Genomic DNA, 144,179 nt, shown 5'->3' with positions numbered 1-144,179 from the left:
GAGAGTTGGCCTTGAGGTTGTAAGAGCGGGAGAACTGCCCCGACACCTGCTCTGCACCTCTCCTGCTATGGAAATTCAAGAGAACAGGCCCTGCACATCATCCAAGAAGTACAGTAAAGCCTGTCCTGTTGGCAGATTTGTGGGTGAGCCAGCCCAATGTTGTGAGCATTAGAGAGCCGTTCCCACTACTCATATGTCATGCAGAGGTGTGGACTGGGCAAAATTGCCCCCTCACAGTGCACCCTTCTCACTTATGACAGACAAGGGAGCTGACCCTACCACTTACAAGCTGCAGCACTGGGAAAAGTGGGCCCTGCACCTCACCTGAGCAGCACAGTAGTGTTGACTCTACTGACTGACTGGCCAGTGAACTTGTTGCCAGAATGTGAGTGTGAGACATCTGGCCCCACCCTTCATCTGTCACATAGTGGTATGTGCAGGAAGAGTTTTACTCCTGTGTCTGTGACAGGAGGGAGAGCTGTCTCTGAGATCATGAGTGTGGGAGTGCAGTACTTGCCCTTTACCAACTGAAGCATTCCAGAGAATGACCCCTGCACCTTGCCTGGGCAACACAGTAAAGCTGGCCCTAATGGTCCAGGTGTGGAGAACTGATCCTGTGGGGAAAAATGCAGGAGAACTGACCCTACCCCTTGCTCTTGTGGCCAGAAATGAACTGATAAGTGCAATGCTAGAATTGTCCTGTCGGTGAGGACAATGTTAGCTGGTGAACTGACGAACCCTGCAAATACCCAGGCCCAGAATCAAGGTTATGAGTTGGCCCACCCCATCTATGATCTGCTGGAGTCCATGAAGGGGGTGGTCCTGCAGAACTAGAGCCAAAGGATCGCCATGACACAAGGCAACAACAGGATATCTAAGAGAAGTCCCACTGAGGGCCCAGAATTGATAGTTTAGCAGAAACCAGATGCCTTGAAACAGACCAATGACTCTGCAATGAACACTTGCAAGTAAATATATATGGGCTTACTGCATCACTCAATGTTTCACAATAAAGTTTCCACAACAAGATTTTTTCTTTTCACATTGTTTTCTTTTTTCTTCTTTTCTGTTGCATGAGCAGGGATCAGATACAAAGGGACAGGAAAATGAATGAGATCAAGATGCATGCTGTGAAAGACACAATGAATAAATAAAAAGTAAGTTAAAAAAGAAAGCCTATTTTCCTTTACCTTGAACATTCTCACTTTTCTATGTATTATCATTAAATAGTCTTCTAAGTAGCTTCTAAAAATGCTTATTTTTTTCTCTAAGAGGGTACACAAATATTGACACTGATCATACACTCTGAAAATTAAACTAGAAAACGAAAACTAGGATAGGGGATGTTTGTGCTTCTGTGGCTGTGAGAAACACACGTTTCCATTCTGAAACTTGCCTTTTGTTCTGGCTATCTGTAGCTTTCAAACGTGAGCTAGCTGTGGTGGCATATATCTATTACTAAAAAATAAACTCTGGCAATTAACAAGACAATGTAGCTAATTATGAGTTGTAAACACATACATTCAGAGAACCCAAAATGTTAATATAAACTTTACTTCAGTAAATATGATGATATAGATAGTAAGGGGATCCCATGCAACATTTTAAACACCGCTGTGTCTCAAACAATGAAAACATATTAAGGTTCACAAAGAATAAAACTGCTCAGTAAGCTAAACTTCTGAAAGTCAGCTGTTAACAAATAGAAAGAACTGCTCCGTGGGCAAGTCAATTGTACATTATTATCTACTGTTTTTCATCCTTCCCACACTCCTACAAGTTACAGAAAACAAAATGAGATATCGGGATGAATTCTGTATGCTAAAGGAGGCTAGGAATTTTTTTAAAAAATTGTTCACTGTCTCATATGGAAAGAAAACACTGATTCACTTTAGAAGAAAGAAAACTATACATCCTATACATCACAATCCTACATATTCTGAGAACCTATTATCTGCTATGATAAAGTGTGTAAGGTGATCATATTTATAAAGCAAACACTGTTTATGACAAGTTTAAAGAGAGAATAGTGACTACCACTTAATTAGTAATCAGTGAGAGATATAAAAATTGTCAAGAGAATTTGAAAAAGCAAAAGAATATTTAAAGCCTTAGAAAAATATTTGTTCAAATTTATACCAATAAGAAAGATTAAAAATCAGATTAAACAATAATGAAGAGATAAGCATATTTTGTGAAAAGTTGCACTCATTACAGAGAGACTTGCTGAAAATATTGGAGAGCTGGAGATACTGAGATGACAATGTGAAAAGAGAAGACAAAAATAGAAAGAGAAAATAATTTTTGAGACACAATGAAGCATATACTTCAATAAATTTCCAAACATTACCAAATTGAAAGCAAGTCAGTATCTATACATACTATAGTAGATTTTCAGAATAACAAAAGTAAAATGAATGGCTCTAAACCATCAGGAAGAAAAAGAATGGCAAATAGATTAATATAGGACTTAGCAGCAGGTTGCACTGCAACGTCTTCAAAAAATGATGAGAGAAAAAAAATCTATCAATTTAAGAGTATGCTACCATCTTTTAAAACTAAGAGTGAAATAAAGGTCTTCTAAGATAAAGAAAAGTATTTGAAAAAGAATATGAAATGCTTAAGTATATCTTGATATTTAGAAAAAGTAAAATGGTAAATGTGAGTGAAAATCTTAAAAATGACAGGAAATTATGCTGCTGAAATACAGAATTAATGACAAAGAAAGCATATTCTTTTAAAAGTTGAATACAAGTTTATCACATTAACTTAACATTGACCCCAATAACTTTAAACAAGCTAACAAGAATTATAATTGAGACCATATTGAGATATAAGAATCAAGATTTTGTGAATTTTTTTAATCAATGACATTGGATACTTTTAGGTAAATTACAAATGTGTGTAATTATTTTTAAAATATCTTGACTGTTTTTTTCTAAAATTGAGTACTACATATTTGCAACTCAACAATTCCACCCTGAGAAATATATTCAAGAAAAATTTTAACAGAGTTTTCAGGAGACATACAAAAGGCTATCCTATTTTAAACTGCAAAAACTTATAGAAATAATGCAATACCAGTGTATATCTTTTAAAAAAGACAATAGAATAATATTAATATTTCACATAAGAGAAAATGGATAAACTGTAATAATAAAAGATGGATAAATCACTAAAACACATGAGAATAAAAATACTAATGTATGGAAGATTACAGGTTGTTAACAATAAAGTGCAAATGACAACAAATGCTGGTGAGCATATGTGAAAAGAGAAAAATATACACTAGCTAGGAATTTAAACTTTCACAGCCATGATAAAAAAATCTATATGCAAGTTCAACAAAAAGATTAGATTGAATTACAATATAAGCCAAAAGGTTCATATGATAATGGGGCACCTGAACAGACCTGTATTCATTGCAGCACTATTCAGTATAGCAAAGAAATGTTACTTTTCTTTACAACTAAACAATACAGAAAAAATGTGAGGCAGATACACAATAGACCATTATTCAGTTATTTAAAAAGTATATAAATACTATCATTGCAATTACATGTATATCTTTGATTTATAAAATTAAATAATGTATACATATGCTAGAACATCAGAAAGTAGCTCATAAATCTATATAATTTTGTGTGTAAATTAAAATTTTAAACTAAAGATTAGAAATAAAATGATCTTTGTCAACAAATGCTGATGATACATTTTTTCATTGATATTTTTGAGACAGGATATCATGTCCCCTAGGCTGGGTTCAAGCTTAGTAAGTAGCTGAGAATGACCTAGAAGTTTTGAACTTGTTTATAATTCCTTCATACTGTTGTGGGACTAAGGGTGTGTTGTGACCATTCCTGGTTTATAAAGATTCAGCTTTAACATTTCAAAAGACAACAAAAATGTGGAAACATGTAAGAAACATAGTTAATTACCACAATCAACACAACATGCAGAAAGGGGAAAAACATCACCTCCTCATTTTGTTCTTTCTCAAAAATTGCCTCATTTTTATCTACCTAAAGATTGCCATTTTGGAAAGCACACAGTTAGTGATCCTTAATGTGCTACCTCCTCATGTAGTCTACTCAACTACTATTGAGAGTCATTTGCCACTTACCAGTAGTGTGTAGTTAAAGTAGTACTAAAGTATCTCCTTTGCGATCATGTCAATTTATTAGAAAAATTTATGAGATTTTAAAGATATAATGAAGACTTTGAGGTAATAAAAACGGAGTTTATCCTGGCTTGCCTGGGCCTGATTAGTTTAGAACTTCCATACTGAAATCAGCAAAAACAAATGATTTTGCTTGTCTTGAAGCAAAATGTCCTGATTTCTATAGCAGCATGGGGATTTTGCCAACATTCATAACAATTTGGAAGAGTACTTAAGGCTTCATGTAGGATCACAGCCCAATCAATCAATTTCTTGATTGTAGTTTTCTATAACTCTGTGCTGAAAACTCAGCTAAGCTGGTCACAGAATCCTTGCTCCCTGATACTGTTAAGATAATAATTCACACTGTTTTGTGTCTTAAATAAGCATGCCATTGCTGAGTTTGCAAAATGCTGAACTAGATCACACAGGGAGTTCCAACATAATCACCTTTCTTTTATAACGTTTCTTTTATTAGAGATTTCTCCAATGAATGTGGTATATTTATGTGTATTCTTTGTGTTTGATAACTTTTGAGAAATATACCTAATTTACCTACAGTTTGATAGATTAGAGCAGAATGTGTGGCTGTATAAACCTCTTGTATTTTATGGTTTACTCCTCTTCTAATGTCCCTGGGTCCCTGGCAACAACTGAATTGTTTTTCTATCTCCATTACTCAGGTTATTCTATAATACCAAGGATTATATTGTTAGATTATGTGGCATGGAGTTTTTCCAAACTGTTGTGTTTAATTCCTTGAATAAAAATTTTCATTAAAATTTGCTATTTCACTGTGTAAATGTACCACAATTTCACTACTCATGCATCAGTTGATGGTTCTCTAAGCTGTTTCCAATTTCTGTCTATTATGAGTAAAGCAGCATTTAACATGACTGAGCAAGTATCTCTGTAGATGGATATAAAACCCTTTGGGTATATGCCCGAGAGGGGGACAGCTGGATTTGAGGTATATCTATTCCCACCTACTTGAGGAACGAAGACACTGATTTCCATACTGACTGTACAACTTTGTACTCCCACAACAGTGATCAAGTGTTACTCTTCCACTGCATCCTTGCTAGAATGTTCTGCTATTTATTTTATTGATTTGGTCACTCTGACAGGGTAAAATACAATCTCAAAGTAGTTTTAATTTGAATTTCCCTGATCCTGAAGATATGGAACATTTTTGTGCTTCATTTGTGCTTCATTGTTAAGAACTCTGTTTAGTTCCATGTCCCATTGTTCAGTTGGCATACTAGTTTCTTAGTTTTTGTAATGCTTCTTGTATCCTAGATTGTCACCCTCTATAAGATGAATAATTGGCCAACATTTTTCATTCTTCAGCCTGTCTTTTAACTCAAGTGATAGTATTCTTTGCTGTACAGAAGTTTCTTAGTTTCCTGTAGTCTTATTTGTCAAATGCTGATCATAAGGGCTCTGCTGTTGACGTCCTGTTCACAAAGTCTCTTTCTTTGCCTAAAAGGTCAAGTGTATTTCACACATTGTCTCTGAACAGATTCAGTAGATCAGGTATTGTGTTAAGGCCCTTGATATACTTCAAGTTCAGTTTTGCATATCTGGAGACATATAGATAATGTTTCATTCTTGTATGTGTAGTCATCCAGTTTAGACAGCATTATTTAATAAAGATTGTTTGTTTTCTCATATATATCCACCTGTGAAACTTATGAGCTACAATAATGACAAGCCTGTTAAAAACATGCCTACTAGTATAATAATAGCATAAATATAACAAGATTAACCAATCACATTTTGAGTAAGTTGTACTCTCCAAGGTGAAACCCATACCTGGTATATATTACTGGACCAAGAATCTATGGCTAGATAGATTATAGATCCTTGAAAAATTGAAACCCATACCTGGTATATATTACTGGACCAAGAATCTATGGCTAGATAGATTACAGATCCTTGAAAAAGAGCCTATTACTATTACTCTGCCAAAGAAACATGGTGCACAAATTACCACCAAATTATCCTTACCTAACCAAAAGATTAATTCATTTCTTAACCCTCATCAAAGGAACTTCTTTTTGCAGTAGGCAATGATTAACACACACACCCACAACTGGTTAAGTACAGAGATACTGTCAAATATTCAGCCCTCAATTAGGCATCTCTTATCACATGCCTGATGTGAGATTCCCCTCTGTATGCTGTGAATATGATTGGTTAATAAAGGAATTGCTTCTTGGCCTATAACAGAGTTATATGGGAAATAGACTGAGGCAGAGAAAACTAAGATAAAAGCTAGGAGAAAGTAGGGTAGAATCAGAGGGAAGCCATGTAGTCCCTCAGGAACCAGATGGAACTTTACCCAGTAAGCTGCTGCCACATAGCAATATACAGATTAATGGAAATGAATTAAATTAATATGTAAGAGCTAGCCAATAAGAAGCTACAGCTAACTGAGGTTTTTTGTCCTTCCTGGTTCCTACAGTCATTAAGTCTAAAATAAATCACTCAGAGGTCTACATTAATCATAAACTTATTGGCCCAGTAGCTCAGACTCTTATTAATTCTTACATCTTACATTAGCCCATTATTCTTGTCTATGTTAGTCACGTGGCTTGGTACATGTATTAATAAGTGCTATGGGACAATGGTTTGTACCTTCTGTGTGATTATTTCAGGGCTAAACAGCTGGGAACGAAGCAAGCAGGCCTCCTTACTAAACACACCTTCCTTAAAAGTTTAGGAATCATTGTGAAAGAGGAGGAAAAATGAGTGTAACAGCCAGAGGTTGGGGATTATTACTATGAAAGGGTGCCTTCCAGTCACAGCAGGGGAGCTGTGCAAATTAATTTAGAACAGTTATGAAAGCATGCCCAAGACCTATGAAAACTAAAGCCAGAACAAGTTCCACAATGGGGAGGGAAGGTAGATGTGAAGTCCTACCTGTTGTTGAGGAACCATTGGTAATTTCTAGCTGCTTAGAGGGTCTGTTTTCCAAGAGTGTATCCCCTGGTTAAATTGACCATGCTTCAGAGAGCAGACACAAGTTAAAAACAGAAGAAGACAGAAAATGTTGTATAGACAAGGGGAGTGGGTCTGTGAGGAGTTGGAAATGGTAGATAGGATAATATACATGAAATTCTCAACTAATTAAAATACTTTTAAAAAATTTTTCAAAATGATAAATAAAAAGTTAAAAACTGATAACCTAATCTCCATTTTCTATTATACTAATAATGATTTTAAGACTCAGAAAAATTTGCAACTTACTCCCAGATTTTAAATCACATAAATAGCAGGAATAACTCTCAAACTCACATTTCTTAATTCCCATAAGTGGATCTTTCCAATGAAACCAGTGTCTTATTCACCATATGAAATATACTCAACTCTATAAAGCAGTATATATTATTCCGTCATTATTGGCAATCTTTTTAAACTGCTTTTCCATGGTAAGATAAATATTTGTATATTAAAACAGATATTTAGATGTAGAAGTAGCATAGAAACAGAATGAATCCCCGCTGCAGTACCTCCATCAAATGGTGATGTTTCTCCACTTCTTTTACTCCTTCACTGATAGTGAGTTCAATACTTCGAAAATCTGTTTACTTCCAAATGTTATAATACTCTGGACATTAAAACATTTTTTTTGAAGATAAAAATAGAACTTCCTGAAATATATATCTTTTCTGTTCATCTGTTCTGAAAATCAATACTGAGCATATAACTTTTCCTTACATGACAGTTTTTTGGCTGTCTGCAGGTAATTTTCAAGTTCTATAACATTTTTCTCACTATCCCAATTCTTGCTTCTATAGTCTAAATGTATACTTCTTTCAAAAATCCAGAAAGAAAGGCTCCAGAATGTTTTGGGTAAAATGCCACAAAATGGAATCTAAAGAACAATTTTGCTTTATCTGCAAAATGTCTAAATATTCTTCAATGGATTTGTAAATATTTATTATTTTAGGAATATTCATATTTCAAACCAAGCAAGTTTTATGAAATTAATATCCTACTCTTCTGAGTTCAAAATGTGTTTGTCCTGAACAAAAAACAATTAAGTTTAAATTGAGTGATAAGAAAATATCTCAGGAAATAAATTATCTAAAAGTTAAGAAAATTACTTAAAGACACAAAAAAATAATGATGATGAAACTTGAAATTTAAGGATTAGTTCGTGAAACCAAATCATAAGTTCCCAGATTCGTAGATAAGATTTTAAAATTAAAAATCACTATTTTCTATACTAATAAGCTTCAGGTCAGTTTGAGTTAAAAATTACTTATTTTACTAGCTTTACTGGGAATATTTCCTCCCTGGGTTAGAATTTTAGTTCTAATGTCAAGTATAATGGAAGTACCAGTACATTGAGGTTGATGACATAAAACCCTAAGAGAATATCAGAAATGAGATTGTTAAATAGAATCATTTAGAATCAGTGGCAAGTACACTGAACCTGAAGTTGCTACGTTGACAATTCTACTAGCGTATCAGAAACTTTTAAACATCACAGTATCCAAATGAATTCTACAAATAAAGGAAAAAAGAAAATTGGTACTCAAAAGCAAGCCTTCATGTGTCAAATACTGAGGTATTTCCACTGTGCGTTTATGCCTTTAAAGCTTAATTTTTCTTCATGTAGTTAAGATAAAAGGGAGTGTTCGGGTTAATAAATGAAAGCAATGTAAGAACTTAGACCTAGAGGCCTGGGCATTAGTTCAATTTTTCCATTTACTGACTATTGTTTCCTTGGTGACCACTCTGAACCCTGATTTTCTCATTTACAAAATGGTGATAGTGCCACTTAAACTACCACAAGATTTTTTTTTTCACCAATGTGGGAATATTTTTATTCTTTTTTTTTAAGTAATTTTATTAAATTATAAAAGTTTCCATTTACGCCCCTCCTCCCAACACCCTCCCACTCCCCCCCTCCCTCCCCTCCTCCCTCTTTGTCCCTAAAGGCAGTCAGGGCCTCCTGCCCTGTGGGAAGTCCAAGCTCCTCCCCCCTCCCTCCAGGTCCAGGAAGGTGAGCATCCAAGCAGACTGGATCCCCAAAATCCAGTATATGCAGAGGAAACATGTCCCAGTGTCATTGTCAATGGCCCTTCAGAAAGACTCCGGGCCAGCCACACTCAGAGAATCCGGCCACATTCAGAGAAACTGGTTGGATCACGTCCTCCTTCAGTCGCAGTCCAGCTGGCCTTGGTAAACTCTCATTAGATCCGTCCCCTTGTATCAGTGGGTGATAGCATCCCTCGCAGACATTATTTCCTTTTTTCATTTTCTTCCTCCTTCTGCTCCTCATCTGGACGTTGGGGGGCTGAGTCTGGTGCTCCAATGTGGGTCTCTGCCTGTATCGCCATCCATCGCCAGATGAAGGATCTATGGTGATAAGCAAAATATTCATCAGTATGGTTATGGGCCAAGGCCGGTTCAGGCACCCTCTCCTCTGTCCAGAGAACAATCTGGGGATCTCTCCTTGGACCTGGGATCCCATATATAATCAAGTCTCCTGTAAACCCTAACATGACTCCCTTAGTTGAAATATATTCTTCCCTGATCCCATATTCAACCTTCCTTCCACCCCCCCATCCCGGTCAACCGAGCTTTCTCCATTCCTCCCCTACTCCCTCCTCCCTAACCCTCTCCCCTTCCAACACCCCTCCCACCCACCCCCATGCACCCGAGGTTACCTGGGACTCTTGACTATTTCCTACCTCCCAGCAGATAGCTAAATAATCTTCATCAGGTTCATCTTCTTATTTAGCTTCTCTAGGATCACGAATACTAGGCTCAAAACCTTTAATTATGGTTAGAATCCACTTATGAGTGAATACATACCGTGTTCCTCTTTTTGGGTCTGGCTTACCTCACTCAGTAAAGCGTTTTCTATTTCCATCCATTTGCATGCAAAATTCAAGATGTCATTGTTTTTTACCGCTGAGTAAAACTCTAATGTGTATATGTTCCACACCTTTTTTAACCATTCTTCTACTGAGGGGCACCTAGGCTGTTTCCAGGTTATGGCTATTACAAATAGCGCTGCTATGAACATAGTTGAACAAATGCTTTTGTAGTATGTTCGGGAATCTCTAGGGTATATTCCCAAGAGTGGAATTGCTGGGTCCTGAGGGAGGTTGACTCCCAGTTTCCTGAGACACCGCCACACTGATTTCCACAGTGGCTGCACAAGTTTGCATTCCCACCAACAATGGATGAGTGTTCCCCTCACCCCACATCCTCTCCAGCATAGGCTATCGTTGGTGTTTTTGACTTTAGCTATTCTGACAGGTGTAAGATGGTATCTCAAAGTGGTTTTGATTTGCATTTCCCTGATTGCTAAGGAGGTTGAGCATGACCTTAAGTGTCTTCTGGCCATTCGAAGTTCATCTGTTGTGAATTCTCTGTTCAGTTCAGTACCCCATTTTTTAATTGGGTTAATTAGAGTTTTAGTGTCTAGTTTCTTGAGTTCTTTGTATATTTTGTAAATCAGACCTTTGTCTGATGAGGGGTTGGTGAAGATTTTCTCCCAGTCAGAAGGCAACCTTTTTGTCTTACTGACAGTGTCCTTTGCTTTACAGAAGCTTCTCAGTTTCAGTAGATCCCATTTATTCATTGTTTCTCTTATTGTCTGTGCTGCTAAGGTCCTATTTAGGAAGAGGCCTCCTGTGCCTATATCTTGTAGACTACTTCCCACTTTCTCTTCTATCAGGTTCAAAGTGGACAGATTAATGTTGATGTCTTTAATCCATTTGGACCTGAGTTTTGTGCATGGTGATAGGTATGGATCTACTTTCATCCTTCTACAGGTTGACATCCAGTTATGCCAGCACCATTTGTTAAAGATGCTTTTCTTCTTCCATTGTATACCTTTAGCTCCCTTGTCAAAAATTAGGTGCTCATAGGTTTGTGGGTTAATATCCGGGTCTTCTATTCGATTCCAGAGGTCGACTTCTCTGTTCTTATGCCAATACCAAGCCGTTTTCAATACTGTAGCTCTGTAATAGAGTGTGAAGTCAGGGATGGTAATGCCTCCTGAAGTTCCTTTATTGTATAAGATTGTTTTGGCTATCCTGGGTTTTTTGTTTTTCCATATAAACTTGATTATTGTTCTCTCAAGTTCTGTGAAGAAGTTTGATGGGATTTTGATGGGGATTGCATTGAATCTATAGATTGCTTTTGGTAGAATTGCCATTTTTACTATGTTGATTCTCCCAATCCAAGAGCAGGGTAGGTCTTTCCATTTTCTGGTATCCTCCTCAATTTCTTTCTTCAAAGACTTAAAGTTCTTGTCAAATAGGTCTTTCACTTCCTTGGTTAGAGTTACCCCAAGATATTTTATGCTATTTGTGGCTATCATGAAAGGTGATGTTTCTCTGATTTCCCTCTCTGCTTCTTTATCCTTTGTGTATAGGAGGGCTACCGATTTTTTGGAGTTGATCTTGTATCCTGCCACACTACTAAAGGTGTTTATCAGCTGTAAGAGTTCTTTGGTAGAGTTTTTGGGGTCACTTATGTACACTATCATATCGTCAGCAAATAACGAAAGTTTAACTTCATCCTTTCCAATTCGAATCCTCTTGATCTCCTTATGTTGTCTTATTGCTATTGCTAGAACTTCAAGCACTATATTGAAGAGGTATGGAGAGAGTGGACAGCCTTGTCGTGTTCCTGATTTTAGTGGAAAGGCTTTGAGTTTCTCTCCATTCAATTTGATGTTAGCTATCGGCTTGCTGTATATTGCTTTTATTATATTTAGGTATGATCCTTGTATCCCCAGTCTCTCCAACACCTTTATCATAAATGGGTGCTGAATTTTGTCAAATGCTTTTTCAGCATCCAATGAAATGATCATATGGTTTTTTTCTTTCAGTTTATTTATATAATGGATTACATTGATAGATTTGCGTATGTTGAACCATCCCTGCATCTCTGGGATGAAGCCTACTTGATCATAATGGATAATTTTTCTAATGTGTTCTTGGATTCAGTTAGCCAGTATTTTATTGAGAATTTTCGCGTCGATGTTCATGAGTGAGATTGGCCTGTAATTCTCTTTCTTGGTTGTGTCTTTGTGTGGTTTTGGTATTAGGGTAACTGTAGCTTCATAAGAGGAGTTTGGCAATGACTCTTCTGTTTCTATATTATGGAATACATTAAGGAGTATAGGTATTAGCTCTTCCTGGAAGTTCTGGTAGAATTCTGCATTGAAACCATCTGGTCCTGGGCTTTTTTTGGTAGGGAGATTTTTGATAACAGCTTCTAATTCTTCGTGACTAACAGGTCTATTTAGATTGTTCACCTGTTCTTGGTTCAACTTTGGTATATGGTACTTATCTAAAAAAATGTCCATTTCTTTTACATTTTCCAACTTTGTGGCATATAAACTTTCGTAGTAAGATCTAATGATTCTCTGAATTTCCTCTGTGTCTGTGGTTATGTCCCCCTTTTCATTTCTGATCCTATTAATTTGCATGTTCTCTCTCTGCCGTTTGATTAGTTTGGATAGGGGTTTGTCAATCTTGTTGATTTTCTCCAAGAACCAGCTTTTTGATTCATTGATTCTTTGGATTGTTTTCTCTGTTTCTATTTTGTTGATTTCAGCCCTCAGTTTGATTATTTCCAGTCTTCTACTCCTCCTGGGTGAATCAGCTTCTTTTTTTTCTAGAGCTTTCAAGTGTGCTGTTAAGTCTCCAATGTGTGCTTTCTCCGTTTTCTTTATTTGGGCACCTATTGCTATGAACTTTCCTCTTAGCACTGCTTTCATAGTGTCCCATAGGTTTGAGTATGTTGTGTCTTTGTTTTCATTAAATTCAAGGAAGACTTTAATTTCTTTCTTAATTTCTTCTTTGACCCAGGGGTGATTTAGTACTTGACTGTTCAACTTCCATGAGTTTGTTGACTTCCTGGGGGTAGCATTGTTGTTGAATTCTAATTTTAATCCATGGTGATCTGACAAGACACAGGTGGTTACTAATATTTTTTTGTATCTGTGGAAGTTTGCTTTGTTACCGAGTATGTGGTCAATGTTCGAGAAGGTTCCATGAACTGCAGAGAAGAAGGTATATTCTTTCCTATTTGGGTGGAGTGTTCTATAGATGTCTGTTAAATCCATTTGATTCAATACCTCCAATAAATCTCTTAATTCTCTGTTTGGTTTCTGTCTGATTGACCTGTCCATTGGTGATAGAGGAGTGTTGAAGTCTCCTACTATTAGTGTGTGTGGTTTGATGACTGCCTTGAGTTCTAGAAGAGTTTCTTTTACATATGTGGGTGCCTTTATATTAGGGGCATAGATATTCAGGATTGAGACTTCTTCCTGATGAGTTGTTCCTGTTATGAGTATGAAATGTCCATCTCCATCCCTTCTGATTGATTTTAGTTTGAAGTCGATTTTGTTAGATATTAGAATGGCCACACCCGCTTGTTTCTTAGGTCCATTTGCTTGGAAAACCTTTTCCCACCCCTTTACTCTGAGTAGGTGTCTGTCTTTGTGGTTGAGGTGTGTTTCTTGTAAACAGCAGAATGTTGGATCCTGTTTTCGTATCCAATCTCTAAGTCTTTGCCTCTTTATAGGTGAATTGAGTCCATTGATATTAAGAGATATTAATGACCAGTGGTTGTTGACTCCAGTCATTTTTTTTGGATAGTAGAGTGTATGTGTTTTCCTTCTTTGAGTTGTGCTAGTGAAGGGTCGCTAGATGTCTGAGTTATTGTAGTCAGTGTTGGCAATGTTGGATTCCTTGGGATGTAAATTTCCTTCTAATATTCTCTGTAAGGCTGGATTAGTAGTTACGTATTGTTTAAATTTGTTTTTATCCTGGAATATTTTGTTTTCTCCATTGATAGTGAATGATAGCTTGGCTGGGTATAGTAGTCTGGGCTTGCATCCATGGTCCCTTAGTTTCTGCAGTACCTCTATCCAGGACCTTCTGGCTTTCATGGTTTCTATGGAGAAGTCTGGTGTAAGTCTGATAGGTTTACCTTTATAGGTTACTTGACCTTTTTCCTTTGCAGCTCTTAATATCCTTTCTTTAATCTGAATGCTTTGTGTTTTGATTATTATATGGCGAGGGGATGTTTTTTTCTGATCCAGTCTATTCGGTGTTCTGTATGCTTCTTGCACCTTCATAGGAATATCACTCTTTAGGATGGGAAAGTTTGCTTCTATAATTTTGTTGAATATATTTTCTGGGCCTTTGATCTGCAGTTCTTTTCCTTCTTCGATCCCTATTATTCTTAGATTTGGTTTTTTTATTGTGTCCCAGATTTCTTGAATGTTTTGTGATGAGAATTTGTTGGATTTGCTGTTTTCTTTGATAAGAGCATTTATTTTCTCTATGGTATCTTCAGACTCTGAGATTCGTTCTTCCATCTCTTGTATCCTATTGGTTATGCTTGATTCTGTAATCTCTGTTCGTTTACCTAGATTTTCCATATCCAGCCGGCCCTCGTTTTGTGTTTTCTTCATTGACTCCATTTCAGTTTTCAATTCTTGAACTGTTTCCATTACCTGCTTGATTGTTTTTTCTTGGTTTCCCAGTGTATCATTCATGGATTTGCTCATTTCTTCGAACTTTTTGTTATATTTCTCATCCATTTCTTTACTCATTTCTTCAATCTTTTTGTTGTACTTCTCATCCAGTTCTTTAAGGGAGTTATTCATATCCTGTTTAAGGGACTCTATTGCTTTCATAATGGCATTTTTGTCCGCTTCTTCTGAATTAAGAGGTTCAAGACCTTCTATTGTAGGGTCATTGGTATCTGGTGTTTTCATGTTGTTTTTTAGATTGTTGGAGGAGTTCTTGCCTTTGCGTCTGCCCATCTCTTCCTTCAAATGCTCTCTATTGGAACCTCTGGTACCAGGTCAGGTTCTCTTGTTGGGCAGGGACTTCACTGACAGAAGGTCTACCTTTCGGCAGGTAGTCTATTGAAACACAGGCCCTCCCTCCTGCCGAGTTGCACTCACAGCCCCGGCACAGCTCACAAGGGAGCTGCTCTGGGGAGATCTTGTGGCCCCTGAGGGAAGGGGGGGAAGAGAGGAAGGTGTGCCTGGATAAAGACTGGGACAGGATTCGGGAGAGCTCTGCAGGGAGAAGCCTCCTCTGCCTGGTGATGAGAAAGTCGAGGGGGGCGGGGAAAGACTGAATTCCTCCTAGCCAAAGCCCCCGGGACAGGAGAAAACTCACCCCTCCTCCAATGGATGTCTGCTAGAAGATCACTGTCTCTTGCTGGCCAGGATTGTGGCTGAGCTGAGACAGAGCTTACCTGTCCTCAGGCAGGCTCTCAAAGCAAATGAACTGCCCCTGCCAACCTGAGCCCACAGCCCAGGCCCAGCGTGCAAGGGAGCAGCTCTGGGACGATCTTGTGGCCCCAGAGGGGAGGGGAGAAGAGAGGAAGGTGTACCTGGGTATAGGCTGGGATAGGATTTGGGAGAGCTCCACAGGGAGGACCCGCCTCTGCCTGGTGACCAGAAAGTCGAGGGGGATGGGTAAAGTCTGAATTCCTCCCAGCCAAAGCCCTCGGGACAGGCGAAAACTCACCCCTCCTCCAAAGGATGTCTGCTAGAAGATCACTGTCTCTTGCTCCCAGGAGTGTGGCTGAGCTGAGACAGAGCTTGCCTGTCCTCAGGCAGGCTCTCAAAGCAAAGGAAATGCCCCTGCCGGCCTGAGCCCACAGTCCAGGCCCAGCGTGCAAGGGAGCAGCTCTGGAGAGATCTTGTGGCCCCAGAGGGGAGGGGGGAAGGGAGGAAGGTGTACCTGGATAAAGGCTAGGACAGGATTGGGGAGAGCTCCGCAGGGCGGGCCCACCTCTGCCTGGTGACCAGAAAGTCGAGGGGGGCGGGGAAAGTCTGAATTCCTCCTAGTCAAAGCCCTCGGGACAGGAGAAAACTCACCCCTCCTCCAAAGGATGTCTGCTAGAAGATCACTGTCTCTTGCTGGCCAAGAATGTGGCTGAGCTGAGACAGAGCTTGCCTGTCCTCAGACAGGCTCTCCAAGCAAAGGAAATGCCCCTGCCAACCTGAGTCCACAGCCCAGACCCAGCGTGCAAGGGAGCTGCTCTGGGACGATCTTGTGGCCCCAGAGGGGAGGGGAGAAGAGAGGAAGGTGTACCTAGATATAGGCTGGAATAGGATTTGGGAGAGCTCCGCAGGGAGGACCCGCCTCTGCCTGATGACCAGAAAGTCGAGGGGGACGGGTAAAGTCTGAATTCCTCCCAGGAAAAGCCCTCGGGACAGGAGAAAACTCACCCCTCCTCCAAAGGATGTCTGCTAGAAGATTACTGCCTCTTGCTCCCAGGAGTGTGGCTGAGCTGAGACAGAGCTTGCCTGTCCTCAGGCAGGCTCTCCAAGCAAAGGAAGTGCCCCTGCCGGCCTGAGCCCACAGTCCAGGCCCAGCGTGCAAGGGAGCAGCTCTGGAGAGATCTTGTGGCCCCAGAGGGGAGGGGGGAAGGAGAGGAAGGTGTACCTGGATAAAGGCTAGGACAGAATTCAGGAGAGCTCCGCAGGGAGCCCACAAGATTTTAAGAATTAAAAAGGACTCATAGTGATATTTGATAATCAATTGGGTGTAGGGTTTTTAAAGAAAAACAGGTAGGGGTGAGTGTGCGCCTGGCCTGTCCGAAGGTCCCCGGAAGGAAATGCAGGGCACCTCCAACTCCTGCTGCAGGGGCTTCTTTGTTCCACAGGACACTGCCCTCCTCCCAAGCTTGCCCTTTTGTCTGCAGCGTCCTTGGACTACAAGGAGTTCCTGTTCCTGTGCTGAGGAGATCCATTCAGATGGGTGAGTGTGTGCCATCCCCAGGCAGAGTGTTCCTCTGGGAATGGAACACAGGGCTCCTCCAACACAACACTGCCTCCCCCAAGCCTGCCCTATTCTCTGCAAAGTCCTTGGCCCAGGAACAGTTCCTGCTCCTACACTGAGGCTATCTACCCAGAGGAGTGAGTGTGCTCCTGCCCAGTGGAAGGCAGTGCAGGGCACCTCCAGCTCTTGTTGCAGGGGCTTTTTTGTTCAACAGGACCCTGGACCCTGCCCTCTGCCCAAGTTTACCCATTTGTCTGTGGTGTCCTTGGACTACTAGGAGTCCCTGTTCCTGTGCTGAGGAGATCCATTCAGATGGGTGAGTGTGTGCCATCATGGGGCAGACAGAGCACAGGGCCCATGCAGCTCCTACTTTATGGGCTTCTTTGTTCCACAGGACCCTGCCTCCCCCAAGCCTGCCCTATTCTCTGCAAAGTCCTTGGCCCAGGAACAGTTCCTGCTCCTACACTGAGGCTATCTACCCAGAGGAGTGAGTGTGCACCCGCCCAGCGGAAGGGAGTGCAGGGCACCTCCAGCTCCTGTTGCAGGGGCTTCTTTGTTCCACACAACAACCCTGCCTCCCCCAAGCCTGCCCTATTGTCTGCTAGGTCCTTGGCCCAGGAACAGCTCCTGCTCCTGCACTGAGGAGATCCACCCAGAGAGTGAGTTACAGCAAAGATTGAACCAATACGCCAAGACTCTCCTGGCTGCATTTGAAGGAAGAGATGGGCAGGCGCCAATGCAAGAATTCCTCCAACAACCCGAAAGGCAACATGACAAAACCAGAATCCAGGGATCACAAAACAAGAAGATTTGAATACCCTATGAAATCTAAACAAAGACTTGCATATTAATCCACAAACCTATGAACACCTGATTTCTGAGAAAGGAGCTAAAAGTATACAATAGAAGAAAGAATGCATCTTTAACAATTGGTGCTGGCATAACTGGATGTCAACCTGTAGAAGAATGAAAATAGATCCATATCTATCACCATGCACAAAACTCAAGTCCAAATGAATTAAAGACCTCAATATAAATCTGATCACACTGAACCTGACAGAAGAGAAAGTGGGAAGTAGTCTGCAACACATGGGCACAAGAGACCACTTCCTATGTATAACTCCAGTAGCACAGACAATAAGAAAAACAATGAATAAATGGGACCTCCTGAAACTGAGAAGCTTCTGTAAAGCAAAGGACACTGTCATTAAGACAAAAAGGCAACCTACTGACTGGGAGAAGATCTTCACCAACCCCACATCAGACAAAGGTCTGATCTCCAAAATATACAAAGAACTCAAGAAACTAGACTTTAAAATGCCAATTAACCCAATTAAAAAAATGGGGCACTGAACTGAACAGAGAATTCTCAACAGAAGAAGTTCGAATGGCCAAAAGACACTTAAGGTCATGCTCAACCTCCTTAGCGATCAGGGAAATGCAAATCAAAACTACTCTGAGATACCATCTTACACCGGTCAGAATAGCTAAAATCAAAAACAGCCTTTGCTGGAGAGGATGTGGAGTAAGGGAAACACTCATCCATTGTTGGTGGGAATGCAAACTTGTGCAACCAATTTGGAAATCAGTGAGGCAGTTTCTCAGGAAATTAGGAGCCAACCTATCTCAGGATCCAGCAATTCCATTCTTGGGAATATACCAAGAGATGCCCAACCTTACTACAAAAGCATTTGTTCAACTATGTTCATAGCAGCACTATTTGTAACAGTCAGAACCTGTAAACAGCCTAGGTGTCCCTCAATGGAAGAAAGGATAAAGAAGGTGTGGCACATATAAACATTAGAGTTCTACTCAGCGGTAAAAAAAAACAATTACTTCGTGAATTTTGCATGCAAATGGGTGAAATAGAAAACATTATCCTGAGTGAGATAACCAGGACCCAAAGAGGAATATGGTATGTACTCATTCATAAGTGGATTTTAGCCATAAACAAAGGACATTGAGCATATAATTCATGATCTTAGAGAAGCTAAATAAGAAGGTGATCCCAAAGAAAAACATAATTATCCTCCTGGATATTGGAAGCAGACAAGATAGCCGGGCAAAAGTTGGGAGCACGGGGGAGGGGAAGGGGTAGAGGGAAGGGGAGATGAGGAGAGAGAAGGGAGAATGGGAGGATTGGGGAAATCTTGAGTTGGATGATTGAGATGGAGAAAGGGTGGATGTGGGAGCAGACAAGAAGATACCTAAATTAAGGGAGCCATTTTTGCGTTGAAAAGAGACTTGGCTCTAAAGGGGTTCCCAGGTGTCCAAGGAGATGTCCCCAGCTAGGTCCTTGGGCAGCAGAGGAGAAGGTGCCTGGACTGACCTTCTCCCATAGCCACCCTGATGAATATCTTACATATCACCATAGAACCTTCATCCGGCGATGGATCGAGATAGAGACAGAGACCCACATTGGAGCAACTGGACTGAGCTCCCAAGGTCCAGATGAAGAACAGGAGGGAAAACATGAGGAAGGAAGTCAGGACCACAAGGGGTGTGTACACCCCACTAAGAAGGTGTGACTGATCTAGTGGGAGCTCACGAAGGCCAGTTGGACTGGGACTGAACAAGCATGTGATCAGACCAGACTCTCTGAATGTGGCTGACAATGAGGACTGGCTGAGAAGTCAATGATAATGGCACTGCGTTTTGATTCTACTGCATGTAACTGGCTTTTTGGGAGCCTAATCTGTTTGAATGCACACCTGAATGGTGGAGGGAGGGCATTGGAATTCCCACAGGGCAGGGCACCCTGACTTCTCTTAGGACTGGAGAGGGAGGGGGAGGGGAAGTGGGGGAAGTAGGAAGGAAATGGGAGTAGGGGAAGAGGTGGAAATTTTTAATAAATAAAAATTAAAAAAATACTTAAAATATGTCCAAAAATAGACTCTTAATTGTTTATTAATTATTTCATAGTTGCTTATTGTGATTTATGAATACATCTGTCACTCACATTTTTTCTGATATACCTTCCCTTGTAACATCTTAAATATATCTACTTTTTGTTAAAAGTTCAAAAGAAAAAGAGACTATGAATTTTGAGAGAGAGCAAGGAGGTCCATGGGTTATGTTTGAGGAAGAAAGGGGAAAGATAGAAATGATATAATTATTTTATAATTTCAAAGAACAAAAATTATTATATGTTTAAGAAGAATTTATATGGTTGAGAATGATTCCAATTATGGCTCTAGATACTCTACCAAATATTGAGACTTGTTTATAAGTCAGCTTTATTTTAAATTTCTTTCATGTCTGAGGGACTTGCAAAATTTGAAAATTTTTGACTCAAAAATTTGAAAATTCATATGTGAGTATGCAAAATTAGTATAATGGCTAGTTTTATGTAAAATTGACACAACCTACAGCCATCTGAGAGGAAGGAGCCACAATTTTAAAAAATGCCTCCATAAGATCAGAATGTAGGGAAGCCTGTAGAGTAATTTCTTTATTATTGATTGATACAGAAGACCTAGCCCATTGTGGGTGTAGCCATCCCTGGGCTGGTTGTCTTGGTATCTATAAGAAACTATGCTGAGCAAGCCATGGGTAGCAAGCCACTAAGTAGTACTCCTCCGTGGCCTCGGCATCAGTTAGTGTCTCCAGGTTTTTGCCCTGTTTTTAGCTACTGTCTTGATTTCCTTTGGTGATGAAGAGTGATGAGGAAGTATAAACCAAATAAATACTTTCCTCACCATATTGTTTTGGCCATAGTGTTTCATCACGGCAACAGTAACCCTAAGACAACTAGTGGTCTCAAAATTCAGTTTTTATTCAAAGTAATTTTGACAGTAGTATTAATTAAACAGTCAAAAAATTAAGACAGTATTCCAAGAATATAAATTTAAAGAGCACCACTTTGCTTTCTTTATGACATTGGTACCTGGAGTATGTACAATTCGATACAGATCACTATGCATTGTGATTAAATACACTTTTGTAAGTGATTGGTAGAGGAAAAACTGACGATTTCTGCAACTGAAAAACAGAGTAGCTCATTACTAGCATAAAGAAATTCCAGCGCTATGAAACCATTGCAGCTCCAACTACCCATTAAAATGGAAACTTAAAGAATTTAAGAGTGCACCTTACTTACAAATGTAGCAATCCAGTCTTCATATATGATGCAAGGTATCTACATAATACAGAAATTGCTGAATATGAGAGGATTAAACAGAGAGATATCTTATTGTGAATTACTTGAGTTTCAGTGGTTATGGGACAACATAATGTGGGTCAAAAGGTAGCTATAAAAGAACACGATGGCCTTACAGGAAAAGAATCCTGAACATGATTCTTAATATAATGGCTAGTTAATTTGCAGAAGTAAGCTAACTTTACTCTGAGTAAGTAAATATCTTTGTGGGAAGAAGACAATCCTATATGTTTATTAGTATCAATGTATTTAATATTAAACATTTACAACATATTTGTATTTTAGACTTTACAGCTTTGTTTACAATTTCAAGACAAAACCAGTATTACCTTGGGTAAGGAAAATATAAAATAAATACAAAGTCATCTTATCACAATACATTAAAATCATGGAAATAAGGTTCTAACTCAGAGTCTAACACCTTTTTCTATGATCTTGGGGAATTTAGCTGTAAGCCTTAAATTCTTCTTCTGGAAAAATAAATAAGAGTATGAAGAGATTAAGAAGAACTGACTAATTTTGATTTCTCAAGAACTCCAACAATTAGAATCATGACTATATTTCAACTTGTACCTTTCAAATGGTTGGTACAGTGGTATAATATATATCAAATAAAATATTTTCATGAGAGAAATACAAATTAATAGATTTTGAAAACCTTGCAACTGTCATTACATGAAACTGTCTTAAAATGCATTGAATCTTTTAACTGTCCACATAATTTTAGAACAAAAATATTCTAAATAAAATTACACACAAACACACATACATATATATCACATTAATACTAGTGATTCGGTGTCATTGTGATATTAAGATAATACATGATTAATGTTAAATCATTGTCATATTGAAAGTTGAAGGGAGGCTGCCTTACTACAAGTGAATATAGCAAATAGATAAAAGATGTTTTTTAATCATAGCAATGAACTAAACAATCAATATGATGACACAGATTTATTCCACATTATGTATTTACATACCCACTTGAAATTGACTCAGTCTTTAGTAGATATATACTACATTATTTGCAACATATTTGGGCAATTGTTTACTACCATAGGTATATGAGTAGTAAATATTAACCACTCAGTAAATTAAAGTCTAAAAACTACTTTATTTTCAAATATATCTTTTAAGTAGCATTGAATGTACTGAATAGGATGTATGTAGAACAGAGAACATAATGGTCTGATTTTTTAAAAAATAAATTTACTAAATGTATTCTATAAAAAGCAAAGTCATCTTTGAAACACTACTAACATCCCCAACTCATCATAATGATTCAATGGTCAAAATATATAAATTTTGAAACATAAAATTATCCATAGTAAATGCAGAAGAAATTACATGGTTTTCAAAAACATAATTCATTTAAATCCAAGCCAGTTTTTATTAATTCCTGCTTTCTAGACACAGTTCAGCTTTCCAGACTCTGGTGCCTAAACTAACTACAAAAATCACATAATTTGGTAGCAAGATATAGAGTAACCAAGCTGGAGCTCATATAAAATCCTCCTCCATGCTTGGAAGCTTGCATATTCCTAGAAGATATTATGTAGAATGCTAGATGAAAAGACATCGGTGGACTTGAACAGCTGTGAAATCTCTGAATTGCAATAGCAACCTTCAAGGGAAGATGTGTCCACCAGCACAATAATAACCTGACTGCTATGGGAGTTAATTCACAATCTGATTAGATTGGATGCCCACTTCACAGAATGGAATCCATGTCTGGTATTATAAACTTGATCAAAAAATACATGTTTAAGGATGCCATAGGGTCTGGGGAGGGTACATATTAACATTCTTTTGCTAAACGGCAATGTAATCAAACTTCTGACTAATTATTTGTTTAGATCCATTGACGAATGTTACTCTCAAATGAACCAGAAAAGTCTCTTTTCAGTGAATGGTAGTAAATACAATGATTCATGGTTGTTCAACATACTGATGATGGGTGGATTTTATGATACAGTCTTTAATCCAAGCACTCAGGATATAGAGGGAAGCAGATCTATGTGAGTTTGAGTGCAGTCTGGTCTACACAATGCACTCCATGAGCTAAGACTACATAGTAAAACCTTTCTCAAAAACAAAAGGATACAGAAAATAAGGGATTGATGAGGGTCTAACACTAAAAGAGACATTTATGTACCTTTAAGGCACAGGAAACACTCAGAAAAAGGGCAGAAAGAATGAAAGGCATTATATATTTAACATTATATTTATATTTATATTATATTAATATTTAAATTAAATATAAATATTTAATTTTTAAATATATAAAATTCAAATAAATATTAAATTTAAATATTAAATTATTTAAAATAAATTATATTTATATTATTTTTAACTTAATATATTACCAACACAAATCAAGGATTACTATTTTACAAACAAACATGGAAAGAGTCAGACCGCTAAGACTGAAATAATATGGTAATGAAACAAACTGGAAATAAAGATATGAGTTTATTCTAGTAATTAAATTCAGTAATTCAAAAGGAATGCATGGAATTTGGGTCAAGAGTTTAAGTGGAGAGGGATAAAAGAGGGAAAAGAAAAAAAAAGTCAAAACTCAGTATATGCATATGGAGATTGGATTAAGAATTTTCTCCATAAGCTTAAATATTTGAATACTTGGTCACTGATTGATGGAATTATTTGGGAAAGATGTTGGAAGAGGGGTGCCACTGGGAAATAATGATGCTTTGATATTTCAAAAGCTCATGCCATTCCTAGTAAGCTCTTTCTCTATATGCCTGCTGCTTGTACACCATATATAAGTTCTCAGCTCCAATTCCAAGCCTGTTGCCTTGCTCCCTGCCATGACAGTCATGAACTCATACTCTGAAACTTTAAATATTTAATAAACTTTTTTTCAAAAATTTGCCTTGGCCATTATGACTTTTCATAGCAATATAAAAATAAGAGAGTTTATGTATGAACTTGCGAAAAAGAAAAAGAAAGAATAGATGAGGCAGACTGCGGTGATTTACATGAAAATGTGTCTCATTAACATAGATGTTTGAATATATGATTGAGGGCATGATTTAGGTAGAATTAAGAGATGTAGACTTTCTAGAGGAAGTCTATCACTGGGTTTCCAAAACTTCATGATACTACCAGTTCCCCTCTCTGCTTCTTTCTTGTGGTATAAGATGTAAGATTTCAACTTGACTGTCCAATTGCTATTCTTGCTGGCTGCCACACTTCTCCACCATAATGGTAAAAGATTCTTAACCCCTGGAGACATAAGCCTCAAATAAACTCTTCCATAAGTTCTGTTGAACGTAGTCTTTTATCAAAAAAAAAAAAAAGTAAGTTAATACAGCAAGGGGTAACATGGAGTAGGCTATTACTGTGAAGAAACTGACCTTGCAGTTTTTTGCAGATATGTGAAAAGCTTTATGAGTTTGGACTAGAAATGTAACTGAATGATGTAAGCAAAGCTTAATGGACCATTCTAGTAGAGTAGGAGATTGGAAGAAAGTAGTATTGGGAGATATGTGAACTATGCAGGCCCAGTACAAAAGGTTTTAGAAGGGAACAATATTAACAACTAGGCTAGAAACCTTTCTTGTGATATTTTGCCAAGAATGTAGTTATGGTTTTGGCCATGCCTAAAGAAGTTATCTGAGGCTAAATTTAAAACTAATGGGCTAATTTCTTTGGTGAAGATTTCAAGCAAAGTTAATCTGATTCTTTCATCCAGTTGTTAGTAATCATTCCCATGTATATCTATAATGAAAAAAAAGTAGAACAAACAGAAATAAAATATGTACAGTTTAAATAGAAATGGAGCACATGAAAAGAAATGTTGCAGCCAAGGCTTGAGCTGAAAGAGACAAAGAAACTAAGGGGATTCCTGATCCATAGGATATTAAACAGTAATGTGCCCCCAGGGCAAGATGGCACCCAACTGAGCTTCAAACTTGTGAAAAGGCAAAGCCTAAGAAATTTTCTGCTTCTATAAAACAACAGCCAGCACAAACTCCTTCTAAGGTGGATCAATGGTGCCTGGGTCCATGCCAAGCTAGTAGCCTACCTTGACATTATCATTCATGTTGTACTTGCTTTAGAGTCATTAAGGACACGAAATTAAGGATATAATTGATCTCTCCTCTATGGCTTCATAGAGACAGTGAGAATAAGCAACAAGTGTGGCATGTGAGTCACTTTGTGAAGACCTTGAGAAACAATTGCAGGAAGTTGTAGAAGTGAAGCCTAATTTACTGTGGAGACCCTAAGATGCTGGTGATGCCAGAACCATGAGAAACATATAAAGAAGCCCTGCACACAAAGAGCCAACCTATCCAAGAAAAAGAAATGTGTGCTGTGAAATATCTAAGTCCTTTGACATCAGACATGAAATTGCAGAATTTCATTTTTTTTTCCTGCTGGGTTTTGGTCTTGCTTTATTCTTGTATTTCCTCACTATGTTTCCATTCCTCAATTTTGGGATAAAACTTTACTATTCATGAAATTATATGTGGATGCATATAATTTGCTATCTATTTTACAGGATGTTAAATTAAGTGATTGCCTTGAGTCATAGAACACACTTTAGACTTTTAAACATTGTTGAGACATTAAAAGATTATATGGACTTTCGAAATTAGACTACCTTTTTTTTACTTTATTATGTAGCCCTGTACCCATAGGAAAAGATAGTGGAATACAGTGGTTTAAATGAGAATGTTTTCCTTAGATTCTGAAATTTGAATACTGGATCACCCAATTGGTGATGTCATTAGAATAGGTTTAGGGGGTGTATCCTTGGTGGAAGCATGTCACTGGGGCCCAGTTTTGATATTTCTAATGTTGAATCTAGAAATGATAGTTTAATATTCTGGTAACTTAAAACATAAAAATAGTTATAAAGGTAATTTTGCAAATATTTGCAAAAATATAAAATTGCCTAGAATTAGTGAGCATATAACTAACAAGATGTCCTGATTCCATACATAAATATCAAGGGGTTAAGAAATACAGCAAGAAAAATATACAAAAGAAACCAAAAAGAGGAACGCTTAGAAATAGCTGTGTCAATACCATTCTAGAAACTGTTATATGGACATTCTATTTAGATTACCTTTTCTCTCAAATTACTTGTGATGAGATTCTGCAATTGCTAGCTCCCACAAAACTTTTGTCTTCCCAGAAAATCCAAATACACCAACCCACAAAATGTTTGTACTTCTACATAATCATATCAAAAGCCTTTATAAAGCAAGGATAAGATTATTGGAATATTAGTCCATGAAGAGATTTATTACATGATGAAGGTCACTGTCAACTCAAATCAATGAAGACAGTAATCATAGGAACTCCAAGTGACTGAGTGGAATATTCTTTTTGATCTGTATGAATACAAGAACTAATGGGAGCATGTGAAAAGAATTTCAAGTCAATGCATCATTATAAATATTATACTGGCAGATGGCTCACGTTTAAAAAAAATATGGACATGACTCACAGAACTGCAGACTTAAACAAATCAAACTTTCTACTTTTATAGGGTTCCCAATTTAAATTTGAAATTTAATGCACTTTTCTTATTTTGCTGTTATTAACAGGACAAATAAATCTTGCTTTCTTCTTAATTGAGGTCAAGAAAACACAGTGTCCTACTTATGTCAATGTCTAAAGCATCTTAAGTCTAACAATGGAATTAGTGACAAAGTGTTTCCCTGCATAATTAGTACTGTTTTTAACCTCTTATCAAAAACAATCTTGGAGTAAAACAAGCAGATATTCTGTTTTTGTTTAAATCTCAATATGTCAGCAGTACACCAATACAAGATGAGATTAAAGCCAGTCAAGAAGCCAGGGAACAAATGTTTGTGTTTTGATAAGATGCATAATAGAACAGTATCTACTAATTATTTTGTCTCTTTATGTGTTTTATCTCCTTTAATTAAAATTTATGTTGAGGAATTAATTACCACGGATTGTCTTTCTAATCTCACTTTTATGTTTAATGTAAGTGCTATCATTGCATGATTTTATTAATTTATTTTTAATGTGCTTCAGACTGTGTACCTTTCAGATTCCATATCTGTGACTGGGGGGGTTATTTTTGTGTTTTCTTCTGCTCACAAACACTAAAATGCACAGACACTGGGAAATGTTGAACTAACTGTCCCCTTAGAACAGACTTTAATCCATGAAACCCGAGTAAAAGTGCTAAAATCATCCCACCAATGACACAATTCTAATGTTCATCATGTCATTCATCATTGTGTTCCTACAGAGAAGTCCAACTAGCATTAAGGTAACTACATATCAATACAGAATTTGATAGTTTGATGGTTTATTTCCCTTTCTGATCTTACCATCTCTCCTACTTATGTCTATCATCTCATAAATAAACTCGTCTTTTACCAGAATCTAGTGTCTGGATCAGTTTCCAACTTCTATGTTTTCCAAACTATTCACCAACTCTCTCTCTCTCTCTCTCTCTCTCTCTCTCTCTCTCTCTAGGAGAGATGAGTCAATATGCTTCTGAAATGATGTACTATAACCTTGAATTCTGAGACAAAGTAAGATAATCACTTACTTTGAACCAGGGGTCAAATAACAGAGGAACTTGTGTGCTATATTAAAATGTTGAAGATGTATTTAAGTTGCAATAAAAATTCATCAAAGAATTTAAAGAAATGCAGAAGTCTTATTACACTTACTAAGATGCTTCAATTTGGGTTCTTTATTTTTAATTTTATTATGTGCATAATGCTTTTTAACTGTTATTTTGTGCGTATATGTATGTATTGTGTATATGTGAGTATATGCACATATGTATATACATATCTAGCTACCTGTATTCCCACAAGGCGGAATCGTAATAACTCAGGTCCTTGGATATTTGCAGCAAATCTAACTAACTAACTTCTGAACAATCTCTCAAACCATGCCAGGTAATTTTATAATAGCAACAAAAAAATAACTAAGATATTACCATATGGGAATTTATGAATTTTATCTTTGGTAATTCAGTCAGTGTATGGTAATACCTATATCTCACAATAAACTCCTGAGAGGAGGAACAGTGGTTACCAAATTGAATTTGTTATGTAACCCATACAAACTTTGTGAAATCAGTGACTTAGCAGAAACCCTAGAAGTCTAAAAAGAATTGAGATGCTTCAAACTGAGAGTATCCTAAATCAGCATGAATCTTTCCGACAAAGGGACAGGAAAAATAATTTACTCAAATTATTTATTATTTCCATTTTATCTTTTTGTGGGCAAGCTCATTTATTAATTTTTCATGAACAATAACTATAGACAAACATCATCTTATTCTGGAGTTATAATATACTTGAATTGAAGAAATATATAATACAGATTTGTAATCTAACCTCAAAATTTCATATTTTAGTTAGCAGGTCAGAAAACAGACAATGCATATAAATATACTAATGTCTTGAAGGCTGAATACATACCATGAATATAACAAATTGGTGTGTTGCAAAGTTAATAAATGGAATTTCTGTGTAGACATTTCAGTCATGGGAAGCCGAAGCCTAGGAATGTCACAGTGAAGCCTAAAGAAAGAGGATATATAAAGAGTGAAGAGAATAAAATTTTAAGGAAGAAAAATATATGGGTCTAGAATCAGGAAAGAGTTTCCAGAAAATAAAGATAATTTGAATTAACTACTCATTTATGGACAACAGGAAAAAGTGATAAAAGATGAACCAGGGGTCAAATAACAGAGGAACTTGTGTGCTATATTAAAATGTTGAAGATGTATTTAAGTTGCAATAAAAATTCATCAAAGAATTTAAAGAAATGCAGAAGTCTTATTACACTTACTTATATGCTCAGCTCTTCCTGTCTTTTCATACCATTTGGCCAAGATCAAAAACAATGATGACAACTTATGCTGAAGAGGTTGTGGGGAAAAGGGAACACTTCTGAATTGATGGTCGGAATGCAAGCTGGCACAGCCCTTTTGGATGTCAGTGTGGCAATTTCTCAGAAAATTAGGAAGCAACCTTCCTCAAGACCCAGTAATACCACTTTTGGGTATATATCCAAATGATGTTCAATCATGCCACAAGGACATGTGTTCTACTATGTTCATAGCAGCTTTGTTTGTCATAGCCAGAACCTGGAAATAACTTAAATGCCCCTTGACAGAAGAATAGATAAGGAAAATGTGGTAGATTTACACAATGGAGTACTACACAGGAGAAAAAAATAACAACCTCTTGAATTTTGCATGAAAATGGATGGACTGAATTTGCAGGAAAATGGATGGAGCTAGAAAACACCATTTTGAGTGAGGTAACCCAGACACAGGAAAATCAATAAAAAAGAAAAGTTAAATCCATAACTTTTTTTTGATAATTTTCAGATATTAACAAAACAGTTAAGAGGAGATTTGAAGAGTATAGCTGAACGTGCAATTCTGAGAGTTGATCAAGAATCAGGGATTGACATTCTTAAAATCAAGATGACAAAAATATTCTTTTTACTAGAGCTCCTAAGACAAAATGCCATATCCTACGTGGCTAGAGAAATAGTAGCTTATTTCCCCACAATTATGGATTAAAAGCACAGGACCAAGAAACTCTATGCACTATTACTTTACTCTAAAACCATTATTCTGGAATTCAGAAAGCCACTTTCTCCTAGTACTATCAAATGGTGCGTTATTGTGTGTATATATTCTTGGTACATCTTTGTATACTGAAATTTTCTCTTCAAACCAGAATAAAGTTAAATTAAGATTTACTAAAGTTATTTCATTTTGACCTCAATATTCTTGTAAAAATCTGATCTTCTCTGAGGAACTGGGGTTTAGAACTTAAACATATAATGGCTCAGGTTATAATGCAGTTCTGAAAAATACTGGTTATGGTCACTGGAATTCATGAAATCATTTGCACAATGGATGCAGAGACATAGAAGAGTTTAAAAATCTCAAACTGGAGAAAAATGAATATTTCAAAGAAACTCCTCTCAAATGGGCTATGATGGATTTCCAATGAACAAAGAGAAGTATGATGATAAGCCAATAGAAGACAATAATTCCAAAAGGAGTGGTCAGTACTGAAAAATGAAATCAAGAATGACATGCATGCTTTTGGGTTTGTTGATAAAGTTGACACTAATGACTTTGGCCAAACCTGATGCTTATAATTATTTTAATATCTAATACAAAATTAAACTAGCAACAAAGTTGGAAAATATTATAGCTTATATTTATGATTATAAAATAAAAATTATAACTGAGAAGCTAATTGGCTCTAAGACATAAAAAAAACAAAGAAAGAATGTAAATCAGAGTGCATAAAGGCTTTACATAAAGGGAAGTTAATTTTCCTGTAATAATGGGAGAGGTCATGTGGGGAAAAAGAAATGACTGAAAACTGTTTTGTAGCCTTTGTTATAGGAAAATGCACAATTCTTCCAATTATTTCAGGACAGGAGAATGTCTAGATGCTTAAAAATGTAGTATATATACAGTACTTATTCTTCTCACCAACATATCATAACATATGCACTGTATAAAGCTGCAGTGTACACTCATTTCCCTACATGACATTGATTCTCTGAAAATTGGTCCTTGGAGTTGTCAAGGAAGAGAGAAAAGCATGATTGAAAGCAGTTAACACAAGTAAGGTAATAAAAAGAAAAAAATTAAAACTTTTATTACAATTAAAACAGTAACTTCAAAAGAAATTAAATTGAAAACCACATTTATTGAGATAGCAAATAATGAGTTAAAAACAATTTAATTTTTAAAGACCTCTTTGAGTTCAAAAATAGTGAAACTAATTTATTAGTTTATTTTATTTTTTTCAAGACAGGGTTTCTCTGTAGCTTTGGAGCCTATTCTAGAACTAGCTCTCGTAGACCAGTCTGGCCTCAAACTCACAGAGATACAGGTGTGGGATTAAAGGCATGCACCACCACTGCCTGGTATTAGTTGAAATTTTTTGAAGTCACTGTTTTGAAACTCAATAAATAGCTTTTATCACTTTCATTTTCCCTCATAAGATTCCCTTTGCCAAAAGCACTGGTCCATTTGTAAACAAGAAAGTTTCTACATCTAAGCATTTTTCTCATGGGTTTTCCTGACATGTAAATTTAATTTTGAACCTTGCATTTAAAAGTTTTATTTATTGTAATCTCTACCACACATATTCACTCAAGTATGTGCATATGTGTGGCTATTCATACTAATTATTAAAAATACCATTCTATATCCATTCTGAAGACACATACTGAAATCATATTGCAGTACTGAGTAAGAAATATATAAAAATTGTTAAGTAGGTAAACATGAATCACTGCTGAGGAAAGTGTTACTGTAAAGTTGAGATACCAAACAAAAAATAAACTTAGAAGCCTTCCCAAGGTCGATGTTCATACTTCTGAATAGAAAGACATGAATACCCCTCAAAACACACACTATAGCAGTGGGAAAGAAGCTTGCCAAAATTCAAAATCAACAGCTGACCCTTGGGAGCCATTTATCACCAGGTGGTAGAGAAAGATACTAGAGAACATAGTATACGACTGACCTATGAGGATTACTGTTATAGTAGGAAAGAATTACTTCAGAAATGAGCAAGCCATAGATGATCAGTGAAGATACTAAGGCTAATCTTAGCAGAATTCTAAATATGAATCCAAATGGAAACACTACAAAACATCTCCATACTCCCCTGCTTTGTGGTATCCTCTAGCACCCTCTGAAACTGTGAACAAGACAATAGCAAAAAGAAGAAATCATGCCATCAGCTACAGAATCGCAAAGGAAGGCAAAGTTTAAAGTCATGGTGAAGTCAAACTAAATGAATATTTGCCATGTTAAGTTCCTCCATTAATTCAAACTATCTATTCTCCTACATTGTGGTTGGTCATCTTGGGCCTCTGCTGTCAACATTCAAAATGACAGGGAGAGAAATGATTCTTCTTGATGGTGAAGGCACCATCAGCTCTCACTCTTGACCATTCCCACATTTAGCAACATATAAATCAAACATTTAGGAAAAGTGAAAATTTCAATGGCTCATGTTTGTTTAGTAACACAGAGGGTGTTCTCATTTCCAACACTGGGTTCTTACCAGTGATTGCTTCCAGTACGCAAACAGTTTTAAAATACTATGTAATAAATGCATGCTCCTTTATCAATGTCATTCTTTCAGTCATCTTGGACCAACAAATCTACTATTTTCAAAGAGTACTTGTAAATCTTCTGAGAAACTTTCAATATATGCAAGAAAATGCTGACATTGTGTTGCATGCAAATTTGTTTTTATACTTTTAGACTTCAATAGGGGAAAATAAAGTTTCTTCAAAAAGAGATTTAGTGACATAAAAGAGTTGTTTTCCTAGTTAAGTAATAATCTTGAATTTTCTCATATATTTAAAATACACAAGGAAGTCCAAGAGTGAGCTACACAGCAGTTAGCGTTGGTTACTATGGTTACAAACGAAAATTTTGTCCTAGATGTTGAATAGGAGGTATTGTTGGATATTTGCTATAGTATTTTTTCTGTGTGAATTTTAAACCATTTAAATGACGATGATGGAAAACAGAAAGAGAAAGAGAAAGATTCAGGGCTTCTGCAGGTCTTTCTGCAAAAAGACACAGAATTTGCTGAGCAAAGCTACTTCTAGTGATCATTAACAGAGAAATAAAAGTAATCCATTGTATTGATAAAATAGCTGCAATGAAAGCCTGACTACAGGGTCTTTTCAGTCCCCCCAAACAGTTCATCTGAACCAAAGTGGAAGCACAGAAGTTAGCCAAGGAGGCAGTATTTCATACTGAAGTTGTGATCCCCAAGAAGGGATGGTTGCTGTGTCAGCTCAGCTGGGAAATGTCTTAGATACAGATACTTAAGGGTGGGATGGTGTTTCTTTTAAGTAAGAACTATATGAATTCAGTTACAAGCAAAGAACCCTTAAGTTGTGTTACCTTCTCCTTACTCAGAAAAAGAATTTTCATTGTACTTAAGAATATGGTTCTAGAAGCATGGCAGAAAAGGTGATGTGCTACAAATTGTGATAGATCTTGACTCAAAGGTAAGTTCTCCAAAACCTCTCAGAGATTCAATCCCTCATGGAAACAATGAAGCTGCTAGTGCCCTCTTGAAAAGTTACTGTGTAGACTGAATAATGTCTGCAGGTAAAGAAAGCATCTAATTTCATGCCCATATATCACTGATATTTGCTGCTGTTCCACTACTGTTACCACTATTCCTCTTCCTTTTGGCATTGCGACTACAATTACTACTATTAATAACATTGGATAATTAATGTTATTTTTGAAAACAAATAGTCATTTTGTAATGACAGTACCCTAATGAAATCAGACAATATATCAGTTACTCTACTAGTTTTTATATCACATCTTTGTCTGGATTGGCACACATGGATATGCATGTTTTCATTGCACTTACTCCTATCACTCAATAATCTTCATGGGCCTTCTATGTAACATAAGCATAATAGATAGAAAAATTGTGTTACTAGTCGGCATAAATGGTCAAGGAAGCACTAAGCGAATGTGTAAGGAGAGAATGAACTAATAAATGAACTGATATTGTTGACACGAGTATAGCCATGTCAAGGACTCAATTGCTCTAGACCCGGGATGGTAAAGCCTTCGTTTAACCATTGTGTGAATTGTTTCAGTGTATTATAGAATGCTTAGCCTACATTCAGGCTTATTATTAAGTAGCTCTTACATTTAAATTAACCCATTCCTATTAATCTGTAAATCGCCATGTGGCCTGTGGCTTATTGGTTCTCTGACATCTTGTTGTGTGGGTGACTAGGTCAAGTCTCTCTCACACACTTCTTTCTCCCTTTATTCAGTTTGGCTTTCATGCCTAGCTTTATTGTGCCTTGCTATAGACTAAAGCAGATTTATTGTCAAACAATGAAAGAAACATATATTCCCAGTGTACACACATATTATCCCAAAGCATTTCCCCTTTCTGACTAATCAAAAAGGTTTCAGATTGAGCATAAGAGACCGCAAAGCTCACTGCCATAGTGACACACTTCCTCCAACAAAGCAACACTTCCTATTACAAGGTCATGCCTCCTAATATGTCACACCATGTTGAAGCCATTTTCTTTTAAACCACCATGTGCTATGTTCCTTTAAACTGTGGGTAGAGTGAAACCCTTTGTCCCTGATGTTGCTTTTGGTTACATTTGTTTGGAGCAATGAGAAAAGTAAAACCGAGGTTTTTCTTTGACTTGGAGTGGCAGCAAGCACCTCTTTTATTCCCTTAACAAAAATCCCAGACCCAAAAAGAGGAATATGGTATGTACTCACTCATACGTGGATTCTAGCCTTAATTAAAGGTCTTTGAGCTTATAATTCGTGATCCTAGAGAAGCTAAATAAGAAGGTGAACCTGAAGAAAATCATATAGTTATCCTCCTGGATATCGGAAGTAGACAAGATTGCCAGGCAAACTTGGGTGCACGGGGTGTGGGGGGTGGAAGTAAGGGGAGATGGTTGGAGAGAAGGGAGGGGGGGATTGGGGATGGCTTGGGGGAATGGGATGGGGGGAGGGAGGAAGGATGGATGTGGGAGCGGGGAGGTGTGTATCTCAAATAAGGGAGCCATTTTGGGGTTTGCAAGAGACTTGATTCTGGAGGGGTTCCCAGGCCCAAGGAGAGGTTCCCAGATTGTTCCCTGTGCAGCGGAGGAGAGGGTGCTTGAACTGGCCTTAGCCCATAAACATACTGATGAATATTTTGCATATCATCATAGAACCTTCATATGGCGATGGATGGAGATAGAGACAGAGACACACATTAGAACACTGGACTTAACTCCCTAGGTCCAAATGAGAAGCAGATGGAGGGAGAGCGTGAGCAAGGAAGGCAGGATCGGAGGGAACCTTCATCCAACGATGGATGGAGATAGAGATGGAGACCCACATTGGAGCACAGGACTGAGCCCCCAAGGTCCAAATGAGGAGCGGAAGGAGGGAGAACATGAAAAAGGAAGTCAGGACCGCGAGGGGTGCGTTCACCCACTGATACAAGAGACTGGTCTGGTGGGAGCTCAGCAGGGCCAGCTGGACTGGGTCTGAATGAGCATGATCAGGCTGGATTCTCTGAATGTGGCTGACATGGGGGTTGACTGGGAGGCCATTGACAATGGTGCTGGGTCTTGTTTTGTCTGCATGTGCTGGCTTTCTGGGATCCTGGTCTGTTTGGATGCTCACTTTCTTGAACCTGGAGGGAGGGGGGAAGAACTTGGACTTCCAGCGGGGTAGGAGGCCCTGACTGCTCTTGGGACTGGAGAGGGAGGAGAGGAGGAACTGGGGGGAATGGTAGGGTATTGGGAGGAGGGGAGGAACTTGGACTTCCCAAGGGGCAGGAAGCCTTGACTACTCTTAGGACTGGAGAGGGAGGAGGAGAGTAATTTAAAAATTGGAAATTAAAGAATATAAATAAAAAAATCTCACAAAACAGTGTCCATTAACAGCAACTTCAAACAAGAACTAAAAGCCAACTCTTCTTCTTATTTCATGGTTATTTATCATCTCTGATGTCTTTAGTTAAGTTTCAAATATTATTTATCACACTTCAATATATTAAAAAAACAAAAAACAACTAAATAACAAAAAAGATTTCAAATTTAAAATAGGAAAATTACAGACAATAAGACAGTTATCAAGTAAGAATTATAGTTACAATATTAAAGTGAAATTCCCCTCTGTATGCTATAAATATGCTTTGTTACCATTAGTTAATAAAGAAGGTGCTTTGGCATATGGCAGGACAGAATATAGCTGGATGGGAAAACTAAACTGAATTCAGGGAGAAAGAATACAGAATCAGGAAGATACCATGAAGCTGCTGAAAGAGAAAGACACCTGAAACTTACTGGTAAGCCATACCTTGTGTCAATGCACAGATTAGTAGAAATCGGTTAACTTAAGATGTAAGAATTAGCTAGAAATAAACCTGAGCCATTGGCCAAACAGTATTGTAATTTATATAGATTTTGCGTGGTTATTCAGATCTGGGTGACCAGAAAGCAAAAGTGCAGTCTCTGTTTACACAATTTTAATATTAAAAATATATTGTTAACTATTTTTATTTAACAAAATTAAAGAAAATACTTATCATATCTTATCTTGGTAAGTTTAAACTTTTATATCAAATTTACCTCTTTAATCACAACTAAGAAAATTATAACTATCTAATCTTTAACTCCACCAAAGACATGAGAAAGTAATAATATTACCTGAGTAGGCAGGAAGTAAAATCAATCAACTTCCAAAAGATGTGAGAAATAACAGAAACGGGACTGGCTGGACAGTCTCCCACGATTTCTCTCTAACATTGGGACATCCAATTCTGGCCTATCGGTCGAGCATATCTTAAAGACTTTTCTGTGTAGCGGGGACTATTGAAGGACTGTCTTACTTTCTCTTGGTAAAGCTCAGCAGTCACCTTTTTTGTGTTCTGCTGGTCCAGTTTGAGCAGTAACAATAAACAATTGAGGTAAGGGCACTTTCTTTGCCTACATGGCTATTTTTAGTCATAAAGAGAATAAACTCCATATGGAGTTTCTTTGATACACATTATCTTCTCTGGAGTATATTGGTGCTGTCAGAAGCAGACATGTCTTACTGTCATGAAAAGTTTAAGTTATTAAAACATTATAAATGCCATATTATCTAAGTATTTTAAATGTTTTAAGAATACTTATATATCTGAAATATATTTTTGTATATCTAGAAAACCAAACTAACATGACTATAAGTTTAACTATTATAGATGACTGTATTGTTATAAATTTGTATTTTTGATTATACCTTACATTTTTATTGAGCTATATAAACACAATACCATAAACAAGAGTAAAAATATACATACAGTATAATAAAATTAACCTTAAATTTATATCAGTAACCTAAAATCCATATCAATGTTAAATATTTTAGATTAACAGTTGTGTTTTAGATTAAAGTATACTCAGTTATCTACTCTTTTATCCTATTTCTATATTTTATCTTCATTCTTCTTTTAGAGAGAGATTGACTATGACCAATGACAGTTTATAACCAAATCTCAGTTAAAAGAAAAAAAAATAATATTTTGAAAATTTGGGTGAAATTCTCTAGACTACTTCCTGCTGATTGATGGGTACTAGTGATCTTTGAAGGATCCTGAGAAAATTTAGAATCATGGTCAAGTCCAGACTTAGAGGTGGTGTTTTCTCGGTCATTAACATTGAAACCCGTTCTGGATATAGAACTTTGAGAATACTGTAACTGGGTACTTTGAAACTTTGCATCATCTAGGACATCTGTTCCCATCATCAAAGATTTTTCAAGAGGTCCTACTCAATCAAACCCAATTTTTCCTAACCCAGAATGAATTAACCCACATCCTCTTATTTACTGTGGAAATAAAAGTAGAAGCCCTTTCTCAAAATGACATATCTTTTGACTTAAATTTTGAAATGAAGATATTTTTCAAATACACAGGTTGGTTTAATCTAGAAACTTTCATATTCAAATGTCTCTCAGTAGATATCATTTGTTCATTAGCAGTCAAAAATTTAAAGACAACACAATAACCTACAGTATCCAAACTCTTTGTATATTTCTCATCTTTATGTGGCTTATTATATTTCTTTATTGTAGCTACCAAAGTTTCTTCCCTTCTCTCCTGGTGATTCGCAGGGCCGTGTGACCTCCGGCTTCCTGGAGACTCTGCACTAGCTCTGGCTTGAGGGGATAACCTAGCTAGAACCTGGTTCTCTTTGTTATGGTGATTCTACTTGTATTCAAGGTCTTAGCAGTGGGCCGATAGCCTGCCTCCCCTAGCTGACCCTGCCCGAGGCGCTGGGAAGGCTTTAATCTTCCCTACTGCTCCTGGTTGGGAGGAGGCCTTGCATTTTCGATTCTTCTTGCCCACTGGTATAAATACCTGACTTGAGATTAATAAAGTTGCCATTTACTCTTGTAGATGAGCCAAGTCTCTTTTGTGTGTGTGTCTCTTTTTTCAACCCTCAGGACAATCATCCCTTCTCGTGGGCCCGAGTTCAGGAAGCGCGCAGCCTGGGTCGGGCGTGGGTATCCATTGGAAAGTGCAGACTCTTACAGATGGCGTCCCTCGGGTCGGCTTGGCTTTGAAGAAGAATTGAAGAGTCGCGTCCTGCCGTCAGTGGATCCACCACGAGAACCCAAAATAGAGGTGAGGGCTCCCCCACGATCCGGAATCTGGCCAGATTTTGCAGTTTTTGTAATGTGCAGTTGTGCACGGGTGATAAGGGGGTGAATAGGTTGAACGGTTTGATTTTTAGGAATATGGGTGCTGAAAGGTCTGATCCAGAGCTGAAGGCCAATGGGCAAATCAGCTGCTAAATTTCTTATAGAGACTAGGCACCAAGATCAAAGATGACACTGCATTAGTGACTGCTTAGATTTTTAAACTCAGTCCCTGGCTCTCACATACAGGGAACTTTAATCTTTGCCTAAGAGCACAGGCTGGGTGCAGTTAGCTCCCAGCGGGAATCCGTTCCCAAGGCAACAGGGCTAGTCAACTGGTAACTAGCAAAGTACATAGCCAAGGACACATAAGGTGCGGGCCTCGGGCTGAGAGAGGATTAAAAATATATTTGTAAGTTCTATTAAGAGTTTTTGAGTAACAAACAAAAGCTTCACAGAGCTTGTCTTTCAGGGAGACTAGAAAGCTCCCATAAATGTTTAAATGCGGGTCACAGGACCGCACTGGGTCACTCACTGTGGCTGAGGTTCTGCAAGGTGCACTAATACAGGAAAACAGGCAGCTGTATCGCGCAAGGAGAAGCGCAGGCAGCCACCAGGCCCAGCCTGTGAGTGGCGGGGCCATTACAGACAGGCCAAGGAGGGTAAACGCAGCGGTGTGCCAGTACACTCAGCCGCGGGTGCAAACTCGTTCGGGAGGCACATCCGCGCTCACCAGACACAGAAAGGCAGTCGCACGGCTTCCTCGCCCAAGGCAGTCAGTGAGTGGCGGGCTGCAGGTACCTGGGGCAGGGCTATGCTGGTTGTGGCTGCGCCTGAGCAGACTGATAAAAAGAGAATGCTAGGCAGCCAAAAAAAAAAAAAAAAAGGCGACAAAAGTAGGCCTTGATGGTACAAAAAATAGTTAAAATCTTCCCGCCAAATCTCAGGTGACAGTTTGCAGCAGGAGGGAGGGAGCGGGTCTGTGTCCCGCCCCCTGCTGTGCAGCGCAGCTTTAACAGTTTTTAGTGGAGACTGTGATAGATTCAAAGGTTTTACAGACCCAAAAGAGGTTAGCTAAGTCTTGGGATGGTTTGTTGCCTAATTTTCTGTAATCCAAACTGTGCTAGTTTGCATTTCCACCAGTGGTGGAGAAGTTTCTCTTAAGTTATGAGCAATGTTTGATCTTAATCATGTTATAGAGATAAGGTAGAGTCAAGAGTTATTTTGATTCACACTTCTCCAATGATTAAAGATGTTATGTTTGAGGATTTTTTAAATGTCTTTCAGTCATTTCAAGTTTGTCTATTGAGAGTTTTCAGTTTAGATTTGTTGCATATATTTTAATTTTATTAATTGCTCTTTGGAGGACTAATTTATGGAGTCCTAATATTTTTTATATGGATTGATGACTGACAAAGATTTCCAAATCTGTAGCCAGATATGTCGATCCTATTAATTATTTCTCTAATTTTGGCGGGAGGCAATGTGCCCCCATAAAGGTAACAATTTTTATAATTCTGTCCAGTTGTGTAAGTGCTCACGTACTGGATCAGATAATTATTTTCTGCCCCTGGTAAAGTTCCAGGCGGAACTAATTCTAAAAAATGTTTTGAGGCTGACCATTCAGTCCAGTTCAAGACCTGCTATGATGGTGCAGGTCAATAAAAAATAATGTTTTGAGGTTGACTAATTCAGCCTATATTTAGGCCGGTTGCAGTGACACAGGCCAATAGAATTTGCTCCTTGGAGACAGAGACCTACAGATCTCTGTATGTCCAAGATCTGCTTGGTTGTAGTTTAGATCCTAAACAGCTAAGCACATTGCTCCCAGAGACTGACGAGGGGAGCCAATTTCAATGGCGCACGCAGGGAGGATTGGCCTCAACTAGCGTCTGACAAGGTCCAGGTCGTGTACTGATGTACATGGTCCGGACCAGGTTTGATTTGGGGAAGAGGAGGGGTTTGCATATTTCCACAGAATGCAGAGCTCCCGATCTGGGTTCCTGAACGGCTGGTGCGGACCGTGGATTCCTCTGTTCAGAAACCTGAGGACGAGGCGAGGTCGAGAGATCCCACGGACATGGCGGCAGAGGCGACAGCAGAGTTGGCAGATTCCTGAGAAATGATCCAGCGCCTGATTTTACCCCTTTCCCAGCTTTCTGTCTCTCTGCCTGATTTGTCCCTTTCAGCCAAGGCTGCTTGACCCCCTGAGGGGAAAACAGCTACTTCCCCCTGCCCTGATAGCAGCTTTGGATGCTCAAGGCTAAAACCTTGCCAGATACGCGGGATTACCATACTATTCATAGTATCTAAATTCGCAATTGGATGTTGTTGTCAATCTTTGCAACTGGGTGTGGATTTTAACCTCTGCTGGTCAGGTTAAGATTGTGCTGCTTTTTCTCGGACCCCGGAATACAAAATTGCTAATTGGCTCTAATTTAGTTTAGCTAGTCACACCAGGGGTCCCATTTGCCGGTGCTGCAGCCCTACCCAAGGGCGCTACGCTGAGCCAATGTTTCAGATATTGTGCAAGCACTGTCTCTTCCAGGAATGCTTATGCATGCATACGCTGGAGTGTCTTCTCCTGGCCAGTGGCTTCAGGTCCGCCACGGCCTGGCCCTAGTAGGCGTTCGCCTTGGAGTATCTTTCAGCATAAATGTGGCTGGATTCTATGTATGACTAGTAAAGCAATGACGGGTTTATTGCACGGGGGGGCGGTCTCGCCTAAAACAAGGGGTGCGTTTGGACCTGAACACATTCCCGTAGACGGGTTTAGAGAACTGACTCAATGACCGACATGCCTAAGACAGCTGCTAGTCATCATATTTTATATATATAAAAAGGGAGACTTGTAGCTACCAAAGTTTCTTCCCTTCTCTCCTGGCGATTCGCAGGGCCGTGTGACCTCCGGCTTCCTGGAGACTCTGCACTAGCTCTGGCTTGAGGGGATAACCTAGCTAGAACCTGGTTCTCTTTGTTATGGTGATATCACTTGTATTCAAGGTCTTAGCAGTGGGCCGATAGCCTGCCTCCCCTAGCTGACCCTGCCCGAGGTGCCAGGAAGGCTTTAATCTTCCCTACTGCTCCTGGTTGGGAGGAGGCTTTGCATTTTCGATTCTTCTTGCCCACTGGTATAAATACCTGACTTGAGATTAATAAAGTTGCCATTTACTCTTGTAGATGAGCCAAGTCTCTTTTGTGTGTGTGTCTCTTTTTTCAACCCTCAGGACAATCATCCCTTCTCGTGGGCCCGAGTTCAGGAAGTGCGCAGCCTGGGTCGGGCGTGGGTATCCATTGGAAAGTGCAGACTCTTACACTTTATTACTCTATTTATTTTTTAATGACTTTCTCTACGTGTTTTTCTCTCCCAAGCCTATACAGACTTTTAAATATACTGTTACCTGTTGAGATGCTTTGTCTGTCTGAGTCTGTCTTTACCGCATATGTGCATATTTTGCTGACTACATAAGTCATTAAACTGCTACAGGTAGGACCAAAGTACCAACTTTTGAGGCTGGTTCCACCCCATTCCTTGGTTCTTTGAGAGGCTAGTCTTATGGTAGAGGTACATTTACTACCAACTCTGGAAGCCACATTTACTGTTCTAACTCAGAGAAGTTTCTAGGTCCATGCTGCCACTGAGTAGTGTGCCACCAGCTGCTCACAAATACCATTTGAGTGTTTGGTAGCAGGGCCTCTTAAAAGAGCTACCCATTTTTTACTGCTAATGCTGTCAGGAAGCCTTCTTTTAAAGGCGCTGTGCTGTAACATGAGGAGCCGACTTGTTGGGGTTTCTATCCCACCTAGTACCCCACAACCAGCAAGTCCCAAAGAAAATCACTCAAAGTATACATTAGGTTATAAACTGATTGGACCATTAGCTCAGACTTCTTGTTAACTCTTGTAGTTTATATTAACCCATTATTCTGATCTATGTTAGTCATATGGCTTGGTTCCTTTTCCAGCTGTCAGCTTGCATGTTGCTTCTTCGGTGGTCTGGGCAGGAATGGCAGAGGGAGCTTCCTGCTTCCCAGAATATTCCTGCTTTCATCGTCCCACCTCTACTTCCTGTCTGGTTGACCCACGTATACTTCCTGCCTGGCTAATCAGCGTTTTATTAAAATGCATGATTGACAGAATACTGATAATTCTCCAGCACCACTTCTACTTCTTTTTTTTTTTAAAAAAAGGGAAAAATATTCATAGTCCATTTTTTGGGAATGTGGGCATAGTATTCCAGGCTACTTCCTGCTGTTTGGGGGTGCTGATGATCTTATGGGGACTTAAAGAAAATTTAAAGTTATAATTAAGTTCTGACTAGAGTATTCTGTGAGTCTTGATCATCTCAGACAACAGTCTTGAGCCTGTTATGGATGAAGAACTCTGTCATCTGGGCCATCTGTTCCTATCGGAGATTTCTCAGGTGGTCTTCCTTTATCGAACCTGATCTTTCATAACTCAAAATGAATACACAGTCTCTCATTTTCTGTGGAAACAAAAGCAAAATCTCTTCTCCAAAGTAACATACCTTTTGACTTCAGTTTTGAAGCCAAGGTATTTTCAAAATATCTATCTTGGATTAGTTCAGCAGCATTTATAAACAAAAGTCTTTTAGCAGTTATTGCGCCTTCCTCAGCAATCAAACAATTCAAAGAGAGTTTAATAGCATACTGTATCAAGATTCTCTGTTTATTTTCCATCTTTATGCAGCTTTATTTCAACCTCTATTTCTTTTATTTTTACTTTTAACTTTTGATTTTTTGAGACAGGTTCTCTGTATAAATCTTTGTCCTGGAATAACTCTGTAGACCAGGCTGTCCTTGAACTCACAGAGATCCCTCTGTCTCTGCCTCCCCAATGCTGGGCTCAAAGGTGTATGCTACCACACCTGAACTCACAGAGACCTTTCTTCTCTGCCTCCCAGGCAATGGGATTAAAGGTGTGTGCTACCACACCTTGAAGATACAGAGATCAATCTACCTCTGCTCCTTAAAGTCACAGAGGTCAATCTATCTCTGCCCCTTGAAGTCACAGAGGACAATCTACCTCTGCCTCCCTGGAATTGGGATTTAAGGTGTGTACTACCACACCCAACCACTCTTTCTTTCTTTTTACTTGAAGATCTTTAACTTTTATCCTGCATATATTTTTAACACACTGTAAACCATTTAGAGGTTTTTTTCTTCTTTGAATCTCTTATTACTATATATCTCTCTTTTCCTGACTACATGCGTCTTTAAGGAGAGGATGAAAGCCATGGCTTTGATGGCTAGATCCAGCCCATTCTTTATCTTTCCATCCTCATGGCAGAGGTACCACTGGAGCCATTTTTATTGCCACAACTCTACAGTGTTTCAAGGTCCCTGTCAGCAAGCAAGCCTCAGCATTCTGCTCACAGACCACACTCAGTCGGACTACCTGCCTGAAAGAGTCAGAGTTTGCCCTAGCAGGACAGCACAGAAAGCCAGCATTTTAAAACAGCACAGCTTTTTTCCCACTACGGCTGAAAACTGAAAAGCACGCTTTCAGCTTTTCATCAACACAATTTAAGTGTTTTGTGGCAGGACCTCTTAAAAGAGCTGCAGTGTTTTGCAGCTAAAGCTGAGTCAGGAAGCCTCTTAGATGAGAGCGCTTGCTTGCATCTAACAAGCAGAGTAGACCCGAGAAATGGCTGCTACCAAGAAAACATGCTGTACTCTATTCTTTTCCAAGCTTTCTTAAGCTTTCTGTGGATTCAGTTATCCACGTGGGAGCCATATGTAACATGAGGGGCCAGTTTGTTGGGGTTTCTATTCCGCCCAGTACCCCACAGCTGGCAAGTCCCAAAGAAAATCACACAAAGTCTACATTAGCCTATAAACTGATTGGCCCATTAGCTCAGACTTCTTGTTAACTCTTGTAGTTTATATTAACCCATTATTCTGACCTATGTTAGCCATATAGCTTAGTACCTTTTCCAGCTGTCAGCGCGCATGTTGCTTCTTCGGTGATCTGGGCAGGAATGGCAGAGGGAGCTTCCTGCTTCCCAGAATATTTCTGCTTTCATCGCCCTGCCTCTACTTCCTGTCTGGTTGACCCACCTATACTTCCTGCGTGGCCAATCAGCGTTTTATTAAAATACATGATTGACAGAATACAGATAATTCTCCAGTACCACTGTGCCTCTGCTTGTCACGAGGAAACAGAGCCCACCAGAGAAAACGTGATTTCCAAGCAGAGTTTGACTTTATTTTGTGTGTTTAGAATCCTTGTTTAAGCTTTGTTGGTTCTTATGTGGAAATTCCAGCCCCATGTTGAAGCACCATATGTAATAGGTGGTTTATCAGTTTTTCCCTTTCCCACAGTCACTTCTAAATAATCACTGAGGGGCTTGATATTAATTGCATAATGTTTGGCCTATAATTCAAGCTTATTATTAACCAGCTGTAATATTTAATTTAACCTATTTCTATTAATCTGTACATTACCACATGGACCATAGCTTACTGCTTCTCTGACACCTTGGCCCTTGGGCAGCTGTATCACATCTCCCTCAACTCTACACAACTTTCTCTCCACATTCACTTTGGCTTTCTCTACTAGCTATATTCTGCCTTGATATAGCCCAGAGTAGCTTTTATTATTGAGAACAAATATTCACAGCATACAGAAACGTTATCCCATGGCAGACAATCAAAAGTCATACTGAGCTGGGATAACAATGACAAGAATGGCATAATAACCTTAAGGATTAAGCTAGGTCCCTTACTTTACACTCCTTTTTGATCCAACGGCTTACTAATTGTACTTAAGATACACTTAAGAAGAAAAAAATCATAGCTGGCATTGGAAAACTATGTAGCCAACTACTCAAAGCTAATAAAGTCACGATTCTGGAGAAGAACCTACACTGCAACTTCACTAAACCATATAGCACAAATCCCTAATTGCAATCAAAATATTTGTCGTTATACCCAATTATAAGTATACTGCTCACCATGGTTCAAGGAAGCTTCTCTTTGAAACTAATAAAAGGAATTACAGAAAACCACAACCAAATAAAGTGCAGGATTGTGGCATAAATCCAGTCCTAAATAAAACATATATAATACAACTCCTGCACCAAAGATTCAGGGAGAACATTATATAAGCAGGAGTGGAAAGATTGCAAGAGAAAAAGGAATAAGAAGGTTATGATGAGATTATGTCTCCTAAGAATGTCAGAAGCAAAAACCGCAAAGTTTCACCCACATGACTGCCTGAACATGAGCTGACCAAGGAGAACACCAACAGACTTGCTAAAGTAGATGCAAGATACCAGAAGTCCTCAGTGTTACACAAAGAATTAAAGGCAACTAAGTAATGCTGAGAGTAAAAAAAAAGACTTCTCCTGGGACTATCATACCAATTTGTTATCCAATACCAAATTTCATGTCAACTATGAAAAGATACACATGAACAAAGCTATCCACAGAGTGGTGCGGAAGAATTATCTGTAATCTGTCAATCATGTATTTTAATAAAATGCTGATTGGCCAGGCAGGAAGTATAGGCGGGTCAACCAGACAGGAAGTAGAGGCTGGGCAATGAGAACAGGAGAAGGCTAGGAAGAAGGAAGCTCATTGCTCCATTCCTGCCCAGACCACAAAGAAGCAAGATATAACCTGCCCCACTGGAAAAGGTACTGAGCCACATGGCTAACACAGACAAGAATTTTGGGTTACCGTAAAATGTAAGTATTAGTTAATAAGAAGACTGAGCTAATGGGCCTATCAGTTTATAATCTTATGAAGTCCTGTGTGTGATTTTCTTTGGGGCTTGCTGGTTGTAGGGTACCAGGCAGGACAAGCCGGCCCTTCATGTTACACAGAGAGGGCAGGTTATAATTATATATGTAGGAATAACATAATTCTCTGTGTTTATATGTGTTTTTATATATCGTAGTTCATAAATATATGTGGTTTTGTGTATATATGTGTGTGTACATGTAAAAACAATTAATGAAAAGAAAAGTCATGAGTTTGGAAAAGAGTAAGTAGAGTAAGAAGGATATGTGAGAGGGTTTGGAGGGAAATTATGGAAGAGTTAAATGACATAATTATGTAATAATATCAAAAATAAGAGAAATAATTTTTAAAAGAATACATGGATTTGTGAAATGTATGAAATTCTCAAGCAATAAAAGGAGAAAACATAATTCTTTGTCTTTAATTATATAAGAGATTACCCACTGTGATGACACGTTTTTATGAAAGTGTCTCTTTCTTTCTAAGAGAGTGAACTTATTACATGCATTGAAGTCAACTTAATAATATGTCTTGATATTATTTAAGACTGTGTACAAAGCCTGCTATGTTACAGTGTATTTTCATCCTTACAATGGGATAATGTTCTTGTACACTGTAAAGAATTGTCAATCACATCAGTTTAATAAAACTGTGATTGGCCAGTAGAAAGTCATGAAATGTAGAAAAGGCAACCAGACTAAGCAAATTCTGGAAAGAGGAAAGGCAGAGAGAGAGTCAGTCAACAGCCAGATGCAGAGGAAGCAAGATGAGAATGCCTTACTGAGAAAAAGTACCAAGCCATGTGGCTAAACATAGAAAATAAGTATGGGTGAAATGGAGTCATAAGAGCTAGGTAATAATAAGTCAAAAAACCTGAGAATAGGCCAAACAATTTATAGTTGATATAAGCCTCTGTGTGTGTATTTGGAACTGAAATGTTGCAGGACTTGGCAAGACAGAAATTTCCATCTATACAAACTGTTAAACTTAATCTGCCTTTAAGGAAATAAAGCAATGAACCTAACTCTTCCCATCTATTTAGCTCTTCCAAATTTAATGAAATGCATAGATTTAATCTTAAATTATGTACTAAGTCATGCCCTTTAAACAGAATAACACATGTGTATGCTGTAATAATCATTGGCAGAAGGCCAGGCAGTGGTGGCACACACCTTTAATCCCAGCACTTGGGAGGCAGAGGCAGGGAGGCCAGCTTATTCTACAAGAACTAGTTCCAGGACAGGCTCCAAAGCTACAGAAAATCCCTGTCTCAAAAAACAAAACAAAACAAAACAAAATCATTTGTATAATGCAGCCAACAGGTTGAGAACAACTTTAGGCAAGACAGATACTCTATAAATGTTGGGCACACCACATGGCTAAAGGTGGATAACAATGTTTGTGGTCTTGAGTGCTATTCCAGGTCAGTTGGGGTCAGAAAAGTAATTTATTTTCTTGTAAAACTGCTGAAGATTTCTGTAAACAAGTACCTTTTACTTATTTCCCATATACAGCAAGAACAGAGTAAAGTTCTTTGTTAGCTACAGGCACAGATTCAGACACACACACATGCACATACATACACACACACACACACAAGCATAGGGACATAAAAGACAGAGCACAACACAACAGTGACAGACAGAACAGACACACATGACAGATGCGTAGCTGACAGGCAGCCAGTAACCAAAAAACCACAAACAAATAGAAGACATGGGGAAAGATGTGGAGAATTCATATTTTGGTGGAGCTTGCTCTTGGTCAAACTAATCTAATCCAAGACGTTTCAGTCTTTATTACTTAATGCAAAATTGATGCATTATGGTGCTCCCTCTGTGGTGTGGGAGAATTGTCTGTATTCTGTCAATCATGTTTTAAATAAACACTAATTGGCCAGACAGGAAGTATAGGTGTGAAAACCAGACAGGAAGGAGAAATGATGCAATGAGAACAGGAGAATTCTGGGAAGGAGGAAGGTGATCTGGCCCACTGCAAAAGGTACTGAACCACACGGCTAATATACATCAGAATTATGGGTTAATATACGCTACAAAAGCTAATAAGAAGCTTGAGCTAATGGGAAATCAGCTTTATAATTTATAGAGATCTCTGGGTGATTCTCTTTGGGACTTGCTAGCTGTGGGGAACTGGGCAGGACTGAAAACACAAACAGACCCCTCATGTTACACCTCTGAGGTTTCTTTAATCACTAACAAACACAACTCACTACAATATTATTTATGAAAATTTAAGAAGAGAAAAAAATAAAACCTATAAAATAGGTGATAAACCTAACATGTGCGATACAGCAAGACAGATTTCCAAAAATAATTAATAAAATTTAAACTTTTAAAATGTAATATGAAGTTCAAAATTGAGATACATTAAAATAAGGAGTAAAAGATCTTATTTATTCAAATATTCAAATTATGAAGATAAAACCTATACAGAAATTCAAAACTATATCATCATGTCTAACTTGGAATATAATATTTTTACAATATTTTAAAACAGCTCTAAAATATTTGTCATTTTCTCTCAAAAAATGACTGCTCTTAGGGATGGAGAGGGAGGAGGAGGGGGGGAGTGGGAGGGTGTTGGGAGGAGGGGCGGAAATGGAAACTTTCATAATTTAATAAACTTTGAAAAAAAAGTCAAATCACATTTAAATAACAAAAATAAATAAATAAATATCTTTTTGATATCAGTTTATTATTAATATATATTTAATAAATATTTGCTGTGATAAACATATGTGTGTTAAACTTATATATTATTTGTTTAACATTAGCCACAGTTGTTATCGATTTTATTTATTGTGACTAGCTATATGAATGAATTAATTGTATAGTAATTTGTATAGAAATATGCTTTGCATACAATTGTGTCTGCAAACCACATGCCTGCCTAGTAACCAGATAGGCCAGAAGAGGGTGTTGGAGTTCCTGGGAGTGTAATTACACAGTTATAAGCTGCCATATGGGTGCAGGGAATTGAAATTTGTCCTATTCAAGAGCAGCTAGTGGTCATAAACACTGAGCCATACCTCCAACCCTTTCATAGGAATTTTTAATGAGTCTCTATATATAGCGGGCTCAAAAATATTCTTTTTTTACATTTAAGTATTTTTTAAAATAAATATCTAAGAAAGCTATGTTAAATATCACTGCATTTATAAACAACCAGAATAATACACAAAAGAACAATTCTTTAAAATTCTAATGTCCTGTAATTCTGCCAGACACTAGAAACAGCACATGTAAAGAAACTCTAAGCTAGTTTTAAAAGATCTCATGCTTCGTTGATTTTTTGGATTGTTTTCTGTGTTTCTATTTTGTTGATTTCAGCCCTCAGTTTTATTATTTCCAATCTTCTACTCCTCCTGGGAGAGTCTGCTTCTTTTATTTCCAGAGCTTTCAGGTGTGCTGTTAAGTCTCCAATATGTGCTTTCTCCTTCTTTAATTGGGCACTTAGTGCTATGAACTTTCCTGTTAGTACTGCTTTCATTGTGTCCCATAAGCTTGAGTATGTTGTGTCTTTATTTTCATTAAATTCAAGGAAGACTTTAATTTCTTTCTTTATTTCTTCCTTGACTTATGGATGATTCAGTAGTTGACTGTTCAACTTCCACGCATTTGTAGGCTTTCTGGTGTTCAAATTGTTATTGAATTCTAACTTTATTCTGTGGTGATCTGACAAGACACAGGTGTTTACTAATATTTTTTTGTATCTGTGGAAGTTTGCTTTGTTACCGAGTATGTGGTCAATTTTCGAGAAGGTTCCATGAGCTGCAGAGAAGAAAGTATATTCTTTCCTTTTTGGGTGGAATGTTCTATAGATAGCTGTTAAGTCCATTTGATTCATTACCTCTAGTAATTCTCTTATTTCTCTGTTGAGTTTCTGTCTGATTGATATGTCCGTTGGTGAGAGAGGTGTGTTGAAGTCTCCTAGTATTAGTGTGTGTGGTTTGATGACTGCCTTGAGTTCTAAAAGTTTTTCTTTTACATAAGTGGGTGCTTTTATATTAGGGGCATAGATATTCAGGATTGAGACTTCCTCCTGATGAATTGTTCCTGTTATGAGTATGAAATGTCCATCTCCATCTCTTCTGATTGATTTTAGTTTGAAGTCAATTTTGTTAGATATTAGAATGGCCACACCCGCTTGTTTCTTAGGTCCAATTACTTGGAAAACCTTTTCCCAACCCTTTACTTTGAGTAGATGTCTATCTTTGTGGTTGATGTGTGTTTCTTGTAAACAGCAGAATGTTGGATCCTGTTTTCGTATCCAATCTCTTAGTCTGTGTTTTTTTATAGGTGAGTTGAGTCCATTAATATTAAGTGATATTAATGACCAATGGTTGTTGATTCCTGTTATTATTTTGTGTGTGTGTGTGTGTGTGTATTAGAGTTTGTGTGTTTCTTTTCTTTGAATTGTGGTTGTGAATGGTTGCTAGATGTCTGGGTTATTCTAGGCAGTGATGGCAATGTTGGATTCCTTGGGTTGCGATTTTCCTTCTATTACTTTCTGTAAAAACAAAAAGTTGGTTCTTGGAGAAAATCAACAAGATTGACAAACCCCTAGTCAAACTAATCAAATGGCAGAGAGAGAACACTCAAATTAATAAGATCAGAAATGAAAAGGGGGACATAACAACAGACACAGTGGAAATTCAGAGAATCATTAGATCTTACTTCGAAAGTTTATATGCCACAAAGTTGGAAAATGTACAAGAAATGGATTGGTTTTTAGATAAATACCATTTACCAAAGTTAAATCAAGACCAGGTGATCAATGTAAATAGACCTGTTAGCCGCGAAGAATTAGAAGATATTATCAAAAACCTCCCGACCTAAAAAAGCCCAGGGCCAGATGGCTTAAATGCAGAATTCTACCAGAACTTCCAAGAAGAGCTGATACCTATACTCCTTAAGGTATTTCACAATATAGAAACAGAAGAGTCACTGCCCAACTCTTTTTAAGAAGCTACAGTTACCCTGTTACCAAAACCACATAAAGACACAACCAAGAAAGAGAATTACAGGCCAGTCTCACTCATGCACATTGAAGCAAAAATTCTCAACAAAATCCTGGCAAATCAATTACAAGAACACCTTAGAAAAATTATCCATTATGATGAAGTAAGCTTCATTCCAGAGATGCAGGGCTGGTTCAACATATGCAAATCCATCAATGTAATCCATCATATAAATAAACTGAAAGAAAAAACAAGAGCTTTAAGTCTTTGAAGAAAGAAATTGAGGAGGTTACCAAAAAATGGAAAGATCTCCCCTGCTCTTGGTTTGGGAGGATCAACATAGTAAAAATGGCAATTCTACCTAAAGCAATCTATAGATTCAATGCAATCCCCATCAAAATCCCATCAAACTTCTTCACAGACCTTGAGTGAATCATAATCAAGTTTATATGGAAAAACAAAAAACCCAGGATAGCCAAAACAATCTTATATAATAAAGGAACTTCTGGAGGTATACCCATCCCTGACTTCAAACTCTATTACACAGCTACAGTGTTGAAAACAGCTTGGTACTGGCATAAGAACAGAGATGTCGACCTATGGAATCGAATAGAAGACCCAAATATTAACCCACAAGCCTATGAACACTTGATTTTCGACAAGGGGGCTAAAAGTATGCAATGGAAGAAGGAAAGCATCTTTAACAAATGGTGTTGGCATAACTGAATGTCAACCTGTAGAAGAATGAAAGTAGATCCATATCTATCACCATGCACAAAAATCAAGTCCAAATGGATTAAAGACCTCAACATTAATCTGACCACTTTGAACCAGATAGAAGAGAAAGTGGGAAGTAATCTACAAGACATAAGCACAAGAGACCACTTCCTAGGTAGAACCCCAGTAGCACAGACAATAAGAGAATCAATGAATAAATGGGACCTCCTGAAACTGAGAAGCTTCTGTAAAGCAAAGGACACCGTCAGTAAGACAAAAAGGCTACCTTCTGACTGGGAGAAGATCTTCACCAACCCCTCATCAGATAAAGGCCTGATCTCCAAAATATACAAAGAACTCAAGAAACTAGACACTAAAACTCTAATTAACCCAATTAAAAAATGTGGTGCTGATCTGAACAGAGAATTCTCAACAGAAGAACTTTGAATGGGCAAAAGACACTTATGGTCATGCTCAACATCCTTAGTGATCAGGGAAATGCAAATCAAAACAACTATGAGATACCATTTTACACCAGTCAGATTAGCTAAAGTCAAAAACACCAATGATAGCCTATGCTGGAGAGGATGTGGAGAGAGGGGAACTCTCATTCATTGTTGGTGGGAATGCAAACTTGTGCAGCCACTGTGGAAATCAGTGTGGCTGTTTCTCAGGAAACTTGGAGTCAACCTCCCTCAGGACCCAGCAATTCCACTCTTGGGAATATACCCAAGAGATGCCCTATCATACCACAAAAGCATTTGTTCAACTATGTTCATAGCATCACTATTTGTAATAACCAGAACCTGGAAACAACCTAGGTGTCCCTCAGTTGAAGAATGGTTAAAGAAGGTGTGGAACATATATACATTAGAGTTTTACTCAGCGGTAAAAAACAATGACATCTTGAATTTTGCATGCAATGGATGGACATAGAAAACCCTTTACTGAGTGAGGTAAGCCAGACCCAAAAAGAGGAATATGGTATGTATTCACTCAAAAGTAGATTCTAGCCATAATTAAAGGTCTTTGAGCCTATTATTCGTGATCCTAGAGAAGCTAAATAAGAAGGTGAACCTGAAGAAAATCATGTAGTTATCCTCCTGGAGATTGGAAATAGACAAGAGTGCCAGAACCTTCATCTGGAGATGGATGGAGATAGAGACAGAGACCCACATTGGAACACTGGACTTAACTCCCTAGGTCCAAACGAGAAGCAGAAGGAAAGAGAACGTGAGCAAAGAAGGCAAGACCAGAGGGAACCTTCATCCGATGATGAATGGCGATACAGATGGAGACCCACATTGGAGCACCGAACTGAGCCCCCCAAGGTCCAAATGAGGAGCAGAAGGAGGAAGAACATGAAAAAGGAAATCAGGACCGCAAGGGGTGCGATCACCCACTGATACAAGGGGACTGATCTAATGAGCGTTCACCAAGGCCAGTTGGACTGGGACTGAACGAGCACGTGACCCAACCAGATTCTCTGAATGTGGCCAGATTCTTTGAGTGTGGCTGGCCCCGAGTCTTTCTGAAAAGCCATTGACAATGACACTGAGACTTGTTTCCTCTGTATATACTGGATTTTTGGGATCCAGTCTGTTTGGATACTCACCTTCCTGGACCTGGAGGGGGGATGAACTTGAACTTCCCACAGGGCAGGATACCCTGACTGCTCTTAGGGATGGAGAGGGAGGAGGAGAGGGAGTGGGGGGAGTTGTAGGGTGTTGGGAGGAGGGGCGAAAATTTAAACTTTTATAATTTAATAAACTTTGAAGAAAAATAAAATAAAATAAAAATGTTATTAGGAAAAAAATAAAAGATCTCATGCCTATATTGTCACGTTTAGCTATAAATCTTTCCCAAAGTGTTCTAATGTATATTTTATAAGAACAAAGGTAGATATATCTGTATCTATATATGGTTGAATTTGCTGACATAGAGTACATTTATTTAATATTATTTTGAAAAATCATGCATCTATTATCATTGAAGATTCTTATGTTTTACACACACACACACACCAGGTAGGCTTAAGCATTAACATTTTCACTATCTACTTATATGTAAGGGAAGACTTGTCTCATGCTAAATCATTGCTTGTATTTTTAAACTGCAAATACTAATCCCAAGTTAGCTTTAAAAATCTACTTGTAACATCTACTCAGTCATATGACACATTCAGAGATAAGTGAGCTTTGTAAGGCTTTTTAGTATCACTGAAAATGACATGTGAATGATGTGTACTTGGAGATTTCTGTTCCCTCCAGTCTTTTAAATCATACATTTTTGTCCTCTCTCCTTTTTCCATGATTTGTTCTGAAGTAAATAGTCTTTGGAGCTTTATTTATATGAAATAGTTTCCTTTTGAACTGCATACTCAAGATAAAAACAAAAATTGCTGGGCAAACTAGGGTACATTTTAGGGCCAAAGGAATGCTGTTGGTAATTTTACAGTGATATCATGATCCAAAGAAGACTAGCCATACCCCAAGTAGCCAACAAAATGAACCTTAAAATCTTGGGATTTGACAGATGCCTTAAGGCAAAATTAGTTTCTGTGCACATTTATCTTTCTGAATTTCCAATTTTGCTCTCTTTCTAGACTTTGAGAATTTTTCTTAATTTTTTGGAGAGTTCACAATGCAATTTACAATGGATTAAGAAATATTTTAATAAGAAATTTAGTTATTTCCACAAGGACAGTAGTTCAAAGTATTTATTGCTCTGATAAAAATAGAAATCCCTATTCAATGTTTTAGTGAATATAAACATACAAAACATACACATAGAGTGAACTGCAAATAGAAAATAAAATCTTTAGAAACACAGAATGTTCACAGTAAAAATTTTAGTTACTTGCATTCCTTTCTCTTTTTTGTTTGCACATTTCTACTTTGATATACTACAGTGAATTCTTACTTTTTTATAGAAAGAAAACAGATGATTGATGTTTGAGGGAATCAACCCAAGAATAAGATGATCTTCATTAATTGAAATCCAAAAACATCTGTTCTTACAGATGAAATCACATAATAACCTGCTCTGCAGTGTGGGAAGTCCTTATGTATATGTGTTGATTTTATTGGTTAATAAAGAATCTTCTTTCAGCAAATAGCTTAACAGAATATAGCTAGGCTGGAAGACATACATATAAAGAGAGTAGGCAGAGTCAAAGAGATGTCATGTAGTCACCAGAAAGGGCAAGGCATGAGCTGACAGCTGGAACCTTGCTGGTAAGCCATGATCCTTGTGGTAATTTATAAACTAATGGATATGTGTTAATTCTAGATGTAAGAGCTAGCTAGTAATATGCTTAAGTAATTTTATTAATACAGTTTCTGTATGGTTATTTCAAGTCAGGGCATCTGGGAACAAACAAGCAGCCTCTGCCAACAACTCTATATATAGACTATAGTATTTTCTATCTCGTTTGAAGCACTTTAATCATGTATAACACTTAGCTTGAGTTTTTCTCAAGCACTAATATATTGGAAGCAACTATTTGAAGAATGTCTCAGAATGTTCTCAAAGCAATGATCAAAGACACTATCCAAAGTGTTGGTGAATGTCTTTCATATATAAATAAGCATTCATGCTATAGTTTCTGCAAGAGAACCCCTCTCTAACACATTGGCATAGTTAATTGTCATCAATGGTGGCTTTAAAATGAACTTTTCTTCCTGAATATCAATATTCGCACTCTAAAAGAGGCATAAAAGAGAGATCTTGTGGCATTACAAACAAAAATTCCCTAGCATTGCTTCCATCACAAGATCAAATAAATGTTGCCCTTTTGTCTGGATTAACAGCCAAATGTGACATTCAATTTATGTTGATTTAATTTTCCTTCAAATTCTTCTGGACAGTGAGTAAATAAACACAAACAATCCATGCAAAGTAAGTAAAAATGTACTGAAGAAGTTCTGTGGGACTTACATAATACAGTTGTACCATGAAGGGCTTAACTATCTTTGAAAATTACCACTGATTCATTTTGTCACATTTAGCAACTAGTTAATCTTTAACACCTAGAATCTTCCATGCACAATTCAACACACTGGTGATGAAATAATGATTAGAGTAAACAAAAAACATGTGCTCATGAAAGCAATTTTGGGTATGTATTTCCAGAAGAATGATGGTGAAGAGATAGACAAGGAACAATTTAAATACATAACACAGAAGCACTACATTTCAACATGGAGAAGAAGATAAAATGGTTAAATCTCTAATTTTCAAAAGTTGGAGGGATGGGGACTTGATTCCTAAGCTAAATATTGCAAATATTTTTGAGCACGTTCTAACATTATATATAACTGTAAACATTTCATGTTTGTTAACTTAATCTCAAAGTATCTTTACAAAGTATTTTAATTATGCAAATTCAAAACATAACATAACTAAGAAGGCAAGAAATTAGGTAGTTTGAAATTAGGTCGTAAAGATGAGATTCAAGTGCTAGTATTTTTATTCCAAAACCTGCTGTGCTTACCCCTATGCTACAAGGAAAATAACAGAAAAAATATTTTTAAAAGAAGGGGTGCTAGGTTCACAGGCCCTAAGGTGATCTTGATGGAAATGATCCAACAGAAAGGCAACACCACAACAAGTGTGACAGCTTAAATAAGTGAGAATTACTACTGAGGGAAAGATCAGCTGAGAACTGGAGATTCTAAAGCTGTACTACCAAAATCAGTTTCTGGGAATTAGGCCTGACTCACAGCTATGAGCTCTAGCAAAGAACAGAATCTGTTGCGTAGGCTGCAGAGAACACTGCTTGCTTTCCTATCTACTAGAGTGAATCACTTTTGAGAAAAGGGAGTTAGCCATGAAAAATCTCCAAATTTGTCACCAAAAAATGGACACGATATTCTAAACACACAAGCAAATATAACAAAAATAGTGTCAAGGTTTGAAGAGCTGATACAGATAAATGTGTGTGATAATTAACAATATGCATACTAATTGTCTCAAATATAGTTATGATCATGTGACTGTGTGACTTCTCAGATTATGTCTTTTGTGTGTTCTTTTAAACTTGGTTATAGATTATATTATTATAGTGACACCAGTCAATGCACCCAGCATGACTTATGATCAATAGCTACCTGTTATATTTAAAGATAATGTGTTGCTTTATTTGTATTACATCTCTTGATAAAATTAATTCTGTAAATATACTTGTATTGGCATTTAACATGGTGACTTTTTAAATGAAGTATAGGTTTAAAAAAACAATAGGTTTCTAAAAACGTGATACCATACAATACTAAATATATTACTTTTATCTATCTATATGGATATATCAAATACAACTCTGCTTGTCCTTTCTCTTATAATACTGTGTACATAATCTTGGAATAATGATGCTACACCTGTGTGTTGAGAAAAAATGATATAAATAATATAGACATAGTGACCTTGCATATTCCAAGTAAACAGCTTTCTATAATATAAGCTAAATGCATAGATTTAGTTGTAAACTATGTATATTTCCACTCAACTGACACATAATACTGTGTGTGTTGTGTTGTGTTAATCAATTGCTGAAAATAGCAAACATGTTAAAAGTAACCTTAAACAATAACATCCCATAAATTTTGGAAGAAACCTGAGTATAGGTTAATAACGTGTTTGTGGTTTTAAGTGCTATCATGGGTTAGTTGAGATCAGTATAGTAACTTGGTTAAAAATCTATTCTAAAGATTTTTATAGAAATTATTTCCATCAGATGACTTTTACCCTGCTGCTTTCCTTTCTATTGCTTACCCAAACCGCTTTACTTAACCTGGCAATGGTCTCATTTCTCTTTCCTGGTTTATATAGGTACTATAGGTATGTACTCACTTGATCCTCTGAATGGAGAAGAATGAAGAGATATTTTAAAACACTGGTCATCTGATGGAAAGATGGGAAAAGTATAAAGGGAAGGAGGTAAATGCAGAAGAAGGTAAAGCAGGAAAGCAGGATCAAGTAATCTTAAGGGGAAAAGAGAGAAGGTGAGCACTTTAGGGAGGGGATGAGAGGTGTACAGAAGAGGTAGGTAGATAAACTAACAATAAGGATGCCTAAAAAGTTACAAGAAATCATACTATTAACTATTTACTAAAAATTCATATAAATATTTTCGTAACTTTTCTCATCTGGGTTGATAGTGCCACTTTTCAAGACCCAAAGACAACCTAACAAAACACCAATACCAGACATGAGAAACCTTTTGAGTTGTTGATCATGGCTGTCCAAAAGACACCCTAAATATACAACTTATTGCTCTTTCCCTTAGTTACCGCCCCCAGAGAGGTAGACAGTAAATCCCTGCTGCTGAAAACACCATGCACTTCAGAAAAAGAGGCCCCTGAGATGGAACTGACTTGAATGCCATTTTCCTGAGAATTAGCCTTCCTGGTAACAGAAGACACCATGCAACCTTCCAAAGGAATTAGACAACTTGCAGTGCTACACATCTATGTTCCCTATGAACCATAATAACAAACAATATGGCATGATGATCCTAAGGGTACAGTAGTAGCACACATACTTCGGCAGGAATCAACAACTGTTTAGTTGAACAGAAGATCCAATCAACTGGAGGGATACCCTGCTTGATGCTGCAAACCTAGCTAACTACTCAGTATTAGTGAAATCATGGTTATTGGAGGAGAATCTACAATCACTAATTTACTAAACCAGCACAATCCCTAACATTGAATTATAAACATCTGTTTTTATATCCACAGATATACGTAGTATTCAGCCTCATCAAGGAATTTTCTCCTTGCAATAGAGGGAACCCACTACAGAAAAACAAAACAAATCAAAATGCATATCTGTGGAGCCCAGTCCCAGTAGATGCATCTATAAAGCATTCTCTCACCTAATGCTCAGGGAACACTGAGAAAGAAGGGGTTTAAAGACTGTGAGAGATAGAAGATAATGGAGTTTGCTGTGAGGTTGTGTCTGTTAGTAATGACAGAAACAATACCAATAATATGTCACCAACATCACTACCCAATCATGAGCTGAACAAGGACAATATCAATGGGCATACCAAATTTTATGGGAAAAATCATGAGACTAGAAGCCTATGCAAATTAGTACAGTCAACTGAGTAAAGTTGGGAGAGGAAGAGGTGGTCTTCGCCAGGGAAAAGCACACACATTAGTAATCTAGTGTCAAAATTTCAACCTTAAAAACATATTCATATAGCATTACACAGATTGAGCAGGTTAAATTTAAAAATAGATATTAATAAAAATTAAAAAAATCAATACATTTGGTATATAGAAAGGTTTGGAGGAAGAAAAGGGATGTTAAAATGCATTTTGACATTTTAATAGTTCATTTCTAGAATTCTTACATTATTTTTATAGACTTTGGTTAATCACAGACAATCACAGTACAGAACATGAAACCATACGTAAGTTGGTATTATTATTATTATTATTGTAGACACTGTCATTATCCCATTTATATAATTTGGAAATTCATTGTCATTAAAACACACATGGTTTCCAAGCTTTATTTTCCACAAGCTAGTACACATGCATGCACTTTTTATTGGATAAATATTTTCATGCTGCTCGAAACATTTCCAACACCCAGAAGAATAAGAAGCACCTAGAATTGTTATTCTTATCTAGCCCTAATCTTATGGCAAGAGAACATTACATATATTTACATGTCCATGCTCTCTTACCTATAGTTGTTCAGACAAAAAAGTATTAAACTGCAAGTTCTCACTGATACAGAGTTGAGAATATCTAAGGTGAGTACTAAAAAGGAGGCTTTTACTCTGCTTCCAGATCCCCTAAGAATCAAAAGAAAATCCCATAGAACGTTTTAGCTTTGATGATCTCAGGAAGTAGATGTGGAATTACAAAATGTTTCAATGCAAAGATAATATATCCAATTCTTTGTTTCCATATAAGAACATTGAATCCTATGGAACATAATAATAGCTGAATATTCACATAGTAAGCCAAGATACGCAGTATCTCCAAAAGAAACCGATACTTTCTTGAAGAAATTGGTTGTGAAGTCAAATGAAGAGCAAATGGAAAAACATTCTCAAATAGCATCAGGAGGCTGAAAAGACTGAGTGTCTGTGACTTGAATTACTTATGAAAATGTGCTTTATTATTATTGATCATTTATTTTAAAAATGATCTACACTAATAATTTTAAAGAGTATTTATATGGGATTTACTACATGTCAGACATCATTTTAAGAACTTTACAAATGCTAATTAATATAAAAATCAGTAATATAACTCGTTGATTCTTTGCTGAAAATTGAGACTAGTACCATTAAGATCTCTGAGATTACTCCATAATCTTCTTTGTAGATTTCTGGGGAAGGAGGGCCTGGAGTTTAAATGTCCAAGATCTCACTTAACCTCTAATCTGCCTTCTGTGGAACTGGTAGAATTTGACTCCACAGTTTTGTCAAAAGTAGGACTGAAGCTTGTGTCCCACATAAAACTTAAATCACAGTATCCTCAGTTTCTCTCCAAGTTTAGTAGTAGTCTGCAAACTAAAAGCATGAATTATATGATTTGTTACATTTCCACTTCTCATAGTATATTCATTTCATTTTAAATGTGAGATGCTGTGTTAAGCTCAAGGGGAACTGATAGGATTTATTAACAGAACATCCCAAGATTCTGAAGAGTTCACAGTTTAGAAAAAGAAAGAGACACTAGACCGATAAATGTAAGTTATCACACTTATGTACAGAGGTATGAAAGAAAAGAGGTAGAAGGAATGATTCTACTTGTAGAATTTGGAAAAGGATTAAAGAACCCGTTGAAAACAGCAATGAAGATAATGCAGAAGCTTTATTAAAATAAGAGTGGGATTTAGATAAATTGTATAAAAAGTTATTTAATACTCAATAAAATTTTATTCATTCAATCAAAAGCATTTCATGTGAATGCAGGTACTGAAAGGGAAAATGGTGCTTATATAACTTTAAATAATTCAAACTACTAATATTGTCCTTCTAATTTATAACATTTTGTTTTTTATAACTTAAATATTTAAATTTTATGATGATACATTGACTACCCATAATGCAGACAGGTTGCTGGATAGGGTTTGAAAAACATTTAACAAACTAGAAAGTCATTATTTTTTCTCATTTCTAACAATAGATTAAATTTCACACTAAATAAAAATAGTTGAAGCTAAAACCATACAAGAATAAAGTGTTGGGTTTTAATATATCATTATTATCATCATTATTATTAAAAATTGCCTCATAATTATTGTGTTTTGAATAGTGCCCAAATTACCTCACATCTATATTAAGATCAAGAAACACTGACTAAATGACAGGAAATTAATAGGATTTCACAAACATAAAGGACTTTTTGAAAATATGTCATAAAAATGAATATAAAATATATTTGACATATATAGATATAAAAAGCTCATATAAATCAACATAAAGCATAATGCTAATGCAATATTTTCTTGACTCAAACTTTTAAATGCTTTTCCTACAAATTACTAAGAAAGCCAAAAGTCATTTATCTATTGCCTAGTTTCAGATTTTTATTGCAGTATATCTTCCTACAGGTTTTTCCTGAATTTCAATTTGTGTATCTGACAAAAGTAGATGAGCAAAATTCTTTTTGAGATGCATATTTACTTTACCAATGTAGAGAGCTGCTTTGTTCTGTGCCTTGAAAATGGCACTGGCTTCCGCTCTTCACCCCTGACTGGTGGACATTCTCTGACCCTAAACATCTTTATTTATGGCCAAATATGTGACCTGGCTTGCTTCTGCGTACTTAGCCCTATCCGCATTTCCCACGTGGCTTGCTAGGGTTGGCTACCCAGGGGGTATTCAAGCAGTGAGCGGGCTTTTCCCATCCCATTATTGTTCTACTCAGAAATTGTTCAAGGTCCTGAATAAAGCTTAGGAAAGAGAGCCACGTGTGGCGTTTTTCTTGCTGGTCAAGTCGAACGCCGCAGCTGGTGCCGAAACCCGGGAAGAACTTCACCAGGCGATGACTCAGAAATTCCTAATGCTCAGGGAAGTGCACTAAAGTCCCCAAGGTAAGAAGGGGGGTCCTGCAACAAAGCAGGGGTAAACTGCCCGTCCCTGGATAGAAAGGGCAGCCATGGCAAAGCGGAGGATAATCACTCTTATCTACATAATAAAGAGAGAGTGACCACATCAAAGCGGGGATTTTTTACTGTGCTGCCTCTTAGATAAGGGGAAGGCAGAGAAACCGGTTCTGCCAGTTAGCGAGCTGAAGGTGAAGACAGGGGTTGAATAGTTATGGGTGGAAATCACAATCGCCCAATTTTTATAGCTCTGAACGAGTTGCTACGTTCAAAAAATTTAAAAATTAAACGAACTACTCTAGAAAGATTCCTAAATGAATGTGAGACAATAGCTCCATGGTTTGCTGACAGTGGAAGTCTATCAATGTCTTCATGGGATAAACTGGGCAAAGACCTGGATTTTGCGCATGAACAAGGGAACCTTAGGAGCGAAGTTAGGCCAGTCTGGAAACTAGTTAGGGGCTGTCTGGAAGATCAGTGCTGCAATGAGGCGATAGAAAAGGGACAAGCAGCCCTAGAAATCATGCAGGAAGATCAATCGGATAAGTCTGAGAAGGCAGGCAATGAAAGAAGCTTTCATAAGCAGCAAAAACTGTACCCAGATCTTTCTGAGTTCGAAGAGTTGGAAGAAAGGGACTCAGAATCAAATGGATCTGATAGGGAACTCTTAGAACTTGCAGAAAGATTGTGGAAAGTGAGGCTGAGGAAAAGGAAGAAAAGCAGAGAGAAAGGAAGTTCGAGAGCTACAACGCCTTGCCTCGTGGCACCCTCTGCCCCCCCACCTTACGTGGAGGAAAGTCAGGGCAGCACTGGACGTACCTTTTGTCCAGGAGTTTGGAAGGAAGTGAGAACTGAACTACGATTAGCTTGTCCAGTGTTTCAGGATCCACAAGGAAATAGATACCAGGAGCCCCTGGATTTTAAGGTGATAAAATTCTTAACTGAGTCTGTGAGGACTTACAGGACAAGCGCCTCCTTCACGATGGCGCAGATGGCGGCCCTGAACCAATATTGCATGACGCCCAGCGATTGGAGTGGGCTAGCTCGTGCATGTTTAAGCCCAGGGCAGTATCTTGACTGGAGAGCCTTTTTGATAGAGTTTGCAAATGAGGAAGTGGCTATCAATCAAGCAGCAGGGAACCATGCTTGGGATAGGGACATGCTACTTGGCCAGGGTCGCTTTGCCAATCAACAGACTGGCTACCCAGCCCAAGTTGTTGAGCAAGTTAATAAAATAGGCATCAGGGCTTGGAAAGCATTGCCCAACCAGGGAGAAATATACGGCAATCTTACTAAGATTCTGCAAGGCCCTGCTGAGCCATTTTCAGATTTTGTAGCTCGCATGGTTGAAGCTGCAGGCAGACTCTTTGGAGATCCAGAACAGGCCATGCCAATAATAAAACAACTGATATATGAACAATGCACAAAAGAATGTAGGAATGCTATAAACCCTTACAAAAGCCGAGGACTTGAAATATGGATGAAAATTTGCAGGGAGTTAGGAGGACCTCTTACAAATGCAGGCCTAGCAGCAGCAATGGTTCAGCTGACGCGAGAAAAAAGAGCAGCTTCAGATGCCTGCTTTAAGTGTGGCAAAATGGGACATTTAAAACGACAATGTCCAGAGAGGAAAGGTACCTCTCAAGGGCATGATAGCCAACATCTGACTCAGCCAAACCTCTGTCCAAGATGTAAAAAGGAAAAACACTGGACAAACAAATGCAAATCTGTAAAAGATATAAATGGCCAGTCCTTGTCTCAGACGCCTGAAAGCTCCCGTTCAAAAAACGGACGACGGGCCCACCCCCAGGGCCTGCAAATATATGGGGCAGTCGAGAGTCAGAGCGAGGACACGTGTCAGGGGACGTGGCCTTCTCTCCGACATCCGAGAGACCACGGAAAGCCACTGCGGGCTCGGCAGGACTGGACATCCGTGCCACCACCAGACTCATATTAACTCCCAGAATGGAAATCCAGCTTGTAGAAACAGATTTTAGAGGACCTCTTGATCCAGGAACAATAGGATTACTTATAGGGAGATCTTCCGTGACGTTAAGAGGTCTAAGAGTTCATCCTGGAATTATAGATCCAGATAACACTGGGACAGTCAAGGTTATGATGAAGTCACCTAAAGGCATTTCTGCAATTTCCCCTGGAGATCGGATTGCTCAACTCGTACTCCTTCCCAGTCTCCATGGGCAGTTTAAGGCCTGTCCTACAGAAAGAGCAGTTAAAGGCTTTGGCTCCTCAAGCACGGACTTAACCTTTTTATCCCTTGATTTAGACCAACGACCAGTTTTGACACTTAAAGTAGATGGAAAAGACATTCTTGGCCTGCTGGATACAGGTGCTGATAAAAGCATCATAGCCAAAAAGGATTGGCCATCAGGTTGGCCAATCCAAACCTCCTCTCAAACCTTACAAGGCCTAGGTTATGCAAGAACTCCAGATATAAGTGCTAGGCAATTACAATGGAGCGATGATGAAGGTCACTCAGGGAGTATTCAACCTTATGTTCTAGAACTCCCCGTTTCCCTATGGGGGAGAAATCTGCTGAAAGACATGGGATTTAAACTCACTAATGAATATTCCCCAGCTTCACAGCGGATGATGACTAAAATGGGCTATCATCCAAGCTGCAGGTTGGGAAAGAAGCTGCAAGGGCAGAAAGATCCAATATCTATGCAACCACGCCCTTCTAAGCAAGGGCTGGGTTTTTCCTATGGGCCACTGGGGAGGGAATTCCCATCACATGGAAGACAGAGGAGCCAATGTGGGTTCCTCAGTGGCCTCTCTCCTCTGAAAAGTTAGCAGCTGCAAATGAGTTGATAACAGAACAGTTAGCTTTAGGCCACGTTAAGCCATCCATCTCTTCTTGGAACACTCCTATTTTTATGATTAAGAAGAAATCAGAAAAATGGCGCCTACTGCATGATTTACGAGCAATTAATAATCAGATGCAGCTTATGCGGCCAGTACAATGCGGGCTGCCTCTGCTGTATTCCTTGCCTGCTTCCTGGCCTATAATTGTAGTTGATTTAAAAGATTGTTTTTTCTCCATTCCCTTGTTTTACAAGGATAGTAAAAAATTTGCCTTTACTATTTCATCCTGTAATCATGAAGAGCCAGATAAAAGATATGAATGGGCTGTCTTACCACAAGGAATGTCTAATAATGGCACTATGTGTCAATTATATGTAGGAGAGACTATTGCACCATTGAGGGAAAAATTCCCTGCTCTAAAATGCGTTCACTACATGGATGACATCCTGTTGGCAGCCAAAAATGAACAAATGCTAGACCAGGCCTATATGGAGTTAGTTAAATTACTTAAGAAGAAGGGACTGTCTATAGCCCCTAAAAAGGTGCAAAAGGATAGGATTATTAATTATCTAGGTACACAAATTGGTGAAAAGCAAATTATTCCACAAAAGGTAAAATTGAGAAAAGATAATTTTAAAACCCTAAATGATTTTCAAAAATTGTTAGATGATATAAATTAGCTTAGATGCTATTTGAAGTTGCCAAATTATGAATTAAAACCCTTATACAATATTTTAAATGGAGATTCTGCCTTAAATTCTCCAAGGCAGTTGACTAATGAAGCACGAGAGGCATTATGTAAGGTAAAAAATAGATTACAAGATGCCTTTTTACAAGGGATTCAAGAGGGTCAAGATATCATTTTATGCATCCTTCCTTCGTATTATCAGCCTACAGGGTTGCTATGGCAAGATGGGCCATTACTTTGGATTTATCCCAAAATATCTCCAGCCAAATCTCTTGAGCATTATCCTACTGCTATGGCAACTTTAGCCCTGAACGGGATTCAACAATGTTTACAATATTTTGGGGCTGCCCCCACCACTGTTATAGTGCCTTATTCCAGCCATCAAATAAAGATTTTGTCTGCTACGGTAGACGATTGGGCTATTTTGCACTGTAGTTTTAATGGAAACATAGACAATCATTATCCCAGACATCCGTTGTTGAAATTTTTTAAGGAGCATCCTGTGATATTTCCTAAAATAACATCATCTCAGCCTATTTCCATAGCCCCAAATATATTTACAGATGGATCTAAGACAGGCTATGGAATATATATGATAGATAAACAAGAACCTATGAGGCATCAATTTCAGCCCAGTTCTCCTCAGATGGTAGAGTTACAGATTGTAGTTAAAGTCTTTAAAGTTTGCCCTTTTGCATTTAATTTAATATTAGTTTCCGCATATGTTGTTAATGCCCTCAAAATTCTAGAAGTAACTGGACCTATTAAGAATTCCAGTCCAATATGTCTTTTATTTCAACAATTGCAACATTTAATTTGGAAGAGAAAAAATTGCTTTTATATCCAGCATATGAGAGCTCATACAGGTCTGCCAGGACCCTTGAATGAAGGAAATGATATAATAGATCAATGGACCAAGATGGAATATATATTCATAAGTTCTACCTTGGAAAAGGCGAGAGTTTTTCATAAAGCCTTTCATGTTAATGCTAAAGCATTACAACAAAAATTCCATCTCTCTCGAGCAGATGCTTGACAAGTAATTCTATATTGCTCTCAATGTGTAACTCATCAACATCCACCCAATATTGGAATAAATCCACAGGGTCTATGCCCTCTAAAAATTTGGCAAATGGATGTAACACATATATCTAAATTTGGAAATATAAAATATGTACATGTGTCTGTGGACACCTGCTCAGATGTAATACATACCACGCCTATGACAGGAAAAAAGGCCCACAATGTCATAGCTCATTGCCTAGAAGCTTGGGCTGCCTGGGGCAAACCTCAACAATTAAAGACTGACAATGGACCACCTTACACAGGTCAAATGTTTGCCTCTTTCTGTCTACAAATGGAAGTACAGCTTGTTCATGGATTGCCATACAATCCTCAGGCACAAGGCATTGTAGAGCGTGCTCATCACACACTAAAAGAATGTCTACAAAAACAAAAAGGGGGAATAGGCCATGGCCGGACCCCAAAAGAGAGACTTTCCCTTGCTTTATTTACTATAAATTTTTTAAATTTGGACGCTCAAGGTCATTCTGCAGCTGATAGACATCAGGACCCCCATGGCCCTACTAAAGGGATGGTCACGTGGAAAGATATTTTGACAGGGCTCTGATACGGGCCCGATCCTGTGCTGGCATGGGCACGAGGTTCTGTTTGCATTTTTCCTCAGGATCGACAAGATCCAGTGTGGGTCCCTGAGCGACTGATAAGACGGATCCAGGACCATGAAGACCATGAACTTGGTGCTGACAATACTATGGCCCATTCTGCTGATGATTCTGAACGGACAGATGGAACCAAGATGGGAGATCCTCTCCGTGTTCCCACGACCAATGCCGATTCATCATGATGCTAGGTTGTTTCCGTGACTGTTTACCAGTAATAGAAGTCTTGATATTCCTTATTTGCCAATAGAAACGGATTTAGCACCCATAGGAGAAAATAGATCTTTTGGCCTGAAAGGAACCTTATGTTTTTATATAGTTCACAACATTTCTGAAACATCCTCCTGCATTCCCTTATACAATCAAACGGCCAGTTGGTTTGATTTGCCCTTGAGTTCTAGTGGCCCCCTGTCATTCAGCGAATGCCACTTGGACATCAGGATGGTGGCCTGCAAAGATGGATGATGGTATTCCTCCACACCAGCCGAAATGGGCTCCCTATTGTTGGGGGATAAATTGGGGAGAGTTTTGGCCCTGGACTGGCTGTCAGTCTCATACAGTAACTTGGGCTGATAAAGCACAGCGTTTTACCTTTTCCCCAGGAATTAGCACAAGTTTTAATAAACGTTTTGCAGGCTTTAATTTTAGTGATCAGAATCCTTTTCGAAGCTATGTGTCTAACCCCTTTGATAATTGGCTGTTGTGTGGTATTAATGGTAGTTGCATGAATTTAGAACCCATGATTATGATTGGTGGAGGAGTCCATGGAACTAGCCAATTTACCTGGGGTACATCTCGCCCATGAGGACGTTGGGGTTCTGAACCGTCCTACGTTACTGTCACTTCCCCTGATGGCACCACTGGTATTCATTCAACCTATGCTGGCTGCTCTGGTGAAGGGAGTAAAACATTTTATAATATTACCTATAAGCCAACCCCAGTGTGTGTTTATCCTCCATTTATGTTTGTGGTAAGTAATACAGAACCAAGCAATTGTGATAATGTAACTTGCTTTTATGCCCAATGCTGGAATGCCAGCTTGTTTAAATATGCGATTGTTACCCGCATGCCACGGTGGATACCCGTCCCTGTGGATGCTCCTCACGCTATGAGCTTATTTAGACTAAAAAGGGATTTTGGAATTACCACTGCCGTCATTGCTGCCACTTCCCTAGCAGCCGTTGGAACTGCCACTGCGGCGGTTGCCATGAGCCATACTGTACAGACTGCACAAACCCTAAACAACCTTTCAGCCAATGTTGCATTGGCTTTAGATGTTCAGAAAGGGATCAATGCACAACTGAAAGGAAGGCTAATGGTAGTTAATCAAAGAATTGATTTGATGCAGGAACAAATCGATGTCCTCTGGCAGTTGGCTCAGCTAGGATGCCAATGGAAGTATGCTGGACTCTGTGTGACAAGCATGCAATATGAGAATTTTACTCATGCTGCGAACTTGTCTAAACAACTGTCTAGTTATCTCCTAGGTAATTGGACTGGAGAATTTAAAACCATTATGAAGCAGCTGAGGGTGGCCATCGTTACCATGAATTCCACCCGAATGGATGCTGGAATGGCTGAAGGGCTTTCATCCTGGATCTCTGCAGCTATGAATCATCTGAAGGAATGGGCAGGCTTGGGAGCGTTAGCTGGCCTTCTGGTGTTGGTCTCCCTAGCATGTCTGTGGTGTATCTGTCGGATTAGGGACTCTCAACGACGCAGTGCAGCCATGATAATACAAGCCTTTACAGCCATAGAGGCTGGCCAATCCCCCCAAGCATGGTTAGCCACCATGAAAGGTTGATCTGACGCATTCAGGGTGCAAGGCAAGACACTACACTCAAGGACGGCTATTTGCTGGCCTTGAGAAGAGCACGCCTGACTGCATATGGGTTGGTGCCCAAGATCCCACCTCTGGAAAATGGCATCGAGCCAATCTGACACTCTTTGAATGGGAGACACCTAAGGAGGATCAGTATAAGGCTCTTGTTTCACAGAGAGCAGGCCTCTACTCTTACCTATGACGTCTAAAACAAAAAAGGGGGAGATGTAGAGAGCTGCTTTGTTCTGTGCCTTGAAAATGGCACTGGCTTCCGCTCTTCACCCCTGACTGGTGGACATTCTCTGACCCTAAACATCTTTATTTATGGCCAAATATGTGACCTGGCTTGCTACTGCGTACTTAGCCCTATCCGCATTTCCCACATGGCTTGCTAGGGTTGGCTACCCAGGGGGTATTCAAGCAGTGAGCAGGCTTTTCCCATCCCATTATTGTTCTACTCAGAAATTGTTCAAGGTCCTGAATAAAGCTTAGGAAAGAGAGCCACATGTGACGTTTTTCTTGCTGGTCAAGTCGAACGCCGCATACCAACATTGTTTATTTTTCAAGTTCCTATTTAGAATAAGACTATACCTTAGTCATATAGTTCAATGTCCATATCTTAAGAAAATACTAATGGTTCTTCTATATTAGGGATAAATGGAGTTTGTCTATGAGGATATTTTTCCTTGCTAAAATTTATATTACTTGTTAGAAGACTCTCACATAACTTTCCATACTCTTTTAATGCAGCCCAAGCCTGGGAAGCCAGTTCCCAGAAATGTTCCAGTGTAGTCAATAGAAGACCACTGAGTAGCAGGATTTTAGGAAAGTGTTATGTCTGATGGTAAAAATAAGAATACACATGCTTTCTGATGGTAACTTTCTCTTTTACTTCATCTTAAACAATTTTTTCTGATAATCTCTGTCTCTATACAGCTATATACTTTACATACAGCTATATATCTCTCCTTGTACACGTACATCTCTCTTCTGCAAGGTCATACATCTCTACACACAATTGCGTCTATTTTCACATGGCTTCACATCTTTCTTTTACATACATTTCATCCTCCTTGTCTTCACAAATTACAAATATCCACACAGTCACAGCTATACATCTCATTTACATGCCCTCTCATCATACAGCACTTTACATAGCTCCTAAGCACAGTTCCTCAAAGTAGCAGCAGCCCTTTCACACAGTCCCTCTCTGTTACTCTCTTGCTCACTCACTCACTCATTCACTCACTCACACACACACTCACTCACAGACACCTACTTATACATTATTCAGTTACTATTTACTCCCTCGTTCATTCACTCTCTCACACTTCTCTCATGCTTCTTCATCTTTAACACTTCTCTTTCTCCTTCTCCACAGCTGCCTTCTCTCACAGTTATACACAACTTCTCCTGCATAGCTTTACAGAGCTTTCTCTCATAGCTTAATTATGGAAAAATCATGTTACATTTTCAAGGCCTAACTCATTCTCATAACACATGATAAGTCATATTGTTTTTTTTTTTTTAGACTAAGAAGGTCAGTTGTCAACTAACCAGAGGAAATATTCCCTGATGTGGTTCCCTGTCAGAAGTACTTGCAGATCACTGATTCTGAAAACTGTTGTTTTTGTCTGTAATTTTACTTGTGCAAAAACAGCAATGATATCTCCCTATTACCATGCATTTTCATGTAATATGTACATTTAATCTCATAATTACATCTCAATTTAATGGGAAGATGTATCTGTGTGTGGTCAGGAAGATGACTTTTTATTTAACTATACAGTTTTGAAATACAGATTATATACTGTGACATGCATGCTTCATAACTACATCTATGAGGACTGTAGTTACTTAAAAGCCTGGTTTGTTCTTTTGCTCAAATTAACTGCACACAATTATCTCACCTTCACCTCAGTGCAAATGCAAGCTAGACTAATGGCTTTTTGTAAATAGACCATAAGTTTAAAAGTTTTCAATGATGCACAAAGTCAGAGTCATAGATGTCTAACCAACTTGCTACATAAAGTGCCCTTAGAAAAGCACACCAATTCTCTGTTTGCCAGTCTGATAACAATAGACCTATATCTCAAAGTTTGTCATTGGGCACTGTACACCATGTCTGGTCACAGTCTCATTCCTGTAACCTTGGACCCTTGTGTTGAAATGGCAATGGCTAAGTTCCATATTGCTTATTCTAGGTATGTGCTTTTTACCAATGAGAAGAAAGTCTTGTGGTTTTTTTAATCACTTCAAGGCTCCTGTAAGGAGAAGAGTTTTTAAGATGGATGAGAAGGAATTAAAGTTAGGGAAAGAGAGTTAGAATAGTAACAGAACAATAAAGACACCAATTCGGAAAAGCATGTGCAAGAGAGTTCTTTCACCCTCACAAAAAGTCCTTTTCACTTACTGTTGAGTCCATTTTGAACCCTAAAGAGAGTCTTAGGTTTGAACCCCAAAGGTGCCCCTTATGGGTGGGTGTAGACCTTTGGATTGTCTGGGAAATCACCTGGAAGGACATGAAGTCTCCCCCTCTCAGCTGCCGTCCAACCACAAAGAAGAGTCTGATGAACAGGGTGCTTAAGGCCATAGAGTTGAAAGCTATGTTGTGCTGTGGGACAATGGTCTGCACCTTGTCAATAGTATTTTAATAAATGATGATTGGCCAGTACCCATGCAGAAAGTATAGGCAGGACAACCAGGAAGAAAGTAGAGGTGGAGAAATGAGAATAGGAGAATTCTGGAAAGAGGAAAGCTCAGTTCCATAGCTGTGACCCAGCCACAGAAGAAGCAAGATGTGACTGCCTCACCAAATAAGGTACAGAGCCACGTGGCTAACATAGGCAAGAATAATGGGTTAATACAAGTTATAAGAGTTAATAAGAAGTCTGAGTTACTAAGCCAATCAGTTTATAAATCTGTGTGATTTCTTTGGGACTTGACTGTGGGAACCAGGTAGGACAAAATCCAAAGACAACAAAGTTGGGCAGCCCTTGAAAAAAGGCAATGCCTTCACCCCACTCTTTTATCTCACAGTGGCATGACTCCAGCTCTGTTTGATAGTGTTCCAAATCATCCCTCTGCTCCATAGCAAGCACTTATACAGTCTGAGGGTACGGTAGGATAAAAGAGTTAAATTGCCATTGCGTGTTGCTCCTGCCTTACTGCCTTATCATGTTGGTGCAGTTATTTCAGATTGGAATTCAGGGTGGTCTATTTCCAGAATGGTCACTCTAATTCTTGCACATTTAGATGTTCTCAGCTACCAGGTCCTCAGATGACCATTTTAGTTTATGCCTCCTCCAGGCAGTGGCCTAGCTTCAGTAACAGCTCTGGGCTCAAATCCTTCAAATCTCATCAGTTTCCCAATGGAGACCATCTCTCTGCTGTTGAGTTGGGGATACCTTGGTAGTTCCTGCAATGCTGTGGCAGCATCGCTGCCTCTCCCTTGTATCACTTTGTGAAGCTTGTAGCACCTCCTGCCTACCTACTCCACAACCAGTGGAGCTGCAGTTCAAAAACTAGATCTCACCAACAGAGGAGATGTACAAGGAGTCGAATTACTAAGTTATGTATACAGTCTACAGACCAATCTTAAACTTTGAGATTCTGACTTTCCCCCCAAAAAAACACGCAGTAATCTGGACTGATATTGCTCCCTCAAGAGTCAAAGACCATCTAACAATTTTTTTTCATTAATTGTTGTTGCATACATATATGTATGTATACACACATACACAAACTAAAACACACATATAGAACCTGATCAGTCTGTGTGATGTTCTTTGCATGTGTGTTTTTAGGGTTAGCCATTTGGTATTGTGTAATCAATTGAAATTTGGAAAAACTATTTCTCCTGCTGCCAACATCTTTCAATTAATGAAAAAAGAGGTCATGATTTTGGAAAAGAGAAAGGAAAGGTATATGCTATGGTTTGAGGGAAGAAAGGAAAAGGCAAAATGATTTATTTTATTATAATTTCAAAAAATAAAAGGAAAAATAAAAATTTTAATATATCTCCCACAAGATAGGTTCTTACAAACAGAACTGAAAGTAATTTTGCATTTAAGGAATTCAGTACAAATAATAATAGCAGCTGTATTTGTAATAATCAAATCTAAACCTAAAAAATTATAATACTAAAATACTTATTAAATAATAAGTGGATATTCACAACGCACTAAATCCATACTACAAATTGTTACTCATAATATAGAGGAATAAATTCCTTGTAAGTGGAGTGACATGGGTAAATATGAAGATAATTAATTATATTCTTTAAAAGAAGTCACACAGAAATACTTTATAAATCGGTGGTTATTTGGAGAGGATAAGATTTAGTAATAGCAACAAGGAAATATTTTCAAGGGGCTAGATGCATTGATGGGACAATTCATAAGGGTACAAATGTCAAAATTTATCAAAGTATATATTTAGACATGTCACGTTTATGTCTACTACACCTCAGCTAAACTGCTGAAAATAATAAGCATGGTCAATTTTTTAAAAAAAAATAGACAGGCATTATAATAAGTAACTTTACAGAAATGGTTTAGACAACTTATAACTGAATAGTTTTTAAAGCTAGATAATTAACTAGAGATCACTCAAGGAAGCAACTGATCAACTTAACATCTATGAAATAGAGGTTACAATTCAAAATCATGCATAAAAAGTAGTTCTTATATTACAACAAATTGTGAAAGTACAATAGTTTCCCTCTGCATAAAAGAAGCATACAAGTCAGAAAAAAATCTTTGAAAACTACTTTGGGACCTAGAGAATCAAATAAAAAAATTAATTTTTGATAACTATTGGGTGAGAATGGTGGTAAGACTCTACTGTGAATCTCCAGACTTCTTTTCTTGGGTTATTGCCTTCCACACACCTTCCACTCAGCTGTCAAAACTGTAGTTTTAGTGATTTGAGAATGACAGGGAAAATGGCACCTTTGCAGTCAGTAATGGTGAACTCAAATTGCAAAGGTAAGGGGGAGAGAATAGGGAGACATAAAAGTGAAGGCTTTGCAGGCTTCAAAGTGACAGATTCATTTAAGGGCAGGGAGGAAAGGCTCAAGGCCATGTTAGACCAGATATGTTGAAATGATTCCAAGTGAATGAAAGAGAAGCCAGAAAATTAAGGAGGTCATCTTACAAATTGGATAAAAAGAAGCACTGACATTATCTTCTGCACAGTCTGAGTTAGTAGCTAAATCACATGTATGATGTAGGATTCCCCTCTGTGTGCTGTGAATACCACTGGTTAATAACAGACTGCTTTTAGTTCATAGCAGAGCAGTGTAGAAAGAGCTAGGTGGGGAAAACCAAATGAAATGCTTGGAGAAAGGCGCAGAGTCAGAAAGATGGCATGTAACCCCACCAGAGACCAGACACCAGAACGTTAGCAGGTAAGCAACAACCACATGGCAATACACAAATACACAGAAATGAGTTAAATTAATATCTAAGAGTTAGCCAATAAGCAGCTAGAGCTAATGGGACAAGCAGTGATTTAATTAATATAGTTTCTGTGTCATTATTTTGGGGCTAAGCTGCCAGGAACCAACAAGTGGCCTCCTTATTACACAAATATACAAGTAAACACACAAGAGAACAAGAGAAAAATCTAGAGATCTGAACTAAATATATCATGAAAAATACTCTTGATATGGTATTATATACTGAACAACTTTGGAGATTAGATTGTTAGTGCTCTTGTCACAAAAAAATGGAAAAAAATATAGTACTAATCAATGGTCTGGATTATGAAAATCAATTTTATATATATATATATGTTTGTAAATACATATTAGATATTTGATATATGTATGATATATGTATCAAAAGATCATTTTGTATACTTTAAAAATTTCTAATGGCAAAATGAAATAGAGAATTAAATGCAAAATAGAATATTCTCTAGAAAAGAACAAGTAAGTCTACAAAAGTTTAGGCTGAAAGAATAAGAACACAAATGATTTTCCACTTCAGTGGCTGACTTTGCAGCCCAGGCACAGTTCTTATTAAGCCAGATATGGAACAAAGATCATAAAAAATATCTCCCAGGGCCTAAACAAATAAAATAGTCAACTTACACAGTACTTCTAGCAAATTTCTAAAACCAAAACCTACACAAATACTAATGGTTAAAATTTCTAAAAATACAGTACAGCAGAAACCAGGAGTATTATAATATATTGCAGAAAAATACCATGCTTCATCCCAAAATAATACAAACTGTAAAAGAGAATTGAAGGAGTATCCTATACTAGAGTTAAAAAAAAATCACCATGAACTAAGTCTACCTAGATGGCAGTTTTAGTAATTGTCTTGAAAGAACAATCATAAATGTGTTAAAGAAAACCATTGAGATTTTTAAAGGGTAATTTGTTAAAAGGAATTAGCAATTTTGAATGAAAAATATAAAAATTAAATCAAGTGGAGCTTTCCTACTTTAAAAGTGCAATAATTAATGAAAAATTTATTGTTTGAGTTCAAGTGATGACTGGATGACAGAATGAACCAAAACCTTAAATGGATTACAAAATGATCCAATCATTGAACAATTACTGAAAATCTGAAGGAAAACCAACTTAACGTCATCAACCTCTGAGACAGTAAAAAAGCCATCAACATTTATGCAATGCAATGGAAGTATCAAAACAAAAAGGCAGAAAGAGGCATAAAAATACTGGAACATATAATGGTCAAGTTTCCTAACTTGGCTTTAAACTCTTAGTATATATTTCAGAGTTCAAAAGTCACTTTATTCAAATCCAAAAAACTCCTTAGTGATATTTGTAGTGGTTATTGTGTATTTTCAACTTAAGAGGATCTAGAATTATCTGAGACAAACTTCTGGGCCTATCTGTGGGATATTATTTATTTTCCATTAACTGAAGTGTGAAGCCCTATGCTACCTGTGTGGGGAACATTGCATAGACTAGTGTCTTAGACTACATAAAAAGAAATTCTAACTTGGAATCAGTATTTTTCTCTTCCTGCTCCTTGACTGATAATGATACAGTATAACCAGCATCCTCATGCTCCTGCCGCCATGATGAAAAATACCCAGAAATTGTGACTTAACATACTTCCTTAAGATGTTTTTATCAATTATTTTATCAAAGCACTATGAAAATTAATACAATATTTACACAGAAAACTCTATCTAGGTGTATCATATTGAAATTTCTAAAAATAAAGGAAAATGGAAAATGCAAATAAACAACCCTCTGTTCTTACATCATAGCAACTTTTGAAAATCCAAAACTCACAAGTCAAATACGAAACTTAATTTTTCTGGAAGTTGTGTAGGACAGAAAGAATTATAATCTTTTTTGAGAAAATAATGTTCCAGAAGTATAAATCACAAAAAAATGGGTGGAAGTCATATAAATAATATATTTTTAATTACAAATGATGGTATTCTAAAATAGAAAGTGAAAGCTAAAATACATCTGATAAAAGTTTTATGCACAAAATAAATAAAGGATTTTACAAATCAATAATAATCAAGTAGACACTAAAATGTTGAGCAATACTGCTGCGGGAATATCTTCCACTGCTTCAGCCAATAGTCACTGAAGCACGAGTCCATGGTGCTGCGGGAGCGCCTTCCGCTCCGTCAGCCAATAGCCACTGAAATACCAGCCCACTGGGGCGTGGTATATTTCTCTTTTAAAAAGAGCCGAAAGTCTCGGCTTGGGCCTCTTGGTTCCAGTGCTTGGTTCCGGCTCCTGCTCTCAGCTCCTGCTCCAGCGACTAGGCTCCCTTCCTGACAGTTTATGGTATATGTAAGTTTTACCCCCCAAAATAAATACCCCTTTAAAACATAACTGGTGTGGGATTGAGTCACCATTATTTGGCACCCGGACGTGGGCCCTTTTTCCTACCTCGTGGCACGGGCCTAGCAGCCTGAGTGCACACAGCACCTTGGCGGCCCCATGGTCTTTACAGTAAAGCCTGCACTGGATCCCAGCTTTGTTCAATAGAATTGGGCTAGGGACTTTCCGGCTTCTGAAAACACCATGGAACTCGGGCAAGTGACAACTCTACCCCCACTCAGGCAGTGTATTTTCTGCAGCCCCGGCTGAGTTTGGCTTGCACTGCTAGCCTGAAAGTAACCTCTGGATTTGAATGTATATATATTTCAGAATATTTCCGGGTTGGCACCATTGCCACGTGGATTCAGGTGCGCCCCCACCTCCTACTAGCAGGCAACAGTCATTACAGGAAAGATTTTTCTTTTCGGTTGAAAATACATACATACATACATACATACATACATACATACATACAAGTACAATTTCCTTTAATTGAAAATGTCAGAAAATATTACTATCCAAAAGTTCAGTGTTTTTTTTAATTGCGCTATGGAGGATATTCTGAAGGATGTCTCTGAAATTCCTCTTACTTGGTTATTCCTGGGATCTGTTCCTTTTCTGGTGTTTGGCTATTTTATAAGGAAGATACAGTCCTTACAGACTGAATCTACAATGCTGAGGGCAGAGATTAAAACCTTAAGGACAATTCAGACTGACACCAACCTCCTCAAAACAGAGTTTGGAGTTTTCAAGAAGGAGATTAGATCTTTGTCTGATATGACTCGGTTGACTGACCAAAATATCAAGAAGGTACAGTCTGATATTGATTCTTTAGAAAGGAGCTTCAATACTCTGGAGGAGGGGCCAACCAAAATGACTTGTAACCTCCAGTCCATGACTGTAAGTGCAGAAACATTAGCTGAGAAGATTATAACCATTGAATGTGAAAATCGGACTTTGTCAAAAGGGTATGATAGATTAATTGAGAGGATTTCCATACAAGAAGGCACAGTACATGCCATGAGGATTATGTCCAAGGAGGATATGGTATCTCTAACGGACAAGCTCCACATCTTAGAATTATCAATGAAGGCGATTGTATCCAAGGAGGAAATGGTGTCTCTGACGGACAAGCTCCATACCTTAGAATCGTTAATGAAGGCTTTGGAGCATAATACTGGACAGGAGATTCAGGACTTACAGAAGGCAATGGGGAGCAGATTTAATAAGATTGAGGAAATCATAGACTCTGATGAACAGGAGCAAAAGGTAGAAAGCAACATTCACCTCAAAAAACTCTCAGTCTACATAGCGTTATACCAGCCTTTCCAGTAATAACATCAGAAAAGATAACCAGCTCCAAAAACCCTAAGGTCATTAAAGAACATACATGGGAGCCTATACATATGAATGATCTGAAAGAATTTAAACAAGCAATTGTGAATTATGGACTACATTCATTCTTTGTTAGGGAGATGTTAAAATCCTGGGCTCTGAGCAGCAGGGCAATCCCTCAAGATTGGAATCAATTAACGTCAGCTGTCCTCGAGAACGGACCATTATGGCATTTCAAATGCCTATTCAAACAAGAAGCCAGACTTTTACAACAACAAGAATCAGCGAAAGGAATTGAGGTTTCTCTAGATCAAATTCTAGATGAAGGACTTTACTCTGATCCTTAAGAACAAGCTTTTTATGATGAAAACATTTTATCCATATGTGCTACAGCAGCTCTAAGGGCCTGGGAGAGGGTTCAAGACTCAGGTCAGAGAGTAGAATCATATACCAGGGTCAAACAGGGTCAGAGAGAACCCATTAGTGACCTTTTACAATGACTAACTAAGGCTGTACAAATAGGGATACCTGATCCAGAAGCAAGAAATATAGTAATTGAGTCTTTGGCTTATGAGAATGCCAATGTAGAATGCAAAAGGATCCTGGGGCCTTTAAAGATCAGATCAGCGCCTATGGATGAATGGATTTTACATACAATGAATGTTGATACATTTGATTATGGCAATGAAACATGGGTGCAAGAAGCAATTTCCAAAGGTAAAAGGAGACATCAGATTACAAAATGCTTTCATTGTGGCAAAATGGGACACATGAAAAAGGACTGTAGACAAGGGAATTCCAGGAATAATTCCTCCTCTAGGAATAGCAGGAATAGGAGGAATCAGCCTTCAGATTTATGTAGGAGATGTGGAAAGGGCAGTCATTGAACAAATGAGTGTAGGTCAACAAGAGATAAACAGGGCAACCCCTTGCCATTGGGAAACTCAATAGGGGGCCACTCGAAGGCCACCATGGCAAATGTGGTCCAGTCATTTCCGATCACTGCAGAGAACATGCCTCTTCAGGGAAATTAGAATGACCCATGCCTGCTGTTAAAAGCAATAACGGCCTGAAGGATGAGTTAAATGTGGTGAATGAATCAAGAAATCTAAGAGGACAAAGTAAACGAATATTCTGGAATACTTCTATAAATGAACAAAGACCAAAGCTAAGAGTGTGTGTAAATGGCAAATTTATTACTGGCTTACTGGACACAGGTGCGGATGTAAGTATCATTACTCCAGAATCTTGGCATCCGCATTGGCCTCTTCAGGAAGTAGATATTCAGTTCTTAGGAATTGGAACCCTATCTCGAGTAAGACAAAGCAAAGATGGGTCAATTGTATAGGTCCAGACAGACAAATAGGAAAACTAAGGCCATATGTTGCGAATATTGCAGTGAATTTATGGGGCCGTGACCTATTGCAGCAATGGAATACCCAAATTAACATTCCTGCTGCTTCCAGAGCCTATATTTCTGAGGACAATATTACAAGATATTACAGATGGCAGAAACCAGCCCTTAGAGCTATACAAGAACCCAACACAATTGATGGCCCTTCAGAGGTACCAACAGCCATACCTCTACAATGGTTGGCAGAGAAACCAATATGGACTAAACAGTGGCCTTTAGCTGAGGAGAAGTTACAGGCTTTAGAACAGCTGGTACAAGAGCAATTAGATGCTGGACATATAGAAGAATCTACCAGTCCTTGGAACTCTCCTGTATTTGTTGTTAAGAAAAAATCTGGTAAATGGAGAATGGTGACAGATCTTAGAGCAATCAACAAGGTTATTCAACCTATGGGCCCTCTACAGTCTGGAATTCCTCTGCCCTCCCTGTTACCAAAGGGATGGCCTCTTATAGTTATCTGAAAGATTGTTTCTTCACTATACCATTACAAGAAAAAGATAGAGAAAAGTTTGCCTTCACAGTGCCTACTTATAATAACTCAGCCTTCAAGGAGGTACCAGTGGACCATCCTCCCACAGGGAATGTTAAACTCTCCCACCCTGTGCCAATATTTTGAAAGCCAACTATTGAAAATTATATGCAAACAATTTCCTAAGTCCATAATATACCACTATATGGATGATATCCTGATATCTGACCAAAACAAAGACACCTTAGAAAGGCTGTTTGAAGAAGTAAAAATAGTATTACCTAAATGGGGATTGCAAATTGCTCCTGAAAAAATTCAGAAAGGAGATTCTGCTAATTATTTAGGTTATAAAATAGGTTTACAAAGAATTAAGACTCAAAAGGCACAAATCAGGAGAGACTGATTGTGAACTCTTAATGACTTTCAAAGATTATTAGGAGACATTTCCAGTCTACGACCAGCTTTTGGGATAACACCTGATCTAATAATTCATTTAAACAAAACCTTAGATGGTGACAAAGATTTGAATAGTCCCAGAGAGTTAACAGCTGAAGCAGAAAAGGAACTGACGGTGGTTGAGGAAAAATTACAGGAGGCACATGAAGACAGGGTGGATCCAAATCTTAGTTGCATTCTAGTTATATTGCCTTCCAGAATTTCTCCTAAGGGAATTTTGATGCAGAAGGAAGATACTATTTTAGAATGGACCTTTTTACCACACAAACCAAGTAAAAAATTGAAAACATATGTAGAAAAGGTCTCTGAATTAATTATAAAAGGTAAACTGAGACTTCGCCAACTAGCAGGTATAGACCCAGCAGAAATTATAGTGCCTTTCACTACTGATGAAATAAAAAAGTTATGGGAAGACAATGAACCATGGCAAAGAGTTTGTGCTAATTTTTTGGGAGAAATCAATAACAATTACCCAAAAAGCAAGAGACTTAACTTTATAAAGAGAACTTCTTGGATCCTTCCTCGAATTGTCCGTGATGCTCCAATAACCGGAGCCCATACATTTTATACCGATGCTAATAAATCAGGGAAAGCAGGTTACAAATCAGAAGAATTGAGTAAAGTGGAACAAAGTCCTTATGATTCTGTCCAGAAGGCAGAATTATATGCCATCCTTATGGTGCTTAGGGATTTTAAAGAACCTCTTAATATAATTACTGACTCACAATAGGCAGAAACAGTTATTTTGCATATTGAAACTTCTGAATTTATACCTGATGATACAGAACTGACCTCATTGTTTATCCAGGTACAAGACATGATCAGGAACAGGCTCTGCCAAATGTATATAACGCATATCCGATCCCATACGGGTCTGCCAGGTCCTCTAGCACAGGGTAATGCAGATATTGATCAATTATTGATTGGTAGTGTGTTGCAGGCATCTGAATTTCATAAAAAATATCATGTCAATATCAAAGGCTTGAAAAAGAGTTTTCTATTACATGGCAACAAGCTAAGGAGATTGTAAAGAAATGCCCTACTTGCTCTTTTTATAACCAAACACCATTGCCTGCAGGGACTAATCCAAAGGGTATTAAAAGAAATGAAATTTGGCAGATGGATGTGTTTCACTTTACAGAATTTGGCAAATTGAAATATGTACATCACACCATTGACACGTACTCAGGTTTCCAATGGGCAACTGCTTTAAGCCCAGAAAAAGTTGATTCAGTAATCACTCATTTATTAGAAGTTATGGCCATCATGGGTATACCTACACAGATAAAGACGGATAATGGTCCAGCTTATGTTTCTAGGAAAATGACAAGATTTTTTGCTTATTATAATATTAAGCATGTTACAGGTATACCATACAATCCTGCAGGTCAAGCAGTTATAGAAAGATCAAATCGAACTATAAAAGATATGTTGAACAAACAGAACGGGGTGGAAAATACCCCCAGGAATAGGTTACATAATGCTTTATTACATTGAATTTTTTCAATGCTAATGAGAAGGGGACAACGGCTGCAGAAAGTCATTGGAAAGAAAAGTCTGCTGAATTAAATCAACCAATTTATTTCAAGGATGTGCTGATCTCACAGTGGAAGCCAGGAGATGTGCTGCGTTGGGGAAGGGGTTTTGCACTTGTTTCTACAGGAGAAGAAAAATTGTGGATACCATAAAAAATAATAAAGGTTAGATTTGAAGAGAAGAAACCTCTTGGAAAGGAGAAATGACAGCATCTACAATGATGATGACCATACAGGTGGTAAGAAAAACATAAAATGGGGGCAGGGTTCTGTTCTTGTCTCCACAGGAAGGCACTTGTCTTTGAAAAATTCAAAGGACCCTGAATATTTGAATACTGACAGATGGAAAAATAACTACCCAATATGGATTTTCAAGAAAACTGAATAGGTTCTGTGAGTATGAAGCTCTGGAATATACTAAATCTTATTTCTGAATTTATAGTGCTGGTTTTGGAGTTTGCTCGCTCCCTCTCTAATTCCAAGCCTGTTGTTAGGAGAAAAACCCAGAGTTTCTGGAGTTTCTGTCTTATGTCAAGAGCCATGATATGAGACATAAAGAAATATGAGTTTAGAAAACATCTTTGCTTTTCTTCATATCTATCATACTTTTCATTGAATATGTCTATCATGCCTTTCATTGAATGTATGTTTGTATATGTCTATGTAATTGATGTTTAAGTTTCCACAATGAACAATGAGTTTTTCATGCACTGACTTTTGAAGTTTCCAGGAAGAAGATGGGACCCAAATAACAACAACTCCACTAGGTTGATATGACATCATGATACTGATAATGCTACTACAAGTCCTATTCCGGGTATCAGCTGCACAGATGATTCCAATTTGGTTAGCTGAAATGGTGCACATCTTGAACAACATTCTGACCAGACCTCCACAAAATACTCAGAGACTGTTTGCAATTTTAAGACATTGATCTTGAAATTTAACCATCATTTTACTTTCACAGGATCCTCCAGAAAGAACCTCACCCCCATGACAGCTGGAAGTAATTCTAGAGGACGATTTTCCCTCTCTCAGCAAAGTTTGTCCTCAGGTTTAGGAACAATATTTAGGGATTGATTATAATTAGTTTATGGTTGACAGTTGGGAAAGGAATTTTATGAGCTCAGGGATCTCTTTGAAAAAAAAAGGGGGTGGGATAGTTGGATAGATAATAATGGTATTTGTGAGTTATTGTTTATAGATAATTACATCAGCATATATTGAATATTGTATGTATGCATGCTTCTACCTGTTTAAAACATTTTTTATGTATTGATATATATTATATTAATATATGTATACCATATTGCAGTGTACATTTCTACCTCTGATTAAGATACTTATTTATTGTTTATTATTGATATTTATTGTTTACATTTGGAGGTCATTGTCCTCATTGCATAGTTGTTTATTTTCTTAGTCTTTAAGTTAGATATGTGTTAAGAATTATAAATCAATTGTAAATAACCATATTTATGGTTAGACTAATCAGGTTCTTTAGATACATAGAGATTATATATAAATAGTCTTCAACCTCTTCGAAGAGCTGTAGAAAATGGCATTTAATTTAATCTTAGAGTTCTGTGTACTGAGACACAGTCACTCCTGGCAACACCGAACTATTCCCGAGAGACTGTTGAGCACCAAAGTCACTCCACTTGGAGCTTGTCTTCTTGACAAAACTGGCCTCTGGGCAAGGAACTGCCCATACCTCAACTACTGACAAATACACGATATCCGGAAATGGATAAACAGAACTGTTAAATCTTGCCAAGACAGGGTAAGACGGTTTTGAAAAATCTCTTGCCTGTTAAAATCCAGAAATGGATAAAATCCAGAAATTGATAAACAGAATTGTTAAATCTTGCCAAGACAGGGTAAGATGGTTTTGAAAAATCTCTTGCCTGTTAAAAATAATCTGTCAGTTATTCTAGGCCTTAGTCAAAGTTGGTTGCTTCAATGCTGGAAACAGGTCTTTGGTGATTGTCCAGGTAGCCAGTTGTCTCTGTGATTTGTTGCATGTTTTGGAAGTTCTTTGATTGCACTTCCTAATTACTCAGGTAACATTATTTCGGATCTTCTATGGGGTTGAATACTAGATAAATGTAGCTACTTTCCTCTCATGACTTGGTCAAGTTATTTATTATACAAGACTTTAGCTAGTTAGAATAGGATATTTGTACTTATTGTATATAATTGTGTGGGTTGGTACTTACTGTACATAATTTCATAGTAGGCTTAAAACTCTCTTACTTAAACAAAAGGGGGAGGTGCTGTGGGAGTATCTTCCACTGCTTCAGCCAATAGTCACTGAAGCATGAGCCCATGGTGTTGCGGGAGCGCCTTCCGCTCCGTCAGCCAATAGCCACTGAAATACCAGCCCACTGGTGCATGGTATATTTCTCTTTTAAAAAGAGCCAAAGGTCTTGGCTCGGGCCTCTTGGTTCCAGTGCTTGGTTCCAGCTTCTGCTCCCAGCTCCTGCTCCAGCAACTAGTCTCCCTTCCTGACAGTTTATGGTATATGTAAGTTTTATCCCCCAAAATAAATACCCCTTTAAAACATAACTGGTGTGGGATTGATTCACCATTACAATACATTTGAATAGACACCAGATAATATAATATGAATGATAAGCACTTACTACAATGTGACTTATTAATCATTTATTGAGGTAATGACTATTTTGTCATTATTATTATATGCCAAATAGGATGAATAAAAATCCAAAACCATAGCACTGAACTACATAGATGCATGCAATAACAATTAATAAATATTAGATAAAAATTTAAGGAGAGTAGAGAGAAGTATATTGAAGGATTTGAGGGGAAGGAAAATAAAAGAGAAATGTTAGAACATCAAAAGTGAAAAAAGGCCAGGCGGTGGTGGTGCACACCTTTAATCCCAGTACTTGAAAGGCAGAGGCAGGTGGATCTCTGTGAGTCTGAGATGAGCCTGTTCTACAAGTGCTAGTTCCGGGGCAGGCACCATAGCTACAGAAAAACTTTATTTCAAAAAAAAGTGAAATAAGAAAAATAAAAGCAAAAAGGGTATGTGGGATTATTTAGAGTGCAGAAGGAGGGAATAATGTAATTATGTCATAATCACAGAAAATAATAAAATTATGACACTACCAAATTTTTTTCAGAATGCTAAGACACTGACTTTCTCATACATTTCTAAAATGTACAAATACATTATGAAAGTTTGTTTAGTTTTTAGAAAAGTTAAATTTATTACATGACCTGAGAAATTAATTCCATGGAAGAAGTTAAAAATGTTTTTATAATAGCTTTTCATATGGCATTTCCAAATATCTTTATTGTTAGTTAGCCTTGCCCATAATCTCTACCCTACCTTCCCGTCCCCAACACAATTAACACTTTCTGTTCAATTGTTACCTTTTCTACCTTTATACAATCTGCATTATAACCCCCTTCTCTTTAAACACTCCCATGGCCTTTCTTCCTTTCATAAATACTTACAGAGACATGTACAAAGGTATTTAAATAGAGTTACCCAGTAACAGAGTACAATTCCTGTCCCAGACTCTATAAGCTATCAAATTTTAAAAAGTGCCAGATATGAGTTATACCTATTTGTACTTGTCAGTGGGTTGCAATAGACCACACATACCGTAGACACTATTGTCCCTGTTTTCTTGGTTATTCTTCTGAATATCATTGAAGATGCTATTGCTGAAGACACTATATACTTGAGTCAAAGGACATGGATAAATCAAATAGTTTCCAGCATGAAAGTATCATCTTTACTGCTGTAGGAATTCCTAGCTCCAGTGGCCTTTAAGTTACCTGCCCACTTGGGCATAGCCTCTTATACTATATATGCCTATGCAAAGCATGCATCCAGCCTCACTTCTAGTGGCATGATTTGATTACTGTTCCCCGTTCATGCAGAGGACTGTAATCTGTGAGTCTACCCCTAAATAATTAACCCTCTATTATACTCAATTCTGAGATAGTGTGGGAATTTTTATAAGTGTCCATCTTCATCTGGTACCCACATAGATCTGGACTCCACACCTACCGGGTGGACTGGCTTAAAGACCTAACAGGTTCACAACCTTTCATAGTGCAAAAAGTTTGTATGCATGCTACCTGGGGATAAAAGTCTACAACAGTCTTACCTAGCTGTGAATTCTGCAAGCTATAATAATGACTGCCCTAGTAAAATATATCCACTGGAATAATGATGACATGAATGCTGCAGAAGTAGCTAGCCATTTTTTGGTTGGATTTAAATTCCACACCATAAAAAGTAGAACACATGTCTGATACTATTACCTGGGCCAAGAATCCATGACTGGATAGATCACAGTGATGTGGGATTACGCTCTGTATGCTGTGAATACCATTGGTTAATGAAGAAAAAAACAAATAGATGTGAATTATTAAGTATACATGGTAGACATTTTTCCTCATAACCACCTGTAACACCACCTCCATGGGATCTGTCATTATTTTGCCTATCATTAGTCAACAGTGGAACTATGTGTGTCTTAACAGTTCAATAAGCCAGTGTTTCCAGTTATGGGAGAAATCTCTATTTAGTTTTATTTTTATACTGTCACATCAAAAAGTAACTGTAGTTCTGAAGATACTCCAGATGAGAGTTAAATCATCTAGCCAGTAAACACTGAACATTTGAGTAGCTCATCATCCAGAAAATGTACCCACTCAACCAGAGTGAACAGGAACATGCAATTCATTACATTCTTGAGAGATCAATATAAGAAAATATTTGCCAAAAAACGGTCTATGACATAGATCAAATTAATTAATCTTTAGCCTGTCATTTGGCTCACAGTAAGAATTCAGTGAATGTTAACAATTATTTCAAAATTTCCATCATGACAATTTTATAACAAATATCTTTTCTCACTAAATTTTCCATGAAAGTACAGCTGTTATTTTAAAACAAATTTCTAGAAATAGAATTAAAAAGCCATAAAGAAACAAAATTTTCCTTGTGAGAAATACTGCATGTTTTCATCTTCCTGCTCCTTTTATTATATGTAAGACATAATAATAAGTTGGAGAGGGCCTAAAAAGTATGACCAAGTAGGCTGATAGACTCATAGGTGAAGGTGTTCATTTGTCAAGCCAATCTGAGGTGGCAATTTTTTTTCATGCTGGTGGAAAAAAGGATCATTTTCAGATAAAATAATCTGTCAAGACAATAAATGACTTCTTAGCAGATGTACCAGAATTCTAAAATAATACATAAAAATGTGAGTAGTTTTTACAATAGGATAACCCATGGGTTATAGTATATGTAAATAGGGAGTTTTCAAATAAAACTGTAGTTAAGTTCTTAGCCAAAAATGTCTGTTATACTACTTTATACATTCTTATTTCAATCATGTACTTGAGGTACTTTACCAAATGGCATCCAAATATGATTATCTTTAACATTAATACCATCTTATTTTTATTATATATGTATACATATATATACACATATATACATACATATATTATCATAAATATATAAATACATATATACATATATATCACTGCCAGGAACAAAATTTACAATGATTCATATAAAAATTTAACAAGTTAAGAACATGATGGTTTAGATTAAGTATGTGGATTGGAATCTCACAAGCTTGAGTTTTTTGTATTCTTTTTTTTTAAATTTTTTATGATTTATTTATCTTTTTATTTTTATGTGCATTGGTGTGAAGGTGTCAGATCCCCTGGAACTGGATTTTCAGACAGTTGTGAGCTGCCATGTGGGTGCTGGGAATTGAACCCGGGTCCTCTGGAAGAGCAGTCAGTGCTCTTAACCTCTGAGCCATTTCTCCAGCCCGAGTTTTTTGTATTCTACAAGCATAATGTTGATGAGTTTTCTCATACTCACTTTGCCTCCCTTCAATAACTCACAAAATGGTAAATGATACTCCTTGAATTATTTTTCTATTATTTTTTAATTATGATGCAATATATATTCATAGTATATAGAAAAGTTGGTTTATTCATTATCTTTGACCATACAACAAATTAGCAAATGTCAATAATTTAAGAGAATATGTATATCTATCATCTCACTCTTTCTTCAACTCATGATTATAGAAATAGTTTAACTGTATTAGTCACTCAAGATTTCACACAATCAAAATCTTGTGAGGACAAAAATTAGTTATTATATATAGTGCTACCAAGGAAAGTACCACAGACCAAAATACAGAAGTTAGCCAAAGAATTGTACAACAGTATTTCATGTTTAGAAAATATGAAGATTTTCGAGATGGATAATAATGAAAACATTATCATTTAAAAAAATTATAGAAAATAAGACAGAATTCAATAAGGGGAAGGGGAAAATGGGAGACAGATCTGATACTTAAATGTCATGCCCAGAACTTGAGGCAGGTTCTTTGTCAATAAGTGATAGCATGAACTGGTTAATGATCAAACAAGAAATCTACCTCTCCAATCAACTGAGTTTCTGTTTTTTCAAAAAGTACATCTGAAATTCACCTATGTTTTATATGAACTATTACTATCCTAGACAAGAATAAACACCACCAAGACCTAACCTATATTAACAGCCTACTAACTGATTTATGTTTTGTTTTTCTTCACTAAAATTCATTCTTCACAGTGTAGCCCATGAACTTTTCTAAAATTTTAAATGTTAACATGCAATTATGTATGTTCCTGATTAATTCCAAATAAAATACAAGATTTTTCCTGTGATCTATGAGGCTACTCTTTATATGGACTCTGATTTCTTCAGCATTAACCATCTGGCTCTATTCTTCACATATAGCAAGTGCTTTCATTTAAAAAGTAGTATTCATATTGTTCTCTTTGCTTAAGACACTCAAATCTTACTTTTAATTTGAAACTCCATGTCATCCTTCAAGATTCAGTTCAAATGTCAATTATGCTAAGTACTTTTCCAAAATATTATCCTTGAATCTATGACTCCATTTTGTTTTCTTAGGTTGAGTATTATTTCTTTCCTATTTGTTAAATAAATATAGTAGTTGTCTTATCTCCATTTGTCTCCTATGTTAAACCACAACTACAAAAGAGAATCAGCCTTTCCTTTTCTGAGAATTATATTTCAATAATTACCCAAGTATTAGGAAAAATACTTGGATTCAAAAACTACTAAATGAACAAATACATGACCTAATAACATCTTCTATGTGTTACAATTATCATATTGAAGCAACTGGAATTTAAAATTAAAACTTTCTCATTTGCAGGTAATTATTCTGACTTTTGGAAAGGAGCATCTACTAGTGTCCCCAGGTTCTAGACTCAGAATATTACCAAATACTTGTTGTAAGGAAAATAACGAAAGTGATCATATCTGAGTTTTAAGTGACTTTAATTCAATTTTGGGAACTTTTTAATTGAATTCTTTATTAAACAGATGAAAGTTGAATCAAAGTTTGGTTAGAACAATTAATCTTAGATTCATAAATATATAAGGCACAGAAATCTTACATGAGATCACTCCAGAAGAACATTTAGCTAGAGAAGCGATGAATGATAAGAGTATAGACCAGTTTTTTGAATCTTAGCCACTCTGACTTTGATAAGAGACAATCTCAAAGTACTTTTGATTTTTATTTTCTGGATGACTAAAAATTTTGAACATTTTAAAAAAGATTTCTCAACCACTTATATGTTTTTCATCTTTTGAGAAATCTTTGCTAAGTTCCACACCCAAAACTTTATGTGGGCTGTTTGATTTCTTGATAAGAAGAATTTTTTAAGTTCTTTGTGAATTGTATATATGAACCTTCGGTCTTATGCAAGATAGTTCAGATATTTCCTTATTCTAAAGATAGCCTCTTGACTTAAATGATAGTGTCTTTGCTGTACAGAAGCTTTTTTAATTTTATGAGATTTCATTTCTATTTTTGTTTATCAATGTTGTCAGAATTTTGTTGTTCTTTTATGTCCCTACCAGTTGAGTCACAGGCTCTACTTTCACCTCCATTATAACCAGTGTATCAGTTCTGATTATTGATTCAATTAAAGTTGAGTTTTGTGCAGTGTGAGAGATAAAATCTAACTTCCTTATTTTATTTTATTTTATTTTATTTTATTTTTATCCCCTCCCCTAGCTTCCTTATTTTAAAAGTAGCTATCCAATTTGGAAAACAACATTAGTTGAAGACTGTCATTTCTTCAATGTGTATTATTGATATTTTAGTCAAAGATCAAGGTGTGGGTCTATAACTGGGTCTTCAATTATGTTACACTGAATAATGTATATGTTTTTATATCAGCATTATGCTGCATTTAATTTTTAAGCATGTATGTTTCATTTATAATATCTACAAGGGTCATGAAATTATTAAGAGTCAATGGAGGAGAGGTTTTAAAAGGAAAGAAGGACATAGTGATTTAAAGAGGGCAGGAAAATAATGTAAGAGGAAGCATTAAATTAAGTGAGGGTAAGAGGGCAAAGGAGAGTAGGGAATATAGTGTGGGATACCTAACATAAAGACCTGAAAAGTAATATGAAAACCTGCCATGCTACTTCAGAAGCTTTCTAAAATATGAGCATAAATAGGAATTAGAAAAGTTAAAATGGAGTTACCCTATAGTTGCACAATAATTTCCCTATTAGACACTATCGGCTAACAAATAAAATTCCTAGTGTCACTCTCAATTAGAAGTTTTGGCCAATAAGGGACTGTAGAACCTCAAATTCTATAGACTTTCGCCATTGTTCTTGGTTAGATTCTAAAACTTGATGTAAGACCCTATTGCTAAAACCACCACATACCTAAATCAGCAGAACAGACAAATCAATCTAGTATTCACCTGGAACTATCACTGATATTGGCTAGCTTCCACAATGGAGATGCTGCTGTGTCCATTACTAGAGGAGAAAAATAATCATCACTCTTACCAGAAATGTGCCTTGCAAGTTACAATAACAACCATTCTGACAAGATGTATCTACTGACACAAAATCTGTATGAATGTCATGATATGAGCCAATCACTATCGTATTGAATTTAGAGACCATTCCACAAGATGAAACTGTAACTGGGGTCACAAACCTATGTTTAGAAAGCTAAACGTCTAGAGGAACGATGAGTTCATACATGCAATGCCATGTTGTGCCCAGAAAGTTTCTTTGTAATTATCTACCGTCTTTGGCAGTTACAATAATTCTTCTTCTTTTTTCTATAATCATGTCTGAGTCTGAAAAGGAGGGAGGGAGTGGATACAGACATACTAAGGGAAAAATTACTACTATTTTTCTTATAAATGGTTGTTATTAAAATGTTTACTAATGCCATCACTACATGAATAGAAGTGCATCTCTCAAATGTCATCACAGAAGTTTCTTTAAAAGTAGAGGAAGGTTAACACACAGACCCACATCTGGTCAAGGGACAGAGAACAAGAGCTATGGAATATTTGTCTATGAAAGGTACATTTACATGATACTTTCTCCTTCCCAAGTTCAGTGAGGATTACAGAAGGAGGAATAAAAAGATTGTAAGAGCCATATGTAGTAGCTAATTAAAGAGAAACCATTTTGTTTCTGGACATAGCAGGGCAGTTGTACATATGAACTCACAGTGATTATGATTAGGATGATATATGCTAGAAGATCTATGAATTCTCAAGGCAGACAAAATCTAAGCATAAAGAAAGAAGGTGGTGAAAAGTCCATGCCAAGCTGAGGTGCTACTGGTAATAGATGGCTTCTGAAAAAGGGGGTAATCAGTTTTCCTTAAGTCTCTTACTCCTAGTTAGTGGAGCATGCTCCATTGTGTTTATAGGCAGCACTTGTTGGATTAGAATTTTTAAAATTAAGACATAAATTTAGGTAAATAGGGAATGAAGGTTGAACCTGGGAGGTGAATGAATATACTAAAAAACACATAATGAAACTCTTAAAGAATTAATAAAATACACATTCAATTTTTAAAAGCAACTATATAAATAGTATTAACCAAGGTTAGTTGGCAGGTTGAAGACATTTAAAAGAATAAATGAACAAATAAGAAAACACTAATAAAAGTGGTAAAGAAGACACTCTGGTAAACATGGGTGTCATTGAAAAGATGATAGACAATTATAAGAATGAAATGGTAAACAGTGAATATTTTCAAAGAAACTCATATGAAACTAGACACCAATTGTCTTCACATTAGAGAACTGCCACCATCCTTATGTTGATCATTACTGATATAGTAGTTATTGTCTCAAACTCTATTTGAAAAGAAATGAAGTTGAATTACGAATTTGGCTCATGTTTGAAGGTTAATGAGGCAGGTATGAAAGAATACAAATTTACTGAGAGATCTTATGAGAAATTAGGTTAAATGGTTGACCTGAAATTTCAGAGTAAGTAGAGATAAAAATATGCCAAGAAATGTATGTTTAAACCCTGTGGGAAAAAAATATTAAATTCGAGAAGTCCTTGATGCCTTTAAAGATCAGATAGAGAGGAGTACAAGAAGAAAAAAACTACCAGAGCAAATCATAGACACAAATGGTGAAATTTAACAAAAGTTGATCATAATAAAGGAAAGTCTGAAGTCTGAAGGAAAAAAGTAACACATTTTGTTTTATTGATGATTAAGTAATGCTGTATTTCTATCAAGTAACTTCTCTTTCTTGTATTTTAGGCATTTTAAACTCATTTAATCCTTTAAAAGCTTAGAAAGTTGACACTTCTCATCTGAGGTCATACAGCTGTGTAATGGTAGACTGAATTTATCCAAAATCTGTTGATCATACATCATACATCATACATTGCTGTTTTAATAACACAAGTGCTTCCATCTAAAATCATTGTAGACTACCTTGATAGACTTGAGGGATACAAAATAAAATATGTTGTAGTCACTATCCTAACAGTCTTGAAAGTTAGGGAAAGAAATGGAACATTGTGGCTTACAATGCCCTTGCTGTCAGCTAGGTGCTTAACAAATAGTATCAAAAAAAAGTCAATTTCTATCATCAGATTATAGCAAAATTCTTAAAAGCTAAGTCAGTCAAAAAGCATTATATGATATAGTTTTAAAAAGATGTAAAATAAAGAGCATACGTAGGGGTCATCCTTCCAAGCCACCCACATCCCACGAGTTCCATATTGTCCTAGGGGTTAAAGCACAAGACGCACACACACAGATACAGAGTTCCAGTCATCCTCAAGAAGAGAATGCCCCTTTATTCAACTAAATCCAGGGTTAAAATACCTTTGGCCCCAGTAAAGGAAAACTCCTCCCACCCAGAGGGGGCTGGGGAAACTGGCCTCTGTGGGAGTTTTTCCCCAGGCAGGTGGTCGAGGGTTCAAGGCAATGTCAGACAGGTTAGATGGGCCTTGGCTCCTGAGCTTCTTTGAGGCAGGTTGAGAAATTACCATTTTAAAGTAAAATAGATCCCTCAGGCTAATGTACCAGGCTGTAGCAGAACCAAGGACGGAACTAGCAGGAAGCTTAGCTGGTTAGCGTAAACATTATTTGCGTCCAGTATTTTGGCCTCAAGGATCATGGAGGACAGGGTCCCACAAGTCCCCCTTTTATATAAAATATGATGACTAGCACATTGTCTTAGGTGGTGATGGCCAGGCAGACTCTTTACCCGTTGTGGAAAAAGTATTTTAGGTCAAAATACCTTTTTGTCTTAGGTTAGAGTCTCCTCCCATTCAATCCTTACCCGTCTTTGGTTACTAGTCATACATTGAGTCCAGCCAGATTATGCTGAAAGATATTTTGAGACGAATGCCAAAAGGACTTGACCTGAGTAGTCCTGACTCCGGCTTTATGAGATCATGAATGTCATGCTCCAGCATATACAAGCATTCCCAAAGGAGATTGTGCTTTGGCACAATCCTGAAAACTCTGCTCAGAATAGAGCCCCTTTAAGTAAGGTCTCAATAGCATTGGTGTAAGGTCCCTGGAAAGCTAACTAGAATAAATGACAGCCAATTAGTAAATTTGTATTTTAGGGACCATGAAAAACAGTAAAAATCCTATTCTGTGACCAGCAAGGTTAAAAAACCATGTTCAATCTGTCAAGATTAACCTCAGTTTTCAAATTCTTAATTTGAACAATCATGGCATTTTGCAACCTGCCTTGAAGATACCCATAGTGCTCAGCAGAAATAGCTGACAAGATAAGAAAAACTGATAGCAAGCAATAACTGACAAATCAAGGGGAAATCCAGCAGTACAGCAATTGTACAGCAATAACAATATAGCAATGTACAGCAATAACAATATAGCAATGTACAGCAATAACAGTACAGTAATAACTGATAGAACAAGGGTAGGAGCTGGATCATTTTTCAGGAACCCGCCAGCTCCGCAGCAATTAGGTCAGACAGTTCCATAGCAGAGGCTTTGTCCACAGGCCTCTGGACAGATGAATCCATAGCATGAACAGTACCCAGATGCATGTCAGCATTCCTAGAAAAAACATAAACAAAACTCTTCTCCCAAAATAACATTTAAGAGTATTAAAAAAACTCAGTGTAAAAATTTAGCACAGTCAGTACTGGAAGTAGGCTGGTCTTGAACTTAGAGACCTGTAGGTCTCTGCTCCAAAGAGCAAATTCTATTGGCCTGTGTCATAGCAACTGGCCTAAATATAGGCTGAATTAGTCAACCTCAAAACATCTTCTTTTTTTATTGGCCTGCACCATCATAGCAGGTCTTGAATTGGGCTGAATGGTCAGCCTCAAAACATCTTTTAGAATCAGTTCCACCTGGAACTTTTCCAGGGGCAGAAAATAATTATCTGATCCAGTACATGAGCATTTATACAACTGGATAGCATTATAAAAATTATCTTTTTGGGGACATATTGCCTCCTGCCAACATTAGAGAAATAAATAATAGGATCGACATATCTGGCTACAGATTTGGAAATCTTTGTCAGTCATCAATCCATATAAAAAATATTAGGACTCCATGAATAGTCCTCCAAAGAGCAATTAATAAAATAAAAATATATGTAACAAACCTAAATTGAAAACTCTCAATAGACAAACTTAAAATGACTGAAAGACATTTTTTAAAATCTTCAATTATAACATCTTTAATCATTGGAGAAGTGTGAATCAAAATAACTCTTGACCCTATCTTATCCCTTAAACATGATCAAGATCAAACATTGCTCATAACTTTTACTCAAGAGAAACTCCTCCACCACTGGTGGAAATGCAAACTGGCATAGTTTGGATTTTTAGAAAACTAGGCAACAAACCATCCCAAGATTTAACTAACCTCTTTTGGGTCTGTAAAACCTTTGAATCTATTACAGTCTCCACTAAAACTGCTAAAGCTGCGCTGTATAATAGGGGGGCGGGACATAGACCCCTCCCGCTTGGCTGCAAACTGTCACCTGAGATTTGGCGGGCGGAATTTAACTATTCTTTGTACCATCAAGGCCTGTTATTGTCGCTTTTTTTTTTTGCTGTCTCTGTAGTCCAGGCAAGCCCTCCAAGCCAGCCCAGGTGCCCATCAATAAGCTGCGAGCCCCGGGCGCCGTGCCCTGTGTGTCCTGTGCCATTTTTCCGTAGCCCCCGCCCGGGAGGTGTCGGAGTTTGTGAGGCGCCTAGCATTTTCTTATTTATCTGTCTGCTCGGGCGCAGCCATAACCGGCATAGCCCTGCCCCAGGTACCTGTAGCCCGCCGTTCATTGGCTCCCTTGGGCGAGGAAGCCGTGTGACTGTCTTTCTGTGTCTGGTGAGCGCGGATGTGCCTCCCGAATGAGTTTGCACCCGCGGCTGAATGTATTGGCACACTGCTGTGTTTACCCTCCCTGGCCTGTCTGAAATGGCCCTGCCATTCACAGACAGGGCCTGGCGGCCGCCTGCGCTTCCCCCTGCGCCATCCAGCAGCCTGTTTCTCCTCAACCAAAATTAAAGCCCCGTGCTAGCAAAGCCAGGGATTGAATTCTCTTATAAAAATTAGGCAAAATATCACCTCAAGAAGCAAACTGTCTTAATGAACTCTCATGTGGTGCCGTCTACCTTAAAATATTGGTGCTTCTCCAAAAGCACTGTCAATCGACCTCAATAGGCCTCCCCGTTCCGAACAAGAACAGAGATACTTACATTTTAAAATCCCAATACATCCTTCTGGCTAACCTTTTTTCTTTTAGGGTGACCCCATAGGTTTACCTTTTTAGAAACTCGTGGCTGATTTTTCTTTGCATCTCGGTGGGACCTCCATCTGTAGGGGGTCGTCCTTCCACGCCACCCACATCCCACGAGTTCCATATTGTCCTAGGGGTTGAGAAATTACCATTTTAAAGTAAAATAGATCCCTCAGGCTAATGTACCAGGCTGTAGCAGAACCAAGGACAGAACTAGCAGGAAGCTTAGCTGGTTAGCGTAAACATTATTTGCATCCAGTATTTTGGCCTCAAGGATCATGGAGGACAGGGTCCCACAAGCATAAATACTTAACATTCTTCTATATCAGTTTTTTAATGAGAAATGAAATGGGGCTAGTGGTCTTATAGACATAAGATAGGCAGAAATCAAGGTAAATGTATCTTTTATTCTTGAAGCACAAAATAAACTTATTGATAATTTCTCTGAAAATTCTTCAACAACAAATAGCTTCCTATTTTCTCAAAACGTGCCTTGCAAATTTTTCTTTTCTTCTCACCACAGTACTTCGGATCATTGTGTTTGTCCTGTACTTCTTGACTTCCTCTAGAGTTTCAAATGAATTCTGTAAACAATTTTTTATATTTTTTGTATCTTTTGTATTTTGCTCACTTTTATCCTTTGTTCTGTGGTAAGGTAAAGACAATAAGGAATTCTTAAAAGGACAATGGTGTTATCAAAATGAAAGAAAAGCATTCATTTGGGAATCTATGGTGTGCTCAACTGAATGAAGCTATTATCCTCAAGAGCATTAGAAAATAAAAGAGAGCCACTAAATATAATCTAAAAAGGGGACTGATTCATGTCTATAATTTGAAGAATCGAGACATGTGGCTCTATTATTGAACTGTAGTTAAAGAATGCAAGAGGCAAATGCTGATGCAGAAGCAGATACTCTCAATGGCATAGTCATTTACTTTAGGACCCTGAAGAAAGTCTTTTAAAACATTTATTTCCATGAAGTAAGTAAATGCCATCTTCAGCAGAGTTTTACATCAGCAATTTAGAGTACAGACTTATGAATATTGAAATCCTTTTGAAAGAAAAGGAGATATAAGTTCTATCAAATACTACATAAACCATCATGGCTTTAACACAAGCATAAGATTACACTGAAGGAATAAAATTGTTCAGGCTGCAGTACAAGCATACAACCATTCACACACAAATTCTGAAAAATACAATAGTCTGGAGCTAGTTTGTTTGTCTACTAAAGAAAAATATGCCTTAAGGGATTTATTCTGTCAACAACATTGAATTTCTTTGTCCCAATAACATTTCCTTTCCTCTATTCACCTGACCATTTCCGAATTACACCCACTAATCTAAGATTCCAATCAAGGGTAAAAATGCAGTTAAAATAAAGAAAATCCTTCTTGGTAAAAAAAAAAAAAATTCTTGCCTTTCTAAATTTTCTAGTTATTAAGTGCATAAAATGTTTATTAAAACAATAAAAAACAGCATCCCAAAACCTGATATTGGTCACTATTTTAAGCCAACCCTCATATCGAATACTCTCTGTTGAGTTTATTTATATCCTACATAGCATTCTTGTACAGACTCTGTTTTATAGATAGATAGATAGATGATAGATAGATAGATAGATAGATAGATAGATGATAGATAGATAGATAGATAGATAGATAGATAGATAGATAGATAGATAGAGTGGTCTGTGGGTGTTATATACTTCCTAAGTCTCTAGGATACATTTATTATCAATGCTTATGGAACTTATAAACTAGCTGAATATATAATGAAAAGTATACACAATAAATAATAATCAAAACTGTGTTGTAAAGGTAAAAAATGAAGACATGAAAGAAGTTCTCTAAGCCATGGTTTTTTATCATACTTCCTCTTCACTTAGTCAACACCCTTCAAAGCCTCATTATAACAATCTTAAATAAAATCTGTCAGTGGCTTCTACTATCTGTCTCATATTGAGACCTCCATATTTTTTAATTCTTCTATTTCTACACTATAAATTTTCCTTATATAGCAGGTTTCAATTAAAAGCTCATAAAAGTAACAAAAATATTTATGTATAACATAATGATGACAATATTAAATTCCTTACGTAGTCTAACTAATTCTCACATACAGGAAAATATCATTGTATTCATTTTCAGATGATAAATCAGAGTCCAAGGTATAAATTTTTCAAAGCCACAGATTTGATAAAGCTTTTAAAAGTGTATAAACATCTACATTATGTGAACATTTATCTATAGATGTTACCGTAAAATAGCACTTATTGAATTTTAATGGTGGTCTGATATCTGATATCAGTTCACTGGAATCATAGATTGACAAACATTTCTGTATCTGACAAATATTTCTGGAAAGGTCCAGATAAATATTTCAGTGAAAAGTACATTGCTTTAATTCCACCAGTATAGCTTGATATATGCTAATAAAACTTCATTTACAATGACATACAGTGAGTTGGATTTAGACACTGGGTTCCAAGTATATGTATTCCTGCAAAAGACTGAACACTCCCACTATTCCATGTGTAATCCTCACAATCTGGTGTCTAGCTCCTTCCTCAGCCCATCTTGATGCATGTATGTAGTAACATCAGACACAGCCAAAGAAAAAGTATACTGCACAAAACAAACCACAGGCAGTATGAACAGCCATGACAGAATACCCCCAGATCTCCCATTTATAGAAAGGTTCTTTTATTATTATTATTATTAATTTTTAAAAATTTCCACTTCCTCCCCTCCTCCCAATACCCTCCCACTCCCCCCACTCCCTCTCCTCCTCCCTTTCCAGTCCTAAGAGCAGTCAGGGTTTCCTGCCCTGTGAGAAGTTCAAGTTTCTCCCCTCTCCCTCCAGGTCTAGGAAGGTGAGCATCCAAACAGACTAGGATCCCAAAAGCCAGTACATGCAGATGAAACAAGTCCCAGTGCCATTTCTTTAATTTGAATTACTGAAATGAACCCCAGGAGGTAGAGTTTAAGAGAACAATCATAAGCTTTACTAAAGATTTCAAGTGATTTAAAGAAGATACCAAGAAACAGCTTAATGAACTTAAAGAAAATAGATATCTACACGATGTCCAAGAAAACACAAATATACCAAGTCTTCATCCCAGGGTCTGGTATGCATTTTCTGTCAAGAGGCAGGAAAGCAGTTAGCACTGTCAAAGCCCAAGTAGCTCACAGAACCTTGCCTGTTTTCCAAAAGACAGCTTGTCAAGGACAGTAACAAACAGGATACTTTAGGGTCCAAATGATCTATAATCCCGACTTTCTGGCTCATCTCTCTCATCCCTAACTCTGAACACTGCTCCTCAGGAATCCAGTTTGAAACTATGTTTGCAGAAGGGAATACTTCAACTTTTAACTTTGTTATAAACTGTATTTTTTAACAATCTTGAAAGAGGTTTTTCTTAGCAACTTCAAAAGATATACCTTGAGAGCGGCTATCAATGGCCGTATATAAAGAATGCTAATGGTGCTGCTTCCTCCAGAAGCCCACATCCATCCACACTTGGGTGTGTTTCCTTTCCTTGAGTATTCTTCTTGCTAATAACACCTATGCTTAGGAGCTACATTAAAAATATCCTTAAAAAAATTAGACAACTATTTGTGTGTCTCTGTATGTGAGCATATGTATATACGTGCATGCTACACTGCATATGTGGAGGTCAAAGGGCAACTTCTAGAAGTTGGACCCTGGGATGAAGGCTTGGTTTTTGTTTGTTTTGTTTTGTCAAGTTTTCCTTCCATGTCACAATCTTCCTCCCTTTCTTTCCTGCCACATCATCATGAAGTGAGCTTTTCCACTGTGTGGTTGGCCTGGTCTATTTTGTCTACAGGAAAAGCCAAATGGAAGAATGCACCAGCACCTCAAAATTCAGAAACCACTGGTCTGCACATGCCACAGCCCGGCTTTACAGCCCAGGTACTGTTTAACCCCGTGCCAAGGAAACACCTGGTAACAAATACACAAATACATCCGTCAATTGTTTACTGTGATCTGACTGGACTAGGTCCTGGAGGACATGGGGGCAAAGCTACTCCCTGACTTCAGAAATCACAAAGGGCAGTGGGGATTCCCAAAAAACAGACTAAGTTTCTAAGAGAAGAGAATGAAGAAGATCGTAATAATATGGGAAATTCAAACAGCACATCCCAGAGCATGTCAGAGAGATGTGTGAACTGCACGGAAATAAGGATGTAGAACTATGCTGGATGAGGCAGACAGGGAGAAAAGGAATTAAGAGAAGGGTGAGGGTGACTCTGGAAGCCTCAGAGAAGGAACTTGGAGTCCTTCTATGGAATTCCGAAGTTCTGAGAAGAAAGCATCCTGCTATACTTTGGCAAGAGTCCCCACCCTCCTCCAAAGTTGAGAAGTCCAGGCCATCTGCGAATGAAGCTGCCTTAACAGAAAGGGAATCTGTGATTGGACTTCTGTTATGCCTGGGGAGAAGTGAGCCAGTGGCAGAGAACGCCAGAGGTAGCTTTCCCAGAAGGCCCTAAGCTGAAGCCTTACTGAGCAGTGATCAGTTAAGAGCTGTTCAGAGCTCTCCCATCAATCATGGATGTCCAGGGAGGCTGAATGGAAAGGTTGAAAGCTGAGAACTTCAGGGTCCTGATCCCTCTGTTCCTTAACCTTTCCTGCCCTCCCAGCTCTGAGAAAGTCCTCAAAGTGAGAGTTACTCAGATGACAAAAAAAAAAAAAGGTTTCCTGAGAAACCGCCACACTGATTTCCACAGTGACTGCACAAGTTTGCATTCCCACCAACAATGGATGAGAGTTCCCCTCTCTCCACATCCTCTCCAGCATAGGCTATCATTGGTGTTTTTGACTTTAGCTAATCTGACCGGTGTAAAATGGTATCTCATAGTTGTTTTGATTTGCATTTCCCTGATTGCTAAGGATGTTGAGCAATGGGGCGGAGTGGGAGGGTGTTGGGAGGAGGGGCGGAAATGGAAACTTTTATAAATTAATAAACTTTTATAAATTTAAAAAAAAAGGTTGGCTCCATTTTGAGACACACTGCTGGGTCACAAGGCAGGTGTCAAAACAAGGCTTTCCACAGGTGGCACTTAAAATCATGGCAGAGAAAGATGCGAGGACCTTCCAAGAGTCCTGTTTTCTCTTGTTTTCTCTGGCCTGAGCTGTTACTTTGTTGACACTTAAGAAACAGCAGTAAACTTTATGGGTGTGGTGGGGAAGAGAGGCTCCTTCTAGTATAATGTCTCACAGGCCTCTACTTCTCCGCCAATAAAGAACTCATCTGCCATATGAATACTGACTCTTCCCTTTAAATCAGAAATTTGGAAACATCTTTTAGAGATTGGTTCCAAGCCCTTCAGAGAACACCAAACTCTCCAGATGCTCAGGTCCTCTATGTAAAATGGTACAGTGTGTGCAAACAGGACATGTGCATCCTGTGTAGACTTGCAGGTTAGGGTCATGACAGTTGCTTTATGTTACTATGGGGAAACAAGGGAAAGAGCCTATGTGTGGTCACTACAGTTGCATTGTCCCCAAAGCATGTCAGTTCACACTGGGTCACTCCACTGATGAGGAATGACAAGTCCAGCTACCCTTCCCTCTTTGCTGGTTTTTAGTCTTCCTTATTTATTGAAGATGCTACTTTTCTATTTCAGTTTTACTAGATTAAACCTTTATCATTTTCTCCTTCTTTCATACCTTTAAAGATGCTTTGACGGGGAGGGAGGCATGGCTCAGGGTGGACAGCTTACCTAGCACAGGTGAAGTCCCAAGCTTACTCCTTGCTCTGTCTCCAGGACTTTCCCCTCCCCCTCCACACAAAAAGTTGAACAAATAAACCATTGTTGTACAAAACAAAAGAAGCCTTGATAGCTGATATTATAAAATAAATTGTCTATAAAAAAGAATTCAAATAAAAATATAGCAAAATTGAAGAAAACATGAGATGAAATGCAGACAAATTAGGAAAACCCAATAAGCCAATTATAAAACTCAGGGAGAAAAATATGTAAGTAGAATGGATCAAATAGAATGTAGAACATTAGGACTTGAAGATAAACTATATTAATTAGACCCCACAAGCAAATAATATAGAAATCATACATATACACAAGAAAAGAACATTCAGGAAATATGGGACAGTATTAAATGATCAAATCTTCAAGTTATAGTCACAGATGAGAGAGAAGAACCTCAGGTCAGTGGTCTAAACCACATCTTCAATTGGGTCATTGAAGAAAACTTTCCCAAACTATGAATATACATATTCCAACAGATACAAGAAGCACACAGAACACTAAATTGACAAGACTGTCAAAAATAAACACTCTCCACAGCATAGTAGAGTTAAAACACTAAATATACAGAATAGAAAAGGGGAGTGGCTTTTTTATTCTTCAATAGAATGCTACAAGAAAATAACCTTACGTCACATACAAAGACTGAGTAACACCCAACTTTTCAATGGAAACTTTAAAAGCCTGAAATTTCAGTTTTTCTAAAACATCACAGATGCCAGCCAAGAGTTCTTCCTAGCAAAACTTTCTGCCATACGTGACAGAGAAAGAAAAAACTTTCTATAATCTAAACAGACCAAACTATTTTCATGTCCACCAAGCTAGCTATGTTAGTGTTTTATTGGTAAAATAAAAACACCAAGATACAAAGCAACTTGGGAAGGAACATGTTTATTTCACCTTTCACCAGGAGGCAACAGTCCATGACTAAAAGAAATCAGGGCAGAAATTCAAAGCCTGGAGGCAGGAACTTTTCCAGAGTCCATGAAGGGGTGCTGCTTACTAAATTAATCCTTGTGGCAAGTTCGGTCTACTTTCTTATAGGATACAGGACCACCAAGCCTGAATGTTTCCCTGTATACATAACAAAGCCAAGAAACAAAGACTACCAGTAAAATACCTATAGTCAAAACTGGGTTTTGAAACTTGCTACATCAAGGCAGATTTTATGCCACTCTCTTGCCTGTGCCCCTCAAACTGGTTCTCTTTCTTCTTCCAATTGTATTCTATCATCTTTGTTTTTTTCCCATCCCTTATAAATTTCTTCCTAAACTCACATAATCTGCTTTGTAGCTGTTGTGACATATATGTACCTACATACAAAAATACATATCATACATATATAGTCATATTTTATAAAAATATATACATATATAAATCTATATTTAACCATCTTAGGAGATTTATTCTCAATTATTGTTACATCTGAGGACTTCATTATAAATTTAGGGTGATGGGAATAAAACATCTTGTAACAGCTGGGAATGTATAGGCTTGTAGAATTTGGAAAATATTGAACAAAATAGTTTCTGTTCCTACTTGAATAATTCTCAATGTTCTACTTTAAGTTTAAGAAAGTAACATAAATGAAGAAAAGAGTTGTGATTGGTAAAGTAATTAATCATATTAAGAAGAATGAAAGTTATTTTCACTTGTTTATATAGTCTAGCTTTTTTGTTTCACTCATAATTACTAACTACTCAAGGTCACGAAGTGATCTCCTTGGAATTATTATTCATATTCTATAGAATTGTTTCATCATGGAACACCATGACCTAACTATTGAGAAAGTAAACATCATGGCTTAAATTTAGTTGCCAGGCTTGTTACCAGCTGTCAGCTGTCAGAGATGTTTTTTTCTCACCCAGTTAAGATATGGCAATGAAAAATAAATAACATATAACAGTGCACAGACACTGGCCATTAAGAGTAATGAATAAAGGTATTCCTGGAAAAACTGTATCAGCAGACTCAGAGATTTATCATAGAATTTATTTAATGCATGGCAAAAATCTTTCACAATGCTTGTTAAACTGAATATTGTTTTCTTATCCAGGATTGCTAAGTATACCATAATGTTACTTTTCAGAGTATTACTTTTAATTAAGATTACATTGTTCTATTCTACTATTATATATTAAGTATAGTGTAACAGAAGTAGCATTAATTGACCTTACCTTTTCTGAATATGCTTATTCAGGATTTAAGGAACTGCACTCAGATGTTATTGAACTTACATTCAACTGTGTAAGACTTGGGACTGTCTCACTTAAAATTATTATCAAATTTGCAGCATGTGCAAAAAAATAATAAGAAAAAATACTTTATTAGAAAGTCAAATATGGTCAGATGACCAGAAATTAGCATCATGGCAGATTGTACTTCCAAGCCTAAATATGTTGATGAGATCTAGCCCATGAAATATAAGAGGAAATGGTCAAATACACACACACACATACACACACACACATACACACACACACACGTGTGTGTATGTGTGTGTGTGTGAGAGAGAGAGAGAGACCTGGTAGAATCTATGGAAAAAATTATATCCTTTCATTTTTCCACTTATTTGAATGGATATAATTTTGGAAACCAAAGTGACCAAGTAAAATAAAATGGAAAAGTATTTTTCATCCTAGGGCATAGAATTGCTGTGTGGGAAAAAAATCCTGTCCAACCAGAAATATCCATTTTCTAAATGAATAAAATACAAATCTCTAACTTTTGTATTTGAATTCAAATTGTAACATGCCTGCTTATGCCCTAATCTCAACCCTATTTGGTGTAATCAATTAATGAAATATTTTGTTATCAATTTATGTATGTATGTATCAATTTATGTACTAAAAATATTACAATATTTTAGCAATCACATAATTTTTTAGAAAAGAAAGTCTTTTGTTGGCATATTTAGTTGAAGTGCAAGGAAAATCTGTATCATTGTTATGTTCAATATGCATCAAAAAAGTATCTTTATGGAATCCTTGCCCTTTAAGCAACATACATGCCAATGTGCAAAGAGAATGCCATTAAGGACACCATCACTATATTCTCTCCTTCTTGACAAACTCTTGAGTCTACATAAAATATGATTCTTTTATCTAATAATCACATGTGTTTAATGCTCTAATTTTAGTTGTGTTGCTGTGAATAAATACCCTAGCAACAAGCAACTAAGGAAGAAAAGAGTTTATGTGACTTATAATTCTAGGTTGCAGTTCATTGCTGAAGGAAAGTGAATGCAGGCACCTAGTCACATAACATCCAAAATCAGAGAGAAGGTGAATTTATGCCTACCTCATCCTAGTTCATCTGATTTTCTCTATTCATTAAACAAAAGAGACAAAAACTAAAAAACAATAAAACACAACCTCAAACTAGGGTTATTATGTTCTCATCCAAGGTCTCGCTGTCGCAAAACTAACCACCATCCTTACGCATATAAAACAGGAATAACTGCTTCATGCATGTTATGCTAAATTCTAAGAAGCTTAAATCTGTTTTTCATTACAGAAATACCTATAAAGGATTTTTAATATAATATATACCCCTCCTTTCAATATTTGTTTTCTAAAATGTTAGGATTATTCCTCTTAAAACAGTATCTTTATTCCTGATGCCTTCCATCATTCAGGGAAGCAGACAGTACGCACTTTCACATTGCCATATTTGTTCTAGAATTTTCTCAAGAAATAAGGTTTACCTTAACAATTCAACCCTTTCTATTAAACATTATTTTTTGTTACTTAAAATCATCCCAGGTTACCATCAGACTGCTTTGAGTTCAAAAACAAAGTTAAAGCCAAGAAGCAATATGGGTTGGATATCATCTTATGCAGTAAAATGAAAGAAACATGAGAATATTCAGCCACTTCTCAATGACTTACAGAAAATACTTCTCTTTGTGTATCTACCTTAGTGTTCCTATCTCGTCCCCTTGCTCCCCCACCACTCTGAGATTCTTTATTGAATCAGTGGGCAATACTTGTGATTTTCAAGAAGAAATTACAACATGCTCAGGTAAAATAATTTCCTCTAGATATATGTTTCCTTTTTGGAAACTATTTTTTAGCTTATGGGAAACTCTCTACAGAAGTAGTGTGGGATGCTACTAGCAACATTCTCCTAGAAATTACTTCTATCACACTGGTAGAATTTCCAGTGACTCTTCTGATAAGCTCAAATTCACCCATTGCCTTGCCTATGATATGTACCACTATCCTTCCTCATCATTGTGGTTAAATATAAATAAACAATTTCATTCTCTTAATAATTAAACTTCAAGTCTGCTTAAAATGCATAGAAATCTTAACTTTAAGATATGCATTTAAATCAATCTATACTCACTCTACCACAATAGCCTGTTTCTGATTGCATTCTCAAAAATTTGTGAACATGTAGATCATATTTTCTCCAAAGCAATTAAAATATAACTTTTAAAAAACAGAACAAATTATTTTATTGACAAAATAAATATAGTATATGTTATTAATCTGTGGGTATATGTATATATATGCATATACATGTACGTGTACATACATACATAAACAAACACACAGGGAGTCATGACTGATTAAACTAGGATCATTCTTAAATATGCACTATTCATATGTTTTGTTTTCACTAAATTAAAGCATGCTCACATAATTTAATAGACATTTCTGGATATGTCTTTAAGAATGCTTTTGTGAGAGACATATTTAACTTAATAAACAGTAAAACAATCAGAACTCACCACTATGGAAAGACATCATGCAAACTATTGAAGGCCCAAGTGAGTAAAAGAGGCAGAGTCTTACCCATCTTCTGTGTTGCAGCACTGGCATGCCTGGAACCTAAACTTTCAGATTCAAGCTAAATTACACCATCAGCTTTACAAATTTCCAGCTTGCAAACAGTAGATGATGGAAACAGTCTGTCTCTATCATCGTATAAATCAATTCATATATTTCATTAATTAAAATCTGTGTCTCCTTCATTTATGTATGTTACACATTATAATACAGTCCATATATATGGGCAAATAGACACATGCATGCACTTTTTACTCTGCTGAGTTCTACGGTCCTTAGGTTCACAATGGAGTTGGCTAACACATTTTTAATAAACAAAAGAGCACAATAAAAGAAGAAAATACTTTCTTGTATATGTAAAATAGCATTTAAAATTAACTATGATCATATTTCAAAGAAACAGAAACCACCCATGAGTAAACACCTTTGCCTTTTTAATTAAGTAATATATAATTGCTATTTCTCTGGGTATTGGGTTAAAAAATATATTTTAGCAAAATATAACTACTTGGAACTACAGTTTCCAAAAAATTCTGGCAGAGTTCATGAGCATAGGTGGAACCTGTATAAAAGGTACTAGCACAGAATCCAAGTGTCTTTTCAATATCATCTGTTATGAGTATATGCTATTACTGGATTCTTTCACCTTTTATACACTCAGAAAAGTCTTAATATACATTTTATCTTTTTTATGTGATTCCATAGATTTATTCTTTTTTCCCATTAAACTTGTTTATTCAAGTATCTGAAAACACTCTTTCCACTTCCTCCCCTCCTCCCAATACTCTCCCGCTCCCCCCACTCCCTCTCCTCCTCCCTCACCATTCCCAAGAGCAGTCAGGGTATCCTGTCCTGTGAGAAATCCAAGTTCCTCACCCCTCCTTCCAGGTCCAGGAAGGTGAGCATCCAAATAGGCCAGGATCCCAAAAAGCCAGTCCATGCAGACGAAAAAAGACCCAGTGCCATTGTCAATGGCTTCTCAGTCTTCATTTGAACCTTGGGGGCTAAGTCAGCCCCCATGTCAGCCACATTCAGAGAATCCTGTTTGATCACATGCTCGTTCAGTCCCAGTCCAGCTGGCCTTGGTGAACTCTCATTCAATCAGTCCCCTTGTATCAGTGGGTGAACACACCCTTCCGGTCCTGACTTCCAGTGCTCCAATGTGGGTCTCCCTCTCTATCTCCATCCATCGTCGGATGAAGGCCCCCTCTGATTTTGCTTTCCTTGCTCACGATCTCCCTCCCTCTACTTCTCATTTGGACCTAGGGAGTTAAGTCCAGTGTTCCAATATGTGTCTCTGTCTCTATCTCCAGCCATCGCCACATGAAGGTTCTGTGGCGACATGCAAAATATTCATCAGTATGGTTATGGGCCAAGGCCAGTGAAGGCACCCTCTCCTCTGCTGCCCAGAGTACAATCTGGGGACCTCTCCTTGGGCCTGTGAACCCTTCCAGAATCAAGTCTCTTGCAAACCCTAAAAAGGCTCCCATAGTTGAGATATAAATTCCCTGCTCCCATAACCATCCTTCCTTCTTCCCCCTCCCATTCCCCCAAGCCATCCTCAATCCTCCCCCTCTCCCCTCTCCCTAACCATCTTCACTTACTTCTACCCCCACCCCCCATGCACCCAAATTTGCGTGGCAATCTTGCCTACTTCTAATATCCAGGAAGATAACTGTATGATTTTCTTCAGGTTCACCTTCTTATTTAGCTTCTCTAGGATCACAAATTATGGACTCAAAGACTTTTAACTATGGCTAGAATCCACTTATGAGTGAGTACATACCATATTCCTCTTTTTGGGTCTGGCTTACCTCACTCAGTAAAGCGTTTTCTATTTCCATCCATTTGCATGCAAAATTCAAGATATCATTGTTTTTTACCGCTGAGTAAAACTCTAATGTGTATATGTTCAACACCTTTTTTAACCATTCTTCTATTGAGGGGCACCTAGGTTGTTTCCATGTTCTGGTTATTACAAATAGTGCAGCTATGAACATAGTTGAACAAATACTTTTGTAGTATGATAGGGCATCTCTTGGGTATATTCCCAAGAGTGGAATTGCTGGGTCCTGAGGGAGGTTGACTCCCAGTTTCCTGAGAAACCGCCACACTGATTTCCACAGTGGCTGCACAAGTTTGCATTCCCACCAACAATGGATGAGAGTTCCCCTCTCTCCACATCCTCTCCAGCATAGGCTATCATTGGTGTTTTTGACTTTAGCTATTCTGACAGGTGAAAGATGGTATCTCAAAGTGGTTTTGATTTGCATTTCCCTGATCGCTAAGGAGGTTGAGCATGTCCTTAAGTGTCTTTTGGCCATTCGAAGTTCATCTGTTGTGAATTCTCTGTTCAGTTCAGTACCCCATTTTTTAATAGGGTTAATTAGAGATTTAGTGTCTAGTTTCTTGAGTTATTTCTATATTTTGGAGATCAGACCTTTGTCTGATGAGGGATTGGTGAAGATCTTCTCCCAGTCCGAAGGTAGCCTTTTTGTCTTAATGACAGTGTTCTTTGCTTTACAGAAGCTTCTCAGTATCAGTAGGTCCCATTTATTCATTGCTTCTCTTATTGTCTGTGCTACTGGGGTTCTACTTAGGAAGTGGCCTCCTGTGCCTATATCTTGTAGACTACGTCCCACTTTCTCTACTATTGGGTTCAAAGTGGACAGATTAATGTTGATGTCTTTAATCCATTTGAATTTGAGTTTTGTGCATGGTGATAGATATGGATCAACTTTCATTGTTCTACAGGTTGACATCTAGTTATGTCAGCACCATTTGTTAAAGATGCTTTCCTTCCTCCATTGTATACCTTTAGCTCCCTTGCCGAAAATTAGGTGTTCATAGGTTTGTGGGTTAATATCCGGGTCTTCTATTCGATTCCGTAGGTCGACTTCTCTGTTCTTATGCCAATACCAAGCTGTTTTCAATACTGTAGCTGTGTAATAGAGTTTGAAGTCACGGATGGTAATGACACCAGAAGTTCCTTTATTGTATAAGATTGTTTTGGATATCCTGGGTTTTTTGTTTTGCCATATAAACTTGATTATTGTTCTCTCAAGGTCTGTGAAGAAGTTTGATGGGATTTTGATGGGGATTGCATTGAATCTATAGATTGCTTTTGGTAGAATTGCCATTTTTACTATGGTGATTCTCCCAATCCAAGAGCAGTGGAGGTCTTTCCATTTTCTAGTATCCTCCTCAATTTCTTTCTTCAAAGACTTGAAGTTCTTGTCAAATAGGTCTTTCACTTCCTTGGTTAAAGTAACCCCAAGATATTTTATACTATTTGTGGCTATCGTGATAGGTGCTGTTTCTCTGATTTTCCTCTCTGCTTCCTTATCCTTTGTGTATAGGAGGGCAACTGATTTTTTGGAATTGATCTTGTATCCTGCCACATTACTAAAGGTGTTTATCAGCTGTAGCAGTTCTTTGGTAGAGTTTTTGGGGTCGTTTATGTACACTATCATATCATCAGCAAATAATGAAAGTTTAACTTCATCCTTTCCAATTCGAATCGCCTTGATCTCCTTATGTTGTCTTATTGCTATTTCTAGAACTTCAAGCACTATATTGAAGAGATATGGAGAGAGTGGACAGCCTTGTCATGTTCCTGATTTTAGTGGAAAGGCTTCGAGTTTCTCTCCATTCAATTTGATGTTAGCTGTCGGCTTGCTGTATATTGCTTTTATTAAATTTAGGTATGATCCTTGTATCCCCAGTCTCTCCAACATCTTTATCATAAATGGGTGTTGAATTTTGTCAAATTCTTTATCAGCATCCAATGAAATGATCATATGGTTTTTTCTTTCAATTGATTTATACGATGGATTACATTGATAGATTTGCATATGTTGAACTAGCCCTGCATCTCTGGGATGAAGTCTACTTGATCATAATGGATAATTTTTCTAATGTGTTCTTGGATTCGGTTAACCAGTATTTTGTTGAGAATTTTCACGTCGATGTTCATGAGTGAGATTGGCCTGTAATTCTCTTTCTTGGTTGTGTCTTTGAGTGGTTTTGGTATCAGGGTAACTGTAGATTCATAAAAGGAGTTTGGCAATGACTCTTCTGTTTCTATCTTGTGGAATACATTAAGGAGTATAGGTATTAGCTCTTCCTGGACGTTCTGGTAGAATTCTGCATTGAAACCATCTGGTCCTGGGCTTTTTTTGGTAGGGAGATTTTTGATAACAGCTTCTAATTCTTCAAGACTAACAGGTCTATTTGGATTGTTCACCTGGTCTTGGTTCAACTTTGGTATATGGTACTTATCAAAAAAAATGTCCATTTCTTTTACATTTTCCAACTTTGTGGCATATAAACTTTCATAGTAAGATCTAAGGATTCTCTGAATTTCTTCTGTGTCTGTGGTTATGTCCCCCTTTTCATTTCTGATCTTATTAATTTGCATGTTCTCTCCCTGCCGTTTGATTAGTTTGGATAGGGGTTTGTCAATCTTGTTGATTTTTTCCAAGAACCACCTTTTTTTTTTCATTGATTCTTTGGATTGTTTTCTGTGTTTCTATTTTGTTGATTTCAGACCTCAGTTTGATCTTTTCCAGTCTTCTAGACCTCCTGGGTGAATCAGCTTCTTTTTTTTCTAGAGCTTTCAAGTGTGCTGTTAAGTCTCCAATGTGTGCTTTCTCCGTTTTCTTTAATTGGGCACTTAGTGCTATGAACTTTCCTCTTAGCACTGCTTTCATAGTGTCCCATAGGTTTGAGTATGTTGTGTCTTCATTTTCATTAAATTCAAGGAAGACTTTAACTTCTTTCTTTATTTCTTCCTTGACCCAGGGGTGATTTAATAGTTGACGGTTCAACTTCCGTGAGATTGTTGGCTTCCTGGGGGTAGCATTGTTGTTGAATTCTAACGTTAATCCATGGTGATCTGACAAGACACAGGTGGCTATTAATATTTTTTTGTATCTGTGGAAGTTTGCTTTGTTACCCAGTATGTGATCAATTTTTGAGAAGGTTCCATGGGCTGCAGAGAAGAAGGTATATTCTTTCCTATTTGGGTGGAATGTTCTATAGATATCTGTTAAGTTCATTTGATGCAATACCTCCATACTTCTCTTATTTCTCTGTTGTGTTTCTGTTTGATTGATCTGTCCATTGGTGAGAGAGGAGTGTTGAAGTCTCCTACTCTTAGTGTGTGTGGTTTGATGACTGCGTTGAGTTCTATAAGTGTTTCTTTTAGATAAGTGGGTGCCTTTATATTAGTGGCATAGATATTCTGGATTGAGACTTCCTTCTGATGAATTGTTCCTGTTATGAGTATGAAATGTCCATCTCTATCTCTTCTGATAGATTTTAGTTTGAAGTCAATTTTGTTAGATATTAGAGTGGCCACACCTGCTTGTTTCTTAGGTCCGTTTGCTTGGAAAATCTTTTCCCAGGCCTTTACTCTGAGTAGATGTCTGTCTTTGTGGTTGAGGTGTGTTTCTTGTAAACAACAGAATGTTGGATCCTGTTTTCGTATCTAATCTCTAAGTCTGTGCCTTTTTATAGGTGAATTGATTCCATTGATATTAAGTGATATCAATGACCAGTGGTTGTTGACTCCATTTTATTTGGGGGGGGGAGGGTAGTAGAGTGTATGTTTTTCCCTTCTTTGAGTTGTGCTTGTGAAGGGTCGCTAGATGTCTGGGTTATTGTAGGCGGTGTTGGGAATGTTGGATTCCGTGGGTTGTGATTTGCCTTCTAATACTTTCTGTAAGGCTGGATTTGTAGCTATGTATTGTTTAAATTTGTTTTCATCCTGGAATATTTTGTTTTCTCCGTTGATAGTGAATGATAGCTTGGCTGGGTATAGTAGTCTGGGCTTGCATCCATGGTCTCTTAGTTTCTGCAGTACCTCTCTCTAGGACCTTCTGACTTTCATGGTTTCCATAGAGAAGTCTGCTGTAAGTCTGATAGGTTTACCTTTATAAGTTACTTGATCTTTATCCTTTGCAGCTCTTAATATTCTTTCTTTAATCTGAATGTTTTGTGTTTTGATTATTATATGGCAAGGGGATTTTTTTTTTGATCCAGTCTATTCAGTGTTCTGTATGCTTCTTGCACCTTCATAGGAATATCACTCTTTAGGATGGGAAAGTTTTCTTCTATAATTTTGTTGAATATATTTTCTGGGCCTTTGATCTGCTGTTCTTCTCCTTCTTCTACCCCTATTATTCTTAGATTTGGTTTTTTTTATTGTGTCCCACAATTCCTGAATGTTTTGAGATGAAAATTTGTTGGATTTGCTGTTTTCTTTGGTCAGAGCGTTTAATTTCTCTATGGTGTCCTCAGAGTCTGAGATTCTTTCTTCTATCTCTTGTATTCTGTTGGTTATGCTTGTTTCTGAAGTCTCTGTTCGTTTATCTAGATTTTCCATAGCCAGCCAGCCCTAGGTTTGTGATTTCTTCATTGACTCCATTTCACTTTTCAAATCTTGAACTGTTTCCATTACCTGTTTGATTGTTTTTTCTTGGTTTCCCAGGATTTCATTTACAAATTTACTCATTTCTTCAAACTTTTTAGTATATTTCTCTTCCATTTCTTTACTCATTTCCTCAATCTTTTTTTAATACTTATCTTCCATTTCTTTATGGCAGGTTTTCACCTCCTGTTTAAGTTCCTCTATTATTTTCATAAAGATCCGCTTAGAGTCGATTTCTTCTATTTCTTCTGGAGTAGGGTGTTCAATTCTTCTAGCTTCATGATCCCTGGATTCTAGAGATGTCATGTTGCCTTTCAGGTTGTTGGAGGAATTCTTGCATTGGCACCTGCCCATCTCCTCCTCTCTGGATGAAACTCCTCAGCACTTTCTGGATAGAACTCCTCAACACTCTCTGGATAGAACTCCTCAGCACTCTCTGGATAGAACTCCTCAGCACTCTCTGGATAGAGCTCCTCAGCACTGCAGCAGGGATAGCTGGTATTCCCAGGACCCAGGAGACAAAAGGGCAGCAGCAGTGGGGGCAGGGAGGGGTCCCGTGGAACACCGAAGACCCTGCCACAGAAGCTGAGGGGGGAGGTGCTGTGTTCTCTTTCCAGACAGACCGCGCAGGTGAACACCCACTCACCTCTCTGGATTGAGCTCCTCAGCACCTACATTTTATCTTTTAAACAGTTTTACTGGGTATAGAATTCCAGTTAGGGAATTTCTTTGGGTTTTTGTATTTAAAACACTGCTACTTCCTCTCACTTGCATTGTTTCTAGTGAAAAATCTATCTTCATTATTTTCTGTCACCTGTCTTCCAGCTGATTTCATGAGTTTTCTTTTTTTTTTGCTGTTTATGAACAATTTCTTGTGTTTCTAATGTACTGACACTTTCGGATCTGTGGGTTCCTAATTTTTATCTAATTTAGAAAAACAATAGCCATTATTGTTTCAGGTGTCTTTCAAACTTCCCACCAGAAAAACTAATGCCTGGTATATTAGGCTGATTTAAATGGTTCCAGAGTTCACTAGAAGCTCTGCAATGTTTTTTTTAATCATTTCTTCTTTTGTTCTGCACTTGGATAAATCCTATCGCTATCCCCAAGTTCATCAATCTTCTGCATTCTCTAAATACTTTGCAATCTTATGAGTTATATTTTTATTTTAGACATTTTAGATTTTGTCATTGTCAGTTAAATGTAAGATAATTTTTTATCTTTTATTTGCTAATTTTTGAGGATTCAATACCAGTTTAATAACTTTTAACTTAATCCAAACAAAGTTAGGTTCTCCTCAATGTTGTACATACTTTTTCAGTGTTGTGCTACTTTTTCATATGTATAGACACTTTTATCAATTTCTAGTTACTGTGATTTTTACTCTTTTATTTTTATCAATTTTTACTTTTCTAATATATTTCTCTGTACTTAATAATTTCACACATGAAATTTAATACTAAATAATATGATTACATCTACTTCTATTTTCCCTTTGTACTCTTCCTATATCCTAGCAATATTTCCTTCCTTGCTTTCTTTGGTTGGAATTTTACATCTAGCACTTTTTGTAAGCCTTGGTTTGTGAATAGGTATTGTTCAATTTTGTTTTATCATGGATTTTGCATGTAAAATGATGACAGGGGAGTTCAGCCAATCACATTCTGTCTGTGGGGCATGTTGCCCTAAGACAAAAGTTTACCTATAAATCTGGAGGGTGCATTTCCCAGCCCTCGCTCACTCTGGCCTGGATCCAGCATTCTGGACGGTTGGGATTCTGGTGTAAGTTTTTCCTTCTGTTTTATTAAAGCTGTATCTTTTGTAAGATAGTCTTGGGAACTTTCATTACCGATCACACTGTGTCTTCAAAATGAGAAAACATAGTTTCTTAAAAATAACTTTTAAAAAAGAGCTATCATATTAGGGGCGTAGATATTCAGGATTGAGACATCCTCATGATGAATTGTTCCTGTTATGAGTATGAAATGTCCATCTCCATCTCTTCTGATTGATTTTAGTTTGAAGTCAATTTTGTTAGATATTAGAATGGCCTCACCCGCTTGTTTCTTATGTCCAATTGCTTGGAAAACCTTTTTCCAACCATTTACTCTAAATAGATGTCTATCTTTGTGGTTGAGATGTGTTTCTTGTAAACAACAGAATGTTGGATCCTGTTTTCGTATCCAATCTCTTAGTCTGTGTTTTTTTATAGGTGAGTTGAGTCCATTAATATTAAGTGATATTAATGACCAGTGGTTGTTGGTTCCTGTTATTATTTTTGTGTGTGTGTATTAGTAGTAGTAGAGTTTGTGTGTTTCTCTTCTTTGAGTAGTGGTTGTGAAGGGTTGCTAGATGTCTGGGTTATTGTAGGCAGTGATGGCAATGTTGGATTCCTTGGGTTGTGATTTTCCTTCTATTACTTTCTGTAAGGCTGGATTAGTGGCTACGAATTGTTTAAATTTATTTTCATCCTGGAATATTTTGTTTTCTCCGTTGATAGTGAATGATAGCTTGGCTGGGTATAGTAGTCTGGGTTTGCATCCATGGTCTCTTAGTTTCTGCAGTACCTCTCTCCAGGATCTTCTGGCTTTCATGGTTTCCATAGAGAAGTCCGGTGTAAGCCTGATAGGTTTACCTTTATAAGTTACTTGACATTTTCCTTTGCAGCTCTTAATATTCTTTCTTTAATCTATATGTTTTGTGTTTTGATTATTATATGGCTAGGGGATTTTTTTTTTGATCCAGTCTATTCGGTGTCCTGTATGCTTCTGGAACTTTCATAGGAATATCGTTCTTTAGATTGGGAAAGTGTTCTTCTATAATTTTGTTGAATATATTTTCTGGGCCTTTGATCTGCAATTCTTCTCCTTCTTCAATCCCTATTATTCTTAGATTTGGTTTTTTTATTGTGTCCCAGATTTCTTGAATGTTTTGTGAAGAGAATTTGTTGGATTTGCTGCTTTCTTTGACCAGAGTGTTTATTTTTTTCTATGGTATCTTCAGAATCTGAGATTTGTTCTTCTATCTCTTGTATTCTATTGGTTATGCTTGATTCTGTAGTCTCCCTTCGTTTATCTAGGTTTTCCATAGCCAGCCCGTTCTCAGTTTGCATTTTCTTCATGGCCTCTAGTTCAGTTTTCAATTCTTGAACTGTTTCCTTTACCTGTTTGATTGTTTTTTCTTGGTTTCTCAGCGTATCATTCATGGATTTACTTAATTCTTCAAACTTTTTGTTATACTTTTCATCCATTTCTATACTCATTTCTTCAATCTTTTTGTTGTATTTCTCATCCAGTTCTTTAAGGGAGTTATTCATATCCTGTTTAAGGGACTCTATTGCTTTCATAATGGCATTTTTTTCCACTTCTTCTGGATTAAGGTGTTCAAGTCCTTCTATTGTAAAGTCGTTGGGATCTGGTGTTTTCATGTTGTTTTTCAGATTGTTGAACGAGGTCTTGCCTTGGCATCTGCCCATCTCTTCCTTCAAATGCTCTCTATTGGATCTTCTAGAACCGGGTCAGGTTCCCTTGTTGGGCAGGGGCTTCACTGACAGAATGCCCACCTGTCCTCAGGCAGGCTTTTAAGACACAGGAACTGCCTCCTGTTGGGATGCGCCTAAAGCCCAGGCCCAGAGCGCAAGGCAGCTGAACTGGGGAAATTTTATGGCCCCAGGAGAATGGGAGAAATATACGAATTTGTACCTGGATGGAAGCTGGGATGGCAGGCAGGAGAGCTTAGCAGGGTGGAGCCAGAACTGCAGGGTGACCTGGGAGTCTATGGGGTCGGGGAAAATCTGAGCTCCACCTCGCCAGGCCCCTGCCGTCCACCAGAAGCAAACTCACCCCTCCGATGGAACAGGAGAGGGTTAGAGAGAAGGGAGTAGGGAAGGATTGGGGAAAGCTCGGGGGAATGGGATGGGGGTAGGGAGGAAGGATGGATATGGGATCAGGGAAGAATATGTCTCAACTAAGGGAGTCATTTTAGGGTTTACAAGAGACTTGATTATAAATGGGATCCCAGGTCCAAGGAGAGATCCCCAGATTGTTCTCTGGACAGAGGAGAGGGTGCCTGAACCGGCCTTGGCCCATAACCATACTGATGAATATTTTGCTTATCACCATAGAACCTTCATCTGGCGATGGATAGAGATAGAGACAGAGACACACATTGGAACACGGGACTTAACTCCCTAGGTCCAAACGAGAAGCAGAAGGAAAGAGAATGTGAGCAAAGAAAGCAAGACCAGAGGGAACCTCCACCCGAGGATGGATGGCGATACAGACGGAGACCCACATTGGAGCACTGGACTGAGCCCCCCAAGGTCCAAATGAGGAGCAGAATGAAGAAGAACATGAAAAAGGAAATCAGGATCCCGAGGGCTGTGATCACCCACTGATATAAGGGGACTGATCTAATGAGAGTTCACCAAAGCCAGTTGGACTGGGACTGAACGAGCATGTGATCCAACCAGATTCTCTGAATGTGGCCGGATTCTCTGAATGTGGCTGGCCCAGAGTCTTTCTGAAAAGCCATTGACAATGACACTGGGACTTTTTTCCTCTACATATACTGAATTTTTGGGATCCAGTCCGTTTGGATACTCACCTTCCTGGACCTGGAGGGAGGGACGAGGAACTTGAACTTCCCACAGGGCAGGATACCCTGATTGCTCTTAGGGATGGAGAGGGAGGAGGAGAGGGAGTGGGGGGAGTGGGAGGGTGTTGGGAGGTGTGGCGGAAATGGAAACTTTTATAATTTAATAAACTTTGGAAAAATAAAAAATAAAAATAAATAAAAAAGAGCTATCCACTGGAGCATGAGAATCCACCCATAGGTACAACTTCAGAAAGAATAATTTTCCCCAGAAAATATCAGCTACCCTTTTCTCCTCAATAAATGATGGAGTTTGGAGAGTATTGCCTTTATCTGTTTTATCTGTGCTAGAAATTTTGCTGGATTTATTTTGTGTAGGTCTTCCATAGGTAATGACAGCTGCTGTGAATTCATGAGTAAAATATCCATGACCTGTCAGGAAGCATGTCACAGCACTTCTCCCCATTCTCTTGCTTATATTCTTTTCAGATGTCTTGTTATTAATTTTTATTTATTCATATATATATGTACATATATATATATTATACAATTCTCAAAAGTAATTAAAGTTTCATCTTTTCAGGCCTTGTTTTCTAAGGAGAAAAATTGATTTCTCTATGGATAATTATTTCTCATAACTCAGGTAATTTTTCTGAGTATACTGTTCATAGCCTTGGAAACCAAAGATTTTCCAACCTGTATGATATGAAAGGACCCAATGACAAATACCATAATTACAAATAAGAGCATGTTGTAGCTAAAAGTATTGAGCAAAGTAAATACATTTGTTCTCATATTGTATTTTAAATATAATGTTTTATAGATGCTAATCTAAGATATACATAATTGATTCTCATATTATTTTAATACTTTCCCAAAATGTCCAACCTACTTTTCTTTTCTGTCATTTCCTACACTGGTGATCTGAAGAACAGCTTCAATATTTTAACATACATGAAAGTTATAAAGTATAAAGAAAATACTTAAACAGTATTTAGTGTCTGTGGGAAAATTTGAGCCATTATATAGTGTTTTATATTTGCATTGTAGACTTAGTTATCAGGATGTAACATGAACATAGGAGGAGATTTTGATATAATATCTGGGAGATGCAGATTTAATATTTCTGCTTATTTATGGAATCTATTGTTAGACTGTATCTCTAGTGTAAGGAAACATGGCTTCTGTGGGATTTTTAGAAATAATAAGGTATAGTGTCATGAAAATATTGAAATTTGTTAGACCTTGGACAGAAAGATGGGTTGGGTTCTAACACCAAACAGGAAGTATTTTATGTAATGATATTTTGTTCTATCTAATTAAAATTTAATAAAAAATACTTTAGAACCTTTGTTCTAGAATAAATTCTGAAATAAAAATGAAAACTCCAGACCATATCCATCAAAGTCTCATATATCTAAATGCTTACTGTTTCTATTTTTATTTTAATGTAATGTTTTGATAAAATGATCAGTTCTTTACAAAACAAGCACACAGTGTGCTACTGAAAATTTAAGACAGCACATTTTTAGTTCATCAACAATATTAAAATGTCTTGGGAATTTATATTTTCTAATTTAATGATTCAGTATATATGGAGGAAATATATGATGTGAATTTGTTAAATTTAGAATTTATATTAGCTAACTCTTGGTCTACATGCTTGAAAGTTTTGTTATGATAATATTGAATCCCATGACCTTTTATATTTATCATTTGGAAACTATGCCTAGAATTAATTATCTAACTTTCTCATTACCATTTATTTTGACCTCAAGACTAATTTTATAGCCTGCAGGGAAAACTTTTCCTGCTAATTAGTTCTTCTTTGTTGTATTCCAAGAGAAATGACAAATTTCACTTTGTTTTAAGATGCCTCTTGATACTGCCTTTGAGACAACTGAATATAACATGAGTAATTTTTAAGCTCATGATAAAGAAATATATTTTATCTGGATACTTCTTACTCAGTATCATTAATCAACATGTATCTCACAACCCTAATAATTTACTGTTAAGAAAATAAAATACAGAAGAAGAAAAATAATCTGGAATTTACATACTAATAATTAAATATTTTACTTATTTATATATATATATATATGAGCAAAATGAAATGGATGCAGAGAAAGAGACCATGGATTTCAGGAATGGGGTGTGTGACTGGGAAGTAGTTGAAAGTAGGAAAAGGAGGGAGAAATAATGCAAATAAAATCAAATACAATTTCTGTATTTACTCCCAATTCTCCACAGCAAATTTGGACTCTCAGACCCTGTAGGGCAGTCTTCTTTTTCCTCAGATCTCACTGAGACACAAGGTTTTGGAGTGTCAACCTCTCAGACCAATACAGTCTACTGTTTTCTTCCTTTTTCTTCTGCTGACATATTTTACAATGATAAGTGTATCTACCTTAATGGGCCTCACAAGCAAAGCAATTTCTACAATTACTTGTCTCATACAGGCAGCACAAAGTGATTTTTATGGTGGCATGATTTGTATGAACCTTTGGTTAATCAATCTTTGCATTCCGTGAGTTCATAATTTTATAATCGTAATATTGACTTGTAATCAATAGTTAAGAAGCTTAGTAAATTTTGTTTAATGTATATGAATTGAAAAACTACCAACAAATAAATGGAAAGCTATATTGGATTATACCAATAGCAAATCTCAGCCCACTAACAAGTTTTCAGACTTAACCCAGTTTGCAGACTCAGAACTCCTTAAAGGAAGGGAAGGCTGGGTTCTCCTGAGGAAGGACTATACTAAAATGCCTAAGAGTTCTACTGTTAGCCCTTTTCCTACCTTCACCAGAAGGACCTAGGACCTTTTTACTAGGATGACTATATTCTGGGAAAAAGAGGAAAACAGACTATTGGATACTGGTTCTGAACTGACACTGATTCTGGGATAATTCAAAAATTGTGATGATTCTCCAGTTAAAGTTGGGACTTATGGAGGTCAGGTAATTAGGAGAGTTGTGATTGATACCTGACACAGTAGGACCAGCAGTAGTCCAAACTCAGATCAAAGCACAGTTAACAGAAGCTCGGGGTCAGAAATTGGGGTTCAACCTAAAGAACTGAAAAGCAAAACAACTAGCCACTGGCTTTTATCTTGACCTCAGTTTGGAATAGCTATCCTGCCTCAAGGAATCTCAGAATGAGACTGTTTCCTCCCATTTTATAATCCTTTGTAGGGTTGGGATTAAAGGCATGCACCATCATCATTAAAGGAATGCACCACCCAATTTCTATGGCAACTTGTGTAGCTACTGAGATTAAAGGTGCATGCCATTATGGCTACTGGGATTAAAGGTGTGTGTCATTGTGGCTATTGAGATTAAAGGTGTATGTTACCATAACCTGGTATCTAAGGCTGATAACTAAGGCTGTTTTACTCTCAGATCTTCAGGCAGGCTTTATTTATTAAAATCCAATTGAAATACCAATACATTCCCCTTTTTTGTCTAAAAAAATAAAAAGGCTATAACTAATATAAAAAACTATATACAATAAGTACAATGACTATATACAGTATATACAGAAAATAAATATATAAACAATGTAATGTTTAGTCCATTCACACTTGACAAATTCAGAGAAAATATTTCATATCTATCCTATCTTGCTGAGTCCAAAGTCTTGTAACTAATTTACTTTCTATCATAACTTGCTTTGTGTGTCTGGTAAACTATAAGTATACCTATCTAAACTTCAACTTCCTCAGAAGCCCAAGAAAGAAATAATATTAAGTGAGTAAGAAGGAAGTGCAAGCAAGCAACTTCCAAAAACATGAGTAATGACAGAAACAGCTGGCTGCCTGGACAGTCACTCAAATTTCCTCTTCAGCCTACAGGCCTAGCATATTCTAACAACTTTTCTGTGAAGCAGGATATTTTGTGTCCTGCTTGTCTATTAGGACAAAATAATGTCAGCAGTTGAGACAGGGGTGTTTTATTGCCCAGTGGTTTACTTTTGCCACAAAGAAAGTAAACTCCGTGTGGAGTTTCTTTGAGGCCCTTTATAATCTCTGAATTAGAATGGTGTTGCCAGTAGCAGACATGTCTCATGTCTCGTTTTCATAAAAAAAAAAGAACCTAGGTCATTAAAACATCTTAAATGCCATATTCTGTAGATCTCTGAACTGTTTGAAGATGACCTCTCTATCTAAACTATATCTTTGCTTGACCTTGAAAACATACCTAATATGACTACAAGTTCAATTATACTAGGTGATTAACTTCTAACTTAAATTTTTTATTATTTTAAATAGTTGATAGTATTAATTTTCAAGGACTAGAAATTTGCATTGCTTTGATAGATGAGCTGTATAGGTACAATACCTTGAATGAGATTATAAATGTATGTACAATATGTTTTAACAAAATTAATCTCAAATATTTATCAATATACAAATTTGGATACAATATACAAAAGTAAAACCAATGTAAAACATTTAAATTTAATAGTTTCTTTGAAAAAGTAGATTCAATAATCTACCTTTTATCTTATCCTATCTATATCCTCCTTTTTCTTTTCAGAGTAGATTCAATAATCTACCTTCCTACTTATATTTATATCCCTTCTTCTTTTCCTTTCTCTCTCTCTCTCTCTTTCTCTCTCTCCCCCCTCTCTCTTTCTCTCTCTAACTCTCTCTTTATTTATTTTTGTTTTTTGAGACAGAGTTTCTCAGTAGCTAAAGAGTCTGTACTAGAATGCACTCTGTAGACCACATTGACCGTAAACTCACAGAGATCTGCCTGTGTCTGCCTCCCAAGTACTAGGATTAAAGACATGTGCCACCACTGCCAAGCCTTTATTAAGAAAAAAAAAGAGCCTTGAATCTAATTTCCTTTGTTTAGCTTTTTTCCTGACCATTATCCATAATAAGTTGTAAACAACACATTAAACAAAAACAAGCATCCATAATTCATTTTTTGAGAATGTGGGAAGTTTTCTAGGTTGCTTCCTGCTAATTGGGGGTTAATTAATTGCTTCCTGTTAATTGGGGGATAATCTAAGAAAATTAAGGATTATGGTCAAGTACTTACTGGAACATTCTGTGCAGCAGGATCATTTCAGCCAACAGTCTGGAAGCTATTCTGGGTTTAGAACTCAGAGGAAACTGCAACAAATGTACTCTGAAACATTGGACCATCTGGGTCATCTGTTCCCATTGAAATGTTTTAAGGGGTCTTCCTTGATCAAATCTTATTTTTCTTAACCCAGAATGAATCCACAGCCTTTTACCTCCTTTGGAAACAGAAATCTCTTCTCCAAAGTAATATACCTTTTGACTTAAATAATGAAGTCAAGACATTTTCAAAATACATGTCAGATTAATCCAGCAGCATTTATAATTAAAGGTCTTTTAGCAGCTGTTTCTCCTTCATCAGTAGTCAAACAACTCAAAGACAACACAATAACATACAGTATTCAGATTCTCTGTGTATTTTTCATCAGTCATGGAAACTAAACTGGGGCAGCTGGGAGCTGGAAGTGTTAGTTTTACTCCTAACTAGGTTTGGGTTCCAATTCCTAGAGCTGGAATTCCAATTCCAAACCTGGCATGGCCTGGTGGCTAAATAGCCTCAGGAAAATGGCTATTTCATAGATTTATGTCACAATAAGTTGGATTCCAAATGAATCATGATTAAAAAAAACTCAGGGTCAGAAATTGGGGTTCAACTTAAAGATCTGAAAAGCAAAACAGTCGGCCACCGGTTCTTACCTCAGTCTCAGTTTGAAATAGTGATCCAGTCTCCTGGACTCTCAGAATGATATTATGAGTTGAGAGCTGTTTCCTTCCATTTTATAATCCTCTGTAGGGCTGGAATTAAAGGAATGCACTACCATCATTAAAGCCACGTACTGCCCAGTTTTTATGGCAACTAGTGTGACTACTGAGACTAAAGGTACATGTCATTATGGCTACTGGGATTAAGAGTGTGTGTCATTGTGGCTACTGGGATTAAAGGTATGTGATACTAAAGCCTGATATGTAAGGCTGACTAGTAGGGCTATTTCACTCTCAGATCTTCAGGCAGTCCATGATGGGTAAGAGGTCAGTCACATCTTTATCTTCAAATAGAAAGTTGAGGGAGGACACACTGGGAATGGTGCAAGTCTTTTGAATCCTCAAAGCCCATCCTGGTGTTATACCTACTCCAATTAAACTACACCTCAAACTTCTCATAAAGTTCCATCAATTGGGAACCAAGTAGTCAAATATATGAGCCTCTGGGAACCAATCTAATTCATGTCACCATCAGTACATTGGACCACTTCCTTTGTGGAAAAAGAAATCCATTTGTTCATTATTTATTCTGGTTATGGATTTGCTTTAACTGTCCATAATGCTTCCTCTAAAACTAACATTTGTGTGCTTACAAAGTATGCCGTTCATTGTCACGGTATTCCATAGAGCATTATTTCTAATCAAGGAACTACTTTCATAGCCAAATATCTGTGACAGTGGGCCCATTCTCATGGAATCCACTTATCTTATTATGTTATTAACTATCCTGAAGTAGCTGGCTTGATATGCTTGTGAAACAGACATCTGAAAAAAGTTGCAGCACTAATTATGTTGCAGTAGTCCGGAGGTCTCAGGCAGGCTCTACAGAAGATGGTATATGTTTTTAATCAGAGACCAATATATGCTTCAGTCTCTTTCACAGCCCACTCACTATCACTCATAGTTACACAGGAGGAAAAAATGCTTCTCTTTCCCACAACCTTACAATTCTCCTAGTCTATAACTATTGGTTCTAGACAGGGGAACATTTCTGCTAGCAGACACCACAAACATCCCATTGATCTGTAAACTCAGCTCCCTGGTTACTTTAGGCTTCAGATGCACTTAATGTAACAAGCTAATAAAAAAATAACTGTGTAGGAAAAGGACATTGATCCAGACTACCATGGAGATATTCTGCACAATGTTGATGTGAAAGATTATGTCTAAAGTGCAGGAGATCCATTAGGGAACTTCTTGACCTTTTCATGTCCTGTGATTAAAGTCAATGGGAAATTACAGGAACCAAATTCAGGTAGGATCACAAAGGTCCATGACCCTTCAGAAATAAAGGTGTGTATGAGTCAGTCCTCTAGGAAAGAGAAGATATATATGAGTCAGTTCTCTAAGAAAATAGTCAAGACCTGTTGAGGTGCTTGCTAAAAGTGGAAGAAATAAAGAATTGGCAGTAAAGGAAATTAGTTACAAATACTAACTAAGGTCACAGAAGCAACTGAAAGAAATAAAAAGGATCATAATTGACATGATCATTTCCATTATATTTTAAGAATATTTGTGTTTATATAGACATTTATTAAATAGGTATTTGTGTTTTCTTTATCATTGAGATATTGCTGATCATTATTATACTTATATTATGAGGTACTAAAAGACTAAATGGTCCTTAAGGGGCATTGTCGCCTTCATAAGATATATAAATGGTTTGCTAGTATATGTGCAGTAGTTATATCATAATAGGAATAATTATGACCTGGTATTTATTGTTTTCATTTGGATATTAAGCACAGCATAAGGAGGTGTGAATGTTTTTCCAGTTCACAAGGGGTAGACTTATGATGGATCATACTGGTTGTAAATATGCCTATTGGAATCAAGTAAAACCCAAACACTTTTGATGATTGGATTATTTGATATGAGACTTACCTTAAATCTAGACCATATCTTTTGATTGAAGCCCACATAAAAGGACATGGAAGAAGGAACCTTCTCCATTTATCCTATTTTTCCTCACTCTTACTGGTAAATTCATCTATCCTTCACTAAGGCATTCCTTCACTAATACAAGAACCTGCCTCTTTGGGACCCCAATAAAGATAGAAGAAAAGCAACTAACTAGAAATCTTTTAGGACACCAACTTCAGGTTGTAAATGCTGTGATATGTGTACTATTAATTTTGTTCCTTTAGGGAACTTTGAATAATATAATATATAGATACATAAAAAGTTATACATGTATGTGAATGTGTGTTTGTATTCTCTTGATGATATTGAATGTACAAGCCTGGGACAGAGACTAAATAGAGAATTAGAAAGGGCATGTTGAATGATCTTAAAAACTATTATCACTTAGAAGTAAAAGAAAAATAATATAAGCCAGCCAAATGGATGGACAGAGTTGTCAAGAGCTCAGTAAATTATCAAAAAAAGGTAGTGAAAAATAAAAATGCAGGTGTTATTAATGGTGAGATATAGCTAAAGGAAGGGTAAATGGGATGTTCCTTAAGGTTTCTAGCCTAGCTCTGTTTTGTGTCTCATCTCTGATTCCTGTTCAACTGAGATGTGAGCCAAAAGATGCCTCTCGCTCTTGTTGTCACAGAACCACCCACCACTATGGCTTATATGCTACAGGGGACTCTATTTCTTTAAAGTATGCATTATTCTTCAGCAGGTATTTGGTCACAGCAGTACAAAAAGTAACTGATAAATCAGGAACATGAAACATTCAAAAAGGAAGCAATCGTCTATGGTAGCAAAACTTGCTGAAATGTGATGTTCTAAAAGAACTACAGAAAAATAAAGAAAACTCCTTAGAATTGACTGAAGTTTCCAATTCTCAGATATAAGACCACGAGATCTTTATTTCCTATACATGACATGTGGCCAACTGCTTACTAGATATGTATAAAACAATTTTTAATAACAAGCCTATTGGAACATTGTATGCTTACGATTACCATGACTGTGTGTCCTTTTGTGGTCAAGATTCAACATTCCTTGGTCACAATATACCAGCTAATTCTGACTCTTGCATCCTTGCATTCTAATACCAGACTCTTCTGATAGTCAACATTTTTTCTAGAACTCATACAATGAGCCAGCTGAGGTATTTCCCATTATCTGTAGAATTTGTTCCCTGTTCTTATTCATTTTTCTAGTAGCAATCAGGCATCATTTCCAACACAGAGAAGCCTTGATTATTTGGTCTTTATAGACCTTGTTATGACTTCTTTTTCAATCAGTGCATTCCGTTTCACCTGATCTATCTCTGCTTAATCATTGCTCATACTATTAACATAATCCTACAAAAAAATTTCTGCAATCATACATCTTCATCAATATGAAAAAAATCAGTTCTCTAGGTATTCCTTGCATTTTCCATTTTATTTTTCCTTTAAAAGACATAAATTTTACAGTATACTCTATCACATACACTTAGATCTATTTTATTCTGCAGCAGCAGCAGTGACTGTCAGCTAAATTGTACTTGCACTTAAAAAATTAAGGAGCTTTTAAAAGAGAGCAAGATGACATATTTCAGCTCTGTCATTGTATTTTCTGCAGTTAGTTTGAAAAGTTCACTGTAGAATTTCAAGACTGTATGTGTGACTTGTTCATGAGTCATTAGGGCACACTCTGCAGGCTTCAGCAAGGTGATTTTGTAAAATCTATACAAGTTAATAAATCAAAGTTTCATTAAATTGTTAATTACTTTCACCACTAAGATACCGCATAGCATTACTTTCTCCAATTACTGGAAATCATGGCAGAAGAAATGCTGAAAAATTGGAAGAGCAAGTACATGCGCATGCGTGTTAGTTAAGTTGATGCCTTCTTGTTTATTCTCCTCTATTTTTTAAGACAGGGTTTTTCTGCATAGCCCTGACTGTCCTGGAACTGACGTTGTAGACCAGGCTAGCCTCAGATTTCTTTCAGAGACCTGCCTGCATCTGCTTCCTGAGTGTTAAGATTAAAGACTTGTGACATCACCACCCAGAACATCCTCCTTTTTTAAAAGAAAACATTTTGTTTTACATTCTTTGTATGTGTCTGCTGGGTATTTGTATGTACTCAAGCAGGGTAAAAAAGAGAAAAAAAAACTCTAGTTACCTTAGAGTTGGAATTATAAGCAGTAATAAACATCTAGTGGGGATGTTGAGAAGTGAATGTAGATGTTCTTGGAAGAGCAGAAAGTGCTCTTAACCACTGAGTGATCTCTCAGTTAAGATTTCAACTGTCTTTAAATTTAGGCACTGTACCCACAAGACTGACTGAGATAACTTTTCAAGTATACCTTTCTAAAAGTTTTAGCTGGAATGAATTTCAAACAAATGGCAATGCCTCATGTAGTCAGTCTTTTTTTTTAATCAGTATAATTCAAAATGTTCAAGACGTAGTGTAGCCTTCAATTCTTGATTATAACTTCTGTTTATTGATCTAAATACCTTGAAGGCGTGAAGATAATCAGAAGAATTGCATTCCACTTTTGGCTTTCTCAAATGCTAGATAAAATCAGATATTCTTTATATAATAGTCATTTCCTCATTTGTACAGTAGTATATAATGCCATATTCTGCCTATCTGCTTGTATTCATTGGTGGTCAAGTGAAATCAGAAACTTTAAAAAGGTACAATTTAACATGGACCCTGAACATCTCTGCAAATCCTGTTGCCTGTGTATTAACAAAAGTTCATCTATCTCCTGATTCTAAGTTATTTCTGTAGCTAGATAGATTTGCAAGTAAGTAGGTCAAGACATCCACAGAATGACTGCTTCTTAAATGTTCACTCCTTGGAAAATAGCACTGACTTGGCTTGTATTCTATTTAAATAAATATTTCTTTCTTGTGCAAAATATGCCAAGTTATTGGCATTGGTTTCCTTAGCATTGGCACAAAGGAACTAGCCATATACCTAACAAGTGTAAGAAACTATCACAATGCCACATGATCTTGTGGGTACATAAGCAAGTACTACTCTGTCAGTATTTACCTAGCTCTGTTTGAGGAAGAACAGTATTTCACTCTAAACTTTAGCCCTATTGTGTACTTTTCTCAGGAAAAGAACCGTAGTGAGTTTTACCCATTCCCTCTCTTCTGATGCTGGAAAAACTTCATTTAAGATACTCAACCATAAACTTTTTCTCAGGTGTAATATATGTGCTATGGGTCTCATACTTATATGTTTAATTTTGTTAAAGTTATACATTTCATATCCATTTGCCTATAGAATGACTTCCCCGGATGTGCCACCAATAACTTCATGACTACCTCTCCACGATCAATTCATAAGTCCTGAATTCCTACTCTGACCTTGCTTCCTGTTTTGCCTAGCTTTGTTAATAGAACCAGCATCTACAAAGTCTTTCAAGTTAAAATACTTGCAGCACATTTATCACTGGTATTATCAAAAAATACTTGCATAAAAACATTTTCTTACTTTCAAAAACATATAAGTTTCATTGTTATTTAAGATATTTCTGTTGGCTTTTCCTTTAATTGTTCAAAAAATGAACAATGTTATTATTAACTGGGCACTTTTTATCTCACCAGCACCATCTTTTGTATTCATCCTAATATTATCACCTTAAACATTAGAAGTTAAACAAAGTATATGCTGGTATCTAAACAGGAAAAGGTACTTTACTCTACCTTGCCATTTATGATGTACCACCTAGATCATCGTACAAAGGACAATTTGTTGGGGAAAGTTTGCAAAAATAGCTCTCAACTGAAGGGATTGCCTGTTGCTGCACATTGTATTCTCTTTGTGGCCAAACTTCCACCCTTGGTTGAACTTCCAGCTTCCCCTTCCCACTGCCAGATGTTCTAAAGGGCACAAAGATTTTAATCTTAGGATATTTAATTTTGAGACATTGCTTTTCTATCCTGTTCTTGTCACAAAGTGGGACTAGTACTCCCATGGAAGGAGACTTGGAGGAAATTTTGAGATAAATATGCTTGGATCTGAAATGAGAAGTTCACCTCTGCTTCGGAGACAACATCTCATTGAGTTTAAACAACACACTACAGCTTACCAATAGAACAGGGCTGTATATTGTCTCATCTCTTAATGAGGCATTGTACTCCTTCATGAGAGGATTTCTATCTTATGAGACTTTATATCTTCATCAGCTAACACAGTTAGTAGCAAGTGATATGGCCTGAATAAATATTCACAGAACTTCAAGGTTTTTTCCCCCTTCAGAGAATTGAGGAGTTATACTTCAGATGCAGAGAATGGATTTAAAAACAATACAAGATTTGGAAGTGCACAGTATGTTCTCATTTTAGTTAGCATGCATTCATTCCACAACAAGAAATATGTAGAATCAACTTTACAGTTATTTAACAAACAAAGGTATCCACCAATTAAGTAAAATAATCTGAATTGTTAAGAAGTGCAGGAAATTATGAGATTAGTAGCAAAACAGTCTAAAGTAATCTGAAGGAATTAAATGAAAACTTAACAGAATACATTTTTAAACTGAGGATTAATAATAATCAATGTGCAGATGAAGGACAGAGGAGACCACTGGCTGAAAAAGATGCTATAATCTGACCTGGCAACGATTATTACATGGTCAAAAAATGAGGAAACTAGGAAACATAAAAAGTAGAAAGGCGATTTATAGCAAAATATCTAAATGTCAACGAATAACACAATAGAATTCATTTGTTTAAAATATGTATCTACTGGAAACTATTTGAGTTAATTATCAACATAATTATGTTCTGTGTTGGGTTAATTTTCAACACAAAAGTGCTTTTTGTTAGTGATAAATAAAAAAAGAGGAGAGTCCGGAGGCAGGATGATTGGTGATAATTCTTTTTATTCATTTTTTTCTATTTTCATAAATATATTTGTAAATGATGTAGTGTTTTGCTCTAACTTGGTGGCAAAATAAAGGAAAAAAGTTACATATTTAAGCCTTCTCAGTTTAAAATGATTAACAGAGTCTCAAATAAAGATTCTTTTCAAGTGTAGCTAATGAAGATTTTACTTGGTAAATAAAAAAGGTGAAGAAGAAGGAAATTAAAAATATCTTGAATTATCTTGCATAGTATCAGAGATGAAAAAATTAAGAGTAGCTCTCTGCCGAAACAGAAAATTGATCAAGAGTTAAATCAGTCAGTCATTCCTTGATGACTGCAATAGTTTGCTCTATATAGAGAAGTCAAAATACACATTATGGCAGTGTTTCTATCAACTTCAGAGTGTTTATTCTTTGAGTTAATACATATTTATTTGAACCTCATAGCCATGTCTCAGACACTGGACTTAGCAGTAAGAATAGAATGATTGAAAAGAAGATGTTGAATCATTGAGCATATGACCAAAAGGGAGATTTATTCCATTCCATTGCAGAAAATAGTTTCACCAAATTAATAGCCTGTTAAAATTATATATTAATAGTTTTCTTTCTGTGTAATTTTAATTTTCAGAAGTTCTGTTAGTGTATGAATTATTCATATTTGTCATTTTTGAGACTGTAATGCTTCAACGCAAAATATATGTTACCCGTATTTTTGATACTCAATTGCCAAGCTTCCTGTTACTAAAATAATTCTTTCTGTCAAGATTTCTGTTACTAAAAAAATTCTAAGGCCTGAGGTAATTTACAGGACTAAATAAAAATTAGGAACTATCAGCATGAAGGGTTAGTCAAGCAATATCTGTGGTGAGTATTTTAACATGCAATTCATTTTGGAGCTATCAAATACAATATGAAGAGTGTTGGTTATTGGGCAGGTAAAGTGGTCAGTATATAGAAAAGATAAAATTCTCAAATGCATATTCTTTTAAAAAGAATATAGAAAGTCAATTTCATAGTTCTGTATTATTTGATTTATAGTAAATTTATAGGTCTTATAGTGACCTCAAGAAAGCAAAGTAACAGTTATTTGCTAGGAAAATCTCTGTTTATATTTTTGCATTACTAATCTTAAGCAATCTCATTGTAAGTTGTGGAATTTTCATTTAAGACTATTTACCAGCCTGCAAAGGCATTATCCAGAAGAAGAGTAAAATTCTTCTTATTAGAAACAAATGTGAAACCAAAGTTGAAATAACAAATATATTCATGAATGCTTTCATAGATATGTTAGTTTTACTTGTGATATTAAATAATGGTAAAAAGGGTTTTTGCCATTACTCTTTGAAACACTTATCATAAATTATGAATTTTGCTGAAATAAAATCATTTATAAGTCATTATGAATTATTCCTTTGCAGTCACTTTCTATTTTCTCCACAGGAGGAAAATTAATTTTACTAAGCCCCTTATGTTTGCCACTAATCACCTGGGACTATAAAATGTGTAATCACCTTATATTTTCTAAAACCAAGGAAATTTCTCTTCTTGGACTACTCCCATACTAATTTGTACAAAAATAGGGCAATGTGGTTTATGTGAGAAAATAAAGCCCTTAAGTGCCTTGACTTTTGTTTGTTGCTTTTCTTCCTGTAGTCAGAAATACAACATCCTTGTGATATTACAGAGGTATTACATAATGTGCCAAGGCACAGATTATTTCCTTTGAAACATAACAATCTTGTTTTAAAACTTGGTGATAGCATTTTTTTAAAAAAAAATAAAATTACAACATAGCTCACCTCCCTTTCTTCCTTCAAAACCTTCCAATATAGCTATCTTTATAAGTTTTTGAGTGCATGGTTTATTTTCTCATTAATTCTTATTGAATTCATATATATCACTAAAAGTATCCTGTTCAATCTTCATAATGTTACTTGTATAGTTTTTGTTTTTTGGATTTTGGAGACAGGGTTTCTCTGTAGCTTTGAAGCCTGTCCTGGAACTCATTCTATAGACCAGGCTGGCTTGAACTCATAGAAACCCACCTGCTTCTCCCTCCCAATTGCTGGGATTAAAGTAATATGCCACAACATGTATGTATTTTTTTAAGGTTGACCACTTGGTATTGGATAAGCAATTAGTGTACTCTTCCTTGGGGAAGACTATTTCTCCCACTCTCAGCATTCCTTAGTTACCTGTGGTTCTTTATGTATGGTTTAGGCCTTGTGGATTTTCCATCAATTTTAGTATATTTATTAGTGTTTTTGTTCAACTCATGTTTGAGCAGAGATACCGATGGGACTTTATGGGTATATCTTCTGACATTACTAAAGACACAATCTCAAAGGAAATTCCTGATTTTCTGGCTTTTACATCTTTCTACCCCATGTTCTATAATGTTCCTTAAGCCTTTGCAGTAAGGTTTTGTTGATGTATCCCTTGGGACTGTGCTCCAATACTCCACCATGTTATTGATAGTAGTTTTCTGTAGTAGTCTCCTTCAGCTGCAAAGACAACTTTCCTTGGTGAGATATAAAAACTATATCTATTTGAGGAGATAGTACTCAGCAATTAAGTGCTAGGCTTACAACCAAAACCTTTTTAGAAAAGTCCTTATTTATCAGTATATGTCTGTGTGAGTTTATTCCACAAATGTGTGGGTATACATGTAGAATTATATCTCAGGAGCTGGAGTTATAGATTCTGGTGAGCCACCTCATGTGGGTGCCTAGAAGAGCAATACCAAACACTCTTAACCATTGAACAGTCTCTCTAAATCCCCAAACACAAGCATCTTAGTTGAAAAAAATTTAAATACATATTTGATTTTGAAATCCATATTAATATGTGAGCATGATACAAAACAAAAATAATTACAAAAGCTAGTAAGTTCAATTCCTACATTTCATCCAGTTTCTATCTCTTGAAATTCACCTTGTAAATTCTTTCTATATGCCCTTTCCTGAATAACTCAGTCACAGACTGAGGAACACCATCCATGTATTTCTATTGTCAAATTTCTCGCTTGAAAAATACATCATATAATGTGTGTTCATATATAATTAACAACTATAAACTTTCAATAAAGATATAATATTATATTATATGTAATATCTAATATAAGCCCCTCCCCTTCCATGTGGTGTTGTCAGTCTTCTGTTGCTATAAAAATATTGGTGGCAAAGTATTTTATAAAGAAAGGAGGACCATTTATCTCATAGCTCTGAGGTTTTGACTGTATCATAAGATAAATGGCCTCATAGTGAATGTGAATACAAGGGAGAAGTCAAGTACTACAAAGGAAGCAAACATGCTTTGCAACAAATTGCACTCCCAAGAGCTATTGCATTTACTACATGCCACAAGATTAACCTCTTCCAGAGGAAGAGAAAAACATTTCCCATTATAACCTCAAACATAAAATAGTTTAAATCAGCTGACTATAAATGCAGAGGTGTATTTTTGGGTTCAATAACCTTGATTGGTGTATCTACTTTTATATCAGTACAAATCTGTTTAAATTACCAGCATTTCACAATGCTATTAAAGTTCAAAAGTGTGATGGCTCTAGTCTTGTTTTTATACTTAAGATTGCTTTAAACTTAAGATTGTTTTATACTTAAGTGGAGTCGGAGGGCCTTCTGTCTATATGTTACTTTCATTGGTCAAATAAAGAAACTGCCTTGGCCTTTTGATAGGACAGCAGCTTAGATAGGCAGAGTAGAGCAAACAGAATGCTGGGAGAAAGAAGCAGAGTCAGGCAGATGCCATGAAGATCCAGCCCAAGATAGACGTAGGTTAGAATCTTCCCAGTAAGCCACAACCCTGTGGTGATACACAGATTACTAGATATGAGTTAATGCAAGATGTGAGAGCTATCCCAAAAGAGACTAGAAATAATGGGCTAGGCAGTGTTTAAACGTATACAATTTGTGTGTTGTTATTTCGGGGTATAAGGAAGCTAGCCAGGCAGGTAGTGCAGGCTATGGGAAGTGGCCCACTACTCCTATTACAACAGAGTGCCTGCCCAATGTGGTAACTAACTCCACGTAAAACCTGAGAGGGCTTAAAAAGGAGAGAGAGAGAGTATAACACATCTTTTTGCTGTTTGCTAGGGTGTACTGTAGAGAGATTTCCTGATTCAGCAAAAACAACAGAAAAAAAGCCTCACCATTTTAAAATGTGGCTTCCTGAGCCCTGTCACTGGTGCAAACTCCGGCTATGGTGCATTTCTGGGCTCAGATGTTTGTGTGCCCACTTGGAGTCAGGAATAAAGTAGCTGAGACCATGCCCATGGCTCAGCTCTTCTTGACTGAGTAGGCAGTAGAATCAGGTCTTCTAGAATGTGGTGGTTTTGAAATACCAGTTTCTGGGCTGTGCTGCCATCATGATCTCTGTCTGGCTCTTACAGGAGACAGAGCTTTTGAATGAAGCATTTGGAGTAAAGTGCTATGATTTGTTTGATGGCAACTAGACTCACTGTGTGCCTAAAAGGGCGTTATTATGTGCTTCGGCTCAGAGGAACAAGCAGCTCCACCATGCTAGGGGTGCAATGTGCAAGGCTCAGAGGCACGAGTGGCTCCACCATGTTGGACTGGGTGGGGCAAACCCTTAGTATCTGTTTTTGACCGAGAAATGTCACAGCTTAGATTCTTAAGCACTTAGTGATTTAAAAGTTGAAAGCAAAAACAGACATCACAATAGGACAGATTCAGACATAAAAGAACTCTAAAGGGGTCACAGTGTTGGATGAGTGTACGTAAGCTTGGGAGAGAGAAGAAAAAGAATATAGATAATAAAGTTAATGCTTAAAAAATGGGGGGATAAAGTCTTTAAAGAGACATAATAAAGTAAAGTGATAGAGTAAAATTAAACCATGTAAAAATGGAAAATTCACAGAGTTTGGACTCTGTATAATATATTTTCTTTGAATTTTTTTTGACTGTGAAGGAGCTAAATATAGAGAGACATTCCATTGTATGGGCTGCTAAGCTGATCCAACATGTATGTTGTAAAGGTATCATGACTTCCAAATTTGGGTCTAAGAATATGATGCATTGGAAAATAGGATCTTCTTTGGTTTTCACAGAGGATGAGACCCTGTGGATTGCTTCTATCCCAATATGGTATGATAGGGCACACCCTCCTGAAAGATAACCATGAACACCTTCAGAAAATTACTTCACTCAACTGTCAAATGAGATGAACCTAGCACACAGGTTATACCATGAAAGACCTAATTAACAGTTCCCCTATACAGCAGGAAAAAGTTTGGAGAGAAATAACTACATTCATTTTCCTAGATTTTGTTTATAAGTGTTCTTTTACATTTAAAGGGGGATATGATATAGATATGAATAATTTGCATTGGTATAGAATTTAAGGTAAATTTTGTTATATGTATATGTATTTCTGATCTTGATTAAGGTATTGTGATTGTGTAGTTCATTTAAGATGTAATGCATAATTTGGAAATACAGGTTAACAGATAATTATCTGTGATAATCAAGCTTGTAGTCATACTAGTTGGATTTTCTGGATATAGAGATATATATATAGAGAGAGATTTCAGATAGATAGGCTTTCTTCATATCTGTCAAAAACTACAGAATATGGCTTTTAATGTTTTAATAACTTAGGGCTTTTCATGACAATGAGACACGTCTGCTCCTAGCAGCACCAATCTACTTCAAGAGGAAGTTGGGCACTGAGGCTCCTTATGGAGTTTGGTAGACATTTGGGCAAGAAACTGCTCTTGCGTGGACTGTTGCATAATTAGGGCATAAAGAATCTGCAGAGAGAGGACTGCTGAACTTGCCTAAAGTTGAGATGGTCTTTCAGTGTTCCTGCTTCATAAAAGAGTCTGCAAGATATTCTACAGGACACAGAAAAAAGTGACTTAACTGTCTTTGAATTTTCCTGCTGCATGGAAATGTCTGATGGATACTATGGGTCTGAAAGCCAAAGACGAATGACCCAATGGTACAAAAATACTTTGGGTGACCATGCAGACAACGAGATATCTCTGTCATTTCAAGAGTTTTGGAAATTGCTAACTTCTTGTTTATTTAGGTAATATTATATCCTTCTGGAGTCCTTGATGGAGTTGAAGAATAGATAGATAGTTATAGTTTTCCTTAGGAATGATAAACGATAAAATAGATATAAATATTGTAACTGTAATTCTTGTTTGATAACTGTTTTGTTATATGTAATTTTACTATGTTAAAGTGAAAGCCTTTCTTTTTTGTTTAAAAAGAAAAAGGGGAAATGGAGTTGGAGGACCTTCTATATATATGTTACTTTCATTGATCAAATAAAGAAACTGAGTTGGCCTTTTGATAGGACAGCAGCTTAAATAGGAGGAATAGACTGAACAGAATGCTGGGAGAAAGAAGCAGAGTCAGGCAGATGCCAAGAAACTCCAGCCCGAGATGGACTTAGGTTAGAATCTTCCCGGTAAACCACAACCCCATGGTGATACACAGATTACTAGATATGGATTAAAGCAAGATGGGAGAGTTAGCCAAGAAGAGACTTGAAATAATGGGCCAGGCAGTGTTTAAATGAATGCAATATGTGTGTTGAAGGCGTAAGTCACAAACAATCCCACACCAGTTTGGAATTATGATTAATAGAATGGTTATTTATTCAAAGGGGAAAAAAACGTACAGATTACCGTCCCAGACACCAGCCCCTCTGCACGAACAGGAAAGGAGTCTAGGAGTAGGAAGCAGAGCCAGAAGCCAGAGAGAGAGTGGAGGACAGCCACTGCTTTTCTAAAGAGAGAGAGACCATGCCCCAATGGGCTGGTATCTCAGTAGCTATTGGCTGAAGGAGCAGAAGGAGCTCCCACAGCATCTCCCCGTTTTCTTTAAGTAAGAGAGTTCTAAGCCTACTATGAAATTATATACAATAAGTACAAACCTACAAAATTATATACGATAAATACAAATATCCTATTCTAACTAGCTTAAGTCTTGTATAACAAATAACTTGGCCACGTCATGAAAGGAAAGTAACTACATTCATATAATCTTCAATCCCATCGAAGATCTGAGAAGGGAAATAATGTTACCTGAGTAATTAGGAAGTGCAATCAAACAACTTCCAGAACATGTAACAAATCACAGAGACAACTGGCTACCTGGGCAAACACCCAAAGTCACGTTTGCAGCATTGAAGCAACCAACTTTGGCTAAGGCCTGACGTAACTGACATCCCATTTTCAAAGGCAAGAAACTTCAAAACTATCTTACCCTGTCTTGGCAGGATATGACAGTCCTGTTTTATCCATTTACGGATATTCTGTAACTCTCTCAGTAGTTGAGGTATGGGCATTTCTATACCCAAAGGCCAGTTCTGCCAAGAAGAAAGGCTCCATGTAGAATGTCTTTGGTGCTCAACATTCTCTCGGGAATAGATCGATGTTGCCAGGAGCAATTGTGTCTCCCTACCACAGAACTCTGAATTAGATTAAATGCCATTTTCTACACCTCTTTGAAGAGGTTGAAGATTATCTATCTATACTGAATATAATCTCTATGTATCTAAAGAACCTGATTAGTCTAATTATAAATGACAAACTTAGACGACTGTTGATCTATATAATTCTCAATATCTATCTAACTTAAAGACTGAGATAATAAACAACTATGCAATAAATGAGGACAATGTGACCTCCAAATATAAACAATGTGCAAGTATACATTGCAATATGGTAAATATATATATATCAATACATAAACAATATATAAGTATCTTAATCAGAGGTAGAAGTGTACAATGCAATATGGTAAATATACATATATCAATACAATACAATATATATATATATATTAATACATAAATATGTTTTAAACAGAGGTAGAAGCATGCATGCATAAAATAGTCAACATAATTTAACTTTGTATCAATATATAAGAATCGATACCAATATGTTTGTCTAAAAACAATAGCTCACAAGTACAAATCTATTATCCCATAACCTAATTATGTCTCTCTTTTTTTAAAGATTCCTGAGCTTATAAAATTCCTCCCCAAGCCTCAACCATATACTAATTATAACCAACCCCTAAATGATGTCCCTAAACCCAAGGACAAACTTTACTGGGAGAGGGGACATAGTTCTCTAGAATTACTTCCAGCTGTCATGGGGGCGACGTTCTTTCTGGGGGATCCTGTGAAAGTAAATGATGGTTAAATTTCAAGATCAATGTCTTTTAAAATTGCAAATAGTCTCTGAGTATTTTGTGGAGGTCTGGCCAGAATGTTGTACAAGATGTGCACCATTTCAGCTAACCACGTTGGAACCATCTTGTGCAGCTGGTACCCAAAACAGGTCTTGTAGTAGCGCTATCAGTGTCATGACATCATCTCTCAACCAGGTGGAGTTGTTGTTATGGGGCCCCATCTTCTTCCTGGAAACTTCAAATGTCACTGCAGGAAAAACTCATTGTTCATTATGGAAAAGTTAAATAGTAATCATATAGACATATACAGACATACATATATTCAATGAAAGGCATGATAGATATATTTAATGAAAGGTATGATAGATATGAAGAAAAGTAAAGATGTTTTCTAAACTCATATTTCTTTCTGTCCCATATCATGGGTCTTGACATGAGACAGAAACTCCAGAGACTCTGGGTTTTTCTTTTAACAAAAGGCTTGGAATTAGAGAGGGACTGAGCCAGAGTCCAACTCCAAAACCAGCTCTATAAATTTAGAAATATGATTTAGTATATTTTACTTACAGAACCTATTCAGTTTTCTTGATAGTCCCTATTGGGCCGTTATTTTCCATCTGTCAGTATTCAAATATCCAGGGTCCCTTGAATTTTTCAAAGATGAGTGTTTTCCTGTGGAGATAAGAACAGAACCCTGCCCCCATTCTATATGTTTTTTCTTACCACCTGTATGAATATCATCGTTATAGATGAGCTGTCATTTCTTCTTTCCAAGAGGTTTCTCCTCATCAATCGAACCTTTATTAATTTTGATGGTATCCACAATTTTTCTTCTCCTGTGGAAACAAGAGCAAAACCCCTTCCCCAACGTAGCACATCTCCTGGCTTCCATTGAGAGGTCAGCACGTCTTTGAAATAAACAGGTTGGTTCAGTTCAGAAGGTTTTTCCATTATCCAATGCCTCTCTGTTGCTGTTGTTCCTTTCTCATTAGCATTAAGAAAATTCAAGGTTAATAAAGCATTATGCAATCTATTTCTGGGGGTATCTTTCGTCCCTTTCTGTTTGTTCAGCTTATCCTTTATAGTACGAATTGATCTTTCTATAACTGCCTGACCTGTAGGATTATCTGGTATACCTGTAATGTGTTTTATATTATAATAAGCAAAAAAGTGTTTCATTTTCTTAGATACATATGATGGACCATTGTCTGTCTTTATTTGTGCAGGTATACCCATGATGGCCATAACTTCCAGTATATGTGTGATTACCGAATCAACCTTTTCTGAGCTCAGGGCAGTTGCCCATTGAAAACCTGAATACATGTCTATGGTGTGGTGTACATATTTTAATTTACCAAATTCCATAAAGTGGAACAAATCCATCTGCCAGATTTCATTCCTTTGAGTACCCTTTGGTTTACTCCCTGCAGGCAACAGTGTTTGATTATAGAAAGAACAAGTAGGACATCTCTTTATAATGTCCTTAGCTTGTTGCCATGTAATGGAAAACTCTTTCTTTAAGCCTTTACTATTAACGTGATTTTTTTTATGAAATACTGAGGCCTGCAGAAAGCTTTAAATCAATAATTGGTCAATTTCAGTGTTACCTTGTACTAGAGGGCCAGGCAGACCTGTATGGGACTGGATGTGTGTTATGTACATTGGACAAAGCCTATTCCTAATTATGTCCTGTACCTGGATAAACAATGAAGTCAACTGTGTTTCATCTGGTATGAATTCATATGTTTCAATATGCAAGATAACTCTTTCTGCATATTGTGAATCTGTAACTATATTAAGAGGTTCTTTAAAATCCCTTAGCACCATAAGAATGGCATATAATTCTGCCTTCTGAACAGAATTATAAGGGCTTTGTTCCACCTTACTCAATTCTTCCACTTTATAACCTGCTTTCCCCAATTTATTTGCATCAATATAAGATGTCCGGGCTCCAGTTATTGGAGCATCACGTACAGTTCTAGGAAGAATCCAACAAGTTCTCTTTATGAGGTTAAGTCTATCACTTTTGGGATAGTTGCTGTTAATTTCTCCCAGGAAATTAGCACAAGCTCTTTGACATAGTTCATTATCTTCCCATAACTTTCTTATTTACTCAGTAGTAAAAGGCACTATAATTTCTGCTGGGTCTATACCTGCATGTTGACGAAGTCTCAGTTTACCTTTTATAATTAATTCAGAGACCTTTTCTACATAAGTTTTTAATTTTTTACTTGGTTTATGAGGTATAAATATCCACTCTAAAATAATATCCTCCCTCTGCATTAAAATCAATGTAGGAGAAATTCTGGAAGACAGTATGACTAGGATGGAACAAAGATTCAGGTTCACCCTATCCACATGTGCCTCCTGTGATTTTTCCTCAATCATTGTCAGTTCCTTTTCTGCTTCAACTGTCAATTTTCTGGGACTATTCAAATCTTTATCACCATCTAAGGTTTTCTTTAAATGAACTATTAAATCAGGTGTTATCCCAACAGCTGGTCGCAGACTGAAAATGTCTCCTAACAATCTTTGAAAGTCATTAAGAGTCCATAACCGGTCTCTCCTAATTTGTGCCTTTTGCGTTCGAATTTTCTCTAACCCTATTCTGTAACCTAGGTAATTAATAGAATCTCCTCTTTGAATCTTTTCAGGGGCAATTTATAATCCCCACCTAGGCAAGACTTTCTTTACTTCTTCAAACATACTTTCCAAAGCATCTTTATTTGAATCAGATAATAAAATGTCATCCATGTAATGATAAATTATGGACTTGGGAAGTTGCTTACGAATTATTTCCAATGGCTTATTAACAAAATATTGGCACAATGTGAGACTATTGAGCATCCCCTGTGGGAGGACAGTCCATTGATATCTCCTAGTAGGCTGAGAATTATTATAAGTAGGCACTGTGAAGGCAAATTTTTCTCTATCCTTTTCTTGCAAAAGTATAGTGAAAAAAACAATCTTTCAAATCAATAACTATAAGAGGCCATCCTTTTGGTAATAGAGAAGGCAAAGGAATTCCAGATTGTAACAGACCCATAGGTTGAATTACCTTGTTGACAGCTCTTAGATCTGTCACCATTCTCCATTTACCAGATTTCTTTTTTACAATGAACACAGGAGAATTCCAAGGGCTGGTTGATTCTTCAATATGGCTAGCATCTAGCTGCTCTTGTACCAGCTGTTTCAAAGCCTGTAATTTATCTTCAGCTAGAGGCCACTACTTGATCCATATTGGCTTCGCAGTTAGCCATTTTAAAGGTAGGGCTGTTGGTACCTCTAAAGGTTTGCTATTGTCTGTATGTTCCTGTACAACCTGAATGGCTAGTGACCTTTTTCCATAATACCTCATTATATCCTTGCAAGAATTGTGAGTTTCTGGAACTACAGGAATGTTAATCTGAGTATTCCATTGCTGTAGCAGGTCATGGCCCCATAAATTTATTGCAATATTGGCTATATATGGCCTTAGTCTTCCTATTTGCCCTTCAGGCCCTATGCATTCCACCCATCTTGTGATTTGTTTTACATGAGATAGGGTCCCAATTCCCAGGAACTGAACATCTACTTCTTGAAGAGGCCATTTCGGATGCCAAGATTCTGGAGTAATGATACTTACATCCACACCTGTGTTTAATAAACCTTCAATAAAAATGCCATTTATACAGACTCTTAGCTTTGGTCTTTGATCGTTAATAGAAGTCTGCCAAAATATACGTTTACTCTGCCCTACTAAGTTTTTTGACTCATTCTCCACATGTAATTCATGATTTAGACGAGTATTACTTTTTACAACAGACATTGGAGTTTTCAATTTTCTTGGTGAGACACATTTTCCACTGTAACTGGGAATGACTGGGCCACTTTTGGCTTGGGGGCCTGCGAGAGGCCCCTCAAGGAGTTTCCCAATGGTATCAGGTTGCCTTGTCTGTCTGTTGTTGACCTGCATTCGTTGGACCAATGTCGGCTTTTACCACATCTCCTACATATACCTGAAGGCTGAGGTCTCCTATTTTTGTCATTCCCAGAGGAGATATTATTCCTAGAATTTCTTTGCCTGAAATCCCTTTTCAGATGTCCTATTTTACCACAATTAAAACACCTGGTAGTTTGATGTCTCCTCATAGCTTTGGAAATCGCTTCTCCTACCCAGGATTCATCATTATAACTAAACGTCTCAACATTCATTGTATGCTGTATCCATTCTTTCATAGGTGCTGATCTAGATCTTAAAGGCCCAATTATCTTTTTACACTCTGTATTTGCATTTTCAAAAGCTAGAGATTCAAGAAGTATTTGTCTAGCTTCTGGGTCTGTTACCTGTATGTTCAGAGCCTTAATTAATCTTTGCACAAAGTCAGTAAAGGGTTCTTTCTGTCCCTGCCTAACCCTGGTATATGATTTGACCCTTTTTGCTGGATCTTGTATTCTATTCAAAGCATTCAAGGCTGCTTTGTGACATAAGGACAACACTTCTTCATCATAAAGAGCTTGGACCTGTGGATCAGCATATGCTCCTACACCAAGAATTTGATCTTGGAAAACTTCCACACCTTTTGCTCTTCCTTGCTGTTCCATATGTTTGAATTCTTCTCTGAAATAAATTCCAAACATCAAGGAAGGTCCATCATCTAAAACTGCAGACACTAGCTGAGAGAAATCATGGGGGGTAGCTCTGACATTAGAAGCCCAAGTCCTTATCATTTCCTTAATAAATGCAGAGTGCAAGCCATAATTAACGACAGCTTGCTTAATTTCTTTTAAATCATTCATTGCTATTGGTGTCCATCTAGCTTCTTTAACTCCCTTTGAGCCTTTAGAAGTTGACCCTTTGTCAGAATAAATTACAGGGTATGTCATTAGAACCCTGGGTAAGCCAGTTCTAACAGCTGGTGGTGGCATTGTATCCTGTCCTTGTGCCTTCTTACTCTGATCACCAGCTCCAATAATTTCTTCAATCATTTCTAATCTTTTTATCATTGTCTCCCTTAAATCCTGAATCTCCTGACCTACCCGTGTTTCTAGGAATTTTACTAAGGTATCAGTTTTTTGGTTCCCCTTCTGGAGGAACATTCTATCTGTTACCTTATCAAAACTTTATGGTAACGTCTGAACGTCAAATTCAACAGCCTGAACCCTTTCAGGTAACTTCCTAGTACCCTTGAATATGGAGTCAATTTTGTCTATCATAGTATCCACTTGTTCAGATAACCCCTGATTTTCAATAATTTTAATCCTTTCAACTAGTTGTTCATTATTAGTCCATAAAAATAGTATCTTTCTTAATGATAAAATATTGAAAAGAAAACTGAAACCTAGTAACAAGTAAATTAATGTATCCCCATAGTCATATAAACCTTGCATGACATAATCCATTGTATTAATAAAGAAAACAGTAAAATTGGCGTTGGAAACAAAAACTGCCATATTACCTCTTGTCTAGTAGGTGGTGCTGTTGCCAAGTCGCAACTAGAACCACTGCAAAGGTGACAGAAACGGGGTCCTGTTTCAGTGTCTGCCTTAGTATTTGTTAAAAACTAGGAAATATAAGTTGCTCAACAAAGAAAATGTAATTAAATCAATTCCATACACGGAACCAGAAATCCAGAATCCAGGGGTAGAAAAGAGCAACCCAGAAGCCGCATATGCCTCCACGTGACCGAGTCGCCCCGAGGGGTTGCAGCTTTTGGCAACTGCTTTCGTTCTGATTCATGCCACTCAAGCTCCGCACTTAC

This window comes from Myodes glareolus, chromosome X (assembly GCF_982192425.1).
Source record: "Myodes glareolus chromosome X, mMyoGla1.1, whole genome shotgun sequence".
Classification (NCBI taxonomy): Eukaryota; Metazoa; Chordata; class Mammalia; order Rodentia; family Cricetidae; genus Myodes; species Myodes glareolus.
The sequence above is the reverse complement of the archived record's forward strand: the minus strand, read 5'-3'. Positions refer to the sequence as shown.